The sequence below is a fragment of the Camellia sinensis genome, chromosome 5 (assembly GCF_055761805.1).
Source record: "Camellia sinensis isolate YWXY chromosome 5, ASM5576180v1, whole genome shotgun sequence".
Classification (NCBI taxonomy): domain Eukaryota; kingdom Viridiplantae; phylum Streptophyta; class Magnoliopsida; order Ericales; family Theaceae; genus Camellia; species Camellia sinensis.
Genome location: NC_138965.1, coordinates 210308980 through 210453158, shown reverse-complemented (window position 1 = coordinate 210453158; position 144179 = coordinate 210308980). Strand labels below are relative to the sequence as shown.

At 34.3% G+C, this 144179-nt stretch overlaps 8 protein-coding genes, 3 long non-coding RNA genes and 1 pseudogene across 19 annotated transcripts; 4 read left to right on the top strand and 8 right to left on the bottom strand.

Annotated features, from left to right (window-relative positions):
- Positions 1-16781: 16781 nt before the first annotated feature.
- Positions 16782-18407, bottom strand: LOC114313638 (Kelch repeat-containing F-box family protein). The gene has a single exon (XM_028260044.2). The coding sequence runs from the start codon at positions 18103-18105 to the stop codon at positions 16987-16989; it is 1119 nt and encodes a 372-aa protein (XP_028115845.2). The 5' UTR covers positions 18106-18407; the 3' UTR covers positions 16782-16986.
- A 25512-nt stretch (positions 18408-43919) lies between these two features.
- Positions 43920-45796, top strand: LOC145791172 (uncharacterized). Its single transcript, XM_082871387.1, has 2 exons — positions 43920-45221; positions 45500-45796. Exons 1-2 carry the CDS (start codon positions 44057-44059, stop codon positions 45535-45537), a joined length of 1203 nt encoding a protein of 400 aa, XP_082727513.1. The 5' UTR covers positions 43920-44056; the 3' UTR covers positions 45538-45796.
- Positions 45797-49063: 3267 nt separating this feature from the next.
- LOC114313640 (ATP-citrate synthase alpha chain protein 1) lies at positions 49064-55322 on the bottom strand. 2 transcript variants are annotated; one of them, XM_028260046.2, is made up of 13 exons: positions 55056-55322; positions 54740-54849; positions 52760-52936; positions 52463-52624; positions 52248-52328; positions 51906-51957; positions 51678-51792; positions 51489-51570; positions 50717-50812; positions 50521-50622; positions 49988-50104; positions 49784-49900; positions 49064-49308 (listed from the first exon to the last, which is right to left on the bottom strand). In XM_028260046.2, the coding sequence occupies exons 2-13, from the start codon at positions 54836-54838 to the stop codon at positions 49237-49239; spliced, it is 1272 nt and encodes a 423-aa protein (XP_028115847.2). In that variant the 5' UTR covers positions 54839-54849; positions 55056-55322; the 3' UTR covers positions 49064-49236. The 2 variants fall into 2 exon arrangements, with proteins under 2 accessions (XP_028115847.2, XP_028115848.2); XM_028260047.2 differs by having other exon boundaries at positions 54740-54853; positions 55056-55254.
- Positions 55323-63582: 8260 nt separating this feature from the next.
- LOC114313642 (uncharacterized) lies at positions 63583-66182 on the top strand. Of its 3 annotated transcripts, none has more exons than XR_014331001.1 (3): positions 63583-64070; positions 65412-65566; positions 65730-66182. It is a non-coding gene; the product is annotated as an uncharacterized LOC114313642 (long non-coding RNA). The 3 variants fall into 3 exon arrangements; XR_003647247.2 differs by having other exon boundaries at positions 63613-64070; positions 65295-65566; XR_003647246.2 differs by having other exon boundaries at positions 63589-65566.
- Positions 66183-68266: 2084 nt separating this feature from the next.
- LOC145791171 (uncharacterized) lies at positions 68267-69694 on the bottom strand. Its single transcript, XR_014331003.1, has 2 exons — positions 69575-69694; positions 68267-69502 (listed from the first exon to the last, which is right to left on the bottom strand). It is a non-coding gene; the product is annotated as an uncharacterized LOC145791171 (long non-coding RNA).
- A 403-nt stretch (positions 69695-70097) lies between these two features.
- Positions 70098-71447, bottom strand: LOC114313672 (protein CANDIDATE G-PROTEIN COUPLED RECEPTOR 7 pseudogene; annotated as a pseudogene).
- An 807-nt stretch (positions 71448-72254) lies between these two features.
- Positions 72255-77129, bottom strand: CAF2 (RNA-binding CRS1 / YhbY (CRM) domain-containing protein). Of its 2 annotated transcripts, none has more exons than XM_082871386.1 (6): positions 76229-77129; positions 76003-76130; positions 75194-75419; positions 74518-74645; positions 73524-73668; positions 72255-72969 (listed from the first exon to the last, which is right to left on the bottom strand). In XM_082871386.1, the coding sequence occupies exons 1-6, from the start codon at positions 76881-76883 to the stop codon at positions 72578-72580; spliced, it is 1674 nt and encodes a 557-aa protein (XP_082727512.1). In that variant the 5' UTR covers positions 76884-77129; the 3' UTR covers positions 72255-72577. The 2 variants fall into 2 exon arrangements, with proteins under 2 accessions (XP_082727512.1, XP_082727511.1); XM_082871385.1 differs by having other exon boundaries at positions 73524-73671; positions 76229-77086.
- A 6885-nt stretch (positions 77130-84014) lies between these two features.
- Positions 84015-84800, top strand: LOC114313645 (ubiquitin-ribosomal protein eS31 fusion protein). The gene has a single exon (XM_028260051.2). The coding sequence runs from the start codon at positions 84170-84172 to the stop codon at positions 84638-84640; it is 471 nt and encodes a 156-aa protein (XP_028115852.1). The 5' UTR covers positions 84015-84169; the 3' UTR covers positions 84641-84800.
- Positions 84801-88216: 3416 nt separating this feature from the next.
- On the top strand, positions 88217-92041 carry LOC114313644 (axial regulator YABBY 4). The gene is made up of 6 exons (XM_028260050.2): positions 88217-88434; positions 88533-88670; positions 88861-88996; positions 89228-89276; positions 89671-89982; positions 91722-92041. The coding sequence occupies exons 1-5, from the start codon at positions 88354-88356 to the stop codon at positions 89879-89881; spliced, it is 615 nt and encodes a 204-aa protein (XP_028115851.1). The 5' UTR covers positions 88217-88353; the 3' UTR covers positions 89882-89982; positions 91722-92041.
- LOC145791170 (uncharacterized) lies at positions 89306-105193 on the bottom strand. 2 transcript variants are annotated; one of them, XR_014330999.1, is made up of 4 exons: positions 104305-105193; positions 104103-104208; positions 89851-89935; positions 89306-89735 (listed from the first exon to the last, which is right to left on the bottom strand). It is a non-coding gene; the product is annotated as an uncharacterized LOC145791170 (long non-coding RNA). The 2 variants fall into 2 exon arrangements; XR_014330998.1 differs by having other exon boundaries at positions 89307-89935; positions 104305-105189.
- A 23851-nt stretch (positions 105194-129044) lies between these two features.
- On the bottom strand, positions 129045-135334 carry LOC114319823 (ubiquitin-conjugating enzyme E2 34-like). 4 transcript variants are annotated; one of them, XR_014330991.1, is made up of 11 exons: positions 134700-135334; positions 134351-134502; positions 133997-134057; positions 133770-133832; positions 133644-133683; positions 133519-133546; positions 132142-132211; positions 131852-131941; positions 130569-130892; positions 129729-129784; positions 129045-129249 (listed from the first exon to the last, which is right to left on the bottom strand). XR_014330991.1 is itself a non-coding variant. In XM_082871382.1 (8 exons), exons 2-7 carry the CDS (start codon positions 134378-134380, stop codon positions 132173-132175), a joined length of 261 nt encoding a protein of 86 aa, XP_082727508.1. In that variant the 5' UTR covers positions 134381-134502; positions 134700-135334; the 3' UTR covers positions 130916-131941; positions 132142-132172. The 4 variants fall into 4 exon arrangements, 1 of the variants encoding a protein (XP_082727508.1); XR_014330990.1 differs by lacking the exon at positions 130569-130892 and adding an exon at positions 130360-130405; XR_014330992.1 differs by lacking the exon at positions 130569-130892.
- LOC145789237 (uncharacterized) lies at positions 134452-138805 on the bottom strand. The gene is made up of 6 exons (XM_082872546.1): positions 138679-138805; positions 138376-138578; positions 137862-137933; positions 137251-137322; positions 137035-137090; positions 134452-134502 (listed from the first exon to the last, which is right to left on the bottom strand). Exons 2-6 carry the CDS (start codon positions 138506-138508, stop codon positions 134452-134454), a joined length of 384 nt encoding a protein of 127 aa, XP_082728672.1. The 5' UTR covers positions 138509-138578; positions 138679-138805.
- Between the last annotated feature and the right edge of the window lie 5374 nt (positions 138806-144179).

Sequence of the window (144179 nt, the reverse complement as noted above, 5' to 3'; positions counted from 1 at the left end):
ACACATAGCATACTAGTTCAACTTACACTTTAGAATTCGTACCCACTTGGAAAAAAAAAAAAAAAAAAAATTGAACGAGAAAGGAATGTAAAATAATTAAATTGACTAAAATAGTTTTTAAAAACTTAACCAAAGTAAATCATTTGAATTTCCAAAGTGCATGAGTGGAAAGAAAAAGGTGATGAAAGAATCAAATTTGGACAGAGATAAATACACAAGTATATGCAATCATTTCAATGAAAAAGAAAGTATGAACTGTAGTAGATACATGGGCCATAGAATCATGATTGGCCCATGCAGATGCTCTGCGAAAAGGGGTCCATAACAACATTACCAATCATGAATACAATTGCTTATTAACCAAAACTAGCCCATAGATTTCAAATGATTTATGAATCCACAAGCTCACACCGGACCATGAACCATGACATTGGACCCCGTGTAAGTTCTAGTTAGCCCAAGCCCATGTAGCAATTTAAAGGTACCCCTTGTACTGGAAGCATACATTCCCATATTCTCTAATATTCTCTAAGGAGAGTGAGTCAATATATATTGGATAAACTTGATATTAGCTTTTAGTTTTAAATACCAGTTGATTCATTTTTTTTAAATGATATTTTATATTACGATATAGATTTAGCTATGTTCATGCAGTGATTGTTGAAATTTGGTGAATTGGTGAACCCTTCTTAGAACTGGTTGAATTCTTGTTATCTTATCAAAATAATTCGTTTATTTATACCTATTTTCGAATTGTTTTATTTTACATCTGTTATATTTATAACCTTATGTGATATATCAACGTCTCTTAGATTTCATTTGTTTTATATAAGTTCCATTTTTTTTTAATTAAACGTCAAAAGTTCGGTAATTATTTTTTGTGTTATTGGTTATATTCTTTTTGGCTATGAGACAATGTATGAGAAAACAAAGAAAAAATTGAGTCTGAAAATGAGAAAATAAAGAAAAAAAAATTGAGTCTAAATTAGCTATCTCTTGCTCTCACACTCATCTTATGTTTTTTGTGTACCCCTTTGTTGCCTCTTTTTATTGAATATATTTACTTGCCCAAAATAAAGTCGTTCTTTTTTTGATCATTCCAAACCCACACTGTCCCCTCAAATGGGTCTTACATAACTTGAGTATAAGCTGATATATATATCTATATACATTTTTTTCTTCATTTTTTTGAGAGTGTGTGGTAATCTGGATATGCTTGGTCCAGGCATGAAACTTGATAACTACAATTATTGGGTTTGGAATGAGTGCCACTTTCACATAGCCTCCGTTTGGGAAGTGGGTTGGCTTTTTGGCTTTTTGGCTTTTTTGGCTATTTTAGCCTGGGCTAAAAAGTTTGGTTTGGGAAGGGCTTTTTGGCTTTTTGGCTTTTTTGATTTTTTTTGTGAGAGAAGAGTGTAATGATTATGGGTTGGATGTGATGTTTTGTTTGTTGTGACTAAAATAGCCTGTTTTGTCTTTTGTGGCTATTTTAGCCCCAACCCAACTTGCCAAACACCATATGTTTGTCGGCTCCAGACTGATCTGTGGGAGGATTAGAGGTGTTGGCTCAAGGCAAATGTCTGAGATTGAGTCTAGGATTAATCTTGAACAGGTAGATTTGTTTCTCCACACTGAATTTGACCCTCCATATGGATATGTGGTTTATGGTGTTGGTCATGTTTTTTTATTTATTTTTTATTTTTTTAATCTATTTCTGTTTGATAAGTTCCCAATGATCAGTAAGTCTCAAACATTATAATTCATATGGTTATTAGGCTTCAATTGTAGGTTAACACTTAGGCTTTTCTCTTTGCATTGGATAGAAGGTTATTGTGTGTATCAATTTTCGACCACACTGCTAAATAGGTCCTCAGCTGGAGAACACTGACAGAATAGATTGAGCCTAAACGACCTGTCAACAAAAAGAAAAGATTCTGGCGGTAGTTCGTCCACTCGGGAGCACTCCGACGATCAAGTCAGTTATCTCTCACAGATAGCAAAAGTGTTTAACTCACTATTCAGAATATCAAAAACGTACCTTAGACCCATGAGAGTGCCTCTCTTTTATAGCCAACACTGACCTAATCCCAATAAAAGCCTAACTCCAATGGATTTAGGATTACTGCTGTTCTTGGACTCTCAGTAGGATTGAGATAAACTCTTTAAGAGTCTTATCCTTACCTAAACTGAAGTCTCTTCCATTCTAGGACTCTTGTCCCTTATCTGCTTATTCCTGATTCCGGTATTCTCGTAGATAACCTCGACCTAGCCGAGATTACGTTGGCATCATGACCAAGACATGTGGCACCCCAGCTGGCACTTCGGTGATACCTCGACCACGTGTTGTCATTCAAAAATTATGTCCCCACAACTGTCCCCTAGGTTCTATTACCTCGGTATTATGAGGTGATGGAACCTATATCGTTCCTTTTAAAACGTCGACTAGGCTTGCTTTATCTTTCATTACCGAGGTCATCATTCGTCGGCTCCACATGACCCAGACCTGTAATCTATTTTCATCAATGCTCTTGAACCAATGATCAAGTTTGTTCGAGTTCCTCTGCCGAGTTCGTCCTCATAGCCGATGTCTTTGCTTTTATTTAAATCAAGAACCCCAAGAGTTTTTACACGCCTATGAGCTGTCACGCACAATATTTCAACCGTTTCTGCCATGCGTCTTTCCCCCACTGGACCATACCTGACACGCACCATTAAGTCATATCACTCGTGTGTGCGCCGTCTGACAGGCACGTCGCCCTAGGCACATCGATATTTCATGTGTTTGATCAAAAGTCGTCCCTCTCTCCGTCTTTTTACTTCTTCACCATTACTCTCATGCAAACTCTCTCTCTCTCCAAAATCTACCATTGTTCCAAGTTTGAAAGCTTTGCAACCACTTCTATTCTTCTCCTCTGGCGAAGCTCTTGCTGCTCTTTTCCGATTGTGACCATCATCTGACTCCGGCGTACTCAACATTGGCTTCATTTTTTTCGGTGAGTCGCTGTTCCTCCTTGTTTCAATTTCTCATTTTTCCTTCAACGAACTCTACTGCTTTACTTGCTGCCTTTGCGTACCTGCTTATGTCTTTGATAAATCTACACGTATGAATCCAATCATGTATTTGCGCACGTTTACCTTATGATTTGGTTTCTGTCTAATCCATTCTCGAGTATACATATTGCTCAAATTTTTGTTTCATTTTGCCACTGTTCTTGGCCTTGCACCCTTGCACACACTCTGTCACAGTGTTCTTGATAGTTTATCACTTTTCTTGATTCTGAATCACATTCTTGTTTCTGTTTTCTGTTTTATGTGTTTTTTTTTTTTTTTTCCAGATTCTTGCCTTCAATCCTTTATTTGTATAGACTTAGTTTTGGGATTTGCTGTAGAACTCACAAACTTTAAGACAAAACTGAAACAAACTTCCATTAGATCCTCAAAATTTGTTACCCTAGCATTCTCCTAGGTTTTGCCGAGGTCCTCCAAACCTTCACAAAACACCTCCTTCTGAAATCCAACACCTTCTCCCCAAGCTGACATCATGGGTATGTGGAGGTATAGGGTAGACACCCCAACTAAGTTAGAGTATTTTAGGCAAGAGTTTTCCATTCCAGCAGACGTTCACCTTAGGTTGGCTAGGGAGGACGACTTCATCATGCCCACAGTTGACTCCATGCCCTTCCCAATTGTTGCTTTCATTGAGTGTGGACTTAGGCTCCCTCTCAACATCCTTTTTCGAGAAGTCCTTCATTACTATAAGTTGAACCCAATGCAACTCACCGTCAACTCTTACCGAGTTATCAATGGCATTATAGTCTTAGCTAAAAAAGAGAACGCTAGGGTTAACCTTGCCGATATTCAGTACTGCTATACCATGTGTGGCCTCAATTTAGAAAAATGCTACATTTACTACCTCAAACTGAGGTCCACCAAATACAAACTTGTTGCCGACTTCCCAGACTCTAACAAGGGAGCCGGGGACGATTACTTCATTGCCTCGGGCAACTGGGAGTTCGCTCCAGAGGAGGACCTTCACCTCTACCCTCTTAGCCGAACAGTATTCGTAGAGGGTAATGGTAAGAGCCAAGTGTTACACTCACTTATTTTTCAAGTCTTTAATACTTTATTCTTTTTGTATGTTCTAACGTCTGCTTTCTTGTAGCTCTTCCATAGCCACCAAAAGGCTTCCGTAAGTCCTTCTTCCTCAGCAAGGACTTGAAGAAGCTGTTGGATCTGCCAGTTCAGAGGCAGAGAGCTCCTTTATTACTCAATTACATCCCGACTTACAAGTCAGTTCTTCCCGACATCCTGAAGAAGAAGAAAAGCAAGTCATCACTATTCGCCACAACTCATTCACCAGCTTCGTCACCTCAGCCAGATCAGGGATCAACCTCTGATCTAGCTGAGCAACCATCAACCTCGACTCCACATCTCATCCCCCCATCTTAACGCAAACGCCGACATTGAACTGTAGTTATCGCTGAGATGGGCTGCAAGAAAGCAGTCGCAGACGATCGACCGACATCTTAGATGTTGGCACCGCTCAACCTTCTCTATCGCAATCTTAATCGAAGCCAAAGCCCAAAAGGCTGAAGAAGGCTCAACCCAAGGCAACGGTGACTCAGATAGACTCTGAGGATACCTTTCCGATCTCCAAAATTGTCGAGGTAGAAAAGAGTGCCGCCGTCGACGAGAAAAGGCCCGCCGAGGCTGCTCCTTCTGTGTCAACGTGGTCAAAAAGGACGAGGTCTGAATCCTCTATAGCCTTGGGGTCTATGAAATCCGATGCCCCTTGGGCCCCTCCAATCACCATCGAGGACAAGCTGGTCAGGACTGGTGATAACACCGACGACATTGAAGTCGGCGTTGCCCTCTTTACCGCCTTGTTCCTTCCCGAAGATCTCAACCGCAGCGCCAAATTCAGTGAGTATGAAAACTTCGCTTTGATGTTGTAGCGTTTCGTACAGGTAAGCCCCCATCACTTGGTACTCTCCACTTCTATCTTTTTATACTTAGAAAAATTTTACTAACATTTGCTCTTTTCCATTCTTCTAGGCGATCCAATACGGCCACTCCTTCGCGATGCAAGCCTTCGTCATCAAGAAGGAGTTGGTCTAAAAAACAAAGGAGGCTGCCAATTTACAGAAGACCACTAACAAGGCTGAGGCCAAGATGAAGACTTTAACAGTCCAGGTCGAGGAAGCCAAAAAAGCTAAAGATGAGGCCGAGGAGAAAGCAGATGCTGTAGAAGTCATTAAGAAGGTCCTTGAGGCCGAAAAGAATGAAGCTGAAATAAAAACTGTTGAAGCTCAAGCCGAGCTTCGGGCTGCCTTGGCTACAAAAGCAGTCGAGATCAAGGCGGCGGATGAGAAGGCATACGCCGAGGGGGCGGCCAACGTCAAAGAGGACTACAAAAAAACAAGTGAATGAGGCATGCAACAAGGGTTTTACCCTTGGTTGGATAGTTGCCCTCAAAAAGCTAGATGTCCCTGAGGACTCCCCTCTCAAGAATGCTGGCGACCTCCCCCTGCCATTCCCCCTTACTCCAAGCCAATCCGAAGACGATTCTGAGTCCGAGGAGGAAGCTTTGGTCAAGAAGAAGAAGGAAGCTGCTGGGGCCAAGTCCCTACTCTAAATAAGCAAGTCGTGGACTTGTCTCAGGATGAGGAGGGTGAGGTCTCCAAGGATGCCACTCCTGAGAGGACAACATCGGACGTGCCTATCGCGGACAAGAGCCTCGACCAGACTCTCAAAGAGATTGACGCCGAGCTCGCGGCTGAGAAGGCCACCGAAAAGAGTTCCCAAATGTCCTCTAGGCCCTAAACCCAACCAGCTAATGACGCCGAATAGTCTATTTTGATGTTTTTCTTTTCTTGTACCTTGTACTTTTTCTTACTTTTGAAACAATGTAAGTTTTAATTTGGCCAGCGTGCCAGTTTTGTAATCTGAACAACTATCCTTCAATGTCAGGCCGAAGTGCCTTCTTTCCTTGTCTGAATGCAAGTCCTCTTTCTTGACTAAGTCTTTGAATGCTTCTCTTCCTTTTACTGCCTGGTATGATTCTATACTTAGAATAATTTACATGTCCTCAACATACACCTTAACTGTGTAATCTTCTCGGTGTAGAATACTTCGGTTATTTTTCTCTAACGGTTTATTTCGGCAAGTACATAGGTACTTCTTCCAATACAACCTTGGCTCCTCTTGTAATTTTTTCTTAAAAATTTCAACAAGTGTTTAAACTAATTTTCTTTTAACATAACCTCAAATTCGCTTCAACTTGTAAATTTTTCATAAAATTTCAGCAAGTGTGAAACATGACCTCAGTTTAACTTCAACTTGTAAATTTTTCATAAATTTCAACAAGTGTTAAACATGACATCGGTTTAACTTCAACTTGTAAAATTTTCATAAATTTCAACAAGTGTTAAAACCAATTTTCGTTTGTAAATTCCAACTCTCAAGCATCATTCTCCAGCTCTCTGTCCCCTAATATGAACTTAAGTTCCACTTAGGTTCTCATTAAGTATGTGACTTTGACCTTGTTGCCGAGGTCAGATTCAAACCAAGATTGGTCGAGGTTATCAACCTCGGCCTCTTTGTTAATCTGACTGACATGCACTTAGCTTCAATCCGTGTCTGATTCTGCCAATATGACAAGTTCAGGTTAGTTTAACTTAGTTCAACTCTATTATATGCAAGTAGGAACTCTACCATATAATAAGTCTAAGTTATTCGTCATGTTTCAATCCGAAATATTGCCAACTTAGTTCAACTCTATTATATGCAAGTAGGAACTCTGCCATATAATAAGTCTATTATTTATCATGTTTTAATCAGAAATATCGCCAACTTAGTTCAACTCTATTATATGCAAGTAGAAACTCTGCCATATAATAAGTCTAAGTTATTCGTCATGTTTCAATCAGAAACATCGCCAACTTAGTTCAACCCTATTATATGCAAGTAGAAACTCTGCCATATAATAAGTCTAAGTTATTCGTTATGTTTCGCTTAGAGACATCATCAAGTATCTTATCAGTCATACTGCACAGATTAAAAAATCAAACTAAAACTTTATTATTACTTTGGTTAATAACAAAACAAAAAAAAGTTTTAAAAACAAGAAAATCTAATGATAGAAAAATTTCAGATTGCAAGTATTCTAGGGTCTTGGTAACTCTTTGCCTTCACTTCTTCAAGCCGATATGCCCCGTTGCCCAAGATCTAGATGATTCTATAGGGAATTCGAGCCAAGCTTGCCCTCTCTGGGATCTTTCTTGTTGCGGACGACCTTTCTTAGGACGAGGTCACCAACTTAGAACTCTATTGGGTTGACCTTCTTATTATAAGCCCTGGTAAGCTGCTGTTGGTATGCCCCCAGCTGAATTGCTGCTTTTTTTCTTCTTTCTTCTGGTAAGTTCAAATCTCGGGCTAGGAATGCATCATTAGTCCCATTCTCCACTTCCTCGGTTCTGATCCCTGGGATACCGACCTCTAATGAGATTGCTGCCTCTGTGCCAAAAGCCATGGCAAATGGGGATTCCCCAGTTGATCTTCTCAGCGTCGTTTGATATGCCCGGAGTACACTGGGCAACTCATCCACCCACTTTCCCTTAGCTGCTTCCAGCCTCTTCTTGATCCCATCCAAGATGACCTTGTTGGATGCTTCTGCTTGTCCATTGCTTTGAGGAAAACTTGGAGTGGAATAGTAATTCTTGATTTTGTACTTTGCACAGAAACTCTTGATTAGCTTACTGTCAAACTATGTACCATTGTCTGCTATTATTGCCTTTGGGATCCCAAACCTGGTGATGATGTTCTTCCATATGAAGCTTTTCACGTCAACATCTCGAATCTTTGCAAGAGGTTCAGCTTCCACCCATTTGGTGAAGTAGTCTGTTACTACTAGCAGGTACTTCCTTTGTCCAGTTGCTTGAAGTAGTTGCCCAACAAGATCCATGCCCCAGTGGGCAAATGGCCAAGGACTGGACACTGGGTTTAAGTTTGCTGCTGGTTAATGTATCAAAGGTGCAAACCTCTGGCACTTTTTACACTTCTTGGCATAGGCTTCTGTCACGACCCAAACCCGCCCCCATAGGTTTAGCATCGTAACCGGCCAGTAATCCTTGGACTACCGAAGACCTCTAAACAGATTAACAAAGATTAAGGGGCTAGCGGAAGCAAATACATAAATATAGTTGTCTAATAAGCTGTGTTGACTTATATGAACAGAATATTTAAAACTTTATATAAATATTCAATAGTCATTCATACATTATACCTACACATATTAAAGTATCTTAAGTACAACAAGCAAAACTACCAAGTTTTATATGTGCAGAAACAACGGAACTTAAACACAGGACTCTTCGGGAACCTCCATGTGAGGCACAATGGTTGACTGACAACAGAACACAGATCCGAATAAAAGCCTTCAGGCTCGAACTCCAGAATGCCCACCTACATATATATATATACACATAGTGAGCTAAAGTTCAGTGAATAACATTAAGGTAAAGGAGTTAGTGAACGAAATCCGAATATATCATAAGCGGAAAATAGACCAGAGCATAATCATTCTCATATCAGAACATAATAATGGTACATCCCATAGAACACATCACAGAACGTCTTCCAATTAGAGTAATCGGTTCCGGATACCGATTAAACACATATCACCACAATGAAGTGGCTAATGAGATCTCATAAACTTGTATGTCATGGACCCGCATTTTCATGCCGTCCCCCATGACTTGGGACTATCTATGGATGCCATAATAGATTTCAAACTTGGGATGTTCGTTCACGAAAACAGATATCATTTCAAAAATCAGAATTTATCATATTTCATTTGGAACGTAATTCATATGAATGTATCTTTACAATAATGTTACTCACAATGATTCCAGTAAGCGGTCAATCAATCCTCGAGTCTTGACCTACAATCACAAAATACATAACACAAGCATGTCTTATCATTACACATTCAAGTGGCCATTAAGGCTTAGCTTTCATTACATTGGTTCTTATTCTTTCTTATCACATTGCCTAAACACACACACATATACACTTGAAATTCCTTGACTTAGTACATTCTTTCCTTAGTGTGTTTCTAATCCATAACCTCATTACTATGGCTTAATTAAGGCTTAGGAATGTCTAAGATGCAATGAGGATGCCAAAACATGCCTTGGAACACTTAGTCAAAATTTCTGAAAATGAGGTCTACGCTCGAGCGTAGCTTTCCTCGCTCGAGAGGACATGCAAAATGTGAAGGGTCGCTCAAGCGCACATTTCTTCGCTCGAGCGATCTGTAAAAGACATGAAACTTCTGGGAGCTTGCAATTCACGCTCGAGCGGACTTTTGGTAGCTCGAGCGGAGTGCATGCACTCAGAGTGGTCGCTCGAGCGTGAACTCCCAAGCTCGAGCGTAGATGCAAATTCTGAAATTTCCAGATTGCTCTTTTAAGCTCAAAACTCGAATTCCAACCTTCAAAACACATCTCTTGGGCCCCAAAACTTGAGATAACATAGTAAACTTGTAAAACATGAAGCATTACAGATTATTTCATAAAATCGTGGCCCAAGAGTTTGTTAAAAACTCATAATTTCAACTTAAAACATGATGAATGTTCATGAACACAACATGCATGGGTTTTCTTGGTCTTGAGCTTCCCAAAACATGATCAAACACCATAAAACAACTTGAAACTTGGTGATTTCCCCAAATGAAAATGAATGTCAAACATGCAAGAGAGGATTCATGAAAATCATGCTCAATTTGTAAGAAAATGTACATGCATGCATGTATGAATTGCCACTCAAATCTTCCTTCTAAGCTCAATACACACCCTTAAACACATAATCTTTATGTTGATAACTTAGATTCATAATTTAGGGGTTGAATTCATACCTAGAGTCTTGAATTACTATTGTTCTAGCACAATCTTGGTGAATTCAACACAAAACCTTCAATTCTTCTTCAATCTCTTCCTTTCTCTCTCTAGAATTGTGCTCCCTTTCTCTCTAAAATGTTTCACCAGATTTTTTCCACTTAAGGGATAAAAGAAAATGAGCTCAAAATGAGCTTATATCTCACATACATAGTTATGATGCTAAAATACATTAATTAGAATATAAGGCTAACTAAACACGCCTTAATTAATCAGACTGAATCAATTTTTAATAAAATTTGCCATATGGTTCTAAAAATTCCAAATAACACATCGGTGTAGTCAATTTCGGTTTCGGATGCCGATAACACTTTCGATTTACATATTAAAGTGGAATTCCAAACATATATTTCTATAAGTAACAGACAGAAAGCTAAAATCATACAAAGTGCAGAATAAACACATAATTTATTTTAATCCTCTCATTAACATCATTAAATACGGATTAGTGGCTAATTACAGATAGGGGTTGTTACAGTCGTATATCTGGAACCTCTGCATGTTAAACCTCTTCGGGGCTTCGAATTTGTCCAATTCTACCGAGAAAGCGTTTTCGACTTGACAATAGAGGTTACCTCGGCATCTTGTTGCTTCCTCTGGAGGTAATCCCTCAGGTCCTCCTTGGTCCGTCCAAGAGCTCGGCTATCGACGAATTTCAGCTTTTTTAGTGCGCTACTCCGAGTTTCATTATGAATCCTCTTGGACCTTTCTCTATTAATTGCGTCGAAGCACAGCTTTTGCCCTTGAACATGCCAATGTTCTTTGAGGTCAGCTTCCTTGGTGCGATGCGTCCTCCTAGAATCTCCCTTTCTTGACTCTCCTCGCCCAACTTCTCTTGAAGGCCGGTGAAAGTCTTTTTCGGTCCTAGTGTGTTGGGGGACTGTAAGGATTTTTTTCTGCCCTCCCTTCTGAGCATTGTTCTTGGCCGCTGGAATCGACGTGTCTTATAACGGGAATGACAGTTGCATGACGTTGTTCTGCATCATGAAATTGACAACCGTTTGCAGGTCTGCCAATTTTTCTGTCATTCCCTTCATATCTTCGTCCCTTCGCAGGCATCTATCTTTCCATACCTAGAGGTTGTCTTCATTATAATACCCGCCTCGGTCTGTTTTCTTTGGTACATTGCCTTCCTGGCCGACGTCTTTTTCTCCATGATTTTTATCACGAGTCTCTTCATTTCAGTTGTCTTCTTTGACGTCAAGGTCAACATGTTTACCACTCTTAGGAGGGATATCGTCCCCAACCTTTTCTTTCCGTCTATCGTTGGTCATCTATTCTACTATCTTTCCCACAGACGACGCCAAATTGTATGTGTCAATTTCCGACCACACTGCCAAACAAGTACTCAGCTAGAGAACACTGGTAGAATGGATTGAGCCCAAATGACCTATCAACAAAAAGAAAGATTCCGGCAGTGGTTCGTCCACCCGGGAGCACTCCGACGATCAAGTCAATTATCTCTCACAGATAGCAAAAGTGCTTAACTCACTATTCAGAATATCAAAAGCGTACCTTAGACCCATGAGGGTGTCTCTCTTTTATAGCCAACACTGACCTAATCCCAATAGAAGCCTGGCTCCAATGGATTTAGGATTATTGCTATTCTTGGACTCCCAGTAGGATTGAGATAAACTCTCTAAGAGTCTTATCCTTATCCAAACTGAAGTCATCTCCCATTCTAGGACTCTTGTCTCTTATCCGCTTATCCCTGATTCCAGTATTCTCACAGATAACCTCGGCCTAACCGAGATTATCTTGACGTCATGACCAAGACACGTGGCACCCCATCTGGCACTTCGGTGATACCTCAGCCACGTGTTGTCATTCAAAAATTATGTCCCCACAGTTATGATTTTTCTTGATGGATAGCAAAGACCAAGTGTTCACTTTAGTTTGTCTTTTTATGCATATGTCATTGTTGATGGATTGATTGTGAAAAATAGTCTTTTTCAATTTAGTAGATAGTAGAAAGAATGTAGTTGTAGAAAGGAAGGAGATTAGTACAACACTTGGGCAAAAATGTTGTTAGGCATCATTTTTATTTTCTGAACAAGGGAAATAGAAGAGTCCATATAACAAGATCCATGGCTAAAGACGTTGCATCCATAGCTTCTTCTGGCCTGTGGATGGAATATTTTGGCATGTGGAAATAATAGCCTTGTATACATATTAATGGCGCTGTTTGAGAATGGTGGGTTGGGGCTATGATAGCCTGAAATGAGAAATAAGCTGAAAAGAAAAACTGTTCAAAGTTTTTCAAAAAAAAAAAAATAGGCTCAGTGCCGGACAGTGTCGGCTAAGTCATCATCAACGGCTAAATTACCATTTTACCCCTTTACATCAATTTAAAAAATTACGATTTAGGGACAAATTTGTCATTTTAAATTCAAATATCATTTCAACACACTTTTCAATACAACAACTCAACTAAAAATTCATCTCATCTTCCCAAACACAAAAATTAAAATAACCTACTAAAATAGCCAAAAAGTCAAAAAGCCTCTAAAATAGCGACTTCCCAAACGAGGCCAATATATATTAAAAATATGGGTGATGCTATGTCCCCCGAAAATCCCCCCCCCCCATCCCTCGAATTTTCAAACCAAGGCAAAAAAAAAAAAAACTCCCCAAAACGACGTCGTTTTAGGGATTAGGGGGGGCTTTTTTAGGGCTCCAAATCATTTTCCTACAAATATATGTATTTGTATGGTTGAAAGAATTGCTCACTTATAGGACATGTAACTTTTTCTCCTTGATATTTGAACCATTACATGTGCAACAATACTATAAATTCACCCTTATCAATTTAGAATTTACTCAAAAAAATAAATTAATGGCTCAAATTCATTTCATATATAGACCCCACAGTTTATCAATTCAATCTCCACCACAAAAACACATTCGGGATCCATAGGGGTTGATTCCTAGCATTTTTCTTACATATGTGTAACTTGGCAATTTATTGTGATAATATCACGTGTTATCCTAACATCAATTGATATGATGTCAAATTTTTTTCTAAAATTTGTGTTGTATATCTGAGTATTATATATCGGTGATGTGTTCTAAGTTTAAATACAAATGTACTTGATATCACTTTCTTGAAAATATCCAATATATCGATCAATATGTTGCCAATTTTTTTTTTTTTTTTTTTTTTTTTGGGTGGTTTTGAGACATAAATAGGTTACACGCACAAAAAAATTTTGTTTGTTTTTTCACCTTCTCTATTATTACCTATAGATGCAGGACAAAATATTATACGTTGCTATACTTGAATTTTATTTTGCAACATGCCTTGAAATAAAGGTGTGTCTTTAGACTTGTATTTATATAACACGCTTAAATTGTACGTCAGATATCTCGCACTGACCTCAATAGACGAAGCCGATAGTTGGTATGGTGGTTCGTTGCTTGGTCATCAAGATGAGAACAGAGAGATATATAAGCATCATGTTGAACTCTGTCAGGTATTTAAATAAATCTTTTTCTGCTAATCCTCATTATTATTATTATTGTTCTTGTTGTTATTAATTTTACTACCATGGTGCACTACATATGTATCTTTGAAATTAAATATTGCTAGAAGAATTAGGGATTTTGTTCTTGGCTTCTCAAAATTTGGTCCCTGGAATTTTGAAAAGCTCTCTTTGTACAAGGGTTGCCGTCTAAAATTTGAAGTGCCATGTAATAATAGTCCTTCAAAAATTAAATTCTGTCTCATGTTAGAAATTTAAAATTGTGGACATTTCTATGAAGGAAGTGTGTGCGTGTCCGACACTTCTTCAACATGTCTCAAATTAAAAAAATCAAATTCATAATATATGAGACACTTTATTGACACTTTGTGAACATTTTTTGAATTTTTTGAACATGTATTGTGTGATGAATCCCTTCACAATAATAATGTTGAGTATTCTATGAAAACCAAACATGAAAAAGTATTTTATATATATGAAAACCATTTTCTGGAAAACTATTTCCTTGCTTTCCTGAAGATATATGTTGTAGTTCATTTTTCTCTTACAATAGTGCATCTGTAGAAAAATTATTTGAAGCTTTACAAATCCTTACTACAAGAAGAATCAGATTTCAGACATGGTCGTTGAGGATTGCTTTGTGAAGAAAGTTGATTACTCTTTAGTAGTTAGAAATTTATTTTGCAAATGAACTATGCAAAAATTATTTGTCAAGATGTTCACATTTTTATAAAATCATCTGTACACACAAATTTTTAATGTTATTTTTTAATTAACATCACAAGAAAAATTTGAAGGTGGATTTGTTTTCAATTCTAACTTTGAATGGGATGGCAACTGTGGTGGTAAAGAAAAAAAGAGAGAGGACAGATAGTAATCCTTTCAATTGGCTAACCCATAGGGTTTTAATTCAAGACAACAAGGGTCCAATTTGTTTGTTGGTCCACAATTTTGTTCAAGATGCGTTTATGATTGAAAAGGTAGAAAATAAGAAATATTGTGTATTTTGTGTTAGTGGTTTTTTCGAAAAACAACATTGTTTCTTTGCCTTGTACTATTTTGTGGAGTGGGTCGTTGTGCATATAGACTACTCAGTTATTCTCAAAAGATTGAGGTATATTGTGTTGGAAATGATTGGAAAATTTGGATAAAATCAGATTTTTTTCTTAATTTTGATATATTATTTAGGTGAGACCCGAGCGTCAAAGTTGGCGGGTCAAAGTGGTAACGTATTCTATGCCGCGTTGTGATTCACGTGGTATATTTGGTTGCTCAAAATCATTACCGAGTGAATGGAAAATTGAAGCCAAAGTATGCTCCATGGAAATGGAGTTTTGGTGAAAAATCTTTAAAGGTTTGAATAAGGCTTGTCTCACATTGATTTGGTGGGAGGTTTTGAATGGGTTTATAAGGCATGGGATTGGAACTTGGGATGTGCCCCAAGGGGTACCTAAGTGTTTTAGAGATGGAGGTTATTGGCAAAATGGACTAGACTCATTGGACCCAAAAATCACCACGCGCGCACTGCTGCCGTCCGGTTGAGCGAGCTGTGCGTAGTGTGAGATTGGGCTTGTCCAGCCCAATACTTTTCTTTTTAGGTCAAAAACATTTGAATTGAATTTTATTTTTTGAAAAATAAAATTCAGAATTCAAATTAATTCCAGAAATAAACTGGTCTCGTTCTACTGTACACCCAAACAGGGCCCTTTCTGTTTTTTATCTGTTTGAATTTTGAACCCAACAGATTCAAATCTGTTTTGCACCTGTTTAATTCAAAACCTACAGCCACCACTACATCTATAAATATGACAGCCCTCATTTGATATTTAACATATTCAGAAAATTCGTACTTCACCTCTGCAAATTTATTCTTCATTTTGCTGCATTTAATTTTTTGTGAGAAAGAGGATAAACACTTAGTGTGTTCGTTAGGCAAACAATTTGTAGTGCTGCTATTGTTTGTAGTTGATCATTTCATCCTGGGAGATAGACGTCCACATTCTGAAAGCACCATGGAGAGGACGAATCTGTCTTAAGGACACAGTGTCAAACACTGGACTTGATCAAATATTTATTAAAAGAAATTAATCAAGTAAGTTGTTTAATTTATTATTCTGTTTTATTTGTTTATTAAATCAGATTTTAATTTTGTTTTTGTAACAAAATAAAATCTGTTTTTATTTATTTATTTATTTTATTTATTTCTAATTTGATTTTTGTAATCAAATAAATTCTCTCATTTTCTTTATTTCTTTATATTCTTGTTATTGTTTAGTACACAACATAATTTAATCTATTTAAATATAATGAAAATTGTCCTACATATTATTGTATTCGTGGTCTTGCCAAAGGACCACTTTATTAATAATTTTTACGTTGTTGAACAGTTTTTTTGTTGAGCCGTGATTCTGACCCCCAGTATGGAGGCACCCCCACCTCCACGTAGGGGGTTGGCAATGAAAAAAACAAAAAAAAAAACAATTTTTAACCAATGGGAGGAGACTCCCAGCACCCCCACTGGGGTCCAACTCATTTTCGTTTTTTGTTTTTGTTTTTCTTTTGGATTAGGAGAAGGGAATTTCAAATTTTGAGCATAAATTGATGAGCCAAGTGATCCAAGTGAATTTTGACTATACCATTACTTCTGCTCGTGGATCACTTTTGGTCTTCAAATAAAATAAAGTAGAAGTTTTAGTTAGGCTGATGATGTCTTGTAAAATATATATACTCAAACGTTTCAATTTGAAGAGAATGGGAATTAGCTTGTTTAGTGTAATTTTTTTTTTCTTTTTAATTTGATGATTAATAATAAGAATACACAAGTTAAAACATTCATCTCTTAACTTTTTAAATAATTATAATTTATTTACCGTAATCTTTGCCTTAAAAGCTTCAAATAAATACTGTATTAATTATTTTTACAGCAATGATTTAGTCATACAATTTTTTCCCTCCCAATGGGACTCTTACGTTCTTTTGGGATGTGGATTGATTTTTTTAATTTTTTGACTATTTTAGTCTGAGATTAAAAAGTTTCATTTGGAATAATTTTTTTAACTTTTGTAAAAAAAAAAAAATGAAATGATTATGAGTTAAATGTGACATTTTCTCATATTTGACTAAAATAACATTTTGTCCTATATAATTATTTTAATCCCAATGACCATCTCAAACCGGGCTAAAATTAACATCTAAATAGACTACAAAATTTATCAAATTGCCTTAGTTAATTTTCTCTTAATATATTTATTAAATATTGAATTAAATTAACAAACACCAGTTAAAATAATAAAATAAAATTTAGAACAGCCATTTTCAACTGTTCTTGATCCAACATTTGAAATGCTCATCAATAAAATTGTAGATTGATCACAATTCATAAACACACTTGGTACTTCTAAAAAGAAGTATCGCTCAAAATGACAACAATCTTTCTAGTATTTTTACACCATTAATTACAAATTTAATCGAATATTATTACAATAAATTTTTATCACCTATAGAAATCCATTGGGGCATATACGAAACCCCGATTGACCCAAGTCAGGTCACTCGGGACTCACCACCGCAAACCTCCGATTCTCTGACCACACCGCCCTGTGCAAGTCTTCAATCCCAACCTTGGAGCTCGTAAACACCACCGTCTCCATCCGATTCCAGCGATTGGCAGCCGCATTTCGCACGCTCCACCACTGGCAACCGCCGTCAACGAACTCGCACATGAACACTTCCTCCGCCATCAAAGGATTGTAGATATTTACAACTTTTCCCGCGAAACAAACAGCGATCGAAGAAAGTTGAAAACTCTCTCCCTTCAGTTTCTCGAGAAACTCCAATGGCATCTCTCCAATCTCTTCACACTCAAAGCTCTCACAATTCACTCCCCAAAGTTTCACTCCTCTGACATTATCTATTTCTCCGATGAGTCCCGCTAAGATCAAACGGTCATCGGAAAACGCAATCACAGAGTAGAAAATACACGGATCGGGACGGAGATCGTACTGTCCAGACCAAGTCTTCGTCTCCGGATCAAACGTGTGCGTCACACCGGAGTGTTTCTCCGTCACGAACAGCTTCAAATCGTCGCTCGCGATCGATAGCCACGTCGAAGCCGAGGAGTCTTTGAGAATCGCCGGCATAGGATCGCACAATTCCCACGCGCGAGTCTCGACGTCGTAGATTTCGACGGCGAGTGGATCGTCCTCGAAATAGCAGGTACCACCGGCGATGATGATGTGGCGGCCCACGGCGGCGACGATCGGGTCGACCCGCCAGACCAGCGGCGCGTCGGTGTGGTGCCACGTCAGATGGAGCGGGTCGAACGAGAAGGAGAGCTTCGATGGGGAGAGCATGTAGAGGAGGTTGGAGTGAGACGATCGGAGGGTGGAGATTTGCTGTTGTTGTTTGATCGGCGGCTGTTGTTGTTTGATTTCGATCCACACGTGCGACCTGGGGTCGAACGCGTGCGAAGTGGTGTGCGTGTGAGCGATGAGCCATGGTTTGGGCTTGTTGAGGTGGCGGAGAGAAGAAAACACCGCACGCTTCCATGACTTGCACACGTGTGAAGCCGGTACGAGGTCGATGAGTGGCACGTACGATAGGATTGTCTCTAACATGTCTCCATGGATTGAAGCTTCTTGAGCCACCACTATAGTTGCTTCAACCATGCTTTGAGAATGCTTTGATTTGGGTTTTTGTTGTGAAAACTTATTGATATGTGTGGTTGTGAAGGTCTAAAGTTTGGTTCTCTTTATATAGGGGAGCGAGGAATTGAGCATATGACTCATTCGTTTGGATAGTTGTTTTGTAATAATATTTTGAGAATTTAAAATATGACAAGTTGGCTCCAACAGTCAATTGAAGGTATTGTCAACTCTTTGTAAGTTCATTAGGAAATCTTCTTTTTTTTTTTTTAATTGAAAAATATTTGAGATTTTTATAAATATTTCACAACTCAATATATAATGATGTAATATGATAAGTGTCAATTTTTAATTGGTTAAACACACAATGGCATGAGTTTCACCATTCTTACCATGTCATTGTGGATGCATTTGTGGGTGCAAACTGTGAGTTAGCATTGTTATTTTTAATTATCTAAAGCAGTTCACATTATATGATTGATAAAACAAATTACTTATAAAATTAAATTAAATTAAGTAGACAATTATAGATGCGTAATTAAATTATCTTTGTCTTCAAAATAATAAATAATAACTTTCAAAATTATATTTATTTATTATTTTTGTAATAGCAAATGTTATTTGATTTATTTATTTAAATTTTTACATAAATTTTTAAATGTATAATAGTTTATTTATTTTTATTTTTTTTATAAAATCACAAAAATATGCAATATATTAAAAGAAAAGAATATATTATAAGAGTAACAAAAGAAAAAAATCTAATACAAATTATGGCTTCGTTTGTGATGTAGGTTGAGTTTTTAACTTTTTGACGTTATTAGCCTAGGGTTAAAAAACTTTGTTTAAGGTAGGTCTTTTGACTATTTTAATTTTTGTGAGAGAAAAAACGAAATGATTATGGATTGGATGTGATATTTTGTCTTATTGAATTAAAAAGCCTATTTTAACTCTTTATACCTATTTTAACTAAAAATTTAACTTTTTTATGCCCAACAAGCTCTACAAAAAATTGCAAAAAACAATTACAATTTGAGAAGACCAGACCCACCTCCAACCTAAGAATGAAAAATCTGCCTTAATGTATAGTAGTTGTCCCTCATGATTTAGCACGACTACAATGACACGTCATGTAGTGCCATCATAAAAATGGATAGGGATTCAGCCCAATTTTATCATGCGATGACAATAATGTGAACCAAAAATCTGTTCAATGCGTTATGCATCTATAGTATACACGTGGAATAAAGTTAAGGTTGAATCTTATGTGTTAAAAATTTACTTATTTTAGTGATAGTAAAATGTGCTAGGAAATACTGAGACTTACTTAAATATGTATATATAAAAATAAAATGTATTAAAAAATATAATTATAAAATTGGTCCCCGCATTACAGTCCATTACTTGTTCCCCTTTCTCTTTCTTATCTTTTTATCTTGATAAAATCAGTTCAATTGGCTAAAGCAGTGAAAATGCTCTAGCCTCTGAGCCATTTAAGTCCATTGATAATTAAAAATAAATAAATAAAATTAAATATATATATATATAGGAGGTCCTAATTTTTAAGAGAAAATTAGTCTAAGGTCCCTCTTCCATTTTCAGTAATGGAAGAGGTCCACAATGTCATTTAATAATGTGTAAAGTCTCTCACACTTTCCTCTTGATCCGATGCATTGGTCACAGATACTATTATTAGCATTCCACTGCAACTCAACACCGCTGTCAAGATAAACTTGTGTTTGGAGATATATATATATATATATATATATATATATATATATATATATTTTCATCTCTCCTGTTTTGATCACTTTTTTCTACCTTTGCGTAGTGAAACTTCGTACCTGTTATCCTCCAAGAAGACTCCATCACTGAAGCTTTGCGCCTCTGCTAAGATCTAGATCCATAACTTCGTTGAAGGATCTAAGTTAACGTGAGATAGATGCCACATACATACATACATACATATATATATATATATATATATATATATATATCTCAGCCGCCTCTTGTCTTCTTTTTCGTACTCAACCACAAAAACTGTTACAAAACCCCTCTCTCTCTCTCTCTTTCGCCTCTGCAGTTTAGGCCGAAGCTTGGGTGGGCACAGTAATATAGGAAAATATTGAATTTTCTCTGGTTTGGACCAGAGAATTTCTCTGGATTAAATTAAATTTTCTTTGGGTTTGGACCAAAGAATTTCACTGGATTGAATTTTACTGGATTGAATTTTCTCTGGATTGAATTTTCTCTAGTTTGACTTGAGGGACTTTAGACATTATGAAAATATTAGATGTCCTTTGGCCCTGTTTGGTAGGGTTTATTTTCAGTTTATTTCAGCTTTTAACTTAATTTAGACTATTTTGATGTGTTTGATTCAGCTTAACAATACAGCTTATACATTTTTGTAAGTCAAAAATCAACTTATTCTTTGAGTGGAGGAGGAGAAGCTTAATCTATAAGTCAAAAATCAGTTTATGTTCACAGTTATAAGGTATAAGCTGTTAAGTTATAAACTATAATCATTTTCCCACAGTTTTACCAAACAGGGTCTTTATGTTATAAAGTCTTAATACTAAGGACCTTAAAAAAAAATCTCCAATTTTCAAACGTTCGATAACATAAAATTTAATTTTAATATTTATTCAAAATTTCTAAAATCTCAAGTCACTATCAGATGCCTCAATTCGTTTGGCTTGCCGTATTAGAATGATATTTACCTTAATATAATATCCACGAATTCCGGCATCACATAATAATCATGCGCACACAACCAAATAATAAGAACTGTCCCACGATTATTATAAATAAAATAATATTAAATATTGTGTGTGTTTTTTTTTAAAACTATTCCGTTTGATTTAGTTTTTAAAAAAGAGTTTTTAATTTTAAATTATGTTTTGATAGATAAATGTTTGAAAAGAGTTTTAAAAATTAAAAATTTATTTGATTTTGAATTTTAAAAAATAATTTTAAAATGATTTGTAAGTTTTTTTTTTTTAGTAGTTGAATAGATGGTTGTGTGTCAAAAACTAATTGATGGATGTATAAAATGTGAGAGAATAAGAGAGGCGAGAAAAAAAGTGATTGATTGATTGATGCGTAAAAAAATAAATAAATAAAAGAAAAGAAAATTTTCAAAAATAGTAAATCAAACATATTTTTATGATTTTTCAATCTAAAAATTAATTTAAAAATTAAACTAGACATTACCGTAATTTGCTTCACTACCTACTCCACTTTTAGACTTAAACTTAGAATGTTATATTCAGGCCTAATAACATGGGGTAAATTATTTAGTAATTTCGGAGTATAGATACGTAGCATTTTATAATATTGTGATTGATGGAGAATGTGGGTACGTAAGATATTGCGTTCGGTGATTGAGAAATATGAAAAGACATATTAAATAATAATTAGTTAAGGAGTACAGACATGTAAAACTTCGAAAACATTCTATAATTTTCCCATAAATAGATAATTATAATTTTTTCATCCTGCATATTCTCGAATATTAATTTTTCAATAACTTCCATAACTCATCATTATACACCCACTTATTATGCACCCACTTAATTTAATATTATCAAAATATATAAACACAGTATAGTTACCTCTTCAGTTTTTTAATTGGTGGTCTAATCCAATTTGATTCCCAAATAACTTAAATAACTTAAAGGTCGGTTTGGGAATTAAGTTTTTTAGTATTTTTTTGATTAAAATATGAGGTAAGAAAAATTAATATGTTTGAAAAGATTTTTATTATTTATATTTTATAGAAAAAAATCCAAAAAAATAGAGAGAAAGAAATGAATCTTTAATTTTTTCATATTAATACTTTTTAAACTTTTTTTAATAATTTTTTTTTGATTATTTGAGTAAAATAAAATGATTCCAAACCAACCCTAGGAAACAACTTTGCAGGATAGTACATTCAATTCAATGCAAATAAATGAGAATGAATTAAGGGCTGTCCAATTCAACCAACCAGGTCGATTTCATCCACCAATTTGACAACTTCTTGGAATAAGAAAACCACACACACATATATCTGATATTTAAAAATGGATAAGGTTAAGCTAGATCCCCACGGAAGGACATGATATTTCTGAGGGCAAATTACAAACACCCCTTCAAGGTTTGGTAAAAATACAAATTTTTTTTTCGAGATTTAAGAAATTACAGATTGTCTCCTGATGGTCAAATTTTCATAACAAATTAGGAGAAATTAAGGGAGAACCCGTATGAAAATAAAAACTTCAAGGGGCAATTTATTATGAAAATATAAACTTCGAAGGACGGGATGTAATTCCTCAAACCTCAGAAAAAAATTTATATTTTTACCAAATCTCGAAGAGGGTGTTTATAATTTGCCCAATTTCTTATAAGCACAACACCTCACATCTTTATTCACCCAAAAAACACCTCACATCTTCAGTCATTCTCATGCATTATAATATCAGACATCCAAACCTTATGGGTTCCAATGGTGTCATTCCAAAGCAGTGGAGCCACATGGGGACGAGGGGTAACGTGCCTCCTAGATTTTTTATTTTTTTTATATATGTATATAAATAAAATTTTAAATAAAAATAATATTTAAAATAAAATGTCAAGGATATTTTTAAATTTATAAAAATAATAGTGATTGTTTTATTGAAAATGAAGTGACCACAAAAAATTATATTTTTATGTATAAAAATTTTGTGAAAAAATCTTAATATAAAAGTAATATCCATCATTATTGATATGCAAATATAATTAATCGCACTATATATAAAAATTATTAGAGTGTTAGTTATATGTGCATGTGGGGTTCAACCTTCATATGTTGCTTTACTATTGGTTGGTGATATTATATGTCAATAATGATGTGATATCAATATTATATAAAATTTTTACTCGAATTTTGTAAAAATTTGATTTATCTTATCATTATATAATTTATTTTACGACTTAAATATATGACTTTTTTACATTATCCATGATACACTAGTTACACACAATACTTTTTTTTTATTTTACTTGAAATTAATTGTAAAATTTTGTGTGAAATACTTTTGTAACAATTTATTTTTGGGAATAGGCTTTTTTAGTAATTTTTTGACTTTTTAGCTAAAATGTGATGTAAAAAAAACTAGTATATTTGGGATGACTTTTTAAATTTTTACGAAAAGATATGCAAAAAGTAGAGAGAAAATGAAATATTTGACTTTTTAGTATGAGTTGTTAGTTTTTTTATTTTTTTAGTGATTTTTTAGCTTTTTAGCTAAAAAAGCCATTTGCCAAACGAGACCTTAATATTAATTCAAAAATTATTATTATCTTCTTATTGTTAATTATGAAAAAAAATTAAAATTATAATTAATAAATGCCCCTCCTGATTTGGTTTCCTAACTCTGTCACTGTCTCAAAGGGATCAGGCCATTCAGCTAATTGAATTGCAGAGGTGGCTCCACTAGACTACTCAATTCCTTGCTTAAGATTTGAAATATATATATATATATATATATATTTATTGTTGAAAGTTAATTTTTCAAAAATTTAACAAGAAAAAGTTTTATTTTGATATTTATTAGTCTAAGGTCTCTAAAAACTTTGGATTGTTACAGTGAACTGGAGGCCTAATTGGAAGTTTTGAACTCATCCTGTGGTTACTAGATTGATCAGATATGGATAGTTGTATGATTAGATCACGGTTATTTTTTAAAAAAAAATTGTTAGATTGTGTGATTTTGTGCATATATGGTTCTCTTTTTTGTTCAGATGAATATAATTTAATTATTAATATCTAATTAATTTAATTTTTTTATATAAATATCTTTTTAATATGACTTATAAAATAGACGGTTCGAATTATGAAATGAACCTAGAATAATCTACAATTCCTCAACTAGACCATACGGTAGGGCGGCCGGGGATCCGGACTCACGGTGAAATTAATAAAGTGGAAAGGAGTGTTTTCCTTTTCAAAATTGGTGTAAAACACTTATTTGACAAATTGTTTTTAAAGAAGTCATCTGAAAACACTTTTATTTTTTGGAAAACAATTCTGGAAAATTATTTTTGGGCAAAATATGAAAATGATGTATTTTTAAAAAAAATTATTGTTTTATTTTAAAAAATACAAAAAATGAAAACATTAAAAATAACTAAAATGATACCAAACAACCCTGTACTTGCTTCAATGTACTTGATTCATAAACTTCTTATGATGATTCCAAGGCAAGTCACATATTCTTCTTCTTGCTATCTTGGTCAATGTCTGGTAGCCAATTCACTTTCAAAAATGTTATGAATTCATTTTTATCAATTTATAATTTATCTTAAATGTGTTTGTGTGGTATAAATTAAATTGATAAATGACGAGTTTCATGAGTAAAATAAATTTGAATCACTAATTTTTTTTCTAAACAAATTTTGAATTTATAAATTTGAATTTATAGTAGTGTTGATTCACTTCTCCTGAATTACTCTTGACTTTAATCCATTAGTTGCTATCAGTTTTGATCAAAGTCTGGCATGCCAAATTTCCATGGCATCAATTTCAACGTTGGCCAAAAAGGGCTTCGTTAAACAGTTTATTAACTAAAAAAAAAATTCATTTAATAAATTTATTTCTTTCCAAAAAATCTATTTTAACTACTTCAAAAAGTAATTAGAAAAGAAAAAATTTGTCAAATAAACTATTTTTTCATAAATTTATTTTTAGTCAATAAACTAATTTTTCAACAATAACTCCTAAAAAATTGACTTCTTTTAACTATTATGATCTCAATAATATTGAGAAGACCATATTTTATTTAACATATTATGTGGCAGCCTTATTTTTGTTAGATATTAATGACATTCATATGGTTGTCATTGTGTTAAATAAATGTGAATGTACTATATCAAGTGATTAATATTTTCTTTTTGGGAATTTTTTTTTAGGATCCCTGATATTAAGATTTTATAGCATAAAGGACATTCAATATTTTCATAATGTCTAAGGTCCCTCAAATCAATCTAGAAAAATTTCAGCCCAGAGAAATTTCCATCCAGAGAAATTTCAAATAAGAGAAATTTCAAATTTCTCTAGATTGTTCAATTTTTTTGATTTTCTATGCTTTGAAATTTCTCTAGGGTTGGATTTTCTCTACTTTGCTACAAATAACTCTGTGATTTGCTGCTTTGCTTGCCTTCACTCTTGGTGTCAAGCAAATTATGAAAATTTCTCTGGCCTTTTCCAGAGAAATTCTCATTCTTTGGAGAGAATGAGAGATGAAATCAAACAACATCAATATTGCTCTCATTCTCAACAAGAGGATTTCAAAATTTGATTTCACAAACATTGGATTTTATACAAATTAAGCATTCCAGGTTCCAGAGAAAATTACTTACCTACTCACTTTTTAAAATAAAAAAACAATTCCCCTACACAAACTCCCACTTATTACATTGAAACCTTCATGCTATCCTAAAAAATTCCAACAGCTAATGTACCAAACTATGGCAGATATTAATATTATATCTTAATCTTGTAGTATTTTGGTTTAGCTACTCTAATGATCTCAAAACCAGCTGGGCTACTCTGATGTATTATCCCCTTCTCAATAACCTATGCTTTTGTTTTTACCACAAAAATATTTATCTGGAACTTGAAAGAAGACATCCACTTGCCATCCTGGTTGTTATTGCAAAACATTGATCAATCCTCTCTTTTAGCATGGTGTGGCAGAGTCAAAAGTTCATTGGAGGTGAAAGTCAGTTGTGTGTCTCAAAGCAGTTTGCAATGAGTTGGGTTGCCTCACTGCTTCATGGATATGACTGCACGCTTAGTTATATAGTATATGCAAACAGTGAACCACAGAAAACGGTACTGATTGGCGAGCTGGTATGGTATCGGTGTGAGCCAACAGCGACTTGGGTCGCGGTGTCGATGTGTTCGGAGTTGCTGCAATGGGCGGTGTGCAAACGATGGTGATCCTCGGCAGCGGTGGGAGATAGACGAGGCACTGGTTTGATGTAGAAGAGAGAGAGAGAGAGAGAGCAGAGCGTGAGAAGAGAGAGACCAAACTTAGTTTTTGAAGCCCTTTCGTTTTTTCTTAAATTTCTCTGTGATATATGAGTTTGGGGTTGAAGGACCTTAGACATCATAAAATAACATTGTGGATCTCTTTCATTATTAAAAGTGAGAGAGGGACCTTAGACTAATTTTCTCATAAAAATGTGTTCAAGTGGGGACCTTGAGTAGCGTATAGGGATTAGTAATATTATTTTATTTTATTTTTATAAATTACAAATATATTTTTTAAAATTTGATTAAAATACTAATCGCTCTTTATAATTTTAGAAATTACATTCCACCTTTTAAGATTTCTAATTGCAAAACAAATCGCCCATTTTATTAATAAATTATCAAGTCAATTAATAATTTTTAGAAAAATTTTTTTAAGGTCCCTGGTATTAAGATTTTATAGCATAAAGGACACTCAATATTTTCATAATGTCTAAGGTCCCTCAACATCAATCTAGAGAAAATTCGATCCAGAGAATTTCTCTGGACACATCACAGAGAAAACTCCAAATTTCTCTGGACAACAATAAGGACTAGTGCTCTGTTTTAGAGAAAATTGGGTTGGTTTAGAGAAATTCTCTAATTTGGACTGAATTTTCTCTAGGTTGAACTATTGCTCTGTTTTAGAGAAAATTGGGTTGGTCTAGAAAAATTCTCTGAGTTGAACTAGTGCTCTGCAGAGAAAATTGGGTTGGTCCAAAGAAATTCTTTAGTTTCTAGTGCTTTACTTTAGAGAAAATTAGGTTGGTCCATCTCTGGTTTGGACTAAATTTTCTCTAGACTTCTCTGCCCTTCTTGCTTCTCTTGGACTAGCACTTCAGAGAAATTTAAAATTTCTCTGACTTCACCAGCCTTCAATTAGTCAAAATGAATCCAGAGAAATTTGAAAATTCAAAGAAAATTGGTCAAAATGAATCCAGAGAAATTTGAATTTTCTCTGGGTTTGAGTGAAGAAGCTATAAAGATTTGAAATTTGAAGTAAAAAAGAGGGAGATAGAGAGAGAGAGACTTGATCTTCACTCTTGCTTTGGACTGTTGTGATACCGAAGATCTCTGCTCCACTTGTCTTCTATTGCCAAATCCAAATCCACAACCACAACCAGCTCTCTCTCTTTCTCTCCAGACATCTGTCTCTCTTCTTTTCCATGGAACCTCACCAATGACCTTTACATTAGCATTACACTCATACTCACAGACACAAACACAGACGCAGACAAAGCCTCCTTACCCATAGTTTTCTCGTGATTTTAGTGTCTCATTCATTGAACTCAGATTCTCCAATCTTTGTAATTCATTGATATTACTGTAATCTTCTTCTGATTCTGATTGCGTTTCCTCAAACTCAAATATATCAATGCTCTCTACAACCTTCAAATCACTCTCAGAGTCTCTAATTCAAGATCTCTATCACAAACAACTCTAAACTTAGAGAGACAGAGACAGAGATGTTGGATCTCAACGTTGATTCGAGTTGCAATGAGGTCGAGACGGCTAAGATCACGAAGCTTCCATTACTTAGAGAGAAGTGATGATTATTCTGAAACTTCGATCTCAGTGAATCGAAGAGAGGGAAGAAGAAATTGTTGCGTACAAAAGAGGAAGAGGGACCTTAGACATCATAAAATAATATTGTGGATCTCTTCCATTACTAAAATTGGGAGAGGGACCTTAGACCAATTTTTCCTTTCTTTTTTCTTTTTTTCTTTTTAAATAAAAAATGAGCATCTTAATATTATTATTATTATGGCCCATATTGGTACCACCTAAATAAGTTGTTTAGTGGTTTATTTGTTACAAACTATCATATCATCACCTTATTTTTCTGCATATATTTTAGTAAAAAACCTATAAACCACTAAATAATGTTAGATAATGTCTCAATGGGACCACATAATTAAATGTGGTGTTATCATTTATAAGAAGCCTACAATTTAGGTGATTCAATTTAGTTAATAGGCTTAAGGGTATATGTGTTATGGACCTAATGTGATACTAGTTGTATAATTTCTATTTCTATGAGGGGCAGAAATAGAAATTAAAACATATTGGTTAAAGTTGGTTTTCATTCCTTTTGAACTTCCACAACCTTTCAGTTTTGAAAACCAATAAATAGAAATTAAAACCAATAATGGTTAAAGTTGGTTTTCATTCCTTTTGAACTTCCACAACTTTTCAGTTTTGAAAACCAATTACAATCTTTAAAAGGTTATGGTCCCTATTCCTTCCCAAGTGGAAAAATAAGAACACTGCCATTTTTCTTTCTAAATCCTCTCAAGGAGAAACATAAGGCACCAAAGGGGAAAGGATTAGAAGGCAATAACATAATCAATAACAAAGAGTTCATTGATAATCACGCTTCCGTTTAACCGTTCATCAATGGATTCAGGTATGTCATTTTGTCTTGGTTTCTTGATAATACACATGGTAAATGATCTAAAGTGTAAGGTTTATGTTTTGAAATTTATGTTAACAATTGGTATCAAAGCATGCATATCATGTGTCTTATCAGAATTGATATGCTTTATTCATTCTATTTAGTTTCCTGGAATCAGATTCTGAATTTTCTTATGGATGTAAATTCTGTTTTTTCCTGTTTTGTTCTGTGAAAATGGCAATCTGTTTTCTAGAATTGTAAAATGATTCGGTGGGCAGTTTTTTTTTTTTTTTTTCTCTCTCAAATGGATGAACATCATGTATTTATATATATATATATATATATATATAGATATATCTTGCGATTTGATCGGTTTAATTTTGAACATCATAAAGAAAAAAAAACTATTTGTTTTTTTTGGACCCGTCAATTCTATTTATATATGTACATATATATAATTGGAATTGCTGCAGATTATATAACATATACAGGGTCACAAATTTAGAAATCTTTAAATTTAATGTAATTTCATACAACGTCTACAGAAATTTAATTTTCTAACACTCTCAATATAAGTCAATTCAAACAAGATGTCACAAAAGTGATCTCTTTTGTCTAGATTGTTTTATATGGAATGTTTTGAAGTTCATGTCGTGTATCTCATGCGGGTATTTATCGGTTCAAAGACATGATTAAGACTTGGCAGAATTACACACACATTTTGTGGTGATAAACATGTGCCAATTGTCAAGAAAACCTAATGTGAATAATAAATCCATCAAAAGATAGATTTGTTATTTGACATAACTTATTGTCAATGTTTGATCATTACAACAAGAATACCACTTACAGTTAATATCACTACCCAAAGGCTTGGTATTAATGTTGTGCTAGGTATCTTGAGATGTTGTCATTAAATTAATTTATTTAGAGATTATCTGTTTGGTAACTTAATGTGAACATGAGGTAATTGCAACATTTTTTGAGGATGTTGAGTTTGGGGGGAGAAATCCAGTTAGAGACATTGTCTTTGAGGAGGAAGCAGGAGTAATCCCACTTCTTACTACTACTTTTGATCAATCACAGGTTCCTATACCTGTCATTGCTCGAGAAGTAATTTCGGATCCTCAACCAGACACTATTGTTCAAGATAATTTAGTTCAAACCCCCATTCAAGATGAGGTAATTGTTCATGAGGAACAAACTCTACAACCTCAACCTCAAGAATCTGTGCCATTAAGGTGATCCACCAGAGAAAGGAGATTTGCATTTTCAAATGATTATATTGTATATCTCCAGGAACATGAGGTAGAAATGGAATGTTGAAAGATGATCCAATCAACTTTCGTCAAGCCATGGAAAGTTCCAACTCTCATAAGTGGAGAGTGGACAGATTTTCATAGAGCACATTGGGACAAACTCCATGATAACGGATCCACTTACGAAGGGACTACCACCCAAGGTCTTTCATGAGCACACTGCTCAGATGGGTGTTGTTCTATTTGAGAACATTTTGGTTTAGTGGGAGTTTGTATTTATATTACTGCTTTATGTCAGCCTTGAGTTTTATCTATGTAATTAGATTAATTTCTGCAGAACTGAAATATTCAGTTTATTACGCTCTGTTACGTATTGTGAAGTATTGATCTCAATAAAGTTAAGTAGGACCAGTTGGAAATAGGCATGTATGGATCACATCACATGTAATTTCCATGCTACGCATCCATGATTGATCTATGTCATTTAGCTGTATTAGTATACGTGACCATTGGTGGGTCGAGTTACGATTGATGTAACGAAGACCGCTTTGATCCTATATTAATATAGTTAATGGACAAGATTGTTTGGATACCCTCAAGTTATGATAACAAATTTATGAGCTCATTAAAGTTAAGCACATTTTTCAGGATACATATGTGGTCCAGTGGGAGATTGTTAGATAATGTCTCAATGGGACCACATAATTAAATGTGGTGTTATCATTTATAAGAAGCCTACAATTTATGTGATTCAATTTAGTTAATAGGCTTAAGGGTATATGTGTTATGGACCTAATGTGTAGATACTAGTTGTATAATTTCTATTTTTATGAGGGGCAGAAATAGAAATTAAAACATATTGGTTAAAGTTGGTTTTCATTCCTTTTGAACTTCCACAACCTTTCAGTTTTGAAAACCAATTACAACCTTTAAAAGGTTATGGTCCCTATTCCTTCCCAAGTGGAAAAATAAGAACACTGCCATTTTTCTTTCTAAATCCTCTCAAGGAGAAACATAAGGCACCAAAGGGGAAAGGATTAGAAGGCAATAACATAATCAATAACAAAGAGTTCATTGATAATCACGCTTCCGTTTAACCGTTCATCAATGGATTCAGGTATGTCATTTTGTCTTGGTTTCTTGATAATACACATGGTAAATGATCCAAAGTGTAAGATTTATGTTCTGAAATTTATGTTAACAAATAAATCATACACAAATCAATCCTAAAGACTCATCATAGGTTGTGCTTGAAAAACTCTTCTAAATATTATCCATTGCAAGTATTATTATTTTTATTTTTAGGTTGGGTATCTTTGAACTTGATTTTCTTATTTCTCTTTTGGAAAATTATTTGATAATCTTGAGACAAATCTATATGGTATCATAATTTATTTTTTATTAATTAAAGTAATAAGATCTATCAATTCTATATTAATTTTTAAGGAGTTAATTACCTAAAATTCCTATTTATAAATGTTATGGCAGCTCAGGTCCTATTTAAGATTTTTTGAACCAATAAGTCCTATTTAATAAAATTAGAATGTTATCAGTTTTTTCTAATTTTTAAAACTAAGAACATTATTAATTTTGCATAGTAATTTTTCAGTTAATTGTTTCACTAACTGATGAAAAAATCAGAGCATGAGATTAAACGTTCTTGTTATTCTACTTATTGGTTTGATTCAACTATCTAATAAAACTGAGAACATTATCAATTTTTTTTTAATTTTAAAACAGAGAATATTATCAGTTTTTTCATTTTTAAAAGTATTTTTTTTTTCTTTCTATTTTTGCACATCAATATTCCATCATTATGCTCCTTTATAGCCACAAAATTTTTCAAAATATATATATATATATATATATATATATATATATATATATATATTAGTGTGTTTGGCTTAACAATAATTTCAGCGTAAGTCAACACATGAGGAATGTGTGCGGCTGGCTAAAGTCGTCAATGGTGATTCCGTATGGACTATGAACCTCGTACTGAAAATTGATGTCATTCACTGGAAATATAGTGAATTGAAGTCCTCTGGGGTGTGTTGTTAGTGAGAAAACACATTAATGTATGGGTGTGGTCAGATTGTAAACATAAATTTCAGAACATAAACCTTACACTTTGGATCATTTACCATGTGTATTATCAAGAAATCAAGACAAAATGACATACCTGAATCCATTGATGAACGGTTAAACGGAAGCGTGATTATCAATGAACTCTTTGTTATTGATTATGTTATTGCCTTCTAATCCTTTCCCCTTTGGTGCCTTATGTTTCTCCTTGAGAGGATTTAGAAAGAAAAATGGCAGTGTTCTTATTTTTTTTCCACTTGGGAAGGAATAGGGACCATAACCTTTTAAAGGTTGTAATTGGTTTTCAAAACTGAAAGGTTGTGGAAGTTCAAAAGGAATGAAAACCAACTTTAACCATTATTGGTTTTAATTTCTATTTATTGGTTTTCAAAACTGAAAGGTTGTGGAAGTTCAAAAGGAATGAAAACCAACTTTAACCAATATGTTTTAATTTCTATTTCTGCCCCTCATAGAAATAGAAATTATACAACTAGTATCTACACATTAGGTCCATAACACATATACCCTTAAGCCTATTAACTAAATTGAATCACTTAAATTGTAGGCTTCTTATAAATGATAACACCACATTTAATTATGTGGTCCCATTGAGACATTATCTAACAATTTCCCACTGGACCACATATGTATCCTGAAAAATGTGCTTAACTTTAGTGAGCTCAGAAATTTGTTATCATAACTTGAGGGTATCCAAACAATCTTGTCCATTAACTATATTAATATAGGATCAAAGCGGTCTTCGTTACATCAATCGTAACTCGACCCACCAATGGTCACGTATACTAATACAACTAAATGACATAGATCAATCATGGATGCGTAGCATGGAAATTACATGTGATGTGATCCATACATGCCTATTTCCAACTGGTCCTACTTAACTTTATTGAGATCAATACTTCACAATACGTAACAGAGCGTAATAAACTGAATATTTCAGTTCTGCAGAAATTAATCTAATTACATAGATAAAACTCAAGGCTGACATAAAGCAGTAATATAAATACAAACTCCCACTAAACCAAAATGTTCTCAAATAGAACAACACCCATCTGAGCAGTGTGCTCATGAAAGACCTTGAGTGGTAGTCCCTTCGTAAGTGGATCCGCTATTATGGAGTTTGTCCCAATGTGCTCTATGGAAATCTGTCCACTCTTCGCTTATGAGAGTTGGAACTTTCCATGGCTTGACGAAAGTTGATTGGATCATCTTTCGACATTCCATTTTCTACCTCATGTTCCTGGAGATATACAATATAATCATCTGAAAATGCAAATCTCCTTTCTCTGGTGGATCGCCTTAATGGCGCAGATTCTTGAGGTTGATGTTGTAGAGTTTGTTCCTCAGGAACAATTACCTCATCTTGAATGGGGTTTTGAACTATATTATCTTGAACAACATTGTCTGGTTGAGGATCCGAAATCACTTCTCGAGCAATGACAGGTATAGGAACCTGTGATTGGTCAAAAGTAGTAGTAGGAAATGGGATTACTCCTGCTTCTTCCTCAAAGACAATGTCTCTAACTGGATTTCTCCCCCCAAACTCAACATCCTCAAAAAAGGTTACAATTACCTCATGTTCACATTAAGTTACCAAACAGATAATCTCTAAATAAATTAATTTAATGACAACATCTCAAGATACCTAGTACAACATTAATACCAAGCCTTTGGGTAGTGATATTAACTGTAAGTGGTATTCTTGTTGTAATGATCAAACATTGACAATAAGTTATGTCAAATAACAAATTTATCTTTTGATGGATTTATTATTCACATTAGGTTTTCTTGACAATTGGCACATGTTTATCACCACAAAATGTGTGTGTAATTCTGCCAAGTCTTAATCATGTCTTTGAACCGATAAATACCCGCATGAGATACACAGACATGAATTTCAAAACATTCCATATAAAACAATCTAGACAAGAGAGATCACTTTTGTGACATCTTGTTTGAATTGACTTATATTGAGAGTGTTAGAAAATTAAATTTCTGTAGACGTTGTATGAAATTACATTAAATTTAAAGATTTCTAAATTTGTGACCCCATATATGTTATATAATCTGCAGCAATTCCAATTATATATATACATATATAAATAGAATTGACGGGTCCAAAAACAAATAGTTTTTTTTTTTTTTTTATGATGTTCAAAATTAAACCGATCAAATCGCAAGATATATCTATATATATATAAATACATGATGTTCATCCATTTGAAAAAAAAAACTGCCCACCGAATCATTTTACAATTCCAGAAAACAGATTGCCATTTTCACAGAACAAAACAGGAAAAAACAGAATTTACATCCATAAGAAAATTCAGAATCTGATTCCAGGAAACTAAATAGAATGAATAAAGCATATCAATTCTGATAAGACACATGATATGCAGGCTCTGATACCAATTGTAAACATAAATTTCAGAACATAAACCTTACACTTTGGATCATTTACCACGTGTATTATCAAGAAATCAAGACAAAATGACATACCTGAATCCATTTATGAACGGTTTAACGGAAGCGTGATTATCAATGAACTCTTTGTTATTGATTATATTATTGCCTTCTAATCCTTTCCCCTTTGGTGCCTTATGTTTCTCCTTGAGAGGATTTAGAAAGAAAAATGGCAGTGTTCTTATTTTTTTTCCACTTGGGAAGGAATAGGGACCATAACCTTTTAAAGGTTGTAATTGGTTTTCAAAACTGAAAGGTTGTGGAAGTTCAAAAGGAATGAAAACCAACTTTAACCATTATTGGTTTTAATTTCTATTTATTGGTTTTCAAAACTGAAAGGTTGTGGAAGTTCAAAAGGAATGAAAACCAACTTTAACCAATATGTTTTAATTTCTATCTCTGCCCCTCATAGAAATAGAAATTATACAACTAGTATCTACACATTAGGTCCATAACACATATACCCTTAAGCCTATTAACTAAATTGAATCACTTAAATTGTAGGCTTCTTATAAATGATAACACTACATTTAATTATGTGGTCCCATTGAGACATTATCTAACACAGATTGGTGGCAAAAACGTGCGCACGTATGGCCAAGTCACAATCGGACGTTGATCTATGATGTCATTTCATAGATGAAAGTTGGCATGAGGAAAAAATTCGGTACAAAGGTAAATATGCCTAACTCAGATATTATCACCAATATTATAGTGTGATCAAATAGGAGATGAAAGTATGAGAGGTGTTCACATCATAATATGGTGGACTTTCTCATATCGAATCATAACCCAAAAGATGGTGATTTATACCTTTCCGCCGGAAGAAGCAACTAGAAGTTTGAGTTTGAAATGAAAAGTCGCAAGGTTTGGAAACATGGTAACCATTGGGTTTGAAGATTCAATTTCAATGGTTGTAACCGTTGATCAAAAGCTACCGCGTATGCTATAAATATATGGACAGAATATTGGTTCAAACCCACTTGATTTTCTCTCTTAATTTTCTTTTTTGGATTGTATATTCTTGCGTGATAAACATCCTCACGGGAACTCCGATCAATTTGCCATTGTTAAGTTAATCTTTCAGTGTAATTTTTTTTTTACTTTTTTAGATACACCTTACTTAGATCTATCTAAATAGTAAAATATTTGTGAAAAAATATTTTAAAAAATTAATAAATACATAAAAATACAAAAAATGTAATAAATTATTGTATTTTTTTGTGTGTGTGTATTTTTTGGTATTTAGTGTATTTTTTTAAAGATTTTGTTCACAAATATTATACTTTTTAAGTATATTTATGTTAGGTGTGTCTAAAAATTAAAAAAAAAAAGTGCTTAAAATATTAAAAAAATTCATTGAAAACATTAAAATACGAAAAATAAAAAAGTAGAATTTTTTGAAAACCAGAATCACACAAAATGCTTAGGGTTTTTTTTTTCACATAATTTTTTAAAAGTTTTTTTCAATTTGAAAGTTGATATTTTAAAATTTTGAAAATAAAACATGTTAAATCATCATGTTCCTTTATTAGATAATTATAAATAATGAACGATTATTGTTTGAAGTGTAATTCCGACTATTAAAATTTTAATGAGATTTGAAGGTTTAAAAAATCTTAGTTAAGATTTAATGGAATTTAAGTTCATAAAGACGTGTATGAATACCTCATTTTTAAGAAAAAACATAACAAATGTCGTGTAATGAAATCATATGGAGCTTTAGAACTATCAAATGACCTCCTTTGAAAATATTGGTTACATGACAAATGTGGATAATATAAAGTCGTACTCCTACAAATCCTAATGCAATGAATCTAGTTTTAGACAGCTTTGTCACCAACTCATAATAAAAAAATAAAAAAATATAGATAGGACAATAACAAGACTTAAAAAACAAAAAATATCACGTTTGGTAAAATATGTAAGTATGCCTTTGTTTGGCAAGTTAGTTTTCAGATTTTTTGGCTATTTTAGTCACAAAAAATAAAATAGGCTATTTTAGCCATAACAAACAAAACATCACATCCAACCTATAATCATTACATTCTTCTCTCACAAAAAAAGTCAAAAAAGCCAAAAAGCCAAAAAGCTCTTCCCAAACCAAGCTTTTTAGCCCAGGCTAAAATAGCCAAAAAAGCCAAAAAGCCAACCTACTTCCCAAACCAAGCCTATATATTATGAATTTGGTTAATAAAGTTTCAAATATTTATATATTTTTCATTACACCTACTCTTAGGCATTATAATAAATATTTTAAATTTCATGTATTAAGAGCTCTCAGTTAACAAAATTGATATATTGTAATGTTTGTTGAATTCAAATGACACTTTTAAACAAAACGGTGTTACATAAAACTGTAGGGGAGTTAATCTTTTTTCATAGATCAAAATTAAGGGGAGTGCATATTGTAGATGATAGATTAAGATTTGAGAAAGAGTAAGAAGAGGCCCAATGTTGGGTTCCCGTATAAGAGAAGATTGTTAAAGTATGTGTGAAGGTAGAATTTCACATCAGATAAGGCCCCGTTTGTTTGGGATTATGGAGAGAGGATTGTGTTTGATAGCGAGGAGGGAATTGAGAATGGAGTGTTTGTTTTGAGGGATAGGGAGGGGATTAGTAATCCCTTGGTATTAGTAAGGAGGAGGAATGGAGATTGGTAAGGAGGAGGTAAAGATGGTATTAGAAAAATAGTGAAGGGATTAGAAATTTTTTTATTTTTTTTATATTGGGATTTTTTTTAAAAAAATATAATGTTTATTTTTTTATATTTTTTTATTTATTTTATTATTTTATATAAAAATAATTTAACAATTCCTCACTATTAATCCCCTCACTATCAATTCCCTCCATTCTATCTCTCAAAACAAACGAGAAAGAGATGTATATAAGATGAGCCTTCCACTTATAAATTTAAACTTTTAAATGAATTTGAGTTACAAATAATATATGTTAACTCTGGATATAATATTTATAGACTCAAGAACTTATCTCACTTGTGGGCTTTTCAATTCCCAACAACCCCAATTTCCCAATAAAAACATCATTATCTGTAATTATAATGTTTGTTGAATTCAAAACCATTCTCAACATGTAGAAAGATTTTAGTTGAATTAATATTGGTACAAGGGACCCATTTGAGTAGGTAAGTTGTTTGTTTCTGTTTTTTCTTTTTCTCATAGAAGTTATCATAGGGAGACGAAACCACTAAACCTACCTGCAAATTGTTTTATTTTTTTAACATTAATTAAGTTTGACTCATCATATATAAATGGATGATAAGTATATTTTTAAAAATAAATTATTTATTTTTTTAAAGACAAACGCATTAAAGTAAAAATGTTAAGATTATTGAATCAATTTTATTTTTTTATAAATCTTATAAAATAAACAATTCAAATCGTCAAAATGAGATCGGAAAGAAACTCAATCCTAAAAACAAATAGCAAAGATCAAAGTCATTAGGAACTATATACATGTATGCTCACCAACTAGTGAACCACCCAACCCCAAAAAAATTCAAAGCAGACCTGTTAACAGAATGAAACCTTGATGCTACAACTGTAACGTACAAAAGTCCTTAGGCCTCGTTTGAGAACAGGTTAATTTAGTAATTTTTTAGCTATTTGACTAAAATATGAGCTAAAAAAAAGCTAGTATGTTTGGGATAACATTTTCGCTTTTTACGAAAAGATGTGAAAAAAGTAGAGAGAAAAGAAAATCTTTGACTTTTTGGTATGAGTTGTTGACTTTTTGACTAATTTAGTAACTTTTTGACTGAAAATGAGGGTTCCAAACGAGGCCTTAGTCCTTCTACCACCCAAAAAAAAAAAAATTAAAAAAATCCATCGATATATAACGATGAATTACAAATAGAATGTTATATAAAAAATTATAAATCATAATAAATGATATTTTAATATAAAATGAATAAAGCAATAAAAAGTCACATCGTGAGAAGCTTTTTAGCTCATTTTTGTGGATGCGACTGAGGTATTCACACCATCTTAATATCGGTGTTGGGATTCAAGCACAATGTAGAAAAATTAAGTCTATACTCAATTTATTTGTCATAGACTTCATCCAATGGGGATTAAATTGGATGTACTTCTTATGAATAAATCTATTAACATCAACTAAAGGGATTAGAATTTTATATAATAAATTTTGATATAATAACATTGTAATGGTGGTTTAATAATAAATCTATTAAACCCTTAAACCACCTTTAAACCATTCATTTGATTTTGTTTTGGAGTTCAAATCACCCTTAAACTACTGTTACAAGTTGCACCAAAATTATTACGGAGAATTTTAATCCACTACATCGCCGTATAAAAAACTCTATTCACAAAAGTCACAAGGGTTGGGATTATAAGTAGAGAGTCTTTTATATTGTTGTTGATATTTTATTCGTGAGGATCAATTTGATTAGTTAATCATCTAGGTTCTATTTACAAGGTCTTAAGTTCAAATCATGATGTTTTACTTTATTTGATATATCTATACTATATATAACTAAATGTAGTGATTTCTTAAAAAATTCAAAACTCTCAATCCTTACATCTCATAAACCTCTTTCCTACGTGGCACATCCATTATTCTCTCATTCTATTTTCCTATTTTTTCTTATCTTTTTTTTATATTTTTTATTTCACTTTTTAATTACTTATGGCATGGATATAAAAGATTTTCAAAATATTTAAAGAAAAAAGATTTTCAAAATATTTAAAAATAAAAGATGAGTTTGACTCTAATTCAAATTTCTTCATCAATTTATGTCTTACCCAAGGATATTTGAAATAAATAAATAAATAAATTTATAAATCTCAAAACCTAACTTCTATGACAATATGAAATTAGGCAAAAAGATTGGAGAACAAAAATAACGTTCTAAAGAAATTAAACGGGTGATTTAACCAATTATGCAAGATTTTTAGCATCTTATGTGAAAAGAAGCACATGTTTTAAATCTCATATTGTGTTTTTTGCTCTCTTTTACTTTTGCAATTTATCTAAGTTTCTCTTTCTATATTCGTATAATTTATCTTCAAATTTGCATTTCATTTTTTTTTAATCTTTATCTTATATTTACAGGATCGATTCTTGCTTTTGATTTTTAATTAAGCTTATTCTATTTTTATCTGATTTTCACTTTCTATATTCTTATAATTTTTTATTCTTTCTTATTTCAATTAAGTAGCTTTAGAAGACAAAATTTGATTAAATTATAGGTAGTAGATACAAAATAGAGTTAAAATTTGTATAATAAGATAACATAATTGCTTATTTTTTAACTACACAAAATTTAAATTTTAAAAAATTATAATTGACACTTAAATCTTTTCTAATTTTTAACATACTACCTCGGTTTTATTTTAGTTTTTTTTTTTACAAATTTTAAAAAATTATAAGTGGCATTTCACACTTATCTAATTTTTTAATTATTACCCTCTCCATTTCTTCTGCTATTAGAGTTATATTAGATTTTATTTTTCTTTTCAAGTTTGTCTTATCTTATTTTTTAATTTTAAATTTCAACTTTGTTTTTTTTTTTTTTTTTTTTCAATTACTGAATTTCTCTCTACCTCATTTTTCTAGGATTTGTCTAATTTTCTTATATATATATATATATATATATATATATATATATATATTTACAGTTTATCTTCAAATTTAAACTTAATTTGTTTTTATCTATATCTCATATTTACATAATCCACTCTTACTCTTAATTTTCAGTTCAACTTTTTTTTCTTCTAAAATTTATTTAATTAAATATAGTAAGATCACTAAATATATTATTTCAATACCCATCTAAATAAATATCATAGTATTTAATTGTTAATTTTTAGCATGTTCAACATTATTTACTATTTTTTGTTACTTGTCCGTGCATTGCACGGATTACCGCTAGTATAGTTAATAAGTGATTGTATGGACTATTTTGAAAAGATGGTTAAAACTTATTTTTCAGCTCTTAACTCATTTTAAGTCACATCATCTTTCACATTTTTTACACATTTAAAAAAAAAAATCAAAAAATCAATTTTTAATCATCTTTCTAAAACAACCATATAAATCTTAAGTTTACACTCTTGGAATAGGTCCAAAGAGTCTTGCTTAAAATCGAATTTTAATTATAATTTAAAAAATAAAAATAAAAATGTATTTTATTACAACACTGTTGCATAGTTTGAATTTGAGTTTGACTTGAATGGCTCGAAATTCATCTTACCGGTCGTCCTGCGAGAAGATTGATAGCTACGGTCGATAAGGTGACAACTACGATAGACAAATGTTTTATCTCATCGTTCGAATAGTTGTCCAATAAATACCAATTCAAACCATTTAGCCCCTTCCTTTCTGAGTGATTAGGCATTTTTCATTTTATTATAATGAAATGGTTGTTGCAGCAAATTTTGACTAAGGTAGGTTGATGGGCGGCAACCCCATAAGTCCAAAATAGAGTTCAATTCAACAGCCCCATAAGAATGTACTAAGACTTTGTTCGGGAAGAATTAATTTAATATGATTTTTTAATTTCACGATTAAATTTGGTCGGATTAAATTAATTTTGTTTGTTAAAAAAATTTAGTTCTTTTTTTTAGTTTGAATGTAATGATTGTGAAAAAAATAAAAATAAAATAATTATGATTTAAATGTGATATTTTATTTTATTAATTTATTTAATTAATTTTATATTTTTATATTTAATCAATTTAACTCTTGCCAAATGATGCTTAAGCTAAGGTCACCTCAACCTCAAAAGTCAATCCATTTGATCTCTCCTTTTTCCAATAATCCTTACTTGGTTAAGATAGATGAAAAATTACAAATCAGTGATATTTTTAAAAAATAATTATAAATTTATAAATATTTATAATTTTAATTATTAATATTTGTAATGTTCATTATTGATAAGATTTTTTTTATTTATTAAATTTATATTCAATTGTAATTTACTCTACGATAAATTACTCATGCTTGGATCATACCAAAAAAAACAATAATTTACTCATGCTTGGCAGTCTTTGATTGGTCACCATTGGCCAGGTTTGGCAAGTTGCTTTTTTGGTTTTTTTTTTTTAACTAAAATAATTTAAGTTAAAATAGTAAATAAGACAAAATTTCACATCTAACCCATAATCATTACACTTTTTATTTCACAACCATCAAATCAATTATAAAAAAAAAAATCAACTATCTTCCTAAATACGGCTATTGTAGTCAAGTTAAAATAGTCAAAAAACTAAATAACCAATTAAAACAGCCAATTTTCTAAACAGGGCCATTATTGTTTGTATTTACATTTTAAAATCATAATATATACAGGGTCATTTTGGAAAGCTAGCAAAAAGTTAATTTTTAGTTTTTTTAGTCAAAAAAGTTAACTTTTTTACCCAAGTCACCACCCAAAAGGCTAGCTTTTTTAGCTAAAAAAAAGGTTAAAAGTCAACTTTTTATCAACTTCTCAAATTACTCCGCACTAAGATGACGTTTGGATGAAAAAGAATGAGAAGTATTATTAGGAATTGATAACAAGATTCTTATAATGCAATTCAAACGTTTAGTCTGGTTAGGAATTTTTCTATAAAAATTAGGTGCTCTAATTATAGGGAATGGGATTGGAGATGCTTTTGGGTCTTGTAAGCCTATGATTTTACTTTGATAATTTAAATTATTCATTTTGTTCAATTATATACGTGTACATCATTCATGAAAAAATATAAATTGATATGATATTCATAACTTATGATTTTATTATATTTGTCTACAAAAACAAAAAAAGAAAAAAAAAAGAAAAAGAAGAAGAAAAAATGATGATTTACTTTTAAAATTATTTTTGTCTTTTTTGTAAACAAATATCATCAGAGCATATGAATATGTTTATTGGATCAATCTAATTTTTTTTATTATTTATAAATGATCTACATATATAATCGAATAAAATAAACAGTTTAAATTATCAAAGTAAAACCTATGATAAGTAACACGAGACCTAATATCAACCCAAATCTTAATTTTAAACATTATGAGTGCTTGCTTTCTTAAATAACTCACTTAATAATTCTACAATTTTATTGAGATTCCCATTAACGATGTGGGAATAAGATTTCTACTTAGTGTTACTATACACTCCTTTTGTCTTGAAAATTTCATTCATATAAAAGGTTAAGAAATCATTTGAGCCAGTGTTACTTTAAGATTGTCGGCCACAAGTCCTGATGAGGAATATCGTTGTTAGGTAGTCACAATCAACATATAGAATTTTTTTAAATTTTTTTTTATGAACACAAATGGGAGAAATTAGGGAAAAAAAAAAACGCATGAAGCCAATCTCACCTAATTGGAACACGAGACTAAAGCCTCGTTCGCAGACTTAAGATTTTAATAAAAAAATCAAAAAATTACTATAAATTAGAGGTGTTTGGTGAGAATTTTTTGAGCCAACTTATGACTTCTGACTTTTAAAAAGTTATTTTGGACTGTTTGGTTAAACTTATTTCAAACAGTTTTTGATTCTAACAACTTATTTTAAGTCAAAAAAATTGATTCTGAGAAGCTGCTCACCCCTTGCTTCTGATTATCAGTTTCTGCTGTGGACATGTTAATTCACGATTATACTCTTAGATTTTTTTATTTTTTATTTTTTAAAAAATAGAAAAAGACCCAAATAGACTATAGAATATTATTATTATTTTTTATGTGAAATGTAGACAAATAGTGAATAATAAAAAATAAAAGTTAATTGAAAAAACTACTTCACAACTTATTTAACAAACACTACTCAGCAACTTAAATCTATAATCTAACAGTTACACCAAACATGTTAGTTTATTATTGTATAGTATTATTGTATAGTTTATTATTGTATCATGTTAGTGTGCTATATGTTAGTTTATTATTAGTGATAGTCATAATGAATGTTCCCCAATTGTCATAATGAATGTTCCCCAATTGATTTCTTCTTTCGGTGCTAATTGGCACCCTATGTAACTTTTCCTCTCTATAAAAGAGAGTGTAAATCTCTTTGTAATATACATATTCACTGAACAATTCTGTGGCTCTTTCTCTTTCTCTCAATCCTCTATCACTCTCTCAAATTATTGTTTCATGGTATCAGAGCCCAGTGTTACATTTCTGGCAATTTTCGATTTTGGTGTTTAGTCCCGTACACAGTGGCATACATCAAATCGCTCGGAATTTTCTCACAATTCCAACGGCACCTAGCCCGTTCTCAGAACACCATCCACGCGCCCACACGCGCCGCCTTTACCTTCTGCGCGTCACCAGCTCGGCCACCACTCTCACACGCGCCCGCACGCGCCATCTGTTGCTACTCACCTCCGCCACGCGCCTCCACGCGCCCACACAACCGCGGCTGACGTCAGCCCTGCCACTCCCGTACGCCGCGCCTGCTATTGTGCGCCTTTCGTGCGCCGCTTCACTACATTGCACCCGCGTGCGCCAAAACGGCTATTGTGCGCCGCGCCTGCGCCTGTTCGCTACCGTGCGCTGCCGCCTTCCTGCTAACGTGCTCCTCCCTGCACTCTGCTAACGTGCGCCGCTGACATCATCGCTGACATCATCTCTGTCCAGCAGCCTTTTCTGGCTATTTTCGACCTTCCGGACTCACTGGTACACTCTGTTTTACCAAATTTTGCTCCTACAGGTCTCTTCCTGTTGCTTTAATCCTACTTAACTAGTATTATGGATCGTCTTGATACCTCCCATCCCATTTCCGTTATTCTGAATGGTTCAAACTATGTTCTGTGGGCCCAAGCCATGTCTTCCTTTCTTAAAGGCAAGAAGCTCTGGCGAATTGTCACCGGGGATGTGACTAAACCAGTAAAAGACAGTGACACTACTGAAACTACTGCTCATACTGCTACATATGAAGACCGACTTGAGGAATGGGACAGTAAGAATTACCAAATCATTACCTGGTTTCGTAATACCTCTATTACCTCCATCAGTCTTCAGTTTGGTCGCTTTCAGCTAGACTCTGTCAATACTCCTGCCAAAGACATCTGGGATTTTTTGAAAGAACGATACCAGACTACTGGTCTTGCCCATCAATATCAACTTCATAATCAACTTCATCGCATGCGCCAAGAATCCACTCAGTCCATTAATGACTTCCTTTCTCAAATGTACTCTGTTTGGGATCAGCTTGCTCTTTCAGAACCGACTTGGCATAACCACGAAGATGCTGTTTTATTTACTCTCTATCGCAACCAGCAAAGATTGGTGCACTTTCTCATGGCTCTTACTTCCTCTTTTGAGCCCGTACGTGCCTCTCTGCTTCATCGTCATCCATTGCCCACTCTTGAACAAGCAATTTCTGAGTTGCTATCAGAGGAGACTCGTCTTGGTACACTTCAAACTCATCATGTGGACTCTGTTCTTGCCACTCCTCCGTCCCGGCCATCATTTCCCCAGCGGACCACTGCTTGCCTCTATTGTCAGAATCGGGGCCTTCCTTCAACACATCTCCTGGTCAACTGCCCCGTCAGATCCTGCCGCTACTGCAACAAACTTGGTCCTGGTCATCTGCAACAGGATTGTTTTCGCAATCCTTCCCGATCATCCTCCAATAGCCACTCCTCTCGCGGTGGCTCTTCCTGGGGAAGCTTTCATCGTTCCGGGCCTCAGTCTCATCACACTGCTACTGCTGCTTCCGGGAATCAGTCTCATCACACTGCTGCTGCTGCTTCCAGGAATCAATCTCCTCACACTGATGCTTCTGCCTCTGCGGGGTTCTCTGAGTCACCTGCTCTGTCTACCCCTCACTTTTCTCCGACGGATGTAGAGGCCATGCTCAAACAACTTCTCTCTGGTACAACTCCTCCTACTGCTTTGTCTGTAATCCCAGGTAACTCTTCTTGGTATTTTGACTCTGCCTGTTGTAATCATATGACCTCCAGTTCTACTATCTTTTCTTCCTCCTCCTCATCTCCTCCTTTTCCCTCCATTCATACTGCTGATGGTTCCCTCATGTCTGTCCGTCATGTTGGTACTGTCTCCACCTCTTCTTTATCTATATCTCAAGTTTATCATATTCCTACTCTCACCTTAAACCTTATTTCTATTGGTCAATTATGTGAACTTGGTCTAACTGTCACATTTTCTGCTACTGATTGTTTGGTACAGGACCCTCAGACGGGGCAGACTATTGGGATCGGCCGTAAGCGTGGACGCCTCTATGAACTCATTCACCTACATGTTCCTCCCTCTCCTCAGATCGCTGCTCCTACATCGACTTCCTCATTATCTCCCTTTCATCTTTGGCATTGTCGCTTAGGGCATATTTCTGTTAATCGCTTAAAGTCTTTGGTTTCTAGTGGACAGTTGGGTCATGTAATTCCCGATCATTTCGATTGTATACCCTGTCAACTTGCCAAACAACCTGCTTTATCATTTAATAAAAGTACTTCTGTTTCCCTTGCACCTTTTGATCTTATACATTCGGATATTTGGGGACCCTCCCCTACCACTACCATGGGGGGCTCCCGCTATTTTGTTGTTTTTATTGATGATTTTTCCCGATTTACTTGGCTTTTTCTCATGAAACATCGGTCTGAACTTAAACACATTTATTATAGATTTGCCCAAATGGTCCACACCCAATTCTCCAAAGCCATCAAAATTTTTCGCTCTGACAATGCTATGGAATATCGGGATTCGGATTTCCTTTCCTTTCTTCAGCATCATGGTACCCTGCCTCATCGTTCTTGTGCTGGCACGTCCCAGCAAAATGGCCGCGCTGAACGGAAACATAGGCATATCCTTGACACTACTCGTACTCTCCTTCTCTCTTCTTCCTGTCTTGAAAACTTTTGGGGGGAAGCTGCCCTCACTGCTGTTTACACTATCAACTGTGCTCCTACCCCTGTCCTCCATAATCAAACTCCCTTTGAACGTCTACATGGCACTCCCCCTCCTTACGCCAATCTCTGGGTTTTTGGCTCTGCCTGCTTTGTTCTTCTTCAATCTCACGAACACACCAAACTTGAACCTCGTTCTCGTCTTTGTTGCTTTCTTGGGTATGGAATTGAACATAAAGGTTTTCGTTGTTGGGATCCTCTCTCTCAACGTCTTCGTATCTCTCGCCATGTCGTTTTCTGGGAACACCAAATGTTTTCCTCACTCTCCTCATTTCACTTACCCGTACTTTCCACTCCTGTACTATTTACTAATCCTTCCATCGATCTTTTCTCTGCTGATTTTGATACAGGTTCCTCATTCATCGAGACACCCTTGCTCACTCCTGATCTCGTCCAGCTTGCTCCCTCTGACGGTCTACCTCTTATTGCCACACCTCCTTCTCCACCGGTTCTTCCTCCCACCGATCCTCCTACGGGTCGACCACGCCGGGTAACTCAACCTCCTCTCCATCTTCGTGATTATATTGTTGGATCTGCTGCCTTCTCTACTTATGAACCTACCTCCTATCGGGAGGCTTGTGCTAATCCTCTTTGGCAGCAAGCTATGACTGATGAACTCCAGGCCTTAGACAAAGCTCATACTTGGGATCTTGTTGATCTTCCTCCTGGCAAGACTGCAATTGGTTGCAAATGGGTTTACAAAATCAAAACACATTCTGATGGCTCTATTAAACGCTACAAAGCTCGTCTTGTTGCCAAGGGTTTCAACCAGGAATATGGTATTGATTATGAGGAGACATTCTCTCCTGTTGCTCGGCTTACCTCTGTTCGCAGTTTACTTGCTGTTGCTGCTGCTCGCCACTGGGGGCTCTTTCAGATGGATGTCAAAAATGCTTTCCTCAATGGTCATCTTCTTGAGGAGGTCTACATGCAACCTCCACCTGGGTCCACTTTTCAACCTCATCAGGTTTGCAAACTACAGCATGCTCTCTATGGCCTCAAGCAGGCGCCTCGTGCTTGGTTTGCTACGTTCAGTTCTGCCATTCATGACTTCGGGTTCACCTCTAGCTCCTATGACTCTGCTCTTTTTATACGGTCTACTTCTCATGGTACCACTCTTCTTCTTTTATATATGGATGATATGATTATCACTGGTAATGATGAAACTGGTATTCTCCACCTCAAACAGTTTCTCCACCGACAGTTTGAAATGAAGGACCTTGGTACTCTTAATTACTTCTTAGGCCTTGAAGTCTCTCATGATTCTACTGGTTCCTATTTGTCCCAGGCCAAATATACATCCGATCTTCTGGCTCGTGCAGGTCTTACTAATTGCAAAACTACCTCTACTCCAGTTGATCTTCAGATTCGTCTCACTCCTCTCGATGGGACTCTTCTCTCTGATGCTACTCTTTATCGCCAGCTCGTCGGCAGTCTTGTCTATCTCACAGTCACTCGTCCTGACATTGCCTATGCCGTTCACATTGTTAGTCAGTACATGTCGGCTCCCCGCACTCCCCACTATACTGCTTTACTCCGCATCCTTCGCTACCTCAAAGGCACTCTGTTCCATGGCCTTCACTTTTCTGCTTCCTCCTCTCTTGATCTGCGTGCCTTTTTCGATGCTGATTGGGCTAGGGATCCTACGGATCGACGCTCTACCACGGGTTTCTGCTTCTTCTTAGGGGATTCTCTTCTTGCTTGGCGTAGCAAAAAACAATCCCTCACTGCCCGCTCTAGCACCGAAGCTGAATATCGAGCTCTTGCTGATACTACTCAGGAACTTCTCTGGCTTCGCTGGCTACTTGCTGATATGGGTGTTTCTGCTTCTGGTCCTACTCCTCTCTATTGTGACAATCAGAGTGCCATTCAGATTGCTCACAATGATGTTTTTCATGATCGCACCAAACATATTGAGATTGATTGTCATTTCATTCGCCAGCATGTTATCTGTGGTACTGTTCATCTTCTCCCTATTGCTTCCGTCGATCAACCCGCTGATATCTTCACTAAAGCTCATCCTCCTGGCCGCTTCCATGATCTTGTTTCCAAACTCAACTTGGTTGATGCTTTCCCTCATTGAGTTTGCGGGGGGATGTTAGTTTATTATTGTATAGTATTATTGTATAGTTTATTATTGTATCATGTTAGTGTGCTATATGTTAGTTTATTATTAGTGATAGTCATAATGAATGTTCCCCAATTGTCATAATGAATGTTCCCCAATTGATTTCTTCTTTCGGTGCTAATTGGCACCTTATGTAACTTTTCCTCTCTATAAAAGAGAGTGTAAATCTCTTTGTAATATACATATTCACTGAACAATTCTGTGGCTCTTTCTCTCTCTCTCAATCCTCTATCACTCTCTCAAATTATTGTTTCAAGATTAACAGCTTCTGATTAAAGTCATAACCTATAATCCGTTAAGTTATAATCTATAATCTGTTTTAACAGTCACCAAACAGCACCATTGTCATACCACTTTTTTTTTTTAATTTTTTTACATATCTTTTCATAAAAAACTAAAAAACCAACTAAAATAACCAATTTCCAAACAAGCCCAGTTTGATTTGATTTGGTATAAGAACCCATTTGGGTTATACTTGTCTTGACCAAGCCCAAGGTCCAGTGACATTCGACCATCCAAGAAGAAAAAAAAAAACCCAAAAAAACATTTAAAAAAAAAAAAAATGCCTGAATGATTGCAGCAACTAGAGACCATGTTTGGATCAACGCCTATAAAATTGAAGGCATTTCCAAATAGAGCCTTGGATTGTGTTTTGCAGCCCACAATACAACCAACCAATTTAACAACAATATAAGGTAGAACTAGTTCGATATTTAGAGAATGAAGAACATTATTGATTGCCCATTTATATCAATGTCGAAAATACAATTTAACTCAATTTTCAGGTACAATTATGATGTTTCTGAGACTCAAACGAACACCAGAAAAAGAAAACAGAGAAAACAGAAGTGATTTGAATAACAAGATTGATAAATTTATGCAGCTGCAGTGATGCACTCAATTGCCTGTTTGCATATACCAGTCATCGTTGCCTCCGGTCCATAAACCTGAAAGAAAACAAGAAAAAAATTTCAGAATTCGTGATTCCTTGTATAATAACGCTTTGTTTCGTTGGAAAACATTTTCTGTTGGTCCATAAACATAGGAAAGTGTTATCTACAAAACAACTTTTTTCAAAAATATTTTTTGTAAAAAACGTTTTCCTATGATTTTGATCTTGAAACTAAGGCGCTGATGGTTGTATTAGTAGTGGTGTTGGTGTTGGTGGTGGTGGCGGTGATGATGGAGGTGTGGTTGTGGCAACAAAGGAAGTATAGTGACATTAGTAAGACTTTAGTTTGAAAATCATTTTCTACCTTTGAAAAATTGAGAACATTTTTTTGTTTAAATAAACTTGTTTTATATTGACCATGAAAAACATTTTCTGTTGATTTTCGTTTTCTGCTGAAACAAACAGAATTTAAGTTGAAAACATTATCTACAAGAGAGGAAACATTTTAGATTTTAGGTATGTATTAGTACCTCAATAGGGATGCCGATTTCCTCTCCAAGAGTCCGCATTTTTGCAAGACCCCTTTGGTAATTTGGACCTCCTCTCCTAACAAATATCCGCATTCTTGCAGCTTTAAGCTTTGACTCCTGTTCGGACAACACGGGATTCAGTCATTATGGTTTACAGCAAAAGGATTACCTTCAGAATAAGAACCCGGAAAGAAATTATCTCACCTTCTCTTTCAGTGCTCTAATTATGCCATTAAATGTAGCGGCGACATCAGTAAAGTTAGCAATTCCTCCTCCTATTACAAGGGCTCTCTCGCGACCATCAGGATCTGCAGTCGCACACTGTAGAAAATTCATGAGATTATTTCCAATGCGATGAAGGAAGGAATAAACCCCTCAAGTTCTATGAAGTTGTGAGTGATCATTCAATCATTGCACCCAAAATCAATATTAAGCAGTCTAATAGAAGCAATGCTATTGTTAAGCATACAATATATTGAAAGAAAACACTTTATAACTAATTTGGTCCAATTTTCTTTTGAAGTGTAAAAAAGAATGCATCATCTCTTAAGGTTGCATTTGGATCATAGACTTGTGTAGGGATTACCAATGGAAGGGAAAGTGATAGGAAAACCAAGAAATTCTTTTCCTTTACCTTTTCCTTTCCCTCCATAACTCTCTCCAATAAATTCATGATCCAAACACAGCCTAATTGTTGCAGTAGCGCAATGTCAGTATCTGTAAGGAATTGAACTTACATCAATCACGACTCGGGCATACTGCAACACCTCCTCTTCGTTGGGTGCTCCACTGTATTCAGCATAGTTCCCGAGCTCAGAAGCAAAGCCAAGATCCCCAACCTGATCGAGTAAATTTGTTAGCGTCTAAGAAGCAAGGCTAATGATTAATCTTAATCTGTAATAACACCAATCTCCCCAAGGATAAGAACCATACCGTATCTGCATAGATGACACTAGCACCTCCACCAGCTACCATTGTCCAGATTCGTCCCTTTGGGTTCAAAACTGTGAACTTCAATGATGCACTTGTCTGCAAGTAAATAGCAAATTCTGAAGTTTAATAAGATCCTCACTGTGAGTTTGAAGATATTCAATGAACATGTGAATCAATAAGCTGCCACAACCCAACCACCACCGAAGAAAAATGGCCAACAAAAACATAATACTTTTCAATAGAAATTTCAAGTTTCAAAAGGAGGAAGCCACAACTCTAGGACTTTAGTTGGGGTAGCGTGCATCCTGATAAATATTGGACACTAAACACTGGACCGCAGAGTAAAGGTATTTTTTGTCATATCTGCAATTGTGACCTACTGCTATAATTGTATTTATAGTTGAGGGGAGGCGGCTATCACTGTAATCTTTTGTAGCCTTGCTGATCATAGTAAAACCACAAAAGCCGTGGACTAGCCTAATTTTGGAGTGAACCACATAAGCTTTGTGTTCTTTGTGTGTACATGTGATTTATCATTCTTCTGTGTTTGTTCTATTCTGTGTTACGTACGTGTCTTACCAATGTTGGTTATGTGTTACGGATTCCTAACAATAATAACCTTCAGGATCAAGGAGAGATGAAAACAAGGAGGACGTTGTCATATAAGATGTGGAATGATGCTTTACTATATAATGTTTTTCTTAAAGGTAGGATTTATCAGTAGGTGAACATGGGTCTCAAATGCAGCCCTGAAACATCAATCAATTTGTACCTTTTCATCTAGCCCATGAATAAAGCTTTCGGTAGAGCTCATTACTCTTCCAAATGGCATAGGAAATTCAACATTGCCCCACCTGCAATAATAAAGTCTTGTATGAGGGGACTAGAATAATGAAGTTGTCACACTGAATTGCATCATTTCTATATTTAAAATGGACAATCACAGAAATTAGGATTATACTTCTTGAAGTTCTTAAAGGCAGCAGTATCATCAAGTTCCCCTCTCATATCCAAAGGATAAGGCTTTCCGTTAACCAATGTGAAAGGATTCATCTCTAGGAAAGTGAAGTCCAGATCTACCATATAAAAAATAAAAAAAAATTGCAAGTTAATAGCCAAATTTAGCAGTTATTAATGTTGATTTAATAACTCTGAAAGGAAAATGATCTGTTGAAGATTTTCAACATACCTAAAAATAGAGCAAAAACCACTTTTATAAATTCCTCAATTACTCCTTTGATCTAAATCACAGAACAGACACCATGTTAGCCTACTAAAATAGTCAATAAGACAAAATGTCACATCAAACCCATAATCATTTCACTTTTTTTCTCATAAACATCACATCTAACTACAAAAAAATCCAACTACCCAAACACAAATTTTTGCCTACTAAAATAGCCAAAAACTAAAATAGCCTACTAAAACAGCAACTTTCCAAACAGCCACAAAGTGGCTTTAGCTTCCACAGGCAGTCAAGCCAAATACTGAAAATTCAGCATAAATACATAATACTATGCACGGAAATTACCTCCAAGGGAAGGGTTGCAACAAGTGGAGCACATATCTCTGGTGAGAAGGACACCCCAGTAGGGACGAATATGGTCTTAACCTGGATAAAGAAGAAATGTTTTCTGTAAATTGTAGGTATCTAAAATATATATTACAAGAGAAAAGAAACCATTTAGATTTACAAAGGGCTTTCAATTGGCTCATAGAAATAAAGATCAGACTTCACATTCGTACCTTGTCCCAGTTCTCTTCAATTTCAATTCCTCCACATTCCGAGAAGCTTATGCTACACCCAAGTCGTTCTGACACGATATTGAGGTAAAACTCTTCATTGTGTGGAACAAAAGGTTCAACAATGAAAGTTGTTATGGGTCCTTTGCATCCTCCCATCTCAACCTGTTGATCCAAACAGATGAATGTAAATAGAACATTTTCTACACAAAAAAATATGTATTACAAAAAAAAAAAAAAAGAGGATTCATATTGTTACATGTTGAAATTGATGAGTGAAGAATGGAAAATGTCAAATACCTCTTTGCCAAGTCGTTCCTTCACAAAAATAGCAACTTGAGCCAAATCAAGATTCAAGGCAACTAGCCCACTCTTTCCACGCTTCCCAAACAACATATCGGGTTTCACAACCAGTTTCTCTGATGAGAGCCAAGGCTCCTTTTCCACTAGCTCATTGACATCAGTTGATTCTGTAATCTTACACACAAAAGAAAATGAAGACATCATTTAAGCAATGTTTGTACACAGAAAGAATCAATTAAAGCAACTTTTTAAGTTTTTTATTTAAATAACAAAACATGAAAAAATCAAGATACAAAAATGATTTTTGAGATGCAATGCAAGACCAAATTGTCAGGCAGTCAGGCAGCTATAACTGTCAACCCATCTTGGTTTAAGGTTGCTAAGGCCCTTATGTAGTTAAGCAATATATAGAATACCATAAAAAGACATAGAAAAATGATTTATACCCCCACTGGGGGTCGACCCCCAGTGAGGTGGAGGCCCATGATTGGGTGAAAAAAAACAGTTTTTTTTTTTTTTTGTCGGCAGCCAGTGGGGGCGCGCCACATCACTGGGGGCGCGACCCCCACTGGGGGTATAAGGCACAGCCGAAAGACATATTGGTTGTTTTTAAACATGGGGTATAATATAAAGTATACATTATCAATATGCATTGGATTAACTCATATACATACTCCAAAATTTATCCTCTTTTTTTATCAGAGGATGTTCTGTTTATTTGAGTGGTTCAACAGTTTGGTCTACAAATTGGCAGTCTTTCCAACATTTCGCTGATACCTCCAAGATAGCAAATCTTTTTGTCAGAATATAAGTTCCTCCAGGCCAATTAAAAACCAATTTTAAGATATTCAAACAGTAACATTAATCACTACCAACTCCAAAGCAATTAATCTATGCGTGAATCTTAAACCACCATTCACAATGAAGTCATGCACAGAGAATAAGGCTTTCTCAATCTTTAAGCATTGACTTGTTATATGCATTTCTAGTCAATGGCCAATGATTTAAATAACAGGTCTATAAATTGAGGATGATTGCATTATGCCGCTGGCCACCATCATAAAACTACTGATCACAGCTTTGTTAACATAAGTCCTAGAAATTTTCCTACATGGTAACGGCTTTATTAACATAACTGAGTGGTGGCAATCGAAATGAATTTTTTTACTTACTACATATTCTTTTTATTAATAATGTTGCCACCATTTAAAAAGTGGTTCAAAACCTGTCCACCTCTAAACAAATGAAAATTCACTTCTCCATTGAGTTCACTCCACATGGTCCATACAAGAAAAATATTTGTTTATTTTATGGTGTGGTTTTGTTTTATTTATGACTTGAGAATTGTGGATTTATCAAAAAAAAGTGATGAATATTGATAAGTGTGAATCTTCTATATGATTTGGATTTTCAGAAAATAAATTAAAAAAAAAAATTGGAAACTAACAAGAAAAATTTGTTTGACAACACAACCAAACAAACCCTCCTTTTAGGAATATTTTCTGAATTTCCTAAAACCATTATGGCACAAAAAGGATAAAAGATATAAATACCGTAAGTGTTTTCAAACTTTTTCATTGTTTTGTTTCTGAAAACATGAAAATATCAAAAATTAACTATTTGTTTTTTTTGAATGTCACCACTACCTAAAATTACTGGAGTCCCCACCGGATGGAACACAAGTTGTTATAATAGAATTAAATTTCTCTTAATCAACAATCAATAGAGTAGTGCTATTCAGACCCCCAAAAAAAAAAATTAGATCCACCCTCTAAATCTATTAGAACATTTAAGGAAAGTCAGCTCTCATATATTCTCTAACCATCATCATGGGTCTAAAGCGTGGGTTTATACATATTTTCCATGATTAATATCACATACTAAAATAGATAATTCAATTCCAGAAACACATCATTGAGGATTCATGAACTCGATCTGCCAAGAAATAAGAGTTGAAATCTAAGAAATGGAGCTTACTTGTGCCGATTTAATCCCCAATTCGAGTCCGGCGAGTCTCTTGCAGTGTTCCTTCAACAACCTCTTCGAATCATACTCTCTGATCTTCTTTCGTGCCATTTCTCTTCGACCTGTCTTTCACAAAACCCAACAAATTATCAGAGACTCGAAATTTGAACTCAGATCTACATTCCCAGATCACAATCATCAACAAAATTTAAACTCATCAAAAATTGAGCAGAACCCAAAAATCATTTCAATAACAGATGAATCTAAGCTATGCAAGAACTGATCAAAATTTTAATTAAAAAAAAGGAATTAAATTAAATTGAATTACCGTTTGAAAGAGAGGTAGATGAAACTTGGGAAGTTCAGAGAGAGAGAGAAGAGAGAGAACACTGAAATCTTCGGAGTTTGATAGGTCGATTTATAGTAAAAAAAAATTGGGTTTTTGTTTAATTATTTCATTTAAAAAATATAAAAATATTTGATTGATTACAGAGTTTGATAGGTCGATTAATAAAAATATAAAAATTGGATTTTCGCGGGAAGTTGTGAACAAATTATATGGCCACATGTTGCAGACTCCCCACCTACCCACCAACCGGTAAAACTGTTGATAATAATAGTAATACTTTTATTATTATTGTTTTCTGAAAATATTTATTTTCAAAATCTGTTTTTTATTTTTTTCAATATAAATTAATATGATGAAAATGAATATCAAAAAATATTTTTGTCTGTAAAAGTAAATAATTAAATTAAAATTCACAAATTTTTATATTTTTTATTTTTCAAAAAGTTTGATTTTGAAAATGAAATGAAATAGTGTCAATGCCCTATGACAATTATAAAGATGTTTAAAATGGTTACAAAATAAATATAATATTACCTAATTAAAAATATATATTAATATTAGAACAATCTACATGTACAAAAGATAGACAAAAGAAAATGGGCAAATTACATAAATAGTCCCTATAGTTTCGGGCTTTGTCACTTTGGTCCCTGACTTTTCAATTGTGACACATTTGACCCTAAATTTTGAATCTTGTTTCAAATAAGGACAATTGAATATATGATTAGATTTTTTAAGGGTAAATTTATCAATTTGATAAAATATAAACTAATTTGACAAAAATAAATGTCAAACAAATATTTTTAAATTTTTAAAAATTATTTCTACCTACTAAAAATAAAATTAGGTAACATTGATAAATTTTTTAGACATTTATTTATTTGTTTTACCAAATTAATTTTTATTATGTGTTTGGATGAAAATCATGTAAAATTAATTTTAAAAAATTAATCATATAATTTTTATTAATTTTACATAATTTTATCATTGGTGGATAAAAATAATTTTTAAAAAATTAAAAATATTTTTTTGACATTTATTTTTGTCAAATTAGTTTATATTTTATCAAATTGACGATTTTAGCCTTGAAAAATCTAATGATATTTTCAATTGCCCTTATTTAGAACAAGATTCAAAATTTAGGGTCAAATGTGTCACAATTGAAAAGTCAGGGACCAAAGTGACACAAGTCCCAAACTATAGAGACTATTAGTGTAATTAACCCAAAGAAAATTTACACGTTTTGATTGATTAATGTAATTAATTCTATTTACCCTCTAAGAAAAATGTAATTAATTCTATCTAAAGTGAGAATTCACTATTTTAACAATATGTAAACCAAATTAAACTCTAGACAATTGCTTGTAAAAAAAAATTATAATATTAGACGCAGTATTCAAACTCATTTGTGTGCACATAGCACAAACTTTTAATATTTTTGTTGGACATAAACTTATTTGAAAATGATATTTAAAAACAATGGTTTGATGACATAAACCTATATGGTATTATTATTATTATTATTATTAAGGAAATTCTACTTATACTATACACATCCCTTTTCCGAAGTGTATCATATGCACTTCTCATTATACCATTTTTCTTCTTTTATTATAATTCATAAGATTTTTGATTAAGTATAAGTGGTGTTTGATTATGATATTTTTTTTTTTTAGTTATAATTCAAAAAGTATGGAGTTATATCACTTTCTTCTTTAATTATAAAGTGCATATGGTATATATGGTGTATCATAATCTTTCCCTTATTATTATTATTATTATCAATATTAATATGGAGTTATTACATTTTAGTGGTGTCAGAAATTAAAAAAACTTATATATGAAAAAATTTACAATTTTAAATATTAATATGTATAAAATTTTTCACAATCGTGAGAGTCATTAATGTTTGAATTCCTTTTATTTTTATTTTATTTTTTACTTTTTAATCTATCTTCCTTGGCTCTAGTCCAAAAACTAGAATACCAGTGACACATTTTGGTGTGTTTAGTAACAATTTAATTGTTTATTGCTATAATTTAACTTTGATTTTATTATTGTCACGAGTTTGTTTCATGTGGTTGGCGAGGCCGTCTTCTAATATTTTTGTATTTTTGCCCATCTCTCTGTTAAACATAACTTCAAAGTGTTTTAAATGACAATCAAATAAATCCTTTTAATTTTAATAAATTCTTTAACAGTAACTTACAAATGACTAGGTGTTATATAGAGAACAATTATTGGGTCAAAAAACATAGAGAGACACATTAAATTAAGATTCTACCAATGCACGTGAAGTATCACCAATGATTTTCTAGAGTGTTTTTTTTTTTAAGTTTTTTAAAGTGGTGTATTGTGTCTCAACCACATAATGCACCACTCTAGAAAACTTTAGGAAAAAAAACTCTAGAAGATCCTTGTTCCGTGAGCATAGTTTAGTAAGTAGAATTTATAAAATATTTTGATACTGAAACACATATAAAATCGAAATTCAAACAATTTTAATGACATGATTTACTTATTTTCCTTCAAAAGCAAATGTGTGCAATTCTTATTGTGCAATATAAATTTGTTATTCAAGTGAGAGTCGTTTATGATTGTCAAAACATACTGAGCACGTGATTTTCCTAATACATTATTTTTATATTTGTGTTTTGAGGATGACTAGAAAATCATACTGCTTTTACTATTACTTGTCATTTCATTTGGAATAATAGAAGGCCTTAAAACAGGATAGTGGGAATGAATTTTCTTTGTCATATTGAACCGAGTTTTCTCCGAACTCATCCATTTAATACTTAATTTTAATTAGTAACACTTCCTAGCAACGTCGCACAATATTATCATTGTATTTAAATATCTACTCATACATACAAATAGCAATCAACCAAATTATTTGACCTATCTAGGAATTAACCATAGTCAATACTGTACTGCTCTCTCTCTCTCTCATTGACTTGATTTTGCAACTCACATAATCCAAATTAATATAAGTTATGGTATGCCGTTGGTTTATTGTGACTTGCAAGGCATTGACCTCTTTTAGTGCAAACAAATTTTATTTTTTATTATTTTTGGTTACAAAAATACTCGAGGAGGGAACTAGAAGAAGATTATAGGGGAGTCACGGCCTCCTGTTTCTGTAAAAAAATACTATTTGTGATAGTATTTTAAAAATATATATACCGTTTTATATATAAAATGGCTGTCCAGTATAAAAATATATATCTCATTCTTTTCCCATCTTATATTCTCTTTTTATTTTGTACAAAAAAAACTTTATCATTCTATTAGAGATTACTTCTATAGTATATAATTTTCTTCTCTATGTATACGTATAATTTATATATATCATATTATATATATATATATATATATATATATATATATATATGTGTGCATTTGTATATATAGTGAAAATAAATTATTGTTCTTTTAACTCCTCCAATAATAAAATTCGGATTCTGTTTCTAATACTTGACTTTGTTTGTGCAAAGAAGAACTTCAATTCAATCGGTTGTGAAATTTTTTTAAAAAAAATCCAACATGATTGCATCACTCAAATGGAGATGTTTCGTAGAAGTAAAAATATATATACAATAATAATGTCAGAAACACAAAATAATTTGTAAAAAATATTGTAGAAGGTTGGGCTTGGTTCACATTCAAAAAAATATCATGTTGTAATTACAAATCCAGAGATTTTTATTTAATATAGATTCTTCCTCTACATTTGAAAAATTACATTTTCATCCATGAGATTTGTAATTTCATTACAAATTGTCCCCTATATAGCTGATGTCATGCCCTAAAATTTCTAAATGATTATTTTGCCATTTTCCCTACCATTTGTTCTTCCTATCATCATAACTATATTTTATAATTTTCTATCATTATATTTTACCTGAACATATTCTTATCGAGTAATGATATACAAACATAAATTTGATATAAAATTTTCAAACACAATGATATAACTTAATAGTGACCTTATTTCACTTTAAAACAAAATATCCATAAACATGATTTATATTTACAACATCACTATTACAATATTTTTATTATATTTTTTGTATAAATTTTTATGTATGAATATAATTTTTTTATTTTATTTTCACTCTCATTTTTTTTCTCAGATATTCACTCACATTTATTATAGTATTATCAAAACACTATCATTCATATTTATTATAATATTACTAAATTTTTGTATTTTTTATATTCGATAAATTCAAAAAAAATTATAAAATACTACACTTCTTAAGCATACAGAAAGATTGGGCTTAGTTCACATTCAAAAAAAATCTCAAGATACTATGCACTTTTATAACCCATTTTGTATTGTAATTTTGTATTCTAAAACATAACGTTAAAATATAATTTTTTTTGTAAAAGTTTATTCCCCATTGGTGTCATTTGATGTTGCAACTTAAATGTGATTCATTAGACCATCTCCAATTATGTATCAAGTTTATCATCAAATTTAAATTTGATAAAAAATGATTTCTTCTTTAGTTCTAACGGTTTTATCAAATCGGTATCAAATCCAATATTTTACTTTTTTTTTTTTTGTCAAATTGAGGACCAATATATATTTCATCAAATCAATATTCACTGTCGTTGGATTTTCATTACCGGATGTTCTCCTAGATGACCACCTCAAGACAAAAGTTTATGAAAAAATTACACTGGCCGGTCGATCTCTTGGTTGTCCACCCCGATCGACCCTCCAGTTGATCACCTTAAGAAGAAAAATTGTAAAAAATTTGTATTAACAGTTGACCGACTGGATATTCGCCTGGTCGTTCAGTAGTTTGACGAAGTCGCAAAACTCTCCACTAAAGCACTTGATATTAAAGATAATTTTTTTTTTCAAATTTTTACTCAAATTTAGGCATAGTTTGGGAAGTTGGTTTTGGTGGGTTAGGGGCTAAAATAGCTACAAAAAATAAAATAAGCTATTTTAGCAAAAAAAACAAAATATCAAATCCAACCTATAATCATTACACTCATCTCTCACAATAAAAGTCAAAAAAACTAAAAAACCCTTCCTAAATAAGACTTTTTAGCCCCAGACTAAAATAGCTAAAAAATTAACCCACTTTTCAAACGGATCAATAAAAAAAATTAATACACAGTTAAAAATGCCTTAATAGTAGTGCTCAATGGAAAAATGTTTGGTGGCCACAATATTCGCGGCTCAAATGGCTCGAATTGACCAAAACGACGTCGTTTTGTGTTGTTTTGTGTTCAAAACGACGTCGTTTTGGTCAATTCGAGCCATTCGAGCATGGGAAATTCGGGCCCTCTATCATTGCTAGTGCTCAATGCCAACAATATTGGGTGTCATTAAGACAGAATGTTCAAATCACCTCGAAAAGACAAATATAGAGTTGTGACTAATTTAAGGGTTGTTTGAGATAACTTAAATAAGTGTACTTTTTATTTTTTTATAAAAAAATGTGCAAAAAAATAGAGAGGTGATGTGATGAGAAAAAGATAAAAAGATAAAAAGATGGATTATTTAGAACTTCCCAAACTTGGCCTTAGTTAATTAAAAAATAAAATGAATTAAAAAATTAATAAAATAAAATATTGTATTTAAATTATAATTGTTTTATGATTTTCATACAAATTATAAAAAAAAAATCAAAGTTCTTATCGAACGGAAATTTTTTAGTTAAGTTAAAATAATCAAAAAGTCAGATAAAGAAGTTTTTTCCAAATGAAAGCTTAGAAAAAATTTTAGAAAAACGTTCCAAAATCACTTTTATTTTTATTATGCATCAATCAATAATTTTTTTTTCTCTCTTCTCTATTTTTCAATAATTTTTTTTTCATACCCATCTATTGAACTACAAAAAAATATCAAATTATTCGAAATTCCAAAATTATTTTTAAAATATACAATCAAATAAAATTTTAAATTTTCTAAACTCTCTAGAAAATTAATTTTGAAATAATATCTCAAAACACAAACTAAACAAGGTAAAATTTAAAATTTATTTGGTTATGAGTTTTGAATTTTTTTTTTTCAAATAGTTGAGTTGAATATAGGTTTAAAAATTTAAAACCGAATAAGTTTTTGAATTTTGGACTCTCAAATTATGATTTGAAAGTAAACTACCAAACGGGGTCACAGAAAATAATTTTTTTTAAAAAAAATCTTTCAAAATATATTGAGTGTGCCGAGACACATGAACATTGGACTTGAATATAATAAATCATTGTCGAAAATAGGAGATTTATTATTTTTTTTACGGTGGTGCTACATGTATCAATTAGGTTTCATTTGGGAATATGCTAGTAATTTTTTGGCTATTTAGTTAAAATATGAGCTAAAAAAAATTAGTATGTTTTGGATGACTTTTTGACTTTTTACGAAAAGATGTACAAAAAGTAGAGAGAAAAAAGAATCTTTGACTTTTTGGTATGGGTTGTTGGCTTTTTGGCATTTTTAGTAACTTTTTGACTTTTTAACTAAACGGGTTGGTTCCCAAACGAGTCCTTAGTATACTAATTAGTGTACCAACACTAGCTATAACATTATTATTAACCTCACTCATTAATTACATTACAAATATCAAATTTTTTTTGAATTATACCACATAATTAATTAATGCACTAGTTAATACATAAATTGATACATATAACATTATTTTTTAAAAAAAAAAAATAATGCTGAGAAATCTTTGGTACACAGCTGATGACGGAGTTTCCAATATTGACTTGGAAATCAAATATGGCTGGCATTTATATAATCTTTTTTTAATGTTGACAATGTTTGGGTTACGTACGTTAGATTCACTCACTATTATAGATTGAACTTTCAATTTTTATATCAATTCCCGACTGAAAAGAAAAGAAAAAGTAAAAGTAAAAGAAAGAAGTAATCACTATCTTTGGTTCCAAAAAATGGAGTCAACTTTTTAAAAAATTAAGTGCTTTTGTTTTTAGTGTTTTTTTTTAAATAAATATTTTTTCTAAATTTTTAACTTTTTAAATACATTTAGTCTAAAAATATTTAAAAAGTATAATATTTGTGAAATTTAAAAAAATAAAAAATAAAAATTTAATACATTTTCTTATTTTGTTGTATTCAATGAATTTTTTAAAATATTTTATATAAATTTTTTTATTTTTCAAGTATATTAAGATTAAGTGATCTAAAAATTTGAAAAAAATTAAAATATTTTAAAAAATCATTAAAAATATAAAAATATGATTTAAAAATTTTAAAAATTATTTTTGAAAATTCAAAACCAAACTAGATAAATGATTTTAAGGATTATTATTTGGCAGGATGGCTCATAACCTATAGTCCGACCAAGTAGATTTTTATCTGGTCTAAGGTTGTACCGCTATCTATCACCGAGGATGATGGCCTAGTGGAGAAGGCATCATTCTCCACAAGCGTGACCTAGGTTCGACTCCTAGGGGAAGTGAAATGCTAGGTAATTTTAGCGATTTTTCGCGGAGATCTCGCTTTATGCTCCGATCGAATCCTGGGTTCATTTGTGGCATATGGTTGAGCTCCGCTGGTGTCTCGGTAGTGGGTCCCTTCCTATGGGTTGGGTTCGTTTGGTGTATTGGTGGTAGGTCACTTCCTATGAATTGTGTTAAATTAAGCTGACAATCGATTATTCCGGAGCTTGGGCCCACAGATATAGTAATGATATCTTAAAGTATCATTTTTTTTTGATTTTTTTTTTTTTTTGGTTAAAAAAAAGGTTGCACCGCTATCTCAGTGGTATAGGTTGGGTCCGGAGTTTTAAGCCCACCTGTCAACCTAATTTGTTGGTTAGTGAAAGGTTGTCCATTGAGCCACTTGTTGGACCAGCCCATGAATCCGTCAATAAATATGAATTTTTTTTAAAAATAGGTTTTAAATATTGACTCGCTCAAGGTTCTCTAAGCATTTCACATGTTTTTTCACTTCATTTTTTAACTTGATAATTGAAATGTAAAGTTAAAAATGAAGGATTGAATATCATTATTTTAAAAAACCTAAAATTCACATGTTGAAAGAGAAACAAAATTATTAAAATAGTGATATCATGTATTAATGATAACGCGATATTATTATCAAATTAAAATTTTTTAATCAAATATGTGCTTTCTCACTATGTATATGTATCAATTAGTAGATTGAATTAGACAATTAATTATATTTATAAATTGAAATTTATATTGCATGAATAGTCGATGCTATCAATCATGATATGATATTACCGCTGTATTTATTTTTCACTTGAACTTTAAATTCATGTTCGGTTTGTCCAATGTTTATTCCAATTTCTATGCGAATTTACGGTTATGATCTTGTAATAACCGAATTCAAACTTGGGTTAGCTAATCGGATCACGGATAATTTGTTCACAGTCCGATTAGAATTATCTTGAATACCGTACATAATTCAAATCAACCTGATTCTAAGATCTTGTTTGACAATTACAAATTTTAAAAAAATTATTATAAATTATCACATTTTTTTCTTTACTTTTCTACCAATCTTTTCCTAACATGCCAAGAAAATTACTAAAAGGTCCGAGTCTTAAATCAGTTTTACTTGCACCCTAAACAAAAATTTCTAGGTTTTGTATATTCGAGATTGAATTTCAACTATCCCGACAATTTTCCGGCCAAATCTTCGGTCAGATATAGTTCTACAATCTGTAAATTCTCAATTCTCGTACAAATTTCAAATTCAATCAATGCTTTCAAATTTAATTTGTGTATATATGTGTGTGCGCGCGCGCGCGCGCAATGCTTCTATATTGCAGGGTTTGTTGATTTATTGAGCGTTGAAAGAGGATTGAGACATGGAAACAGATGGGTTTGAGCAATTGAAGAATAAGATACAGGAATGGTTACAAGAAGCAGAAAAATTGATTCATCAGATACCCCAAACTCAACTTTATGCCGAAATTATTCACCCAAAACTTTATGCAGCAATTGGGGTTGTGTTGCTGACTACCCCTTTGCTCTTATTAGGTAATAATAATAATATATATGTGAATAGTTTCATATTTTAGTAAATTTTGGTAGTTTGTTTATTATTTTGTTGACATTCTGGGTTTTGTAGAATTTTGTGTAATATTTGCAAATTAGCATTCTTTGTTCCCTGATAATATGTCACGGTATTATTAATATTTATGTGGCATTGAGTTGTTGTGATGAATTGAATGGATTGACTTCACTAATTTGTAAATCTTTAAAAATTACAGGCTTGAAATTGCATTGTGTGTCATTATCAGTCCAAAAAGAATTGTGATAAATTGAATGGATTGATCCACGCTAATATATAAATCTTTGAAAATAGCAGTCTTGAAATTACATCGTTGTGTGTCATTATCAGTCCATAAACAAATGCGTTGTTTCGCAAGCATGTAGTTTGATTTGTGCTTGAAGGCAAGAGGCCTATTAGGAAAAAAAAATCCTTTCAGATCAGTGGTAAACTTTATGAACATTAATAATTAAAGTCTTAAACTTTTTCATGAATTTATGATTATTTGGTGAAAATACCACTGAATTGTAATTTCCCCAAAACAAAGAAAGACCAAGTTCATAGGATAGTCATACTTTATAATGAGCTGTCAGCAAAGTCTCTGTTTATTTTCTTAACTTACCCTTTTGGCAGAAAAATTACATAATATTGCACATTTACGCAGCAATTTGTCAAAAGGATATGTTTATATTATTTTAGATTTATGTGTTTTATATTTATAGGGTGTGACTAGAAACCTTGGTTGCTTGACAGCATCACTCGCATTCTTTACTTCTTTTTATTTTTCTCCAATATTTGATTTTGTTGTTTTGACATGGTATAAACCTTAAACAATGTAAGGCTAGTAGTTAGAACTTGAGTTTCTTAATATTTGACGCAAAATCTAGGAGCTGCTCTCAGTGATCTTCAAACCAAGGAGTTGCATGCACTCTGACTTGTGCGAAATCAATTAGTTTTTGTTGGCAAAAAAATTGTACTTTTTAATAAATATACTCTCTCTCTCTCTCTCTCTCTCTCTCTCTCTCTTGTTTTGGTGATTTAAAATCACAGTGAAGGCTTCATTGTCTTGTTTTCTGTTTTAAATCAGAGTCAAGACACTATACTCTGATGTCATTGTGAAGTATTTTCTTTTTCAATTGAATGTTAGAACTTTGAATCTTACTTAGAAATCCCTTTCTCCTGCTTCACTATGCTGTTTGTTTGTTAAAAAGCACAAAAGCTGACACTATTGTTCTGACTGGGCTTAGTGGAAGGGGAAGAACTGTTCTTTTTCATCAAGTAAGCTATCTGAGTAATGCTTTTGTTGCCTAATTTGTACTGATTGACAGTTAAGTCAATGCTTTATTCTATTAACAAGAAGAGTTACATGGATAGAAGGTGATGAGTTACTCCTTTCTTGAACCCATCGTCTGAGAGCACTGATGCCGGGTTGAGCTTAAACTATGATGGCACTTTTGTGCTACATTCTGAAATGAGTAGTAAGGTAATATATTTCACTTTGCTATGTTGAAACAAGCATTAATATAGTTTTGTTTTGTTTTTTTGTTTTTTTAACTTGCAAGTTTCTGGTACATATATTAAAATGTCATTGATTGCAATTTGTTTCTTCCCTCCCTCATTTTCTTGTCTTTATTTGTCATTGACAGAAGGAAAAAATAAAGCCTGTTAACATTGTTGATGGGCATTCTTGTCTTCAACCCAAACTAGATGAGTTCTTGCCTCAAGCAGCTGGCATGGTTTTCGCAGTGGATGCTTTGGAATTCTTGCCTAACTGTCGCGCAGCTTCCGAGTACGTGCGGAGTAATTCATCATCAGACATGTTATCTTCTACTTGCATTTCTTGATGATCCCACTTGCTTCCAATACCCGAAAACGACATTGATCTCTTATTTGGGCACCTGCAGCCAACACAAATGTTAGGAATCCATTAAGTTGGAGAGAGAGAGAGAGAGAGTCTTTAGGTCATATTAGGAGGTTTATGTCATTGATGGTGTTCCATTGCAAATGCTAATTGGATATTAATTGTAGTTTGTACAATCCTTGATTTGCCTTTGATTTTAAGCAATTCCAATTTATAATCTTAGGAGGGGGTTAAGTGATTTTAAGTGATTTTGATCGCTGTTAATGGCCCTAAATTGCATGCAAACCTCTTTATCTCTAAATTCTTAGGTACCATTATCAGAGAGCAAGAGTGAAAATCTTTATATTACTAGTAATATTTATGTATTAATATAATTCAAACATTTGGTTTGGTTAGAATACCCTACAAATGATATAATACTATTATTTTGTGAGCTCATCTATTTGTTTTGTTGTTTAGTGAGTCACATTCTTCCGGGAATGATGAGAGTCTTCTATATATAGGATTCATGAATCATTGTAATTGTAATCAATAAACATCAATCAATAATACAATTCTCTATTTCTCAATTCTCTATTTCTCTTTATACATTAAATTTCTACATGGTATCAGAGCGGGTTTAGAACCTAGTTTTTTCGCTTCCCCGGCGGGCGGCAACCTCACCTTAGCCGCCCGCCGGACTTCAACCTATTCCGCGTATTTTCTACACATACCTGCCATCACTAGCTGTTACAAAGTCCCTCTTAATTAGCTTTCTTGTTCCAAGAAATCGTTCGTGTGAATTCTTCTTACAAGACTGCTCAAACAGAGCTGCTATAGTAGTGGCCCATTCCCAAGGAACTTCAATCAATTTGGCCGATCTACCATTACGGATTGCTAGACCTGCCTCACCACCAACCTGAACAGGTACCCCTCTCTGTTTGACCTTTAGTACACTGGTCGCGGCAGCCAGGTTGTTGCTGTTGCCACCTTTGTTAATCATCCATCAGCAATGGCAGCTCTGCATTCCTTGAATGGTGTCAAATTCGACCCGCAGACTGGATCTGTTCTCCATATTGAAATGGCCAGATCAAACTCAGTAACAGGCTGTTACATAATTGCAGTGGCCGTTACAAGGGCGATTTTTGTCACACCACTACAGCAGGCTGTAACAGAGTGCAGAGGTTAGCAGTGTTGATGATGCTAATCTGGTTTCGACAGCAGGGGGAAGTTTATGCTGCTCATCTGCTAGAGTGCAGTGGACAGCGGTATTGAGGATGTTTATCCGTTAGAGTGCTCATTTGGTATGGTGTTGTTATTTGGTTGCAGCTTCTGCTATTGTTATTTGGCTGCAGCTTCTGTTCATCTGTGCACTGCTGGGCAGTCTTGAGTGTGGTTTTGTTGTTGAACAGGCTACTATAATGTTTGTGTCTTTATTGCAGCCCAGGCCCCAAAATATGCTGTTTTCTTGCTTCTAGACTAATCAAAGATCAAACTTGGACCCAACATCAAGGAGGGCAACATCTCTCTCTCTCTCCATGGACCCAACATCATCATCATGCACCCACTCAATCTCTCTCTCTCTCTCTTCCTTTTGCCCATTTGAAATCCCACTTCTCACTTTTCTTTTATTTTAATATTCCCCCACCTTCTTTCCCACTTTTCTTTTATTTTTAATATATATATATATCTATATATATTTTATTATACTATATTTCCCATATCCCTACCATTGTTCGTGAGCATCCCCCGTTTTCCATTATCTTCTTATTATTTTTTTTTTCTTCCACCGAAAAAAAAAAAAAAAAAAAAAAAAAAAAAAAGCAAAACAACAACATCTCACTGATGTTTTTTATATCACCCATCCACAACTATTTTTATCTATTTTCTTTATCCATTGTTTTATTTTATTTTATTTTTATTATTACACACAACAACACTACAAAATAACACCAACACCATTCCCCAACCTTGTCATTTTATTCATCTCGGGGATCAACCCCGAGCACATTTCTACAACACACAAAAAAAAATAAAATAAAAATAAAAATAAAAATAAAATAAACCACAAACAACACAACCACACCCACAGTGGGATTTTTCTTCTTTACTCAGCCGCAGGTCTCTTCTTCTTGCCTCCGTCCTGAGCAGCCCTTGCCGGTGTTGCCTCCGTGTTTCCCACTCCACTGGGCATGATCACTACTCCCTGCTCCTCCACTGCAGCGTATGGCGGCCCTCCAAATCGGAACATCACGGTGGCCTTCCGCTTCAGCTCCTTGTTTTCCGCCTTTAGCACACTTATCTCTGCTCGCGCATCCTTATACATGCGTTGGAGCAGAACTAGCTGGGAGTTTAACTGCTGCACCTCATTTGCCCTACTCTGCAGCCGGTTCGACAAGTTTGTAACCGCAGTCATGGTTTCCACACATGACTTTAATGTATACTGATTGGCTTCCACATCCGACTGCACTGCCATTCTTTGCTCCACCGACCGCATCGGAAAGTTCAACGGAGCAAACTCCGGGGCGCTTGGTTGAGGTTCCAGTGCCACCGCACCAGTTCTCTCTCTTGTTGACTCGTTGAGGTCGGGAAAGAGGGTGAGCAGACTCCGGGAAGACGAGGCCATTTTCTGGGCAACAGAGTGTTACAGAATATCTCTCGTTACAGAATATTACAGACTATCTCTCTCAGCACAAGGAACTCTCTTTCTCAGCAACACGAAGGATTTTTCAGAGGTTTCTCTCAGTTTTTCTTTGCCTCAGCCTCTGCCTTCGTCTTGGTTATATAGCCAAGGCAACCACGCGTATCGCGCGCCACTTGCCACCAGACGACAAATGGGCACGCCAACCAAGGCACTCACGTGCCTCGCCATCATGTCCGGCACACCTTTTGATGAATTGGGCACGCCTTTTGATGGCACGCCTTTTGACAAAATTGGGCACACCTTTTGAGGGTGCGACTTTTTAAGGGTCCGACAAGACTCTGTAAACTGTCCCGACATAGATTCCGGTTAGTTTCTACAAGGGTCCGACAAGACTCTGTAAACTGTCCCGACATTGATTCCGGTTAGCTCCTTCATGGGTCCGACAAGACTCTGTACACTGTCCCGACATTGATTCCGGTTAGTTTCTACAAGGGTCCAGCAAGACTCCGTAAACTGTCACAACAACTGTCACAACATTGTCTGCTACAACGGTCCGACATGACCCCATAAACTGTCTTCTACATTGGTCTGACACAATCATCCAGTGTCTTCTACACCGTTATGACACCACCATACAGTGTCCTCTACATGGTTATGACACCCCCATACAGTGTCCTCTACAACGTTATGACACCACCATCCAGTGTCTTCACCAATGGTCTGACACGACCATACAGTGTCTCTTATCCTCTTTTATTTTTATGTATTTTCTTGTTTTGTTACTCTCTCCAAACTCAAGTTGGTTAGTTCCTATCCCCCTTGAGTTTGCGGGGGGCTGTTAAAATCCACCTACTCTCCACCTACTTCACCCACTTAAACCTACTCCACTAAACCTAACCCACTACACCACTACCACCTCACCTACTCCACTAAACCTTCACCCACTTAAACCTACTCCACTAAACCTAACCCACTACACCACTACCACCTCACCTACTCCACTAAACCTAACCCACTACACCACTACCACCTCCACTTCACCTACTCCTTACCTACTACACACTCACCCTCTTCTATATATAGGATTCATGAATCATTGTAATTGTAATCAATAAACATCAATCAATAATACAATTCTCTATTTCTCAATTCTCTATTTCTCTTTATACATTAAATTTCTACAGATTGCCACGGCAAAAGTGTGTCAGTCACATTTCGATTTGAGGATCAAATTAAAAACTACATTTTCATTCTTGTACACACTCAAACAATGGAATAAAAGAGATTTAGAATGAGATTCTTATTCCATCTCTCCATTCTTGCCATCCAAATATGGCCTAAAAGAAATTAAAACCCATAACAATTTATAATAAACAACTAGTTTCTTTTGCTAATCATGTACTAAACACATAATTACAAGATAATTACAAGATAAAGTGAGTCAGGGATTCCTAAAACTTTGTTGTCAGAAAACATATGAAACAACCTAAATTTACAGACCAAGTCAATCAAACACTAAACATGGTTATGTCAAACTGTTGCCAAGATGAACATAGGTGAACCAATGTCAAACTCTCCACTGTGAATGGCAACCAAAGCAGCCTCTTCTTCTTCCTCATCCACACCACAGTACTCACTCTCTTCCATAGGCCTAAACCAGTAAAACATCACCACATACAGCACAAAACTTGCACTCTCCTCTGTCACATTACTCATCCATTGAAACTCATATGGAGCATTCATTCTAATGGCAAACACAAGAGACCTCGACACGTATACATACACGAAAAACACCATGTAAAAGTCTCTGAAAAGCCTCAACTTTGTCAGATTCAGAGCTGCCTTGCCATCTTCCATGGCAGTTTGTTTGAGTGTGTTGATTCGCCATGCCATGGGGAGAGACGCCATGAAACAAGTAGTTATGTCAATGAGCAAAAAAACCCAAACCCAGATCACCCAACCCTCCAAAAATGGCCCCGTGTTGTTGATTGCAATCCAAGCTATGTTGGAGAGGACTTGGAGTAGTATCCCAATCATCAGCAACAGGATTTCCATCTCTTCCAAGCACGGTTTCACGACCGACCAACCTGAACCTATCAAAGTAAGTACAGTGAACAATAAGAGTGCTCGAGTGGATTGAAATGTGTAAAATAGGACATCCCATCCATGTGGTGTTCCTGTGATTTTAACATATTGCTTGTTCTCTGCTGCACATATCATGTTCAAGGTCTTGAAGAGAAGCAATGTGGTCATTAGGAAATGTATTTTGTGAATGAATGACTTGTTTTTGAAACATGTGAATAACCATAGGACTAGAAGAGGGAAGTAGAGGAGGGAGGAGATGAAATAGACAGTGGGTAATTGAGTTTGGCCTGAGGAGAGATAGTCCTTATTGCCATTTGAGTCGAAATTGAAGAATTCGATGTGTACTAGCATGGAGATGGAGGTTTGTGGGTTGCAATTGGAAAAGAAGAGGTCGTAGCCATTAGGTTTGGTGATTGGGAAGGTTTGGTTGAAAGAGGAGGTGGGAGAGAGAGAGATGTTATGGAAGTTGAAGAGGAGGTTGATGTGGGGGTTTTGGAGGATGCAAAGTTTTGGGTTCTTTTCAATGTCAAGGATGTCTCGGTGTAAGTCTATGGGGGAAAGAAAGAAGGCTAGGAGGGAAAGGTTGAGCGGTGTCGTTGTGGAAGTGAAAGAGATGGAGGAGAGAGTGATGGAGAGGTGGCCAGTGGTGGTGAAGCCGAATTCCTCCAAACGGATGGCATGGCGGGAGTCTGAGGAGATTGTTATGTTTTTTATCTCCGCGGTGGAGGAGGGAAGGTGGAGGAGGAGGAGGAGGGTGACGAGTGTGAGGTGGCAGTGGAGGGTGGTTTGATGCATTGTGGGAAATTTGGTTTTAAATTGAGAAGAGTTGGTAGCAGTGGCGGCGGAGGTGGTGGGAGACTGCAAGAAAGGATGTGTTTGATGGTGAAAATTTGAGAGAAGTTGCTTCCATTTAGAAGGTGATCACAGTGATCTTTTAAGGCCTCTTAGAGGACTTGCTTGGTATTATTGGGGCCTTCTCTAAACAGAAAGTTAGGTGGCATCTTATAAAATGTTCCATGGATGACAGAGATAGTGTCTAACATTAGTAAAAGGTCTAATGTTGCCTATGAGGGGTATTAAGGTATTGATAAGTGCATTGCACAAGGTCCCCCCCCCCCCCAAAAAAAAAAAATTACTGTTTTACAGTTCACATTTGCTAATATTTTTTGATATCATTTCCCAATTCAAATTACTAATGGGGATAAAATTTTAATTTCTACGCTTACTTTCAATTATAGTTGTCATTTCTAGTAATTACTCAACCTCCTCGTTACTCTTAGAAACAAATAATTTCGTATCGATAAACAACCAACCAATTTATCCAACCATATTTCCATTTTTACTACAACTTCTTAATTGACTTATTTTTTAAATTTGTTTTATGCTTACTATTTTTTCTTTAAAAAATTTGAATCCATCTAAACTAGACAATTTTAAACAGGCCAACTTTTGTAAAACTTTTTTGGAAAAAATTAGACTTATTTTTTAGTGAGTTTTTTTTTCTTAAATAAAAAAATTCCATTTATTTTTATTCTTTTTTAGACTTGTCTAGTATATACTGGGGAAAAAAAAAAAAGAAGAAAAAAAAAAGAAGAAATCTACTAAAAAAAAAAAAAAAACAGATTATAATAAGCTGATGGAATTACAGCTTGTTTGAGCTAAGATAACATAAAACAGCTTCCACCAATTATGATACTTACATATTACTTGCACCTGTACACTTGCTAACAACCTTGACTTTCTGCTCAGTCAGACATTCCCAATGTTGGGAACCTCATATTTGCAATCCATCTTCTTTCTAAATAAATTTACATATCATGAAATTCCAATTTCTTGCCCCAAAATCTACCAAACTTTAGGTCATCACCCTGCTAAAACTATCCTCTATCACATACTTCACCAAACAAACAAAACAATTTCAACTTTCATTGCTCACTTGGCCGCTTTGCTATCAAATCCACAGGTAAAGATCCTAGAGGGACTGACGACTCCATTTCTTCAAAATCACTGAGATAATATTCGTCGTCAACATCATCGTCGTCGTCGTCATGATTATAATCCTCATCTTCGCCATGATCTTCATTATGAAATCTGTACTCTGCCCTTGAACTATCAGTTCCATCTTCACCTGACAAGACTACCGCTGGATAGGAGTGCTCTGTTGCCTGTGATAAGTCTTCGAATTCCTCCACTTTCTTCAAAAGATCGTCAGGGCCAAGACCTATCTTGTCTAACAGCAATGCCTTGCTTGTTTCGATTGCACGCTTCCACAGGGACATCATTTTAGGGCTCGAGGTTACCGCGTTCGGGTCTGAATCTGAAATATGACAATCAGCATTGCAAAAGCATCAATGAATCAGAGCCAGAACATAAACAACATAAGTCCTCAACCAACAATAGTATAAGAAATGGTTTAAAGATTAACAAGAAAAGTTAGCAACATTACTGGTAAATCTAGTTACTAGTAAACTTGAAAATAATGAAATGCATTTGCATGTGGGTTCGATATGCCAAAGGTTTGGTCTGGACCAAATCTACCGCTTCAGATCTTCATCCAATGAAGATTAAACTGGGCGTTTTTTTGTTTTTTTTGTTTTTTTTTTTTTTTTGGGGGGGGGGGGGGGGGGGGGGGGGGGCTAGAGGGTTCTCTCTTGCAATATTTAATTTTCATATTTTGCGACTCAAGTCAATCAACTGGGTGAAATCAAATTGTCGATTGAATCTGTATACAAGGATGGAATCTACGAGGAATAAAGAAGATCTAAGGTTCTTTTGACATAAAATTCTAGGAAGATGGAGATATTGATCATTATGTCCTTTAGAGATCTTTTGACAAAAGAACAATTGAACTGAACGCCATCTCTTGCATACCTGAACAATTGAAACCATTTGCAGCATCACTATCAGCGGAACTTGAAGCATAGGGAGCTTGTGGGTACATTGATTCCCAATCTTGTCCCCTCCACATCAATATCTGCTCATTGTCAAAAGACAATAGCACACAAGGAACCAATTCCTGCTGGAAGACAAGGAGAGCGAAAGTAAGCAAACAGAACATAGAAAATTACAATGAAAGTACAACGGAAAGTATTACTGATCCATTGGTACTTGAGAGGAATATATCCTAGAAATAATTTTATATTATTACACAAATTTTTAAAGACTTGTCTGAGCTGCTCTACATAGTGTTACATATGAATATACAATAATGTATATTTCTAAGGCCTCGTTTGGGAACAGACTTTTGAGTAATTTTTTGACTTTTTGGCTAAAATATGATGTAAAAAAAACTAGTATGTTTGGAATGACTTTTTGATTTTTTACGAAAAAATGTGCAAAACTTAAAAAGAAAAGAGAATCTTTGACTTCTTGGTATAGGTTGTTGGCTTTTTGATTTTTTTAGTGACTTTTTGACTTTTAGGCTAAAAAGTGATGTCGCCAAAAGAGGCCTAAGTCTTTTTCTCATATTTCTATTTTGCTCAAGACTATGCAAGCTATTGAAAGACTTTAAACACCTAGGAGTTGCAATTCCCATAATTTCCTAGGGATTGTGGAAGAAAAAGAAAGAGATAACAGAGCTCTCACATGTTGATACATGCACTTCAATGGGTGAGCCAAAGCTTGTCACTGAACCGATTTAGGTAATCAGCCTAAGCCATGATAAGATTGCCTTACCAATTTGAAGCTTGAGGATGTACATAGAAATCAGACAGCATCATAGTGATTCATCTCTTGATTTTGTTAATTGTTTGATCTATTTTAGTATCATGTTTTGTTATTAGTTGTTAGGCAAAATCATTTGACAAATCAAATAATCAGGTCTAAAATCAGGCTGCATGGATAATTAAAAGAAAAACACACAAACCTTCAGCTTAGCACCTATCTTTTTGTAGTCACTTGCATGCATCCCCTTGCAGTCAATCTTAACTAACGGACTTCCTTCAAAAGCATTCCTCACATCTCTCACTAAGGAAGTGTACACTCCATTTTTCGCTGCATCAGGAAGGGAGGTAAGAGTAAATATCAACAACCTAAGAATATGAACCAAATTGTATAAGTCCTATGATGTGTAAATATATGCTCAAACATGAGCATATACTAGTACAATATCAAAATTTCTAGCTAAATGCCTCCCGGAATATTCACACATGGAAAAAAATCATTAAAATTAAGAAATGGAAGCAACATATATGATTACAGAGACATATGGGTAATGAAACTAACTGAATCTAATGAATAATAAAATGCCAATCAATGTAAATCTTGTGAAACAAAGAGTAAATAAAGTTCAAATCCTATCCTGTGAAATCGGGATACGAGCAATAATTTGGGTCACCCAAAGGCAGGCTAGAGTGAAATAGTAAATAATCTATTGCATACTCTAATAACATGTTAGAATGTTTGGAGTATCCAACCAAAAGGCTAGTTGGTTACGGGTGGATGTACCTCTAGACTGGACAAAGCTTGAGTGGCTTAGAGAACCCGGTGATTAAAAAATCAGAGAACAATCATTTAACAATTGGCAGAATAAGATTGTATACCTAATTTACAAATTGGTAGAAGGTTTTTTCCTTTCTTCCGTAACTGATCTGCTTCAACTTTAGTCAAACCTACTGGAGCTTCTTGTATGAGCTTTGGATAAATCGGTGCGGCTGGTTTCCAGAGCATCACCGGGTACTGTGGACGAGTGCGATGATCATAGTTTCTGCCACGGAAAAGATAAACTATACCCCCAACTTGATGGATGATCTTTCCACCAGTCTTTTCCTAGTAATATAAGGAATTCAACAGATAGTCAACGCAATCGTCACCAGGGAAAATGATTCTATGACAATGTTCAAGATCCCAAACAATGTGCCAGGTACATCAAGTATCGCATATATGAAGACAGATACAAACATTACAGTTACTGACACGCCTCTCTTCATGTTTAATAGTATAGTTAAAGCAATTCCACCCTAGTTTTTCATTAAAACTACCTCAAGTGTTATTCGTTGCAATGTTGATCATTCCACAGGGCAAACTCATCACAGACTACACATAACGATATACACGCTTCTTTTCAGACAGGACAAAGTGGTGGAAACACCTTTCCCACAATTCTTCTAGCCATTAGGGAAGCACAGACCAAGACACACCTTTTGAAAGATTTCATAAAACATGAAATCACCAATCTAGTGTTTATAAAAATAAAAAATAAAAATAAATAAATAAAAAAATTATCTCAAAGTTACAATTTAGTATAATAGTTTTAGTCTTGGATATAATTCATAAGAAACTATGAATTCACAGTCACAACATGAGATTCAGTATCAAGAAAAGCCAAAGAATTTATGCTTAAATGGCAAACCTCAAGACAACGACAAACGTTATCCATATCGACAGTGGGAACACCCAAGCATCGAACTTTGCAAACCGGCCTTCGCTTCCAATGCGTATGAACCAACTCCAACATATTATGTGTCAATCCATCCCTGCCTACACAATTCATTCAAGAACAAAAAGTTGAATAAACTCTACAACAAATTATACCCAAATTGCCAAATTTTGAATTCAATCAACTGAACCTTACTTACCCAGATTAACCTGTCGATTACTTGAAATGTGAGGCCTTAGAAGCTCCCTTATCTCCGCTTTCGTCAATGGCTTCCCAATCACCTCCTTCCTCGGCTTCAACTCCACTGGAAAATCCCCAAGCCGGTACGGCTTGGCCATTTCCAAATGCTTCACTCCATTCATCCCCATCGGCAACGGCTCGAGCGAATCAAAAAGCCGAATCTTCTTCTCCTTCTTCTCCTTCTTCAATGGAGCTTTCCCAGTCCACGGCCTCGGCATCGAGGGCGGAGCAAAGGGCAAGAAAGCCGGCTCGCGAATGGCCAAGGGTTTGGACTTGGGGGTCTCGGAGTAGCTGTATTGGAACTCGAATGGGGCTCCGGGGAGAAGATAGGAGACGCCGGAATCGCCGACGACGACGGAGCGATCGCCGTCGGAGGAGATGACGCCTTCTCGGACTGGTTTGTAGTACTTGGAGCGGTGGTGGAAGGTCTTGAAGGCGGGGTTTGAGGTGGGTTTTGGGGTTGGGGGGGTTTGGGATTTGAGGGGTGGTGGGTATTTGGGGATTGGAATGGGGGGTTTTGGTGGTGGTGGTGATGGTGGAGGGTGGTTTGAGGGTGGGGTTGAATGGAGGGTGGAGAAGAGGTTGGGGTTTGGTAGTGTGGCAAGAATTGCCATTGCTTTAGCTTTGATTTGTATTTGATAATAATATTCAGGTTATATATATATACATATATGTATGTATAGATGATTACAGTAGTATAGTATGTATAGATTATGTTTTGATGAGGTTGTATGGAGATTTTGGTGGTTTTTTCTGTTGCAGAATGAAGAACAGAGCAAGGAAGAGAGGATAGATAGATTAGAGAGTAGAGTTTCTCAGATTTTTTTTTTTTTTTTTTTTGGAGGATGTGGTGGGTAAGCAATGGAAAAACGGTGTCGTATAATTGTGTATGAAAAATGTTACTATTGATCATAAAATAAATTCAAATACTGCTAAATTCAAATACTACTAAAAATATAATTATAACATTATTATTCACAAATTCGATTGAATTAATTCGCAAAATTTTTTATTTTTATCTTTTACACTATTGTAATTCTTTCTGTTTTGTTTTTAAATTATAAATTTCATCTATTTAGTTTTTAAATTCTTTAATTTCAATTCATAGTCTAATTCAATTTAATAATAAGGACATTTACACACAAGTCATAATTTATAATACTCTATTAAGTCCTAACTAAATTTTTTTAGACTTTCATGTCTCATTTAATTTTTAATAGTCAGAATTGCCTTTCAAACAATAATTATTCCTCATTCTTGATTATTTATAAAGGGACATGATGATTTGATATTTATTTTGATTTTAAAAATTTTAAAATATCAACTTTCAAATTGAAAAAACTGAAAAAAAAAATGTGTACAAAAAATTAATGTGTTTTTTTGAAAAAATTAAATTTTTTTTTTGTGCAAAACTAAAAATTTTGTGTCTATAAATGAGCATGATGTTGGAACATTAATGTGAAAAACTAGAAGAAAAAAAAAACTTTAAAAATGAAAAAATTGATAATATTCTCAGTTTTAAAACTAAAAAAAAATTGATAATATTCTCGATTTTATTAGATAGTTGAATCAAACTAATAAATAGAAAGACAAAAACGTTTAATCTCGTGTTCTGTTTTTTCATCAATTAGTGAAACAATTATATGGAATATTACTATATAAAATTGATAATGTTCTTAGCTTTAAAAATTATCAATTTTACTAAATATGACTTATTAGTTCAAAAACTCTTAAATAGGATATGAGCTATCATAACATTTGTAAATAGGATTTTTAAATAATTAACTCTAATAATAACTTAAGCATTTAGCCGAGTGATTGTATAATAACTTTTGTAATGTGAGGTTTCGGATTCAATTTTTATGAAGAGAAATTTGATATCATTTATAAGTAGTGATGGAGTGGTTAATGTAATATTTCTCATATTTATAATTACTCTTCTATTAATTGATAATAAAAAAAATTAAATTACTAATGATGAAGTAAAATTTGATATCCTTTGTATGTAAGTAGTGATGGAGTGGTTATTGGACTTAATGTAATATTTTTCATATTTATAATTACTTTTCTATCTATTGATTAAATTTTTTTCAATTAATAATGATGAAAGCCTTATCTAATAAGAAAATTAATAATTTTACCTTTTAAACAGCTTAAAATGATACAATCAAATAAATAGATTTTTTTTTTTCAATCCTCATTTCAAATTAGTTAATAAAAAATGAATGTTTGATTATATAATTTAAGTTGTTAAATTTTAAAATATTTTTTTTGTCCATTAAATTAGTTTTTTTTTTCTTTTTCCCAATTAGATTAGATTATCTGAAATTAAAAAAAATAATAACTAAATAAATAATTTAAGAATGAAATTGATAAAAGGCACCAATAAATTTAAAAATGTGATGTTGTGAACTGTTTAGTCTTTTATTTTTTCTTAAGAACCCAAAGGTTCCATTAAAGTGAAAATTACGCAAAAAGATAGTCACTTTGATTTAATTTTTCAAGAATAAAAGTGTGTTTTTCTAAATATAAAATTATATATTTAGACAATCCGTATTATAGAAGTTTTAGATTTTCCCTCGTTCTAGAACAAATCTCACATTATGAACAAAAATGTAACACTCCAACAATGTAACACGATAAAAAAACTTTTGTGTACTTTTTCTAAACATAATAGCAAAACACTAAAAAAAAAAAAAAACTCATTTATGTACTTGTCTCAGATGTAACACTCTAATATAACATACAAAAAAAAACTCTTTAGTATACTTTTTTCAAATGTAACACTTTAATATAACATATTTTAATGTAACACATACAAAATACTAAAAATTCTTTAGTGCATTTTTTTTTCAGACGTGACACTCACAATTTGAAATTGTATATTTGTCTAAAACTTACTAAGAAATTTTTATACTTCTTTTGGAATGATATGAAGAATTTCACATCATTTTTTTGGAATGCTATGTTTGACAAAAGCATACTCTGACATCCCCTAAAAAAATCAAAAAGTCACTATCTTATTTAAGTCACATCATCTTATTTAAGTGCCATTTTAGAAACATGGTAAAAAGCCACGTTTTTTGACAAAATGTCCAAAAACGTGGCTACCAAAAACGCCAGAAAAGCCATTTGGCAAGTGCCAAAAACGTAGCTGTAAAATTACAAATTAGGGCTTATGAAAAAAAAATAAAAAAATAAATCTTTTATGTTAGGTAAGGATATTTTGGTCATTTTAATTTGATTTGACACTATAAATAAATATTAAACTAAGAAGCAAAAAGTCAACTTTTTACCAACTTCCCAAATTACTTCCAAAAAAGTCAAAAAGTTTGGTAAAAAGCCGACTCCCAAAACAACCCTAAGTCACATTACTTCTCTACCACATCACTTCAAACCCAACCCATATTGCATAAAAAAATCAAAAAGTGCATTTATTTAGAACATCCCAAACAACCCTTTAAGAGTTTTTTTGGTGTAGCGACCCTAATTTTGTTAAGTCATTATTTATTATTATTATGATTATTATTATCTTATTTTATTTTTTTTACTTTATTAATTGTGCGGTTTATATGAGAATTTAATGTGTTGTTTAGTTAATGTGATATTTAACGAATTTAAAGTTGTAATTAATAAATTTATTGTGTTATTCAATTAATTCATATAGTTATATATTTATTTTTGTTATAAAAAAAGAGGCGTTATATATATATATATATTTAATTTTATATTTATATATATTATAATTATGTGTATTACATAATATAGTATATTATAATAATTTATTAGGGTTAGAATGAGATTAGGTTATATTATAATATAATAATTATTAGGTTATAAACAAAAGAAAGAAAAGAGATGTATTGTGCAGCGGCCAGGCACAGAGAGAGAGAGAGATTGATCATCCAAGAAAAAAAAAAGAAAAAGAGAGTGCTCTCTATGTGAGTGTGTGTGGCGTGGAAAGAAAAGAATGAAAAAGAAAAAGAAAAAAAAGAAAAGAAAGGGGGTTAGGGTTTTACTTTGATGGTTCAATTAATCTTCTAGATATTGTTTTAATCATCAAAAATAATTGTGAGTACAAAATTCACTTTTCTTTGTTTATATTTGATTCGTTATATTTATTTATTTGTATTTATTTAATATTGATTTGATTTTTGTATTGATATGAAGATGACAAATTGATTTTAATTGTTTTGATTAATTGGGTATGTAAGGTTTATGATTTTTTAGATGATTGATTAATTTTAATTATGTTGATTAGATGTATATGTAAAATTTAAGATTTTTAGATGATTGATTAATTTTAATTATGTTGATTAGACGTATATGTAAGGTTTAAGATTTTTAGATGATTAATTGATTGTAATAAATTTAATTAGTTAGGTATGTAAGGTTTGGGATTTTTTAGGTGATTGATTAATTTTAATTATGTTGATTAGACGTATATGTAAGGTTTAAGATTTTTAGATAATTAATTGATTGTAATAATTTTAATTAGTTGGGTATGTAAAGTTTGGGATTTTTAGATGATTGATTAATTTTAATTATGTTGATTAGATGTGTATGTAAGGTTTAAGATTTTTAGATAATTAATTGATTGTAATTATTTTAATTAGTTGGATATGTAAGGTTTAGAATTTTTAAATGATTGACTAATTTTTTATTTATTTTGATTAGATGTGTATATAAGGTTTAGAGTTTTTGGATGATTAATTAATTTTAATTGTTTTGCATTAGTTAGGTATGCAAGGTTTAGGTTTTATTTTGGGTGCCTTTATTAATTCTTTGAGTGATTCTTTGATCTTCAAAAATAATTGTGAGTACAAAACCCACTTTCCTTGATTTATGTTTAATTCGCTGTTTTATTTATTTATTTATTTTTATTTGTTTGATGTTAGTTTGATTTTGTTTTACATAAAGATGATAGATTAATTTTAATTATTTTGATTAGTTGTGGATATAAGATTTAGGGTTTATAGATGATAGATTGATTTTAATTATTTTGACTAGTAGTGTATATAAAGTTTAGGATTCTTAGATAAGAGATTGATTTTAATTATTTTGATTAATTGTATAGGTAAACTTTAGGGTTTTTTTTTAAATGATTGATTAATTTTAATTACTTTGATTAGTTGTGTAGGTAAAGTTTAGGATTTTTAGATGATTGATTAAATTTAATTATTTTGTTTAGTTTGTATGTAAGGTTCAAGGTTTTTAGATGATTGATTGATTTTAATTATTTTGATTAGTTGTATATGCAAGATTTATGGTTTTTGTATGGATTAATTTTATAATTGTAATCATATTCATGATTATATAAAATTAAAATTAATTAGAAATCCATAGATAAATTCCTTATATTCCACCATGACTCCATGGATTGTTGTTTTATTTGAGTGATGGTGAGAAAGAGTGTACAAAAAAAAAAGTGAGGATTATGAGATTTATTTGAATGCCTTAGGCTCGGCATTGTTATGTTTATTCTCATGTGTGAGATGTTGTGTATATATATGTTGTTGCCTCGTTCTCATGAGTAGACGAGTGCTTTGATTTGCGCGCGTACGTATATGCTAACCATCCGGGGAGTGTGAGTTAAACTTGGGACGATATCCCCGTGCAAGTTTGGCTTCGAAGCGGTGTTAGGTATACGGGAGGCACATGGGATATATGTGTAGGCCGGAAAGGGAGGGCCGAAGTGGTGGAGTTAAGGTACAAAGAATTTAATTATGAATTTATTAATATAGTGTGATTGGTATTGATTTGTACATGATAAAAAAATAGTAAACGATCTCGATAAATTATGAAATTTAAGCAGAGGCATGTATACGTGATTTTGGACAACTTTTGTGTTTTAGCTTTTTATTAAAAAGATCGATTAGAACTTATAATTAGATGATCTTGATTATTGTCGGTTTGATTCATTTTAGCAAGACAGATTTTAGAGGCTGTTTTAACCCACGAAACGAGCTCATTTTTATTGGTTTCACGCAAACTGAAGTAAAACATTATTCTGCACACTTTTTGTGTTTTGAAATTTTTCGAAAAAAATTATCTTAGAGCAGTTTTGGTTCGTTTTCAGCTTCAGATTTTTCAATTGAATTCTGTCTAGATTTTTATATCAACTTTTTCTTTTAACCTGTTCAGTTTCTGTTAAATTCGTTCGCGTTGTGTTTTAGGAAATTTGATTCTGTACAACTTTCGTTCTTTGAGTTTTGATCAATTCGAATTATTTAAGTATGAAACGGTGTAATTTTATATTTTTTTTTAACAAGTTACTTATGATTGAATTATACTAACTTTATTTGTTTTGCAGGATGGTGGGGCTTACTAACTTTTTATGCAAGGCGGATCCACCATATATTTTATTTCTATTTTGTCTATTTTGTAATCAATTTATATTTCGTTGTGTACGGACAAGAAACTAAATGTCACCGTATCTCGAGAAACTACCCATTCGTCTCGGTACGGCTGGAACTACTTGTCTTGTCCTGTGGTAAGAATTAAATGTATTTTTGTCTGTGTCTGGTGGACACGTGGATGTTAAATCTTGTACTCATACCAGTATACCTGTATACTGACCCGTTTTGTCTTTTGGCAACTCGGGTGCGTTCTGTTTGAGCGCAGTCGAGCTTCATTTGCAAGATTAGTTGAGGCTATGGTTGTGACAAGAAATAACTGTGATCGTAGGACATGACGTTTGGACTTCTTTTATTTTCTTGAGCTTATGGTTGATACTAGTTTATGTATTTTTTTATATGGCTTCAGTATTGGAATAATTTGGCATGATTTGTAACCGTACTTTATTTAAGTTGTTTGGACTAGTTGTTGTTACTTTAATGTTGGAGGTATTTAATAGTTATGAAATTGTGGTGGATGGTTTAGTTGGCGTTTAGTTTTTTTGTTTCACCCCTAGGATTTGGATGATGGAATATTGATTGGGGTTAGTCCTAATTTAATATTTAATTGTCCAAATTTTGGGGCGTGACATTTGGAGTGTTACATTTAGAAAAAGTACATTAAAGAGCTTTTTTTGTGTGTTACATTAAAATGTTACACTAAGGAATTTTTTTTGAAGTGTTATATTGTAGTGTTATGTTTGAAAAAAATACAATAATAAATTTTTTTGTGTGTTGCATTAAAGTGTTACGTTAAGGAGTTTTTTTAGAGTGTTATGTTTGGAAAAAACATACTAAAGAGTTTTTTGGAGTGTTACATTGGAGTGTTACGTTGAGTGTTACATTGAAGTGTTGCAATTTGAAATTATACATTTGTCCAAAACTTGCTAAGAAGTTTTTGTACTCTTTTTAAAATATTTGAAGAATCTTACATTCTTTTGAAATGTTGGAAGAATCTCATATTCGTTTGAAATGTTTGAAGAATCTTATATCTTTTTGAAATGTTTGAAGAATTTTATTTTAAGTCATTTTCGTATCCTTTTAAAATATTTTATAAATAAAAAAATTCTCATACAAAAATTCATCTCAAATTTGATTATCATAAATTGTGTACCTTATCTTTCTAATACAAAAGAAAAAAAAAAGAATATAACATAATAGAAATAAGAATATAATCGTAAATCTAATTTTTAAATAAAATATTAAATGTACATTTTCAAAATTAATAAAATTAATTGGTCTATAAATTTTTTTTTGAGATTAAATGGATCACCATTCTTTTAAAATAAGATTTATAGATAAATTATTCAATAACTATAATTAATGGAATAAAAGTGAAATAGAAAACTAATCGAACCAACATTGACTATCATAGACTTGCACTACCCAACATAACCTCTCATCAAACCCTAGTCCAAAGTCCCCGTATAAAATCCCCTTAAAATTCCCTCTCGCCTCTCCTCCATTTCAAAACCCTAATCGGCGATTCTGCAAGTGCAGAAACGATGCAGATCTTCGTGAAAACCCTAACAGGGAAGACCATAACCCTAGAAGTCGAGTCCTCAGACACCATCGACAATGTCAAAGCCAAGATCCAAGACAAGGAGGGCATTCCACCGGACCAACAACGACTCATCTTCGCCGGAAAACAGCTCGAAGACGGCCGAACCCTAGCCGACTACAACATCCAGAAGGAATCGACTCTCCATTTGGTTCTCCGATTGCGAGGAGGAGCGAAGAAGAGGAAGAAGAAGACGTACACGAAGCCCAAGAAGATCAAGCACAAGAAGAAGAAGGTGAAGCTCGCTGTGCTTCAGTTCTACAAGGTGGATGATTCAGGGAAGGTTCAGAGGTTGAGGAAGGAGTGTCCGAATGGGGAGTGTGGTGCTGGGACTTTCATGGCGAATCATTTTGATCGGCACTATTGTGGCAAGTGTGGCTTGACCTATGTTTATCAGAAGGCTGGTGGTGATTAATCCTTTGATTTCAACTTTGAATTGGTGTTTTTGTTTATGTTTTAGTGTAAAAGGTTATGGATTTGTGTTAAAGTTTGAATTTTGATGGGTTATTTCTATTCTATTGCTTTGGTTGTTAAACATGAAATGAATTCTTCTTAAATTAAACGAATCTTTGACATATGGTGATGTATTATTTCTATTGGCCTTTTTTTGGTTTGTTGATGATTTATGCCCAAACTTTGTTTTGATCTTTTTGATGAATATGTCTGAGTTGTCCTGAAACTTGTAAAAAAAACTAATGAGAATGAGGTGGGCGTTTCTAAACTTTTTATGAGACATCAATTGATTAGATACTGATATCAGATAAATATTATTGTGGTTTTGAATTATACAACACACAATTCTTTAATAGATGTATCATAAAAATGAATCATTTACGCTGACACACCTTTCCCTTTCCTAATCCTCCAACCAAAGGTAGTGAATTATAGGCGGAAATTGGTAGTCTGACAGCAGTTGGAAGTCCTGTTTTTTATTTAAATAAAAAAGCAGCACTTCTTATTTCTCTAGGTGAAGAAGGTAGCAGCACGTCTTATTTCTAACATTAAATCAAAAGGGGTTATTTTGGGAAGATGGTTATAATCAGTATTTTGTAAGAGAGTGAAGTGAATTATAATTTGAAAAGCGGATTGTAACCCATTTCTCAAAAGACCCATTTCTCAAAAGACCTGTTAATGATTCTTTAGGAGTTCCTACCATGTATCTCTTCCAAACATGTGTATCAAATTCATCATCCTTTTCTGTTCTGTACTTGTACCATAATGCCAGAGCACTTAATTCTTGTGGGAGGGGGGATAATGAGAATTAGATAAACCAGAGGGGCATATGATATGAATTCAGCATAGAGGTGACCCTTTTCAAAAGCAAGAAGGTATTTTTGTGTGGTTGATTAATGCACAAGTTGAATGGTTTATTTAGATTTGTGAATTGGGCTGTTGGGTTGTTGATTTATTATGTGTAAAGTTTTGCAAGAGTTTGTGTGTGATAAAGAAGCTATGGTTTGACTCTAAGATCTTGTAAGTTGTGAGTTCCTTCAACTATAGTCTGTAGGCTGTGTTTGGATTAATACTTTTTCATTTTTGAGGTGCTTTGTTTTATGTTACTGTTGATGTTAATTTCCCAGTTGGGTTGTTGATGTTAATTTCCCAGATGTGCAGATTTTCACTAGTGACTGTCTGAGGTCATTCACATCTTTAATTACATTTTGCATTTTGTTTCAACGTAGTTTTTAGTTCCTTTGAGGAACAAATTGTCCTTTCTATGTAGTGCTTTTCACTTGTGTACAATTTATGAACAACTGCTTCATAAATCCCAGTTTCAGAACCCTATGTTCCCAAAATTATGAAAATCTTAGATCAGGAGGATCCAATATTTATGAATTTAGGTAATAAATAGCTGTTCTTCCCTAAGCCAATCTTTAGGCCCCAGAAAAAATGAATTTGAAATAAACTTGTTATTTTTCACATCTATTTAGTATCTCTCTCTTTCCCTCTCTTTGTGTCAATCATCCCCTAGATTGACTCCGCTCGTGTAAGGGCCTCTCTCTGTCAACCATCCCCAAGCTTTGGGGGCGGAACTAGGATTCCTTTGTTAGGTCAGGAGTCTGTTTAGGTTAAGTCCTAACCCAAAACCAAAATTTAACCCCCAACATCAATTTATTATTTTTTGATGGGTTAATCAGGAGCCCCTTTAATGAAACAGGTTCAAACTTCTAAAGCATGTATGCAAATATTAAAAATGGCTGCCCCAAAATAAAAAGTTAGGCCCACTTGTATTTTTTTGACAGATAAATATTTATTTACTTTTTCTCTTTGTCTAACCAAGAAAGAAAAACAGAGCTTCTTTTACTTAATTTAATTTTTTGCCTATCTTTTTTCTTTCATTTTTTCCGCCTCTAGAAATCCAATATCCAAACACGAAGGTTTATGAACTACAGGAATTTTTCCACACATCAAACCATTTCATGTCACCATAGGATTTTCATGCGTATACAATCATAGTTTTCATTTTTTTTTTTTGAATATATCTGATTAGTCTCTGAACAACAGTGGAAGTAACAAAAACTTGTCTTGTAGACCACAAAGAAGGGATCTGGTCACAGGCAAGTAGGTGTTGAGCATTAAGGGGTGAAAAACACAGAAAGGGATGGGAAAGTAAGCAAAGTAACATGAACAGGAGAGGGCAGAAAGTAGAGTTGAGTTGTTTTCATAGTCAATTATAGTTTCTCTCTTTCAAGTAAGACAAACCCTAATGTGTCCTCCTTTCCTTCTGCACATTAGTCTTCTAGAAAACTTCCCATGCCCTCACATATGGTAAAAGAAGAACTTATTGCACCTTCGCTTTCAAGGGAGAGGGGGGAAATTTATTTCGTAGTCCCAAAATATCATGAGATATTACTTTTTGTAAAGGATTCACAAAACACGCTAAGTGAATTATTTTAGTTAAGAATTGATACACATAATCAGAATCAGTGAGATAGGTAACACAAATATAAATAAAACAAGAATTACAAAGATTTATATAGTTTATCCCAAAATAAAATTATGTCCACGGTTGGTGTGATTCCACTATAATATGAAAAGAGTTACAATATAAATATGACCCCTTAGCTACAAATACATAGTATTAAAGCAACATGACAAAATTATAAAAATATTAAAAATCCGACTGTTCAATACTTATTAAGATTCACATTATTCAATAGTTTCTTATTTTCTATCTATCTAATAAAAGTGAGTCAGTATTGTCTTATTTGTAAATTTCTTTGTTACATCATTGACTAGGAGTACTATACGAATAATGTCACATAATTATCTTGAGAGAAAGAGAGAGAGAGTTAAAAGGGGGCACAGACAGATTGGGGGATTTATAATAAGGAGAAAAACATGACATGAAATGAACAAGCACTCACCAGTCACTAGTCATTTTAGTCCCCCATAGAACTTTGGACCTGTCTGGCACTTCAAAAGAATTGATGAAGATAACAAGTGTTTTTCACCAATTCAATATGAGTTGAATACATGAGAGAGAGAGAGAGAGAGAGGGAAAAAACGTAGTCAAAGTAACATGGTCATAATGATATGTTGCTTTCACCAAGTCATTACTCATGAGGGTCTGATTGTAATTTGGTTATTGCCTTAAAAGCTACATTATGATACTTTGCATGCATTGTAACTCTTGTGCAAAAATTATTAGTGTCATTGATATATATAAAGAATTTGTTTACAAAATAAGGTGGTAGTATTGAAATTTATCATTTCAAAAATATATGTTTATTCAAATAACATTTAATTACGTGAATATTACTATTACATTATTTTGATGATAACATTATTTTGATGATAAATTACGTATGAATAATATTTTTTACCAAAAAAAAGAGGTGTGATATGAAATTTGATAGGTCTCTCTCTGTCTTGCATATGGAGACTAACATTATTGATGAATTGTGAGCGACCAATTAATGTACAAGCATTTCATTTATAAATGTCACTTGACAAAGCCTTAATGCCACATTGTTAGTCCCCCACCCCACCTATGCTCTATAAATCTCCCCTAGTCTTTAAAGAAAATTCATACCCTTCTTAAAACCCTCTGTCTGTGTGTTTGAGTGTGTGTGTGTGTGTGTGTGAGAGAGAGAGAGAGAGAGAGAGAGAGAAGAGAGGGAGATAATGTCTACATTGAACCATCTCTTGGATCTTCAAGAACAGATTTGCTATGTGCAGTGTGGTTATTGTACGACCATTTTACTGGTACTTCTTGTGGTTTATGCATTCTTTCTGCTTTCATTTTTTTTTTTTTTTTTTGGGATTTAACTCATTTTTTTTTCCTCCTTTCCCCACAAATTCAGGTAAGTGTCCCAAGTAGTAGTTTGTCAATGGTAGTTACGGTGAGATGCGGCCACTGCACCACCCTCCTCTCTGTGAACATGATCAAAGCCTCTTTTTTCCCTCACCATCTTTTTTCTTCTCCCAACCAAGATGATGAGGTACTGAATCCCAGGTTCTTTAATCAGAATCAGTCTTAAAAAATGCATAAATCGATCACAGGACCGGAACGAACAATAAAATTAAATGTGTATTGATCATAAGATTTTTTACATGTGGATCCCACTAATAACAAGTATTGGACAATTTTATGTTTTTGATCCCTCATACTCTCTCTCTTTCTCTCTCCAGCTGCCAAAACAAGATGGTAGTCCTAAGGAAGAGGATTGCCAAAAGGCTCTGGACAAGAGGAGCCGATCCCCGGTCATTTCAAGGGAGGATGAAGAAGACGAGGATGTTGTCCCAATAAATCATATTGTCAACAAACGTACGTAAAGTCACTGAAAATCACTTGAAGTTGAAAGTTGATGGAATTGCAAATTCTAACTTGGATGGTATTTTGTAAATACATAATAATCTTGAGTGTATTAACTAGTTCTTTATTTTTAGATCGTTTGGAAAGAACAAAAGAAAGGTTTTGTTGTTTCTTTAACAATTTCTGATCTCTACTGGACTTTTCAATAGAATTTGTTTCTAATCTTTATTTGATTCTCAACAGCCCCAGAGAAGCGGCAACGAGCTCCATCAGCTTATAACAACTTCATCAAGTAAGATTTCTCTTAAAGTTTGAGTAATAAATTGATAATTATTCTAGTATTAGGTTTAAGCCATGGTCTTACAAATAGGCTCTCAGGCTTTATGTATTGAATTTTTGTCCTTCTAATATCAATATATCCCAAATGTATCGGTTAAAATGAACATCACATCATGTGTATGATTCCGATACATGTCAGTTCTTAGTTGATTCATATGATCGATACAACAATTCATAGCCAATATAGCTGGTTCGACTGCTATAAAAGCACATTTTTACGGCTGATTATTTTTAAAACCATGAGACTATTCCTGATATATATCACTTGATACCCTCGATATTGTTACACAGTGACCCATACCGATACATGGTTTGAGCTATTGTCATTACATAAATGTCTATTGCAGAGAAGAAATCAGGAGGTTGAAGGCTGAATATCCCAACATGACTCACAAGGAGGCATTCAGTGCAGCTGCAAAAAATGTAAGTTTTTTGATGAGCAAAGACAATGGAGATTTTTTTGAGAAAATGACAAAACCTAGACTTGAGATTTTGGACAATATTATTCCCATTCAAGGGAAACTAACTTCATCATGGACATGTCATGAGAACCTTTAGTGGGCCCATTTCACACCAGTTCATTACAACAAAAGAGTTGGAGAGAGCTGTGACCTGCAGAGAGAGAGAGAAAGATGCCAAGGAGCTCAGATGTCGGAGAGGTAATATGATGCCATATATATATATATATATATAAAACAGTTAACATATTATCAAATATAGTGATTGAATGAACAACAGTTAGAGGTACACCTGAGTAGGGTTTGAAACCAATCATATTCTTGTTATTTGTTTTGATCTTTTGGAATATGTGGTTCAACTAAAATGAAATTAAATTGAATGGAGTCGCGATTTCTTAATTTTTATATAAAATGATTATTCTCTTATAAATAATAAATTCATTTGTAATATAATTTTTATTATTTTTTTAATAAATCAAATGTGAGAATAGATTTATGATAAATAATTATTTTATTTCACTTTATTCCAATGAAACATATAAAATATTAAAGTATCATTCATTAGTTAATGAGTTAGGCATCAATACTGTTATAACTAAAAAAAATATAAATGAAGTAATCAATTGAACTAAATTAACAAAAAAAATAAAATTAAATAAACTAAAATTATAAAAATTAAAATCACACTGACATCAAAATATAAATACTACAATTTTGCCCTTTATTCAATTATTCTAGTTAGTCGATCACATGGCACTGGTTAGTTGAACAACAGTTGTAATCAAACAAACAGGTCACAGAGTTTAAGAGTAAGAGACTACTGGTTAAAAACATCATGATTTCAAAAATGCCTCTGCATCCAATCACAGTTTGCCACAAGATAGAAATCACATTCCAAAACTTGGCTGACAAAATGAGGACTCAATTGGTTACTGGGATTTTGAGAACCAGTAGTGGCCTAATCTAGACGAACCAAACTTAGGTCTACTTTAAAAAGTAAGTTAAAAAGTCTGTTTTTTTAATTTTTAAAAAAAAAATTAAAAAACAACCCTAAATTGGGGAAAGGCTATTTGGGTAATTATAGATGTCACTTGCTGGATTCTATAGCTTGTCACTTTCTTCTAGTTGAATGATTGAATCATTATTCATTACTAGATTATCAAATTGATGATGCAACCACTTATGGGTGATTGAACAAGTTAATTAAATAATGAAAAATATTATTTATCATCGGTTTTATTTTATTATCTTTTGTTTTATATAATAAGTGAAGAATTTTGGTAAATCACCTTTTTGGTAAACTATTTTTGTGTCTGCTAGGTTTTCATCAATAAATTTTTATTTTTTAATTAAGTAAACACATATAGTATAACATATTATCTGATTTGTCAACTAAAGTTAAGTTTGGAAAAACTAAATAAGTGTACTTTTTGACTTTTTATGAAATATGGATTGAGTTTGGGTTGAATTTAAAATGATGTGTTAGAGAAGTGATATGACTTAAATAAGATAATGTGATTTAAATAGGATAGTGACTTTTTAACTTTTTAAATTTTTTAAGAATTACCAAACTTAACCTAAATAAAGTTATGTAAGCATTATCTTACTTGGAAAAACAATTTTGTTGCGTCAAAATCATAAGATATATTTTGAGACTATTGAAGAAGCGCTCTAGAATTCTGTAGCCTTGAAATCTGTAACACGAGACTATAGACACCATTAGTCCTTTCAACTCTACAAGTATATTTACAGTAATTAATGCCACCAGTTGTGTTAGGAGCACAAAAGACTTTAGCAAATGCGGGCCCCACACATATGGGTCCTAATACTGTATTTTACATTTGTGTCTTATTCGATGAATTTTTTTTTTTGTGCACTTAAGCTTTATCTTATGCTACTGATGATGGGTGCATGGCTTTTTTATTGCAAACAATTTTCAGGTCCATGTAGAGGGCAATTGTTTCCGTGAAAGTAAGGCTCTGAGGCATTCCAAATGGACAAAAACACCCTTTTAAGTAAAAGGAGCATTTAATAAGAACTACCAGAAGAAGAGAGCTGTTTCCATTTTAAGGTTAAGGTTAGGGCTAGGGTTTCAATCATTTGCCTTTCTGAGGTAGATGCTCTTTCGGAATTGAGGTTTTCTGACTCCAAGCTTGTTGAGGACTTAGTAAAATGGTTGCTGTAATTTTTCTAATGACAACTCTTTCTTCTATGTAAGCGGCTCTACCATCAATTGCTAATAAATAACCATGAAAACAAAGTTATTTTTTGGGGTTGGGATAGAGTTAGTGTTAGGGTTAGGTATCATAAATATCTCAAAATTGATATAGAAAACTTGTTTGACAAAATATTTTAAAATTAATTTTCAAGATTTTTTTTTTTTGTTGAAAACAATCACTTTTATTGAGAAACAATTTTTCACCATAATGAAAATAATATAAAAATGTTGGGTATTTATATGATTTGTAAAAATTATTTCTGTTTGTGAATATATGAAAAATGGAAAATGGAATTTTGAAATGAAAATTTTGAGTGTGAAGATGTGAACAAGAACGTTAATGCACTGATTAATTATTAATTTTGTAATATCTTTCTCAGATCGTGTTGAATTTTTTTTATCATTTTAACAGACGTGATTTTCAAATGGGAACTCATTTTGTTTTTCAATCTAAAAATTCATGTGTGCGCGATTTAGCACACGCACACAAGCGAGAGAATGAGAGGGTAATATACTTTTATGGTTTGAAGATCATTACTTGTGGGAGCCGAATAATTGGCAATGCCGGGAAGAGCGTACTCTGCAGAATAGATACTATTCGGCGTTATCCGGCGCGCTCAGGAGGTCGAATACAATAGATAGGCCAGATAAGCGTAAATCCATGGAGCCGAATATGAGAGAGGACAATGAGTAACGAGTAGGCACTGGCCCCGAGGTCCAGGAAACGAATATAAATACAGGAACTACAAATAAAGAGAGGGGGAGAAAAAAAGAAGGGTAAAAATCCCCTTGTTTAACTTAGAATACAAATAACCTAGACTTGAGACTGACTTGTCCGTCGGAGTGCTAATTCCGGCACCTACGTCGGAGCGTTTATTTCCTTTCAGGTGACTATTTGAGGACTCCTAGCGTCTCCCAAGATCCGAAGGGTATTTCCAAACCACTTCCACACAATTGGCGCTGTCTGTGGGAATACTCGAATACATCCATGGAAGGCGTAACCGAAGATCCTCCGATAGCCACTGACGACATTACACAGAAGGATGACCTTACTCTAGCAAATATTCTCGAAAAGGAAACCATCGCTGCAAGACGCGCTTTGAACTTCGACTCACCAACGACTTCAGCGCAAGAGACAATGCAAGCAATTATGGAACAAACAAAGCAGAATGAACAGAGGCTGGAGAATATGATCGCAGAAAATGAATGTCTCCGTCAAGATTTGGCCCTGGAAGTAGCGAAATCTAGAGAAGCCGCGCGCCAAGATCCCGAACGACCTCTAAGGGCAGGTGAACAACGACCTCGAGCCTGACCAAAGGACACCGATAGTGACCCCAACTCATTATCCACGGAGCCCGACAAGAAGGGACGATCCGAAACCTCCAGCTGCTCCGAAAAAAGTCTACGAACAAGGAATAAGCACAGGAGAAACAGTTCGGATGAAGAAGATCAGCATGATCCCTTTGTCCGACGGATTGCAAGGGCAATTCTACCCAAGAAGTTCAAAGCTCCATCATTTACCCTCTACGATGGAAAATCAGACCACACCGATCACATCCGTCACTACAAGCAAGCCATGACATTGCATGCAGACAACGAGGCCCTCATGTGCCGAATATTCCCCAGCAGCTTGGGACCTTTAGTAGTCAGGTGGTATTACAAACTGGAGCCGGCTTCGGTCGAAAGCTTCCATCAATTACAGAAGTCCTTCAGGGCCAGATTTATCACCAATGAGGTCCAGCCGAAACAAGCAGACTCTCTCTGAGCGATTCAAATTCAACCTGAAGAAACACTGAGAGCGTATTTGGGGCGCTATTGGGAATGCTTTAATCTTGTTGACGACGCTTGCAACGACTCCATGGCCATCACCGCCTTCAAAATGGGATTGCAACCAGACAGTGCCCTCCGCAGTTCCTTGACCAGAAGACCCCTCAAAACGGTCTGGGGGTTGATGAAGAAAGTTGAAGAACACTGCAAGGTAGAGGACGAAGCCTTGCGGGTTAAAGCTGGATGCGTATCCAGTAAAACGGCCTCCCCTGAAATTACTCAGCCAATAAGTTCCGTACCGCCTCAAAGCCCAGAACCATGGCAGCAGGGTAAACGAGATAAAATGCGGGATTCTCGCCGATCGAACGATCAGTGCTCTCATCGAACGAATGAACAACTGCAAGTCGACAGCAGGCGCACGAGACGTACCGACAAAAAATATACGGAACTGACAGAGCCGATTAATGTGGTAATGTCCAAAATCCAACATCTTCCGTTCTTCAAATGGCCGTCGAAGATGGTAGGCCCTCTTGACACACAAAGGCGGGATAAGCGCTGCGAGTATCACAAAGATTATGGCCACGAAACTGAAAGTTGCTATGCATTAAAGGATCACCTAGAGGAACTGGTGCAAGATTGCCGGCTGCAACAGTACGTAAGAAAAGGCAACCCAACCAAGGCACTAGCTTTAAGACAAGATTCATCTCCACTTGGCGTGATCCATATGATATACAGCCTACCAGCACCTCTAACCGTGCACACAAATCAATCACATCCAGTTTCCCGAGGGCAACATACTCCAACCAAACGGCCCAAAAAAGCTCCGAGTATTGCCTTCAACGATTCTGATCTTGTCGGCATGACAATCTCCTACATTGATCTGTTGATCATCAGATTACGCGTAAACCAGTTTACCGTCGAACGCATTCTCGTAGATCCAGGGAGTACGTCGGAGGTTATGTATTATGAGACCCTCATCAAACTTGGCTTCAATGAGTCAGATCTGTCTCCGGCTCCTTATCCGTTATTCGGCTTCAACACGAATCCAGAGTCCCCGTTGGGGAAGATCACACTACCCGTTTGAGCGGGCTCCAGAACAGTCAAGGTTGAATTCTTGGTCGTAAAGCTTCCTTCGCCGTATAATGTTATCATGGGACGAACCTGGTTGCATATCATGCAGGCCGTGCCAAGCACCTATCATCAGCTTATGCGCTTCCTGACAGCCCGTGGCGTTGAAAAGATCTGTGGCTGCCAGCAGTCAGCATGAACAGTTTTATGAAAGTTCTATCACTGACCCGACTTGTGGGCTTTGATACTTGTATTTAGCTGACTTCTGCAATGAAAAGTCTCATCTTTTTCCATCGTGAAATTCACTTCCCATTATAGTGTCAAATAAGCCTCCAGATTCAGAGCTCCCATTCGGTGCAAAACACGTTGGGGTCGATTAAGTCTCTGGATTCGGAGCGCCCTTCGTGGATATCACGATTGGCACAAATAAGCCTCCGGATTCGGAGCCCCCTTCGGTGCAAAACAAGTTGGGGCCGATTAAGTCTTCGGATTCGGAGCGCCCTTCGTGGATATCACGATTGGCTCAAATAAGCCTCCGGATTCGGAGCGCCCTTCGGTGCATGATACCTTAGGGCCGATTAAGCCTCCGGATTCGGAGCCCCCTTCGGTGCAAAACATGTTGGAGCCGATTAAGTCTCCGGATTCAGAGTGTCCTTCGTGGATATCACGATTGGCTCAAATAAGCCTCCGGATTCGGAGCCCCCCTTCGGTGCAAAACACGTTGGGGCCGATTAAGTCTCCGGATTCGGAGCGCCCTTCGTGGATATCACGATTGGCTCAAATAAGCCTCCGGATTCGGAGCGCCCTTCGGTGCATGACACCTTAGGGCCAATTAAGCCTCCAGATTTGGGGCCCTCTTCGGTGCAAAACACGTTAGGGTCGATTAAGTCTCCGGATTCGGAGCGCCTTTCATAGATATCACGATTGGCTCAAATAAGCATCCGGATTCGGAGCGCCCTTTGGTGCATGACACCTTAGGGCCGATTAAGCCTCCGAATTCAGAGCCCCCTTCGGTGCAAAAGACGTTGGGGCCGATTAGTCTCCGGATTCGGAGCGCCCTTCGTGGATATCACGATTGGCTCAAATAAGCCTTCGGATTCGGAGCCCCCTTCGGTGCATAACACGTTGAGGCCGATTAAGTCTCCGGATTCAGAGCGCCCTTCGTGGATATCACGATTGGTTCAAATAAGCCTTCGGATTCGGAGCCCCTTCTGCAAATCATATCCTCATTCGGCTCTTAAAGCTCGCACGCACAGGCTGATTCATTACGTCGGTCGGCCAAGTACCTAAGCTGAGCCGAATCAGATTATAATTGAACGCAATGCCATTCGTCAACTTAGCGAATTGGGTACATCTTATGGACCCCTTGTTACATACGAAAATTATTACACAAACTGCAAGTCCGCATGAACGAAACAAAATATGCCAATATGTGAAATGAGGTGCCTAATTGAATATATAAAAACGCCCAGAATAAGGCGCAAACGTTCGAAATGAAACATTTTATTTGATTAAAACAGTAGTTACATAAACGCAACCCGTATTTGAACATTACAATATCCATTTTCAACCACAAAAGCGAAAAAGGGGAAAAAGATGCGTTGGTAAAGCGGCAGCACCAAATCAACGCCCGTCGCCCGGAAGTCCTCCACGGCTTGCAATGCCTTGAGCCAACTGTGCCCAAGCCCATGACTTGCACATTGCCAAACTTCCCCTGATACCATTGACAATGTCAAGGCAAAGATCCAGGACAAGGAAGGATAAACTCAACGGTCGTTGTCTCTTCTTTCGGAGCGATCTGCTTCGACGACTTGAAGACTCATGTCATTTTCTGGACGCCTTACCTCCCATACAGGTGGGTTCTCTGTTGCGATCCATTACAACACCAAGCTCGGCCGAAGTTCGAGCTTCTTTAACTAACACCCCCACTTATCTCACCCCACATAACAAGTGATAAGGAATCAAGCGTGTTTATTTGCGCGAGGCGCCCACTCATTTTATTTTCAATACTGGTAGCGATCTCGAGGCCCCAATCCCGAGGCAATTTCATCAACTCTAAAGTCCATGAGACGAACGTCGGTCGACATTCACCATTGCCTAGTTATCCAAACGGCTTTTTGAAGCACATGCACTGGCTGGGCAAGGACAAAATTATCAATCCAACTGGCCAAACATCTAGGCCCCGAGCCGGGACGAATTTGCCGCAGCCACTCCACTCACTGGTTTTCGGTTTCCTCAAGCCACAATGACCTAGTTGTCTAGACGACGATCACAGATAAATGGCCTAGTTACAGATGGCCCAATTACAATGGCCTCATTCAAAACTAAACGGCTATCATGTATGGGCCGACCTTGCCTATAAACCGGCGTATCACTGGACATTTAACAGATACTCGGGTCGATCAATGCTTATACATTCATTCAAACATTTATGCAATAAAATGAAACACGTGTATGCCGAATACGAACCGCAACGAAATATTTATAAATAGAACGTTTTTATTCAATCAAACAATAAATTACATAGTTTTGAACATAATCTGCGTTTCAACCTTACAATGAGTATCCTTATACGGCGTCACCCTCATCCTCACTCTTCTCGACTTCAAAAGCAGAAAACGAAAAATGTTTACTCTGGTAGAGTGGCGATGCCGAATCAATGCTCGACGCTCGAAGAACTTCCGCAGCTTGAGATGCCTTGATCCAACCGTGCCTAAATCCACGATTTTCACATCGGCAAACCTCTTCGGCTCCTTGGTCTTTTCGATTCCAACTTTTCGACTTCATGAAAACCTTTTTCATAAGCCCTCTCCTTTGCAGACTCCATTGCGAACATACTCGCCGTCTCACGATCGGCGAGCGCGGTACTGATGAGCCGCTGGGTAACCCTTTCTTCCACGATTGGGTTTCCCTGCCCGGTGGGTTGTGCCTGAGCCGCCCTGGCCTTCCTTAACTCACGCTCAGCCGCCTTCGCGTGAGCTTTCAAACTTCGAATGCGTTCATTCCTCCTCTCCATTTCTCGGCGGGAAGCGCACAGCCGCATGCCAATTTCATAGGCAGTGTAAAGCCCCTTCACCGCCCCGTGAATGCCTTCACGAAATACTTCGTAGTCCTGTCGACCTACCATTGACTGCTAAACCTCAGGAGGAAAAATTTGTCGAGCAAACTCGACCACTACGTTTGGGTCTCAAACGATCGAGTCCGCCTCTGTCATAGGTTTATTCCCCACAAATACCGCAAAGCTTAATGGGCACGGATTCGCGTCAGATCCCCTTTCGACTCGGGGTTGCGGAGATCTGCCCTGCGACTGCTTGTCCCGCTTGGGCAACCTGCTTCGACGTCGAGGAGACTGATGCCTCTCTCGATCCTTAGAACTCCTACTTCCTATGCGCGAAGGTTCACCACCTTGATTCATATCTCCGCCCAGCTCAGCTAGCGTCCTCGTTTCCCCTCTGCTGTTAAAGAAGAGTCTGTTTGACATTCACACGATGAATCTTCCTCCAAGAGCTGGAGTCAGTTGTTCACTAAACTCATAAAAGTTGTACCTTTGTTCCTTTATCCTTTACGGAGGCAGCACCCTCGAGGCAATCTCATTAATTGTGAAAACCTCAATCGCCCGGCACCGACTGAGTCGACCCTCGTGGGGCAAGGGCAGAATCCATGCGCCCATTTGGTGTATCATGTCCATAAGCCACCTGGGGCAGGGGAAAATTTATTAATATAATCGGCTTAAGGGCAAATTCATCAATATATTCGGCTTATGTGCCCCAGTCGGCCCATGAATCAATTCTTCAGAACTCTTAAGTTCGTCTCTTCCGGCGCCCGAATGATCATGAATCGCCTGGGGCAAGGGCAGATTCATCGAACTATTCGGCATATGAATGATAAGTCAACATGGCCATTCATCAAACTATTCGGCTTAAGTGCCCCAGCCAGCCCATGAATCGATTCACCAGCATAATACCCACGAACTATTCGGCATATGAATGATAAGTCAATATTGCCAAGATATTCAATCTTAGAAAGCTCAACAGAATAATCATTTTATCTAAAGTAGTGAAAGGCAAAAATTCTTCACCAGCACAACATCACAAATTGCGCATAAGTAGTAGTGAAATGACAATGTAATTTTCATTAATAAATTAAGCGCAGATAGTAACCAATTTATACATGAAAACTACTCGAAACCAACAAAAGTCCTTAAAACAAAAACATACATCAAAAGTGAAAGCATTTCATAAAATTCGAATGCCTCACAGATCAATCCTTGGGGTCAGACTCAAGTGGCTCAACGTCCACCTGTTCATATGGAATTGGCAAGTCCAATGTAACCCCAGCGGCATCAAGGGCCTTGAGCCATCCATGTTTGAATCCTCGATTCTCAAACTTGGGGACTTCATCTACGTATTCCTCGAAGGCAGCACCTTTTTCTGCTTCAAATGCGGTAGAAGCCTCATATTCGGCTTTTTCCTTGGCTGCCTTCAACTCTGCTAACTCAGTCTCCACCTTTTTAAGCGCCTCCTTGGCTAGCCTAAGCGATTCTTCGCTCGCATTTACCCTATCTTCGGCATCAGAACGAAGCCGATCGGTAGACCGAGCCCTTTCTAATTTGGCTTCGGCTCGCGCAGTCTCCATTGCGGCTCTCATAACCTCAAACTCGACCCTGCTCTTTTGACCGTCCACTTCTGACTGCATCCGGTCAATCCTCTCAAGGCATCATGTAGGCGGTGGCCCAAGTCGGTGATCCTGCCGACCGTCTGCAAAACGAGTTGGGATCGTTAGATACCATAGGCAAGCAAAATCAAAACAAGTTAAGGTCACCTACCAAAAGGGCCGACGACGCAGATAGGGCTACGGCCACCAAATCTAACACGGCATGAAACGATGCCTTATCAGCCGGTAGGGAGACTGAAGTCGCCAAGCTTATCGCTACCACTGGGTCGGTAATGATGGATGCGTCAGAGGAAATCGGCGTGCCTCTCATCTTTGGCTGAACAATGAAAGGAACAACCATGTCTGAATTTTCTAAGCGAGGCCTTTTGTCAGCAGGACAATGACCTCTCCCTCGGCGCTACGCTTCTTGCCCCGCTCTTCCGGAATCAACCGTTCTTCAATGATCGGTTGTTCAACCTCTTTCGCCGTTTCGGCCGCAACAATCTGAATCGGCTCTTCAATAACGGATTTGAAAGACTCAATCATGACGGGTTCAGAACGGGCGGCCTCGGCCTTTTTCCAGGCGGCTATTCGCTCGGCATTTTTCTTTCGAGCCATCTGCGTGAGGTTTTCCCCAGCCATACTTTCAAAAAAATCGGCGGGTAGGTCTCCCAAACTTGCAAAAATATCTCCAAAAGAAAACTCCGCCCGACCCGAAGTGGATGGTGAGGCAGGCTGATTAAGTTCGGCTACATCAAACGCCGAGTTTAGGTCCTCGTCGACCTCTTTGGCCTCCTTAGCGAACTCTTTGGCTGGTTCGGCAACTACCTTTACCACCGACGCCACGTCTTGCCCCAAATCAGAAGTTTCGAGACCAACTTGCCTAAGGCTCTTGAAATTAGGGAAGATAAGAGCCGCAAGGTGTTGATTGCCAGGTGGAATTGGAATGTTGTCCGCGGCCGAAAAAGCAGTATAAGTATCGAAGAAGTATGTGGGCCGCTCTCCCTTGCTTCTGTACGTTTGGACAGCCGAAGTATTCGAGTGCAATCGCAATCTGCGCAAGGACTGCATCGTCAGTAGATGTTAGAATCTTCTTTAATTTACTGCCTACAAAGACAAAGGGTTTGACTTGGAGATAAGGCCGAGTAGAAGAAACGTTCAATAAACGCAAGGCGATACACGGCCACTTGGTTTACCCTTCCATCTAGGAATAGGGTCTAGGCGGTCCTCGCCTTCGCCAAATTCCCAGTTCCCTTGGACATTGACCATTACGTCATCCACTCGATTGCCAGAACTGGCAAGCATGAATACCAAATGATTGTCAGTATCCTTGGCTCTAAGAAAGTATCGTCTGAGCCGACCAGAAGATTTGGCTAAAGCATAGCAGTGCCGAATAGCCAGAATGCCAAGATCGATCCTGAGGCGCTGGTTCAACTCTACAATCCCCATTACGATTCGAAAAAAATTCATATTCGGCTGAGAAGGAATCAGACCCCAATGGCGGAGGACGACCCCAAGGAATGGATGTAGGGGAAAACGAACTCCGCCCTCCGCAATGGATAGGAAAGGCAAGACGATTGTGTTGCGATCCTCTCTCTCTATATCCAGAGTATTGTCCGTCACTAGAGATAGATGAACATCATCAGGAATAGAAAAATGTCGTCGGAATCCCGAAATACGACCTTTGGAAAGGAGGTCTTTCAGGTGCTTAGCCATTTTAGCAAAGATCTGAGGGTATACCAAAGCTAAAATAAGCACGGAAAATAGGATCGCAAAGAAAGAAAGAAAACTTACGAGAGGTGAAGAAAACGAGGATAGACGAACAAAAGTTGCAGAGAAAAGCGTCAGAAGAGTGATACCGGCTGGGAATCCAGGAGGCCCAAGGATTCGAGAAAAGCATGCATTCGAAAGGACTGGAGTTTCAAATCATATTAAATGCAAAAGGTGCACGAATAAGGCGGGAAAGCATAATGATGACCAAAAAGACGTGCGTGCTCTGACACATTGGGATAGGCAGAGCCGCCTAACTTATGTCTTGGCTTTTCAGAATCAAAACCAAACACGCCAGTTAACTACTGTCAATGGCGAGTTTGGGGGGCAATTGTGGGAGCCGAATAATTGGCAATGCCGGGAAGAGCGTACTCTGCAGAACAGACACTATTCGGCGTTATCCGGCACGCTCAGGAGGCCGAATACAATAGATAGGCCGGATAAGCATAAATCCATGGAGCCGAATATGAGAGAGGACAATGAGTAACGAGTAGGACCTGGCCCCGAGGTCCAGGAAACGAGTATAAATACAGGAACTACAGATAAAGAGAGGGGGAGAAAAAAAGAAGGGTAAGAATTTCCTTGTTTAACTTAGAATACAAATAACCTAGAGCTTGAGACTGACTTGCCCGTCGGAGTGCTAATTCCGGCACCTACGTCGGAGCGTTTATTTCCTTTCAGGTGACTATCTAAGGACTCCTAGCGTCTCCCAGGATCCGAAGGGTATTTTCAAACCACTTCCACACATTACCCATATTCGATTTGTTTTATCTACTAAGATTCACTAATTTAAATATGATCCAAAGCAATTGATCCCGATAATACTCGCTCAAAACCCTAATAAGACATCACTAACTCCTTATTCCTATAATATGCTTCTCTTTCGAGGTTTATAATTCTCATTCACTTCCAATATTGTTTCCTCCTCGCAAACCTTGCTTTCTTTTGAATGTGTCTACCTGAAAAATAATATGCAAACTAATTATCTTTTAGGATTCCAAAAACATACAAAACAATAGATTTTGCTAAACGATAAGAAATATTTTCTTGTGCCTAAGAACAGATACAAACTGAAAAGGTACATATGTTAACGTGGGAAATTGTTATTTAACCACGAATTGGTTAAAATGACATTTAATTATATAAATGAACCTGGTATATTATTATCGTAGAAAATTTTGTATAAAAATTGTGCCCAATTTTTTTAAAAATTTTCGTAGGAAGAATAAGTTTGTATGAGTGGGTTCAGGAAAGTTGTTGGAAAATTCAAAGATCCTTGAAGAAAAATTCGAATTCTCTAGAAGATGGTGAGAGGTTTAGATTCTTCAATAGTCTCAACTAAGAACACAAAAGTAAAGAGATGATGGAGATAAGATATTGGGTGAAGAAGAAGGAAAAATAGTTAGAGAGAGAATAATGGCAAGACTCTCCCATGGATCTCCCACTTTCACTCTCAAGGTTGATAATGGAGAAGGGAAATTAGTTCTTTCCCAAGAGTTCTCTCCAAAATCCACCCCTTGTAAATCTATGGATGGGTGCTATTTATAGGCACCTCATGATGTAAGATGGAGCCCATGTGCAAGGCACATGAGGAATATTCTCTCTAACCACTTTGTCCGAGGAGGTGACCTCTCCGAGGATGAGGAAAACCCTCGAAGAGGAGATCAACGTCTCGGTGAACCCTTCTTCTTAGCCACACCTAACCAATGATCCCTAATCATCCCAAAGGGTCAGGGGTAGTCCTAGAGGATGTCCTGCCGCAGAAGGGTCAAGGGTAGTTCAAGAGAACGCCCTGCCGCAAATATTGCCGAGTCTCAGGGACCCCCTAGATCGTGCCACATCGACCTGGGTATAGGCTAGTTTAACCGAAGAGTGAATTTATCTCCACTCACCGTCCTCGGGATCGGGTCCTTTGTTCGAACTCCATTACGCCCATGGTTCTAGTGCGTAGATCCCAGAAAACTCTGAGCCCACAAGTGTTCTGGGACTCATTAACGGAGCAACTTTTAGATTGCGTCTGAATCCGTTTGAAGCCAAGTGCTTTGGACCTCTAGGTTCGTGGACCTAAACCCTTTTGAGTCCGAGTGCCTCGAATCTCTAGGCTTGCTTAAGTCTCTAAGTTTGTGGATCCGAACCCTTTTGAGGCTTAGAGCCATTCAGCCCGTTTGATGGCGATAAATCCGGACCCACCAATCTTGGACTTGCGATAGATTCGGGTCCATCAATCTTGGGCTATTGGGCTTAATTAATTTAGCGGACTCAAATTAGCTCATCTTACGAAGTTCAAGCTTAAGTGCTTACTTATGAAAGTCCTCGGAGAAATGGTGTGGAAATACATTTGAAAGAAGCCCCTGTTCTCTTTTAGTAGCTCTCTCCACACTGCAACCATTAACTTGGTTAAGTAAACCAATGAATCCACACTAATTCACACACTAAAAAGTTTAAGAACACAAACTGATCACAGAACAAAGCCATGATCGATTTCTGTGCTCTATAATATATTAATACATGCTCATAGAAACCCCGTAGGAGAGAATGTAGATATTTAAGTGCGCATGAGTAGAATCTGAGAATGCTAATACATGCATGCATATGTATAAGTTGACAAGGCATGCTGAGATGCTATAGATAGAAGAAACGAACACATATGCAGTTCTAGTTCCATACGTTAGAGATAGAATACTCTGCTCTTAACATCCATGTTCTTGTATCAGGAATACACTTTTAGTAGGAACATGATTGTATCTTGAAATTGTTGTATTTCAAGATTCTCATTACATTGTGCAATTAAAAGTGTGTTAACGACATAAATTCTGAGGATCTTAACTAAGAGAGAGAGAGAGACCTGTAAGTGTCATGAGGGGTCGAACGCTAGCATGCTTTGCAAGCACCTCTATGCATTGATCACGGTTCATATGGAGAAGCAAACACCTCTCTATAAGATGTTGAACCTGAATTTCACATGCCCAAATTAAATCCACATTTGTATATGAATTGAGAGAGAGAGAGAGAGAGAGAGAGAGAGAGAGAGAGAGAGAGAGAGTTACCATGCGAATGTAGCTATGCGGGTGGCAATGCAAACAAGGAAAGGGATGATATTGGTTATTATACATTTTTCTTGATAGAAATGGACAAAAAACGAAAGAAGTCAAGAAAGAATAGAAGAGGGAAGGAATGAGAAACAAAACAAATTTCAAAGTAAAATAACAATAAAAAGCAAGGGCAAAAAGAGAGGGTAAAAAGAGAGATATTTGGAGGAATATATACACAAATGGGGAGATTGAAGAGCAAGAATGGGATGGATTGTTATCCACAGATATCTAGAGTGAAGGGCCAAAAAGGCACAAGAAATCCAAACAAGAGATTCACCTCATTTTCTAAAGCGATAAGAGAAGAGGTGCTTTAGGAGAGTGAAAGATGATGCTCTTTTTTGGTGATGATGACCCTCGTATTGTATATATAATAACTTCGTGGCCAATGCTATAGCCACTTGAACCCATTATCATATGCATATATGCACACACCCCTATACTCCTGCCTAATTTTGGGTCCTACATTCTTCAAGTCCCATGTATGTGTGCAGTGGTCCACCCTTGGTACACTAGTAAAAATAGAAATTGGAATGCATATGGTTGGACAAATTTTTAATCTATGTTTATTTTTGTATTTATAACAGAACTAAAATGATGTAATAGCAGTCTGTTTATTTCTATATAAAATATTAGACAAATTATATCAATAGTCCCTATTATTTACTCTCTGTGTCATTTTTATTCTTACAATTTTACCCTTGAATTTTTGATTTTGTACTATTTTGGTTCAATAGATATGGTAGTCCATAACACCACCTGACATTATTTGTGATATTTTGAAAGTTGGGGTGGGTGAGGTGGTGGCGGCAGAGGTTGTAAGATTTCAATACAATTTTTTTTTTTTTCATAATTTTTATTTTTTAGTGCACTATGTCTGAAAATGCAAAAACATTTTCCAAACAAACAAGCGTAAGAAAAAACTAAAATGCTAAAACTCCATTATTAAGGCGGTTTAATCAAAGGGTTACCTTTGCATAGCAATTTGCATCTGGAGTATAGTTGGCAAACTTCAATTTATTACCCTTCGGGAAAGCATGAAGAACCAACGATAAGGCTATGTTTGTTTGGATCTTTGGAGAGAGAGATTGGACTAATAATTTGTGAGACTTATTGGTGCGTTTGTTTAGAGGGATTGGACACCATGTCTATTGAATCATGGAGTCCATTGTTTGGTTGCAAATTCATAAGAAGTCCGGTTAGACTGTCAATCCCACATATGTGGGACTATTATATCCTAGGAGGGTATGTGATAGAATTGGTGGGATAACTGTCCAAGTATTTGATTTAATTATGTATTATATTTAATAAAATTAAATAAAATTTAAATGTCTCAATTTAAAAATAAAATAATTTTATTTAATTTTTATTGATGTTTTATTTATTTATTTTTTTAAATAAATTTTTATAAATGTTTTATTTTAAAATTTTATTGATGTTTTATTTAATTTAATCTCATTATTTAAATTTTTATTGATGTTTTATTTAATAATTATTGTTTTTTAAAATAAATTTATTTGAAATTTTATTTTAAAAAATAACAAAAATTTTTATTGATATTTTATTTATTTATTTTTTTAAAAATAAATTTATTTAATTTTTAAAAAATAAAATATTTATTTATTTATTTAATCTAGCCCCAAAAAAGTTGATATTATTTAGTAAACAATTTTAAAGGGCAAAATTATCTTTTAAACATTTATCATTCTTCATAATATTTCAAACAAACATAAGATTCAATGGAATAGTCATTTCCTTACATCTAATCCTATGACTAAGCAAACATGTGATACACATCCTATCAAACCAAATAGTCAAGGAATTATATATTTAAGGATTAACAGTTCGATGGATTACAATCTCTCTTTATCCAGTCTATCCAAACAAACATAAGTGTTTGGTTGGAGACATGAGTGAGGAGATTAGTTATCCTTTTGGACTAATAATCCCCTCCATTAGGTCTTGAGATTAAAAATTGAGTGAGGGGATTAGTGAATTTTTAAATAATTTTTAAGTAAAATTTATATTTTTTAGAACAAAAAAATATAATTATAATATTAAAATTTAAAAAATATTAATTTTATATATTAATATTATCTATAGTATTACTAATCCGGTGGTATACAAATAAATACTTTTTATTCTCAATCTCCAACTTAATATTATCACACTAATAATCTCCTCATTCAATTTCAGCGTATTCTTAATTCTCTCTATTCTATAGAGCTAAACAAACGTAGCCTAAAGAAATAAAAGCTTGTATATTCAACCCAAAAGAACAGAGATAAAAAATAAAAAATAAAAAAAAAAGTTTGAATTTAGAACAATCAAAAGGCCACATCATGATCATGCTTGATAATGTAGTAGTGTTTTGAAAAGTTGGTAAAAAGTTAATTTTTTTTGTTTTTTTGTGATTTTTTTTTGGTTTTTTTGTGTAAAAAAGTAGAGAGGTGATGTGATCCCAAAAAGCCAAATTGGCTTTTTGCCAACTTCCCAAAACGGCCCTAAAGAGAAACGAAAGCTCCGTTTGATTTAGTTTTAAAATTATGACTTGAATATGAAATTGTAATTTACGCGTGGAGTTGCGAGTTGAGTTTTGAAAAGTAAAAATTTATATTATTATGAGTTTTAAAAAGAGTTCTGAGTTTTTAAATTTTGAATTTTGAAAAAAGTGTTGAGTTTTGAAAAGAGTTTTGAGTTGTATTTTGAATTTTTTTAGATTTATTTTTTTAAATATTTAAAAATGTTTAGGAAAATTTTACTTTTTTATTTTAAATATTTTATTTTATTTTTTTTAATATTTTAACTCAAAACACAACTCTACACTCAAATCATAACCAAACACATAACTCAAAACTCAATTCAATAATCCAAGACAATAACGCACTTGGTAAAGGCTTGGGGGTTAAGACCTAGGTCTCAACTTCAAAACTCCTTGGGCCAATCTCTTGGGCGTAGCGCAATTGGTGAAGAGATTCAGTCTCAAGTTGTTGTTACCACAGTACTTGGTGTGGGTTCGATACTCTGCGTTGCGCAAGTCCTGACTTAAGTGAAACTTGTCTTGGAGGGTTGGAGTAAGTTCTTAAGTTACAGTCTCTTGCTCGGAACGGACAACAAGACACCTTGGTAATTTCTGCGAGAGAACCTTAGACCTGTGGGAGAGTGGGAGGATTTTCATGTAACAAAAAAAAAAAAAAAACATTCAAAAGCTATTTTCAAAACTCATAACCAAATACTTATAACTCAAAACTCATAACTAAACTCTTTTCAAAATTCTATTAAAAAAAATTCAAAAAAATACTTTTTGCTTTGTTCTTTAAAATTATTTTTTATTATATATTTTTTTTCAAAAAATTATTTTTGTTATTTTTTTAAGTATTGGCCAATTTGTTAAAAAAATAAAAAAATTTAAAATTTAAAAAATATTCATATTAAAAAATATTTTAAATAAAAAATAATTTATTATTTTTTTATATATTTTTAAAAAATACAGCTCACAATTGTATGAAATACAGTGCACATTAAAAAAATATAATTCAATTTTTTTTTGTCAAAACTTATAATCGAATAAATTTTCTCTTTTCAAAACTCAACTTATAATTCATAACTCAGAACAGAACTCCACACTCAAAACATAATTCTTAAAATAATTTTAAAAAACAAAATAAAAATAATTTTTGATTTTTTTTTAAATAGAGTTTTGAAAAGAATTTGATTATGAATTTTGATTTGAGTTTTGCATTGTGTGTTTGATTATGCGTTTTAAAAAGAGTTTTGAATTTTTTTAATTAGAATCAAAATTCTAAAAGTAAACCAGACGCAACTAAAGAATTTTCATAGTCATAGATTTTGCCACGCTTGTCTGCTTCCCAATGCGAGCACGGATCTAGGATTATCATTATGTAGTGTGAAAATATGTTTGAGATGCAAACTCTTATGATTTTAAATTATTTTAAATTATTTTTAATATAATATATAATATATTTCAAATTTTTGAGACTACGATCACCCCTTGAACCCATCCTTGAATGTGAGATCAGTTCACCGGTATACTTACAACATTGCAACCAAGAATAATCTTCCCCCTGAGCTTCGATGTTCACAGCATTTAATTATTCAAAAAATGACCACTATTTCGATAGTCTTAACGGTTGCTTTCACAATCCCACATTCTTATATCAGTATCCAATCGATGTTCATGTTGGCTTGTGGAATCAGCCAGTGGCTATGGAAATAGCATTTCTTCAAAAGTTTTGATTCAATGCCATCGATCACAAGTTATTACAATATCAACAACAAAACTTCACAATCTCATTGCAATGCCATGGATCCAATCAGTTTTTTTCCATATCACATTTGCTTTACCATATCCTGTTTAAGTTTTATTTATTTATTTATTTATTTTTTTAATTTTTAATTTTTATTATTTATTGGCAAATGCTAGTTGTTAGCTGTTAGATTGACACCTATGGAAGAAAATCTTTCTATCTTTGGCAAAGTACTTAAATGCTTGTATTCTCTTAATTCAACTCCCTTGGAATTGAACACATGACCTCCTTAAGAAAAGTATGGTGGCCAACTAGACTAAACCTAATTAGTTTTAAGTTTTGAATTAGTTTAATGGATCCCATCAATTTTATATTTTGTTAATGTGTAATTGTGACACATCACAATCACTTGATAAACTAAATATGATTACAAAAAATTATGATAAATGTAAGATTTTGCATTGGTAACATACCAATCCCATTAAATTAATACAATAATAATATATTGTGAAATCTCGTATTTATAAGATGTTAAATATTTTAAATGAGAGTGATATTAGTGTTTTAATTATAATTAATTAATCTCTTAGTAGTGGAACAATAAGGTGCAACCAAACATCTTCCTTTTTGGTAATCATTTCGTTTTTAATTTTCAGTTTATATTTACAAAAATTAAAAAAATTATTATAAAAACTTATTTGATAATTTTTTTAGTTTTATAAATGGTTGTCTCAGTTTATAAATTTGAGAAATAAATGTAAACTCAAAAAATGAGTTTACATTGATTTTTAAACAGAAATTTAAAAATTTAACTAACAATTTTTTTTCAATTAATTTTTTTTCAAATAATTCTTTTTTTCAAATATTTTTTTTCCAGTTAATATTTTTTAAAAAAAATTAAAATATGTATGATCCCATTGTCATAAATAATAAAAAATAAATATAAATATTTTAGGCCTGAACAAACATATTTTTTAGTTTATATTTTAAAATTTTTTCAAACATTTTGTTCAAATTAAACGCATTTATAGTTTGTGTTTTTCTAAAAATAAACAAAAAATAATTTATAAAATTTTTATAAATATAAAAAAAAACATAAATGTTATCTTAATTTATTTTTTTCTCTCCAAACATCTCACCATTTAAAATATATATATATATATATATAATATTTTTCGGGGCAACCGAAGTGGGGCTGCCCATACTTACCAGACTCTCCATGTTCTTCATTGTTTTCTTTTACATTGCTTCCTTTTCCTTTCCTTTATTTTCTGGCCATTTTTCCCAAAGCAAACTTATCTCCACATCATCACCCATCCTTTCCAACAAATCTTCATTTCAACCCACATGCCTTAACCTCTTTCCAGCAAATCCTCTATACATATATATAGAATTGCTAACACTCCCGCTAAACACTCCCAAACCTAACTCAAAATCTTACCACAATTATGTGAAGATGAAGAAGCAGATAGTACGAAAGGAAATGAATAAGTTGAATTTTCCTTCAACTCGGTTGATATATGTATATATAGAAGGAGAAAGCATGGGCTAGCTAGCATCATTAAAGAAGAGGAGAAAAGTAAAGGATTTGCTGGAAAGAGGTTAATGCATGTGGGTAGACATTAAGAATTGTTGGAAAGGATGGGCGATGATGTGGAGATAAGTTTGCTTTGGGAAAAATGGTCAGAAAAGAAAGAAAAGGAAAAGGAAGTAATGTAAAAGAAAACAATGAAGAACATGGAGAGTCTGGTAACCCCAAGGTTGGCCTAGTGGTGAAAGTTTGGGATTTCGGAGTTTGCTCATCTCTAAATTTTAAATTTAAAATCTCTTAGGTGCTATTAATTCTTGTGTAGGGCCAGTCTATAAGAAGCTCTGTACTGGCTTTAAATGGGTCCTCCGCTAGTGGATGGTGGGATTGGTCCTCCAGAGATTAATTGAGATGCGTGCAAATTAGCCCGCATACCCTAGTTATCAAAAAAAAAAAAAAAAAAGTATGGACAGCTCACTTGGGTTGCCGGAAATATATATATATTTTAAATTAATGGTGAGATGTTTGGAGTAAAAAAAACAAATTAAGATGGTATAAATTTGCAAGAAAGATGTTTGGTCGTAGGGCTGAGGAACAAAATCGAAAATCTATAATGATATAATATAATTCGGTAAGTTTGGATTGATTTTTTAAATTCATAATTTGATTTTGATTTGGAAAATTGAGGAATCGATTTCCATGAATTGTTTCCAGATTTAAGTTCATGATTCCATACGTATGTAATTGATTCACGATTTAAGTTCACGTTGCCATGACAAAATGATTGTTTTTTTGTTTTGTTTTTGACAAAATTATTGTTTGATGGAAATTTTGTACTTGCTACATATTGAATAATATGTTTGTTAGGTATTATGTTTGTTTAAATTATATTTTGAAAGATCATGGGTACATTAAACTTATTGTTATGTTTTTGTTTAATGGGCATATTATTATTATTTTTAAAATTTATGATAGGTTGAATTTTTTTGAAAATGTTATATATTTTTTTTTTTTATAAACAGATTATATGAAATCGTGGTTCCAAACCTAATCGAGTTGTGTTTAAATGGTTTGGTTCGGATTGATTCTATGATTTAATAATGGAATTGATTTGGTTTCAATTTTTATGGAATTATAAACAACGGATTAGGCCTACTTTTGTGCCATGCAGAACCAATTCGGGCCATACTCATCCCTATTGGTTCGCATCTAAATGTTCCACTACTAAGAGATTTACTAATATGATTAAAACACCAATCGGCTTGTGTGGTTTTGAAACTCAGGATTCACTTTTTAGAAAATTAATTTTTTTTATTTTCTGTGTTTTTATATTTTTATTAATTTTTTAAATATTTTTAGTAAATTTTTTAATTTTTAAATGGATCTAACATAAATACACTTAAAAAGTATAATATTTGTGAAAAGAATCTTTAAAAAATTCACTAAATACCAAAAATATAAAAAAATACGAAAATTCTATACATTTTTTGTATTATTGTGTCCTTATTGATTTTTTAAAATATTTTTTTAGAAATATTTTACTTTTTAGATACATCAAAGTAAGGTGTATCTAAAAAAGTAAAAAAATTGTTTACAATTTTAAAAATATTCACTAAAAACAAAAAAATACAAAAAATAAAAAAACTCAATTTTTAAAAAATTAAATTCAGAAAATTGAAACCAAACACAGTAAATACTACTCCCATTAAAATATTTGACATCTTACAAATACGGGGTTTTACATATATGAAACTAGTATAATACCAATCAGCATGCTTGGTTTCATTTTTCTAAAAATACTTTTCAGAAAATTCTACTTTCTTATTTTCCGTGTTTTTTTTATTTTTACTGTTTTTTTTAATATTTTAAGCAAATTTTTTTTTATAACTTTTTAGACATACCTAACATAAATATATCTAAAAAGTAGAAAAATTGTGAAAAAAACCTTTTAAAAATTTACTAAATACCAAAAATACAAAAAAATACAAGAAATTTTCTTGTATTTTTTTGTATTTATTAATTTTTTAAAATATTTTTTCACATTTTTTTTTTACTTTTTAGATACATCTAAGTAAGGTGTGTCTAAAAAAGTAAAAAAATGTTTAAAATTTTAAAAATATTCACTAAAAATAAAAAAATACGAAAACCAAAAAACTTAGTTCTCAATAAATTTAATCCAAAAAACTCATACCAAACACATTGAATACTATGTGCAATTTTACATAATAAACTAAAAATTTATTTTAAAAATAAAATATATTTTTATAGTTACAATAAAATTGTGTACAATCAAATAAACTTAATTATTTTCATGACAACTACTTTATTATTATTATTATTATTATTATTATTATTATTATTATTTTTTGATCAGCAAACAAAGAACTTTATTGATAGTAAACACAATTGCATCAATAAAAGGTTGTATGCAAAAGCATCATAGCAAAGCAAATTGATCCCAACAAGGTTGACACCGATAAGGTAGCCCAATCATCTGCTAGCATGATAACGAGTTGGTGAGAAATCAACCAAAACCAAAACAAAGAAAACCACAAAGCAACACCAAGAGTTTAGACAGAGAGAATATCCTTTCATATCCAAGAATGCATCTGAGAGGCTTCCGTATTTGGGTACCACTTGCTTCCTTGAATATTATATCTCCCACATAAAACTTTCTTCCACAACAAATTCTCATCTCCACCAAACCTCCACCACCACTTAAGTAGTAGGCAAGCATTAACATCTCTGAGACTCTTGATGTGACACTCCTAGTGACTTCAGACCATTTAACCATCTATAACTTGCTCCTGATCACAGACCCACCCCATAGAAAAGCAGCTTGAATCTTGTCTAACTCTTTAGTAACTCCTTCAGGCATCTTAAACAATGAGAGATAGTAAACTGGAAGACTAAACAAAACTACCTTGATAAGAGTGAGCCTCCCAGCAAGGGATAAGAACATTCTTTTCCAGCTAGCCAACTTAACTTTAAATCTATCCACAATAGGTTTCCAAGTTCTCAATCTTCCTGGATTAGCCCCAAGGGGCAAACCAAGGTACTTAAAAGGCATCTTTTGGCACTTACAATTTAACCTACCAGCAAATTCAACCAACAATTCATCTTGCACCCCTATGTCACTAATCACACTCTTGTGATAATCAATTCTAAGCCTAGAGATCATTTCAAAGCATCGAAGAATCTTCTTGACATTCACTACTTCCCCCCATTCTACCTCACAAAAAATAATAGAATCATCAGCAAACTGAAGATGGGACACAGAGATTTCATTAGACCCAAGAACAACACCTTTGAATAAATTTAATTCCTTAGCCCTGATTAACAAAATGTTAAGACCTCCAACTACCCTATTGAAAAGGAAAGGGAAGAGAGGGTCCCTTTGCCTAAGGCCTTGTGATGGACTGAACTCAGATGAAGGGGAACCATTCACAAGAATTGAAACTCGTGGAGTTGAAAAACACTCCTGTATCCAAGTCAACCATTTTGCTCCAAAACCAAAACTCTTCATCATAGAAAGTAAAAATAACCAATTGACAGAATTATAGGCCTTTTCGAAATCAAGTTTTAGAATAATACCACGCCTTTTGGTTTTCTTCCACCAGTCAATAATTTCATTTGCAATTAAAATCCCATTGAGAATATTTTTACCACCGACAAACGCTGACTGCTCCTCACTGATTATTCTAGGCATCACCATCTTTAATCGGTTAGCCAAAACCTTAGAAAGAATCTTATACATTGACCCAATTAAACTTATAGGTCGGTAATCCCTAAGACTAATTGGATTATCTTTCTTAGGCACCAAGGTAATAAAAGAACTATTTATACCACCTACCAGTTTACCATTTCGATGAAAATCCTATATAAACTAGACAACATCCTTCTTTACAACTTTCCAACATTTTTAAAAAAATAGCATATTAAACCCATCTGGCCTAGGAGCTTTATTCCCATCACACACCCTCTCACTGCAGCCCAAATTTCTACCTCAGAAAATTCTGCCTCGAGGAAATTTGTCACTGCTGAGTTGCCATTGGATTTGAAACTACCCGCCAATTTTGGCCTAGAGCTCCATTCTTCAGTGAAATGGGTCTTGAAAAAATTAAACACTACTTGTTTGACTCGGATTGGTTCATCATAGACAATTCCACCATAGTTCAAGGAGCCAATGGCATTTCTATTCTGCCTACAACTAGCCATAACATGGAAAAACCTAGTGTTTTTATCCCCTTTTTGCTCCCAGTTTAACCTTGATTTTTGAAGCCAAATCCATTCTTGCATCTTACTCAATTTCCATACCTCATCTCTGGTTTCCCTTCTACTTAATTTCTTCACATTAGATAATTCTCTGGTTTTAGCCACCAGATCAAATTCATGTAATTTCTCCTCGGCGCATTGCAGCTTCACAGGTATGACTCCAAACACTTCACTGTTCTATCTCTTTAAAGCATGCTTAACCTGCTGGAGTTTCTTAAGCATTATAAACCCATCCCACCAAATGACTTGTGACTCTTCCCACACATTCCTTACCATTTTAGAAAAAGTAGGATTAATAGTCCAGGCATTCAAAAATCTGAATGGTTTGGGGCCCCAATCCCTTTCATCTTCCATTAACAAAATTGGGCAATAATCAGACACAATTTTTAGTAACCCCCACAATTTAACATTGAATTTCTTAATCCATTCAGGGTCCAATAAAAACCTATCAATTCTACTTCATATCGCACCCTCCTGTGCATTGCACCATGTAAATTTCCTTATAATCATTGGGATATCTGTGTGCTCACAAGAATTAATAAAAACATTGAAATCTCTCATTCCTCTATCCCTCCTTGACACTCCTATACGCTCATTAATCAGTCTAATTTCGTTGAAGTCCCCACCCAGACACCAAGGGCTGGGAAAATTGTTTCTAAGCTGTTTTATAGTTTCCCACAATCTCCTCCTCTTACTTACATCAGTAGAAGCATATACATTCATCAAAACACAATTAAAAGAATGATAGAGAGTACCTGCCAGGAGTAGAAAATTCCTATTGCCGCAACACTCCTTTAACTGAAAAAACTCAGGATTCTAAACACAAATAATGCCATTGCATTGCCTTGCCATTTCCTAGAAAGATCTAATATCCTATTCTGACAACGTCGATTTCTTCAATTCTTGAAGGAAAAGCATCCTAATTTTTCTTTCCTTTACTAATTTCTTGATATTACCCCTCTTCTCTGGCCGATCCAACCCTCTAATGTTCCACAAAAGTATCTTCATTAAAACTGCTAACCACACTAATAAACACCTCCAAACTAGCTTATACTGATGTACCAATTTTGGCCTCCACTTTTTCTTTGTCCTACTGTTCGAGCACCACAATACGATCAACAATACTTGCTTCATCTTGCTCAAACTCCACCCCAAGTAATTTACCCATATGCAGAGTTGCCTGAGCTTCATTCAGAATTAGATCATCACTTTTTGAACCACTGATGCGACGGTTAGCTAACGATCTGCACAAAGTAGCTGAAGCCGATTTGAACAAAGCTTCTCTTTGGGAATTTCTGCTTGCTAAAGACTCACTCTACCTTCTTCTCCTTGAAAAAAGTGGTACTTTCGAACTTCTATGATTTTTCTAGAAGCAGATTTCACAATTTTTTATGTAGATCCCTTTTCTAAGGCCCTACCACTATCATCATGGGTCAAGTTTTTTTTATGAATAAAATTCTGGCCCACAAGCCCAAAATCATTGCCCTGACTGGAACATGTCCCTACCAGCCCACCAAACACAAACTCACCCAAATGGGCCTGAGAAAAACGCACCTCTAAATGGACTTCTGGCCAACTCCTATCCGTTCCACTAATGCTCTTCATGAAGTCAGATGTGATCATGTGCCCATCGAGCCGCACACCTATATCATCATTACACCTTTTTGCAGATATTGTTTTTTATACAACCATCTTATCGGAGCCTTCTTTTGAATTACCAAAGCTTTCAACAGTTTTAGTCACCACTAATGCATTCTTCCAGCTATCACTGCCACCTCTTACCACATCACTTGGAATAGCCCTTGGAGCCTTTTCCACGTTATCTTTCTTATATACTACGCACTCTAGGTGTGATGCCACCTCAGTTTCTCCTTTATCCCTGCTATGGCCGAAGACTGATGCACCATCACTATTCCCACTGGAGCCATGTAACCCATCAGAACTATGGTCGTCCAGATTCATGCATCTGGAAAATACCATTTGCTCTTCACAAATTCTAACTGGGTACACACCACTACTAGATTCCAGATTGATCACTGCATTTAAAGCCTCCATGCATTTCATAACGATCCTAACCTTGCTGTAAACGAATGACAACGGGTTATAGACACCCCATTTTTGACCGTCCTCAAGACTTGGACGTCACCGTTTGAACACCCGGTGATTATCCATGTTTGTGTTCGTTTGGAGTTCCCGGAGGTCCCGGCTACGCGCCTTGCCTCAGGATCTCCAAACTCGACCGTTTAGTGTCTGGTTTTGCACCAAACAGTTGTGTTTTGCCTTGGAGGGGCAGGGAATGCTTTGTGAGGCATCCCCACACATCACCGGCCATGGCCAGAGGCCACCAGCTAGTGTTTTGTTGCCATCGGCAATCTATATTGCCGGTCGACACTATTTGTTGCCGGTCGGCACTACTTTTTGTCAAAATGGCAATTTTGAGCAGCTGACTACTGTTCATCTACTTTATGTAGATATTTTGTGCCAGCTGTGATAGCTGGCACCGACTCTGTTCCCCTCCATACACGTGTATGAAGGGATTTCCCTCTAAGCAAGCTTGTTGTGTAAGCTTTGCAAGGGGGACTTCTATAAGAGGAAGGCTCTCCTCCTTCTTCTAGGTTGGCAAGTTTGAAGAGAAAACCAGAGCTTATACATATACATACACTCTCTCTCTATATTTCCCCCTCTCTCCTCCCTTGTGTGTGTTTGGTGGCCTTAAAGTGCATTTCTACCTTAGTTTTGCACTAGCACACACACTACCACACCTTACTTCGACTTTGAGGCACTTTGAGGTTTGTTTGTTGAGTTTTTGGACTGGTTTTGATCAAAAGAAGAGGGTTGCATCATCTGTTCTTCAAAGGATCTTCAAGGGTAATCACTTTGCTTTAGTTTCCCCAAACTTGCACTAGTTTTTTACCTATCTTGCTTGCTGATTTAGGCTTTGTGCATAACATAAAAAAAGCTTATATTTTCATGCTTTAGAACTTTCGTTAAGGGTGTTTTATGGTTTGAGTTCAAACTCACCCTCATAGGCCTTATTTGGCCTTTTTGGTGCTTCCTTTGTAAGGCCTTGTTTGCTTGAGAGTTTTAGCCTTCTCACCACTGAAAACCAGTGGATTTTCAGTGGTGAGGAAGGTGGTTTGAAGTCTTGTAGAGGGGAGGGACACCCCTTTCCCTTCATTACCTCTTTTTCCTTGCCTTTTGGCTTAAAGGGTAACATGCATGCTTGATTGATTTTGGCCCTTTTTCAGAGGTTTTTGGGTGTTTTTAGGTCATATGTTACCTCTGTCTTTGGTCGGATTTGTCCCCTTTTGCATGCTTAACATACTTGCTTTACATTCCTCTATTTGGCCTAGAAATGTATCTTGTGTTTAGGCCATGACTCTTGCATGTGTTGGCCTAATTTCATGAAGGTATTGGCATTACTTTACCATGTTTAAGGTCTGTTGGCCATCTGTTTCAGTCATGCTTGCCATGTTTGGTGTCATCTCTTTGTGTTTTGGCTTGTAAGCTTTGAGTATATTAGCCTCTAGCATGAGTAACTTAGACCATCCTCATGATTTGGCATCATTTAGGATCATATTTCAGTCCATAAATCATGTTTGTATGTTTGCATATGTGACCTCTTTCATGCCTTGAAGGTGTGCCCTTTTATGTTTAAAAATGAGTTTTGGTGCATGCGTCTCATTGGAGCCACTTAAGCTACAATATCAGTGAGGTTTGGAGTCCATTTTTGCATACTAAGTTTCTGTTTTTGCTTGTCTAATTCATGCCATGAATGGTCATGTTAGTGGAAGTAAAGTGTCCCCTTTTGTGCCTTAGTTTTAGGTCCATTGGCTTGGGTATTGGCATGAGTGTTTGTCCACCATTTTGGGCACTTTTGGCCACTGTTTTGGGGTGGATTGAGGTCTGCCCCTTTATGGTTTAAGTCCAATATTGCATATTTGTTTCATGTTTGTTGCATGATTGCTTCATTAAGTGTTGTAACATGATGATCCTATTGCTTAAATTGTCCATGTTTGCATTGCATTTGCATCTTGCATGCCTAGCATTGCATACTTGCCATGGTAGTTGCATGGCATTTGGCATGCCTTGCATATTAATCTCATGTTGTATCTTTGAGTCATGTTTGCATAACATGCATTGCATTACTTGGTTTGGGGTGTCGAACCAAGTGTGAGGGTTAAGGAGCGTTCATACTATAAGTGATGTAACGCGTCTTAACTCTTGGTCACCGGGGCCCTTGACTTTGACATGATAGGGTCTTGGTCCTCATTTGTGTGTTGCATGCATTTTTACATCAAATGGCAAGCTTGATCACTTAGGCTATCATGCACAATGCTTCCCTGAGTTCAAAGCATGATGGGGAGCATGACCATGCTCACATGTGCCTGAAATCCCATGCCATATACTGTCTGTCCTCTGTTGCTATCAAAATTGTCTTCTGCAGGAAGTTTCTACCGACCGGCAGCATCCAATGCCGACCGGCCATTTGTGAATCGCCGATAACTCCATCAGCAGCCGATGGAAATTACCTATGGCCGGTGGGCATTTCCTCCAGCCGATGGTATTCTACAGTGTGCAAGGAACCTGTCCCAGAACTTTGGAAATTTTTAGAGAAACAAGGCAGTGTAAACAGAGGCGGCAGTGGTATGGTGCGGACTTTCCAGGCGAGACGGGTTCGAGCATGCATCATTCGCGCATCCCAAGGCGGGGGCTGTGGCCACCTTTCTTTTTGTATTCATTCTGTTAATTAATTAGAAATTCTGTAATAATTTATGCGTTTATTATTCGGATTGTAATATTTATTTGGACCCTTCGAGTGAGGGCAATTATGTAATAAGTGTGCGTGAGTATGTGTATGTCTTCCAACCCCACGTCTTTCTTCCCTTTTATTCACCTGCTTTGATGGTTAGTAATAGGGCATGTATAATTTAGCATACCTTATGCTATGAATGCGTGCATCATTCATCAGTATTGCATGCACCGGGCTCGGCGCATCATGCTAACTGCATTAGTATTTCAAATCTAACTTGAATACATGCTACTTGTGCATTTTCATATGCCATGTTTAGGTTAGCCGAGCCTATTCTAATTACATCCTGCATGTGTTGCATTAGTCAATTTGACATGAACTAGGACCATGCATGTTGGCTAACTAGTTTATTGTTTTGACTCGGAATACTCGGTAAGCATTTATGCTTTAGCATATCTCATGCGTGTGAATGCTATCATGACAGTATGCTTTACCATGTGGCTAGATGCTTATGTGATAAACTGTTTGAATGCCTGTGGGTGAAGATTGGGTTGCCTGAGTTGGAAACACTCGTTGAAATCCGTGTTTTAGCCTACTTGCGAGTAGCAAATTCCAAAACATCTTTCCAAGACAAACGGATATGCAATGCTTATTTCCAAATTAGGCAATCTAGTCTATACTTGTTTACTGTGCGCATAACATAGTAATTCTAGGTTAATAAATGGAATAAGAACACATAATGTTTTCAAAAACGGATATCACGGTTAGTAGAGGCCGATCTTCGGATTGGGCGAGAGGGGGTGCTCATAGCTGACCTTCCCTAATCGTACCCTAGCTCTCGAGCCGAGGCAACTCTGGTGATGACAGACATGTGGCCTTCGGCACTGAGTCAGGGTTTCCTAAGTTCCCCATAAAAAAAAATATTTAGGTGGCGACTCTGTATCTGGCAAAGCAGTCCATGTTTGGCATTTCTTTTCAAAAAAAAAATCTGTTTCTCAAAACGATTTGCCAGATTTGGACTCTTTGGTTCAGATTAAGAACCGTGACACAAAATCGAGTCCGAACTGTAGTAGCGAGGCCCCCCCTCGCGGGCGCGTCTACACGGGTCACCAATATCTTCATCCAACCCAACCACTTCCCTCTATAATCTTCCAATAGAAGTAAATGTTTTTGCACTCCACAGATTCAATGAAACTCCATAGCATGAGATCCAAGTACATCTCTCTTACTCAATATGCATTCCAGCTTCCAATTAAACACAAATTCACCCCACTCATTTAGCCATCCTTGCATTAGTCTCACTCCTTCAACTTTCTCCTCGGTTGAGCTGAAAGTGATAACAATATCCCTACCTCCACCATCTCTGATTCTACCTTTCCTCAATCCCCTACGATGAGATTCATGTTTGAATTCGGCCTTCATGACATGATGATGTAATCTAATTATCACACTTTCATACAGCCATCCGTTCCCACCTCCCGTGCTTTCAATAATAGCCTTGTTTGGCCTACCTCCCTTTGTCCAATAAGAGCTTCTGCAAACGTTTTCCTAGCTCCTTTGTTATTTTGTACACCCTGACCCTCAAAAGCAACCTTTTGTTTGGACGTATTTGTAGCTCCAAGAGTACTCTGTTTCATCACTCTGCGTTGTTCACTATTGAAATCAGCTTTCGTAACCTTTAGCACTCTATCATCCACCCACAACCCATTCGCCTTTTGAATTGCTGCAGTAGCAGCCACTGTGCAGTCATACCTCACAAAACCAAACCTTGTATTGAATGTCTTTCTCCTTTTGTTTGGAATAAAGACATCCTTTACAACTCCAAACTTATTGAACAATGTAAATAGGCCTTTTGGATCAATGGATTTTGGTAAGTTATCGACAAAGACAGTGATCATTCTTGCTTTAACTCCATTCAACCTTCTAATCACTTTGTTCTTTTGTTTCACCACCGGCTTCCACCCTCCACTCTCCATTTTAAAACCAATATGTGAGTCTTAATTTTTATTTTTATTTTTTATTGTCTTATTATTAATGGTGCACCCTAAATATTAAATAACAAAAACACGTGTTATACATAACTGATAAATATAAAAAGCAAAATATAAGATAAACACAAAAGTTATCTTACAGTAAAATATAAATAATTTTGTCCTTAGCGTTTCGTAATGGTAGCTTGTCTTATGTCAGTTCATCCAATTTATAATTAATTATTTTTTTATCCTTTGACATTTTTTGTGAATCTCAATAAAATTTTCTATTTTTCAAAATTTTAAATTTGATAACTAAAATTTTATTTTGAACTTTTTATTCAAAGGTTTTAAAATTTCAAATGAGATGTAATTTAAATATAAATAAAATTATATGTTGGACTTTTCATTTAAAAGTTTTCAAAATTTCAAATGACATATGGATTAGATGAGCCAATAGTTATATGTCACATATATGTTTTTTTTATTATATATTTTTAAGAATAAAAAAAATTAAAAGATTTACATTAATATTGTAAAGTGCTTAGAGAGTGTTTGTTTTGAGGGCTTATTTCATAGGATTGGACTATTAGTCCATTCGGATTAATAGTCTATTGTTTGGTTTAATTTTTTTTCTCTGAATTAATAGTCTCTTCGGACTATTAGTCCCTCATATGAGAGATTATTGTATCCTAGGGGAAAGGTGAGATTATTTCCATGGGATTGGTATCCCATGAGACTAATGTGTGAAATGTCCATTTTACCCTCATTCTATTACTTAATAAATAATTGAAAAATGATAAAATAGTCTTTTGAACATTTATAAATTATTTTTTTTAGTGTTGTTAATTTAAAATTATATATTAAATAAAAAATAAAAAATATAAATTATAAATTAAGGCCTTATAATTTTTTTTAGTGTTGTTAAAAAATTAAATTTATATATTAAATAAAATTATTTTTTTAGTGTTGTTAATTTAAAATTATTTATTAAATAAAATATAGAAATTAAAAATTAAATTTAATTAAAAATAATAAATTAAAAATTATGGCCTTATAGATTAAAATTTTTTAGTGTTGTTAAATTATAAATTATAGATTACAAATTTAAAATTATATATTAAATAAAAATTATAAATTACAAGGGTAAAATAGTCTTTTGAACATTTATCCTTATTCAATCCGTCTAACCAAATATTGGATTCACTAAAAATAGTTCAATTTAGACATCTAATCACATGACTAAACAAACATAGGATACAAATCGTCTAACTAAATAGTTCAGGACAATGTATCCCAAAACTAACAGTTCAATGGATTACAATCCCCTCTTATCCAGTCCGTCCAAACAAACTCTTACAGTTTTTTAGATAAAATATTATTTTACATCAATCCATTCACTTGCAACAACGTAGAGAAATAAAATAGGATTGAAAAATCAAAAATAAAGTATGCCTGTATTAAAGTATGTTGTTTTGTAAAGCCTCTTTTTGAGGTTCTATGTTTATGGTAGTTGTATGAAAAATGTTTGGTGACAATAAATTCTGTGGTTTAAATAGTCTAAAAATGTCAAAACGATGTCGTTTTGATATTTTCGGGCCATTTGAGCCACAGAATTTGTGGCCACCAATCATTGTCCGTAGTTGTATATTATTTTCGGATTTTGGGTAAAAGAGAGAATGCGTGGGACCAAGAATAAGAAGAAAATTATTTTTTTTTCCTATTATGGGATAATTGTTATTTGTAAAAAAGATGGTAGAAAATAATCATTATTTTTTAATAATTAATATGCTAAGTTAGCAAATATTGTTTTTTTTTATAAATATTTTTAAAATAACGAAAATTAAAAATGTTAGGATGAAGTCTTGAAAATTTTAAAACTTTCATCATTAAAATGTCATTTTATTGTAATTTAGCACCAAATTATGCACCAGAACTAAAAGTCCAAAAAAAATGCTCAATAATCTATGATTGATTTAATAATATTGTTTAGATTTAAAAACTATTTATCTGTAAAAGTCAACTAAATAAAAACAAACACCCATAAAAAATTATAAAATATGTTAATCACTACTAATTAAGTTTGAAACTTCTTTAATGTAAAAAATACGAAAAACAATATAATACAAAAATTGTTTGGAAGTAAAAAAATGAAAATGAAAAAGAAAAAGAAAAAGAAAAAGAAAGAGAAAGGTAAGACAGAATAAACAGAGAAATGATGTCAAATATTGTTTAAAGAATGTACATATATGCAACATAAAATATTAAACATAAATTAACCTTTAATAGTCATCTAAGAGAGATTACAAATAATGAGTTGTGCGAACTTGACTTTTATAGGGTGAGAAGGTTAAAAATGGTGTGAAAAAAGATGTATGGCAGTTACGATTTTCGGTTGAAAAAGATAATAAGTTGGAGAGAGAGAGAGAGAGAGAGAGAGAAGGGGGGGGGGGAAGAAAATTGAAAATTTTCTTATTATAAAATAATTATTATTTACAGGAAGGATGGCATAATCATAGCAATATTTTTATTATGGGAGATATATTAATAAATCCTAAATTTCAATCTTTTGATTTATTTAGTCCTAACTTTAATTTTATGAACCAATAAGCCCCACCCCAGTGTTAAAGACCAATTGACATAACGTAAGTGATATTAATGTCGGCAAAAAACACACACAAAACAATCATCCACACCCGCAATTATCACTCACAAAACAACACAACCCTCCCCTCCCCTCAAAAAAAAAAAAAAAAAAAAAAATGCACCCAAAACATCCAGCCACACACATCACTAAACAAAATAAAAAAAATAAATCCCAACACACCAACAATTAAATTACTCACCTGTTACACTATAATGGCCGTAAAAACGCTTGAATCAATCAATTACACATCACTAAACAAAATAAAAAAAATAAATCCCAACACACCAACAATTAAATTACTCACCTGTTACACTATAATGGCCGTAAAAACGCTTGAATCAATCAATTAGAAAAACAAAAAACGGAATGAGTGTGAACAATGTTAAACAAAAAGAACAACACACTCTCACCCCTAAACAAAAAGAACAACACACTTTTCTCCCAAAACAATGAGAACAATGTTAAACAATTCAAAAACGGAATCCCGAAAATAAACATTTTCTTATCCCCATTCGAAACTGAATCAGTCAATTAGGAAAACAAAATCAAGGATACGCATGTAAAATTAAAAAAAAAAAAAATCAAAAAAATAGGACTAATTGGTGTACAAGAAAACTCTTAGGACCAAATGGTTTAACTTTTTTCCATACTTATTAGTAATTTTTCCTTTTATTATTTGATGTGTTAGCCAATAGGATTTTTTTCAAAGATTTTAAAATAACAAAAATTAAGAATTTTAAGAAGAAATCTTAGACTCCTTAACTTTTATCATTGAAATGTCACTTTGCTATAATATATATAAATTTGAAAAAATTTAAAAAAAAAATCAAAAAAGCAAGTTTTTTACTTTTTTTTTTTCAAATGTTTTTATTTTTCAGTTCATCTAGTTGAGAAATTTTAAAAGTCTAAAAGTTTTTGAAAATTAAAAAACAAAAATCACTAAAAACGGAAAAAACAACAAAAAAAAAGTTACTAAAAATGGCAGTCTAAAAAAAATGATTTCTATTGATTGTTATCATAATTTAAGCCACTACACTATAGGATATATTTATAAATAAAGTATTAAATTGTCTATACAATAACATAATTTAAGGAAGAAATCTTTATGATATGTGTAATTTAAAATTTTAAAATATATAATTTTGGAAAAATGTGTTTTCATTGAAGGCAATAGAAAGTCTTTTGAATTAAGGCCTTATCATTTTCACAATTATCGATTCTAATATTGGTAGTAAGTGATTGTAATTCCATAACTATTGTTATATTAACGGAATTCATTTGGACAGTTTAAATATTATTTTTATTTAACTAAATCAGATTTTAGAACAATTGTAAAGTGCCACGTGTATTTTAGAAATTATAAAATTTAGAAAAATTAAAAAAATTAGAGTGAGACTTTCAACCTTAAGAGACCACAATGTTTTGTTTATATTATACTGACATAAATCCCGTATTATGCACGGTTTTAATCAATGATTCAAAATTTTATTTTTAAATTAATTAGAAATAATTAAAAAAATAAAATGTGGATATGATTAAGTAAGTTTTAGTTATTTTTATTGGAGTTACACTAAAATGATTTATTTTTTTTTTTTGGGTACTCCTATTGATGTTTTGTTCTATGTATTATATAAGAAATACATGTATTATAACTCAATTGGAAAATTAAAAGCAAATAATTTTGCATAAATTACAAAAACTTTCCATCGAGCATAATTACATTTCGTCTATAAAATTTTTGTAATTATAATTTGTCCTATTAGAGTTGTCAGCTAACATAACAATATATATATATATATATATATATATTTTGTTCTCTCATCTCTTTCATGTGTTCTTTATTTCTTTTTATTTTTATATTTTATTAAAAATGCTTAAAATTTTTATATGTAATTTGATTACTGTGGTAGATTTTTATATGTAATTTGATAATTGTTTTTGTCTCTCTCCCCCTGTTCTCTATTTCTCTCTTATATATATATATATATATATATATATATTTTGAAAATATTTAAATTTTTTATATGTAGTTTGGTTATTGTGATAGATTTTAGTTGTTAAAGCAACTTGTCATCGTGGTAGCAGTGGGCTTTAATCGTTGATGGTAGGTTCAGTCTTTAGAGGTAAAGATGACGTGACCAAAAAAAAAAAAAGAAAAGAAAAGAAAAGAAAAGAAAATAAATTAAAGATTTTTAAATTTTATGTTTATTTCAATAAGTGTATTAGGAAAATATAATATAGCTTAAATATAGTTAAAATTCTTGTTTTGAAATTTTATCTACAATTTCTTTTCTTTCTTTTTTTTTAAAATTTAAAGTTAGATATGGTTAAATAGGCCAATAGTTTTACATTACATGTAAATTTTATTTTTCAAAAAAAAAAAAAAAAAATCATGAAGTAAATTTGTTCAAAATTTCAAATTATATAAGATTAAAATTACACTTAAAATTTTCATGTAAATATTTTTAAATTTCAAATTAAATGTGACTTAAATATTGATAAAAAAATATGACTAAAATGTATTTTTTGACTTTGTATATTTTTTTTTTGAAATTTAAAAATATAGATATAGAATATATCTACCATAGATTCCATAAATAGTTTATAAATTAATAAATTTAAAAGTTTTTTCATATTAACAAAGGATTCAATTAAAACATTAAATGAAAGAACCAATGATAATGTGCCATTTTATAAATTCTAAATTCAAAAAATTATGAAAATAGAGTTAAAATTTGAGGCTTAAAGACTAAAACACATTTTTACTTATATAATAGTTTAAATATTAAATATATAATGCTAGCATAAATATACATGGTTTTTCAACAAAGAATCAAAAATATATATTGAAATTAAACAACAACAAAAATCCGAATTTATAACAACAAAAAAAAAATGAAAATTGAAATTAAATAAATATACTATTTTCATATACTCAAAAGTAGGACAAATTACATCCGTACCTGTATTTTAGTCTCTGTGTCAATTTGGTTATTATAATTTCAGTCGACTCGATTTTGATTTTAAATTTATGATTTTGTATCAATTTAGTCAAATTGAATAGAGTTGTTAGCATTTTTTAATGAGAAATATAAACGTAAGTAGCTTATGTCATGAGTTTAGGGTCAAACTTATAATTTTTTTTAACTCAATGAGTAAACTTCAACTAATTTAGTGACTAATTTTTCGCCCAAAATACTAGCAGCGTTATCAATTGAGCAAAAATTGAGTCAATTAAAAGTGTATGAACCAAAATGACAAAAGATATAAAATATAAAGGCTATTGGTATAACTTACACTTTAATTATTATTTTTTTATTATGCTGACATTAATATTATGTAATGTTACAATATTTTCTTCAACCATATAATAACACTACCTATTACTAAAATTTCCTTAAATTTACGTAAACATCATAAAATTTCCTTATATATTGCACGGTTTTCTCAAATAAGTCAGCTTTATGTAGTCATTATAAAATTTAAGAAAATGATACTTATTTTAGTAATATATTTTTGGCAATTATTAAATATATTTTGGACTACTCATAAAATGACATGTGTGTTCCAAGTGTTATAAAACTAAGAAAATATTTAAAAAGAAATATTGAGCTTTTGATACTACAGGAAATTCACTTTTTAGCGGCGTTTTTAAAACGCTGCAAAAAACTTGAGAAACGCCGTAACATCTTATAGTGACGTTTATTATTTTCGTCGCGGATACGGTCGCCGCAATAGCTTTCCAGCGTTTGAAAAACGTCGGTAAAAATATTAGACGGTATCTTTGACATCCGTCTCACTTCCGTCCAAAATTAACGTGTAATGTCATAATGACATCATTTAGTAGCATTTTCTCAAAAAACGACACTTTTTTTTTTTAATATATTATTTGTCCTGCTGTTGCAAAAAATTGATGTGTACAATGACATCATTTTTTTTTTGGTCACGCTGATATTTCTCTGTGCTGCTACTGCTAGAAACTGGATTCACAATTTGGGATCTCATGTTTTATGTTTCCTCTATGCAACCAAACTGCTAGATTTATAAGCAATTAGGACCCCAAATTTTCCATTTCTTTGCCTTTTTTCTGGTCATCTGCAGTGACCAACCAGTTCAAAAACTTCGCCTAAAATCCAACCAGTGAAATTTGTGCTTAAGCAATGTATAAAGCTAGTGATCATGTGCCTCTTGGCACTTCTTCAACTAAATTATCAATACAAACATCTAGTAGGAAAACATCAAAAAAATAATCCACTGCAACAGTGATATCATTAGTTAGTCAAGACCATGATTGTACAATGCATACCCATTCCTGGTTTACAGTTTCAGAAGAAATCCTTAAGTAGAGCATTATATATGGATTTAAGTTCAGATCTGCGGCCATCAAATTCTTCAATCTTTTTCCACTTCTTTCTCAAAGAATCTTCAGCTTCCTTCCTCTCTGCACATAATTTATTCAAGCGTTGTACTTCAGACATCAATGTATTCAAGCTAGCCCTCAATCCAGCAACTTCTCTTTCCTTGGCCCAAACCTCCAACTACACAAAGATAAAAAGGAACTGTTAAGACACAAGCTCTTGCTGGTCAACTTCCAATTCAAATTGTAGATCAAGCTTGAAAGGATGAAATTGGAGATGGAAATAATTGATGCAGTAGACTTTTCCAAGCCAGTCAATGGGTTCATAATTAAAAAATAAAACAAATTTCTCTGGTAACTAAAGTTATTGCCATTTTAGAATGCCTAGGCCTTGTGTCACGGACTTAGACTTCGCAAGCCTACCGTGCGGCCTTAGATGCCTCTCAACCCTCCTGGTTGCACCTAAGTTAGCTTTACCCACTCAACCACACTAACCACTACAGGAAAATCGCAAATTAGCGGCGTTTAAAAAACGCCGCAAAAGGCCAGGAAAACGCCGCAAAAAGATAATACGACGTTTAAAAAATTCGTCGCTGATACGGCCGCCGTCATATCTTTGTAGCGTTTTAAAAACGTCACTATAGAGTTTAGACGACGTTTTTTAAAACGTCACTAATTCTTAACAGCTGTTTGACTATTTCCGTCAGAGTTAACTATGACATAATCATGACGACATTTTGCGACGTTTTCATGAAAAACGCCACCTTTTCTTTGCTATTAAAAAAAAAATCATAATTAATGATTTTTTTTAATGCTATTCAAAGCAAACCACCCATCCATATCACCATTTTCAAAATATATAAAAATAAATAAAAAATAAAAAATTACTAATATGGAGTATTCATTTTTCAATTTTCCACAACCAAAAAAAACCCTTTTAACACAATATGTTAACTCAATACATAAAAATAAAAATTGCTAATATTTTCTCATTTTAACAAAAAAAAAAAAAAAAATACTATAGAGTGCGCTCTAGTATTTAGCTTCAGGTTAGCTTCAAGGGCTGCTCTATTGAAAAACTTCACCCCAACTCATCATCTTGGCTCTGCAATAATAGAGCAAAGCATTACACTTCAACACACCCAATAAATCATATGTTCAAGAGAATCAAGGACATTCCCATAAATATCCATATAATTAGCAGCAATTCAACATCATTAAAACATGTTGGTGAATAGAAACCAAGCTATACAACATCAATTTTCAGTCCTATCAATAAGATCATATATATTGAAAACTTATGCATTTTGTTGCTTCAATAAGATCAATCATCCAAATAAGGGTCGTCGCCAAGCCTATGCATTTTCATCATGATTCTAAGCTTTTGTTGCTTCTCGTAAACCAAAGATGTCAATATGACCGGCATAAATAGGGAAAATAATTGAAGTTTATTACCATATATAAGAATGAAACAAATAACATCTTCCTAAATAATATACTGAAAGATATCAGATGCAAAACCATAATATGATTAAAGGTCGAGTATTATAGGATAACAGGAATAATATTATAGAGAAAACATACTTGTGAAAAGCTTTCTGAATTTCACGTTGACTTGCATTCCGTTCAACCCCAAGAACCTGAAACAACATAGTCACAAGAAACTACTAAGGAAGAAGCCAACAAAATTTTTAACGGAACACACAATATTAAATCCCTACTTAGACAATGTAGATTATTCATTATAAAACAAAGACTTCACTTCAACTTTTGACAATCAATTCAAATATGAGATAGAGATGATTTCATCAACCACACTGACATTCCCAGCAGCACAGTAAAGATTACTAAACAAAATCTAAGATACCCATTCTGTGACAACTTGGCTAAATACAAGCCAAATGTTTACTTCAGGTTTTTGCAATTTAGTCTACCTGAAAATCTCAAGAATCATGACACTCACGTAAAACCATTAAGTCCAGTTACTCCAGTAGCACACTGTTCACTCAATTGATATCAAATTACTCAGATACAATCTCTATTGGAGGCATCACCGTAACATGCATATCACTATCAATTCAAAAACCTAAAAAATTGATGACTCAAAATGTGCACATCTTCTTCAAATAGCAATTTTAAAATTGAACTTTTTGCCCAAGAAACATATGACTGAACTATCAGTTGAACAGAGATAAAGGCATGCTTTGAATGATACCTGCTGCAAATGAATCATTGGAAGTTTTTTGTTCTTCAACCACAAACTGGATATGTTTAGTAACTTCCTTTTCTCATTTTTTACGTCAAAACAATTCTTACAATGATATGTAAGATTGAACACAGTGCTGTGAAACATGTAGAGTCTATGCTAAATGGAAAATGAAGCTACTACAAGTAGATGTAAACACAAGTTACTTTCAGAAATACCTCATACAAAAGAAATTCTCGAAAAAAGTTCCCCTTCTCTGATAATAGAAATGCCAAGGCTGCTCTTGTTTGAATTGGCTACTCTGATTGAGATGAACCAAATGGAAATGGAAATACGGGGACATTGCTTCTTTGAATTTGCAGAATACCAAACTCAGCCATATCCCCGTTCAGATCCTCACCACCTCCACTTTTGGCTGCAGTTATGAAATTCTCAAAGACTTGCATAACATCTATGAATCTTTCAACATCACAAACCTCAGATTTTCCATATATTGTGTAGCGTAAAGCACTCAGACGTGGTGATTCATCAGTCAGGAGCCTCTGACATTACAATCAAAATATATAAATAAAATGAAAAGAAATAAGAAGCGGGTATGGTAAACTTCAATCTAGACCAATATCCAGCAAAAACGTAGGAACAGTATATTACATCAAAAATGTCAGTGAAATAAAATAGTAATGCACAATTGGTTATTTAACAAGGCAAAGTGCATACAGTATTTTTTATGACATTGAAGTATGTGCTAAGCATTCTAGCCAAGATGAGGATGCTCTCCCGTAATTCCTTGGGGTCAAGGGAAAAAAGGAAAAGAGGACAATAAATCAAAGGTCAAAAGCGTATAAACCAAGAAAGAAAGAAACTCTGGATACACAAGGTCAAAAGTGTTCTGTTCTTTTCTATTTTAAATACTCTCGCACAATATTAAACCCACCCACAAATAATGGAAGGACTGTTCTTCGTGTTACATGTGATCTTTATTCATTTGTTCTATGTTATATAGACAACATTTTACACTTTGTGCTTATCCAAACAACAAACACAAAGAATGAACATCAATATCTGAGAAAGCATATAGATCTCAAATAGATTTGAAAAATTAGAGAATTAAGTTCAGACAAAACAGCAGTTTTCTCACTTGATGCGGCCTTTGCAACTGCATCACTCCTTCTATGTACTGAAGCGTAAACAGCATCTACAATACTGTAAGCGGAAGCAGTTTCATATTTCTTAAATACTAATTTTAAAGACAAAATAATGTTTACAATTAAAATAGAGCAATTCATGTATAAAATTGAAATCGCATGCAAAGTTATATAGTAAATTCAACTACTTATACATACTTGTTGAGTGGATGTCCAACATGTACAACTAAATATATCAAACACATCTCATACCCTTCCCAAGTGTCGAGTGTCCAACATGAGTACTTCACAAAATTAGAAGAGTATTGTAAACATAGCTGCCAACTAGGATACCACATGCCAAAGCCACTAATTACCTGAATTGTTATAAGATCTGCCCTAGTGAATGTTTCATCAGTGAGAAGCTCCTTCTAATTCTTGGTTTTGATGTTTAATTCTTTAATTGCCTATGAAGCAAAGACAAATGGAAGAGATGTAGATCACTTAAATAGAAATTACACAAAGAGCTTATAAGGAAAGACTACTAATATTGATGATCAATAAATAAACAAGCCTCATAGCAAAAAAACATTTCCTGTAGTCTTTACAGCAACAATGTGTATAAATTCAGTAAAAACTTTGTTCAGTACAGGGCAATGATACTCACCTGCAGAAAAATAAAGAAAAATGATTTGCAATTAATTATGCCAACCTAACAATCCAGATGTCCATTTTCCCTAAAACAGAAGACCAAAAAAATCGTAAGGTGCAAATTGCCATCATAACTAATTTATTACAGTAAGATTACTGTTCATATACAGATCTTAGCATATCTATTACACTTTTCAGATCAATTAAAATAATCTTCTCCGGACATCAAACATAGGTTTCCTTTTCATGTATACATGCACTACAAATGTTTCAGATACAATTTAGCCCCACATATTTACTAAATCAAGATGAAGAAACCTATTATTATTTCTTGAAAATAAAATACGGGCACCTGGCCAGCCTTGGCCTTGCTAATTGAAGAACCATGTTAACTTCAAAAGAGAAATATAACGCTCATTTTAATGACCCTGCCTGCTCATTATATTAAGAGCAAAGAAACCAAGTTGTTGCAAGTTTGCAACCAAGCTGAATAAGCTCAAATTGAGCTAGAGCAAACTCAATTGAGGGAAGGTGAGCTTGAACATTGTCATGGTAACTCAAAATTCAGAGACGAGGGTTTGTATGTGTTTTATGTTGTGTGAACATTTGACAGTCAAGCAGAGCATAAAATGTGTACCTACCTACCTGTCTCCTTCACCCCCAAGGTTTGTGATATTTCAAGAGAGAATGTAATTTGTAAAGCATTCAATTTTATACACTGAGATGAGGGTTTGTATGTTTTGTATATTCCATTTCCTGCAAATACAATTACTGGTATGTTTTCGTGTTCTCAATAATGTAATAAATATATAATATATATAGGTATTTGACTTACTCATGCCTCTGTGGTTTCATGTATGCCAAAAAAGTGGCCATATGTGGCAAGGGTCAAAGGTGAAGGAGAGGGACGGAAAGAGACGGAGAGAGGAATAGAGGTGGCCGATAGTGGTAGTAGGGTCACAGATGACGATGGAAAGAGTAATAAAACAGGTAAGAAAATCACATAATACTTTAAAATAAGCGAATCAACCAGGAAATCATTCAATAAATTTAAAATAAAGTGGAGACGGATGCACGAGGAAGCAGAGAAGGTGCAGAAAACCTCCATTCATTGAAATAAGTGAATCAACCAGTTACACCAATGCACAACCAGATACTTTGTTAAAAATTGAGTAGTATACAATGTCATGAATGCAGAATACATTCCTATGATACAGTCATCGGCAAGAACTCAAGACTCAAGAGTCAAATGAATAAGGACTGTTTGGTATGTAAATAAATGGGATTGAGATGTCCATAAAGAAAATTTCAGGCACATTTCATCTAGTTGTGTATCTATCCTGTATAGTTAGCAGACAATAGCCATAGAATACTAGAGAGTTCAGAATCTCACCATGAATGAGAGAAGGCCAGTAAGTATGCTACATTTAAGACATACAAACCCTAGTCAGCATCAGACGCTAGATTAAATGGTTACAAACAATGACATCTGTTTTTTCATCAATGACAATGTATTACCTTGATACAGACCACATCGGATTCCAACTTTCTGGATGAACTGAAAAATGATAGAAAGGAGATGAAAATAAAATCAGTTTATTAAAAAGAACAGATGATTCCTAGATGATATTTAACGGCACTTACAATCACTCATAGACAAGCAGAGTTTCTTTTGTGTCATAAATCGTCCATTTGGAGTAGTCAATACTACAATGGAACCAAATGTAATTTTCAGTTAAAGAAACCTAGTGAAAATGTTAAAAATAAAAATAAACATGAAGCTGCTAAAAAGTATCAAAAAAAATTTTCCAGAAAAATTTAAGCAGACAGAATCCACAACACATGATTCCTGGAGGTTTAAAAGCATGTACCTGCAATTGAGGGTCCAAGAGCAATTATGCAGGCCCCAGTTAAAGTTGCCAGGTCAACTATCTGCAAAACAATTGATCATAGTGTCATCAAAACTTAAAAGACAAACTGAACTTTCTAAAATAGAGCAAACTCTTCCAAAAAGAGTTAGGAAAATGAACCACCAATTGATTTTTCAATTTCCACAAAATAAGGAAACCCATTTAAACTCTGAAGGGCAGGTATTGTACTTGTATTGTTGTCCTTATTGTCATACGAAGCCCATTATTGAAACCTGCCCTTCAGAGTTTAAATGGATTTCAAGGCCTTTCTTTGATCTGCCCTTATTGTCATACGAAGCTCCCAATATCTTCCACCTTGATCCCACACTGGCATGACGGCATCATTGTCTTCAGGCAAATCAGCTGCCCAGTTCGGTATCTCCAATGTGTACGTAATGTCTGTGTGGGAGAGCACCTTACCAAAGCAATAGTTTTCCATATCCTTTCTTGAATTGATTCTCCAAGACCTAAACAAATTAAGGATGTGATCAATTAAATGTATATTCAAAGAATAACTTAAATTAATCCAAAAAGAAAGTATACAAATAATAAACAAAAATGAAATTATAAAACAGAACAGAATAAAACAGGTCCTCCCACCCCACAGCCCTTTAAGAACTTTCAGAGAGAGAGAGAGAGAGAGAGAGAGAGAGAGAAGCATTACCTTTACTTACTCTTATCTCTGAAACTTGTGTCCAAGCTCAGACAATGAGGTGTTTATATAGAGGAAAGACAAAAAGAGTGGAAGCTACTGTCAATGTCATTGTTTTTTATCAACAAAAGAAGAATTTTTATTAATGAAGATCAAAATACAAGTGCAATCACAATAAAATTTAACAATCCCAACTATGTCAACATCAAAAAGCAAGTGCAATCATATGCCACCACTAAACTGAAATGATTGGTGAGGAACCAATCAAGCAAACAAGACTAAAGAAAACCAACCAAAAGCCAAACAGTCCCCAATCAAAGATACAAGATAGAAAAACAAAAGAAGACCACCAATACCAATGAGTTAATGTTCTTCTTGATTAAGAGCGTTAAGATAATATTATATTATTATCCTAACGAATATTAGACATGAATGGTTGGTTACGGTCGTTCTCATTAATGCAATTAGAGTGACTGAGGATGTGAGACTAGTTTTTGTTTGGGTTATTGCAATAGTTGTTAGTATAGCTTATTGTCAAAGTTCGTTGCCCGCACTTGTAATTATTTATAACAATTATGTAAAGAGAACAAAATAAATTACTTTTTATTTATTATTAAGACTGAGATCCTATTATGAATTGGTGCTAGGGACTAGGGGTGAGCAGCGGATATACCGATCCGCCAAAACCGACCGAACCAAACCGATCCGCCGCATTTTGGACGGATGCGTGATGACGAGCGGACGGTTGCGGATTGATTTTCTCAAATCCGCCAATTTGGCGGACGGATGGCGGATTTGAGATTTTTTGGCCGCAACCGAACCGCCAAACCGCCAAATCGCGAGCACCCCTAGTAATTTATAAGACTTTGTATTTTTAATTTGTTTAAATATTATATTTGTGTTTTCAATTGAAAAAGAGTTTAAATATTCTGTTGAAAAAAAGTTTTCAACTTGAATATATTTTTTGAATTGAAAAAAATAAACGTATTATTCATATATATATTTTTAGTTTTTAAATGTAACTCTAAAAATAATAAATAGAAAATATGATATATGTTGGTTGGTTTTTGTTTTCAAAAACATATGTAGATGTAACAATACAGAGACATTCAATCTCTACTACTGCTCTGTTCATGGTTTTGGTGATTTGAATTGTTATTATATTTTAAGAATCACAGATTGTAATACTTTATGGGGATGAATCATACTGTGATTGTAATATGTGGATGAGGCCTGCAGTGATCATGATATTCTAAAGTTTCAAACTTTTTTTCTTTAGATAAGGCATACAGTGATTGTAATATTTTTTTAAGTCATTGACTGTAATACTTTCTTTTTATTTTTTTTCTTTTTTCGTTTGAGGAAGTGCACAAGTTGAATTATGTTGAAAATTTATAAAATTTTAAACCGCCAAACCGATTCGCATCCATCCGCCAAACCGCCAATCCGCTCAATCCACATCCGCCGGATTGGCGGACGGATGCGGATTGATTTTCTTCAATCCGCCAATCTGGCGGACGGATGGCGGATTGGAGGTTCCGTGGCCGCAACCGACCCGCGCCCACCCCTACTAGGGACTATAAGTTAACCAATGCAAAATTACCTAGTGTACTTAAAAAAGGAAAATTCATGTAGTATTTTACATTCTTTTTTAAGCATTAAATCTGTGAAACTTAAGGGTGTGTTTGGTTTGTGTTTTGAGATAATTTTTTTAAAAAAATTTTGGAGAGTGAGTTTAGAAACTTTTTTAGTTTGTTTAGTTGTATACTTTGAAAATAGTTTTGGAGTTTGGAAGTTTGGGATGATTTGATATTTTATTGTAGTTAAATAAATGCGTGTGAGAGAAAAAACAATTCTAAAATCAATTGGTCATCAATTGATTTTTCAATTTCCACAATTCTAAAATGGCATGTCTCTATTTTATCCATATAAACTCTGAAGGGCTCTGGTATTACATAATAGAGAACTCATGTTTCAGAATACAGATTAATTTCCACAAAATAAGGAAAATTTAAATAAACCAAACAGAATAAATCTACAATTTTGCTAAATAAAGTGCATTTGTCATGATGTTTATATACCTGCCAAAAATAATCACATCGGAAGGCAAACCCACAAGAATGGATTTTGAGAAGCAAGGAGGGAAAATTCTACATATTGTATATTCAACGGCTAGAGGAATACCCATTCCCTAAATACAGCTGTGAGTTGTTGCACAAGACCCATCTATTATCCCTCTTGGGTATCTCCGTCAAAAGTGAGAAACTCTATAATTTTTGCCCTAATTTTTTATATTGTTGTTGAACTTGCATAAATATAAGAAGGAAAAACCACCTCTCATGTGTACCAAACAAGCATCTGAGATATCATTGAATCCCAAGCTTAGTACTTTATTCCATAGCCCTGCAGAAAACATGACATGAAAAAGGTTACTTTTTGCTGTGAAGATTGTTTCAATGTTTTCCTGGTGCTATTAGAAAGTGAAGTATGTATCCCAATTTAAAAGACAGTCCATTATTCTTAAATCAGGAGGGATACAAAGTAAAGTTTATATATAACCTACCTGAAAACTTTTCACACCCATCGTCAGACAAATTACATCTACTTAGGTTCAAATATAGCAGGGCAGGAATAGCTGCATGTATAGAACAAATGGCAATCAGATTAATACCAAACATGAATAACTTATACTATTATTAATCATAGTATATCACAAGAAATCCTTCATTCATCACCAGCATTTACCACGTCCAGTCAAAAACATTTAAGCAGAAAATCAAAAAAATTAACAATCAACTCCTTTGAAAATCAGAAGTCAGCTTCCAAATAGAAAACATTACTGAGAAAGTAATTTTTTTTCATTTTCTCAATAATCCAATGCATTACACTTCCAAATATTTTTATTGTGCTTTGATCCACAAAATGTTTAAATTTTCAAATGGAAATCCTGGATTTGCAATAAACTGCTAGTCTCCTACAAATCCAAAATCATATCTTTGAGTTACCTTTGTCAAGATATTTTCTTAAGTATAGACCATAAAACAAATAATACTCATGAAATATTTATTGTTTCATAGCACATACCCTTCTCTCAAAATGCAATATTTATCACAATATCCAGTAACATAACTACAATGGCGATGGCTCAGAGGAGAAGAAAAGGTAAAAGTGAACCTGCAAGAGAGTCCAAGCATACCGCAGTAACAGGGCAACCTTCCATGTTCAATAGAGAGAGCTTGTGCAAACCTGCAATGCACACAGATACCAAATATTTCAGTGAAAAGTTATAGAATTTGCCATACCAAGAAGAAAATGAAACCAAAACTGACCACGACAAGTTCCTAAGGGAAGCATTATCAAACCATTTAAAGGAAAAAAAAATCAAGGATATTGTTTCGAATGAAAAAATTCAAATCTCAAACAAATATTTTTGAATGACAAATTTCAAACCTTAAACATATATTTTTGAATGAGAAATTTTAGATCTGAAACATATGTTTTTGAATAAGAAATTTCAAATCTCAAAGCATATTTTTGAATGAGAAATCTCATATCTGAAACATATGTTATTGAATAAGAAATTTCGAAATCCAGTAGGAAGAGCGAGGAAGATAGTGAGTCGTGTTTGAGACTAGATCTGATGGAGCAATAGAGGGGGAGAGAGAGAGAGAGAGAGAGAGGATGAGACCTGAGGGGCGGTAGCGACGGGAGGACCAGACCTTAGGAGGATTACCAGAAACCCAGTATTCATGATCTCGTCTCCTCCTCTTGCTTCGACTCGACCGGTCTCGGTCTCGATCCCTGTCTCGATCCCGATCCATGATCTCGATCCTTTTTCACTCCTCAGTCTCGTAACCTCGCGTTCCTGCAACTCAACCGGTCCATCTTTCTCTGCAAAATCATCAGAATCAGAATCAAGAACAACAAAAAATCGTCTGGAAATTTCAACCAAATCGATTCCAAAATCGATGGATTTAGAATTAAATCTGACCAAGTAATCGTAATCGAACTGGTGAATCTCTCAAGAAGCATGAGAGAGACGGAGAAAACCCTAGATCTAGGACGGAGAGAGCAAACGATAGAGAGAGAATGATAGAGACGGAAAGAGATATGGGGAGACGGAGCACTGTTATAAAGTGAAACGCGTGTTTAACGGGTGTATTTTAATCTAACGCGTGTGTTTAACGCGTCTTTCACAACGTTTGTCCAAGAAACGATGTCTAAGAAACGTTGTTATAGCCAGCTTTTCTTGTAGTGAACACACGCAGTTTAGGTGGAAAAATGCCACTCACCCACTCTAACACACACAGTTTAGGTGGAAGAATGCCTTTACTATACAAGTTAACATTTACAAGTATAGTCGTGTACAAAGCTTACAAGGCTCTCACACTCACACTCACAAGTGCTTCACTCTTAGAGCTCTCTTGGATCTCCAGGTCTCTAGGTTCCTAGCAAATGAGACCCCTCACCCTTATATAGCCATCTCCCTCCTCAATGGACGGCTAGGATCACTTTGATCCAAGGGCTACAAACTCTCATCTAGAACATTCCATAGAACTATCTAGGACAACTACCCTATTTACTACAATCTAGAACTCTCTTACACTAGTGTAGTACATGGTAGGCTTTTCCAAGACAATCTAGGATATTCCAGACACATCCAGGCTCTTCTGGGCACTCCAAGGCTCTTCCACATTCCGGAATCTTCTAGGCCACTCCGGACCCTTCTACCACATTCTAGAGTCTTCCAGCATACTCTAGGTTGGTCTCCCCCATTCCGGAACCTTCCAGCGCCTTCAGCATATCGCCCACGCTGCTCCTTGTGTCACATAAATTGTCGGGGCGTGACACTCTCCCCCACCCAATCCCGTGACGCCCTCGTCACGCAGAAGCATACCGAGCCACCACGTCTCGATATGATCTGTGTCCGCTGCTGCTGGAGCTTGCCTCTTCGCCCTTGCCATGCAGCCTACTCTATTGCATCCCTGCAAGTACTTTCTCTTTGTCCTTGCCATGCAACCTACTTCGCTGCGTCCCTGCAAGTGCCTTTCTCTCCGGGCAGTCCTTCACCATGTGCGGTCCGTTGCACAGGAAACACTCGAGCCGCCCCTTCCAGTTCAAGCCCAGCCTCTTAGCCTCGTCAGTGCACTCAAACCTTAGAGTGGCACCTCTCTTCCCCTGCGCATGTGAAGTTTTCTCCTTGGCCTTCACCTCCGCGCACCGCTCATCCTTCTTTTGGATGTGCACCTCCCCACTCTTCTGGGATATCGACCCAAGAAGTTGGATGCTCCCCAACTGGGCCACCTCCTCTGAAGGGTCTTTACTCTCGGAGTCCCTCGCCTCCTTCTTTCCCTTCCTTTCCATGGCACTCAGCTGTTTCTTCTTCTTCGGGCAGTTTCTCACCATGTGCGGTCCGTTGCACAGGTAACATTTAAGCTGCCCCCCCTTCCTCGGAGATCTGGTGCGTTGCCCCTTCTTTCGGCGTTCCCGTCTCTTCTGGGCCTCGCCCTCACTGTGCTCATCCTCGGTGGTCTGAGGAGACTGCCTCCCACCTTTGGCACGGCTTTCTCGGGCACTGCTCGCACCCTCATAGCTCTTAGGTTCCGGTTCACAAATCCTCCTCTTTGGTGAAGCCAAACCTCCATTGCCAGCGACAATGGCCTTCTTGCATAACTCCAACTCTAACTCCAAGCTAGCTACTCTTGCTTCCAGGGCCTTCTGCTGGGTTACCTTCTCCTCTAGCATCTCCACCCTAGCAACCAAACTAGCAAAATTGGAGAAAAAGTCACCGATATGAGATGTGGGCTTACCAGGGCCAACTAGCGCATCCTTAAGCCTAGTGAACCGCTCTTCCACACTCTCCATCATCCCCTCGAGTCGTGCCTCCAATGTCGCCATCGACTCCTTCGTTGAGAGCTTCCTCACCCTGGGGACGTTCCCTTCGTCGCCAGACGTAGCCATGTACACCTTTGCTCTGATACCAACTGTCACGGACTTAGACTTTGCAAGCCTACCGTGCGGCCTTAGATGCCTCTCAACCCTCCTGGTTGCACCTAAGTCAGCCTTACCCACTCAACCACACTGACACACGCAGTTTAGGTGGAAGAATGCCACTCACCCACTCTAACACACACAGTTTAGGTGGAAGAATGCCTTCACTATACAAGTTAACATTTACAAGTATAGTCGTGTACAAAGCTTACAAGGCTCTCACACTCACACTCACAAGTGCTTCACTCTTAGAGCTCTCTTGGATCTCCAGGTCTCTAGGTTCCTAGCAAATGAGACCCCTCACCCTTATATAGCCATCTCCCTCCTCAATGGACGGCTAGGATCACTTTGATCCAAGGGCTACAAACTCTCATCTAGAACATTCCATAGAACTATCTAGGACAACTACCCTATCTACTACAATCTAGAACTCTCTTACACTAGTGTAGTACATGGTAGGCTTCTCCAAGACAATCTAGGATGTTCCAGACACATCCAGGCTCTTCTGGACACTCCAAGGCTCTTCCACATTCTGGAATCTTCCAGGCCACTCCGGACCCTTCTACCACATTCTAGAGTCTTCCAGCATACTCTAGGTTGGTCTCCCCCATTCCGAAACCTTCCAGCGCCTTCAGCATATCGCCCACGCTGCTCCTTGTGTCACATAAATTGTCGGGGCGTGACACTTGGTAGCAATGGCAGGACAGGAAACCTCGACATAGGATGCCCTTGTTGCACCCTGGGATTCTTTAATGTTCAGGGACAGAATTGGATGAAGATTGATCTATTTTCAACTATTATTGAGAGGCATCATAGACAAAATTCAGCACCAATTCAACTATTTGACAGAGACCAAGACCATATTATTCATTAAATCAAAAGCAACCATATTAAAATTTTCATTTTTATTTCTTCTTTCTTTTTCTCAGAATAAGATACCACTGGCAGTCATATCAAAACCATAATGCTTGTTTCAACTCCCTTAATCAAGTTATCAACGTAGTATTACCTCAAATTGTCTGAGACTGCCCACATTTTGTGATGCGCTTCCAACAAGAAGTGTTTGGTGTGGTGGCATAGTGTACAGTGTGGTAGATAGATATAATAGTTTGACTTGGCCATGCATTCAATGGAAAAAACTTTTTGATAAATTTTATTGATATTGTTGTATTCAACATTATTATGGAAATTTCTTTTTTCGGTCATATATATTATTTTTTTATTTTTATAATAATAGGCATTATTAAAATTATCAATAGAAGTTGAAACGTGGCAGTTTCCTCTAATCTAATGTTAGATATATATAGTAATTTCTTTCATTTTTTTTTAAAGATTAGAACATATGTAGAGTATGAGTTGTAATTATAATTAATAGTGACGTAAGGTTAATTCCATCCAAATTAAATTTTCAAATTAAAAAAATAAAAAAATAAATTACACTAATATTTTTGAAGTTTAAAAAATTATACAAAGTTTTAGTAGTTTGATATAATTATATTATGGTAATTTAGTCTCTATTTGAATTTAAAAAAAAAAATTAAGGGTAAATTTGTGTGGAAGAAAAAAAATGAAAAAAAAAAACTTTAAATTTATCACTTTTCTCTTGATTTTTTTTTCCCCAATTTTGTATGGTATAATTCACATTTTAAATGAATTTGAACGTTAGATTAAATATTATGAGTATTTGTCATTGTAAGAATTGCTCTTGATCTATTTGGAAATAAAATTGTTTTGTACTAAAAAAAAAAATTAAAACGTACATAAAATTTAAATTTATAGTGTATGTTTTGATTTGATGTGGTTAAGTCGCACATAGAATAAATCTGATTCATACATTATAAATTATAGTCACTTTTGTGATATTTTTTATTTGTTTTTGTTGGATATATAGTATTATTGATTTTACATGTATGTGATATCACTTTGACATCACCAAGACTGTAATTGAGTCATAAATTTGTGGAGGAAAAAAGAAAAAGAAGAAGAAAAAGATGAGAGAAATGTGCGGCCATGCAAGGGCGGAGGGATGTGGGGGCCGGGGGGTCACGTGCCCCCTGACTTTTCAATTTTTTTTTTTTTGGTTTTGTTTGAGCTTACATGCAGTGCCACATAATACACAGCAGCCCACTTGAACACGTACACATGCACCAAATTTCCAAACACACTAACACATGCACCCAAACACATTGACACACCTTCAATTCAATTCAATTCAATTATATATATATTTTTTTGATTCAGGGAAAAACGGCAGCAATATATATATATATATATATATATTGATCTCTCTTTGTTACTTTGTAATTTATCAACTCACGATTCATCAGATTAAGATCACATAATACATATTTGGGATCACACTATAATCTTATTATCTTCTCTTCATTGTTTATATGTAACTTTATTTATAATTTTTTATTTTTAAATAAAAATTATGAGTATCAATTTATAATTATTTGTTAAGTTTTGATTTGTAAAAAATTTTAATTTGTTATTATTTATGTTAAAATAAGAGATTTTGATATGTTAAAATTATGAATCTTAATTGGTGGTGATTTATATTAAAAGTAAGGGATTTTGATTTGTTGTTGTTTGTGCTAAAATTAGGGATTTGATTTGTTCTACAATTAAAAATATTAATTTATAGTATTTGTTATTTAAATTAGGGACTTTCATTTGTTATAATATTAGTATATTAGAAATTTTCTTTGTTGTGATTTGAGCTAAATTTAAATTTTTTGATTTATATTAAAATTGGAGATTTTGATTTGTGGGAGTTTGTGATTTTGATTATGAATTTTTATTTTGATTTTGATTTTTTAAAACAGTCATGGAGAAATATTTCAAAAGAAAATCAAAATTAGAATCATCTCTTCCTTAAGAAGAAGATTATAATTATTTTTTCGCAAAACAAAGTCGCATATAAATTAACTTAGGGCTGGTTTGGCAAGTTTCAAAAAAGTTAAAAAGTTAAAAAATTATTATTCTATTTAAGTCATATCATCTTATTTAAGTCACACCACCTCTCTAACACATCACTTTAAACTCAACCCAAATCCAACCCATATTTCATAAAAAGTCAAAAAGTACACTTATTTAGATCATCCTTAGTAGACCTTCCTGCAGATCTAGGACTACGACCTCGGATTATGGACTATAATACTAATGATCGAGACCAAATTTTGAGATTATAATTAATTGGTGCCCCCTACATTAAATTCCTGGCTCCGCCACTGCGGCCATGCTTGGTTTTTGGAGGAAAAAAAATCATATATTTTTTTAAAAACATAAAACTAATTTGATTAAAATAAATATAAAAAATATTTTTAAATTTTACAAAAATTATTGCAAACTTTTCAAAAGATAAAATTATATAAAAATGATGAATATTTTTTATTTTTTATATTTATTTCAGTAAATTAATTTTAAATTTTTTAGAAAAATTTTCTGAAACAAGTTTGTAGAAACCAAACCAAATACACAGTTAATCTACCATCTAAA

Excerpts from the sequence above, each read along its gene's own strand:
- LOC114313638 (XM_028260044.2), bottom strand. The coding sequence starts at position 18,105 with ATGGTTGAAGCAACTATAGTGGTGGCTCAAGAAGCTTCAATCCATGGA.
- LOC145791172 (XM_082871387.1), top strand. The coding sequence starts at position 44,057 with ATGGATCGTCTTGATACCTCCCATCCCATTTCCGTTATTCTGAATGGT. Across the intron at positions 45,222-45,499 it reads TGCTTTGTCTGTAATCCCAG|GACCCTCAGACGGGGCAGAC; the intron begins GTAACTCTTCTT and ends TGTTTGGTACAG.
- LOC114313640 (XM_028260046.2), bottom strand. The coding sequence starts at position 54,838 with ATGGCACGAAAGAAGATCAGAGAGTATGATTCGAAGAGGTTGTTGAAG. Across the intron at positions 52,625-52,759 it reads AGGAACGACTTGGCAAAGAG|GTTGAGATGGGAGGATGCAA; the intron begins GTATTTGACATT and ends TTGGATCAACAG. Across the intron at positions 51,571-51,677 it reads GCCTTTAAGAACTTCAAGAA|GTGGGGCAATGTTGAATTTC; the intron begins GTATAATCCTAA and ends TTATTATTGCAG.
- CAF2 (XM_082871385.1), bottom strand. The coding sequence starts at position 76,883 with ATGGCAATTCTTGCCACACTACCAAACCCCAACCTCTTCTCCACCCTC. Across the intron at positions 76,131-76,228 it reads TAATCGACAGGTTAATCTGG|GCAGGGATGGATTGACACAT; the intron begins GTAAGTAAGGTT and ends TGAATTGTGTAG. Across the intron at positions 73,672-74,517 it reads AGATAGGTGCTAAGCTGAAG|CAGGAATTGGTTCCTTGTGT; the intron begins GTTTGTGTGTTT and ends CTTGTCTTCCAG.
- LOC114313645 (XM_028260051.2), top strand. The coding sequence starts at position 84,170 with ATGCAGATCTTCGTGAAAACCCTAACAGGGAAGACCATAACCCTAGAA.
- LOC114313644 (XM_028260050.2), top strand. The coding sequence starts at position 88,354 with ATGTCTACATTGAACCATCTCTTGGATCTTCAAGAACAGATTTGCTAT. Across the intron at positions 88,435-88,532 it reads ATTGTACGACCATTTTACTG|GTAAGTGTCCCAAGTAGTAG; the intron begins GTACTTCTTGTG and ends CCACAAATTCAG. Across the intron at positions 88,671-88,860 it reads CTCCCAACCAAGATGATGAG|CTGCCAAAACAAGATGGTAG; the intron begins GTACTGAATCCC and ends TTCTCTCTCCAG.
- LOC114319823 (XM_082871382.1), bottom strand. The coding sequence starts at position 134,380 with ATGATGCCGTCATGCCAGTGTGGGATCAAG. Across the intron at positions 134,058-134,350 it reads CATGCCAGTGTGGGATCAAG|ATAGTTGACCTGGCAACTTT; the intron begins GTGGAAGATATT and ends ATTGTTTTGCAG. Across the intron at positions 132,212-133,518 it reads CTGGCCTTCTCTCATTCATG|GGAAAATGGACATCTGGATT; the intron begins GTGAGATTCTGA and ends CTTCTGTTTTAG.
- LOC145789237 (XM_082872546.1), bottom strand. The coding sequence starts at position 138,508 with ATGGATCGGGATCGAGACAGGGATCGAGACCGAGACCGGTCGAGTCGA. Across the intron at positions 137,323-137,861 it reads ATGCTTGGACTCTCTTGCAG|CTATTCCTGCCCTGCTATAT; the intron begins GTTCACTTTTAC and ends CTATACATGCAG. Across the intron at positions 134,503-137,034 it reads ATATCTCAGATGCTTGTTTG|GTCTTGGAGAATCAATTCAA; the intron begins GTACACATGAGA and ends TAATTTGTTTAG.